General features: G+C 46.5%; 4 protein-coding genes and 1 long non-coding RNA gene across 13 annotated transcripts in view; 3 read left to right on the forward strand and 2 right to left on the reverse strand.

Annotated features, from left to right (window-relative positions):
* Positions 1–17348, reverse strand: part of LOC119955856 (adenylate kinase isoenzyme 1-like) — a 211274-nt gene extending 193926 nt beyond the window's left edge. For 2 of the 3 annotated variants that reach the window (XM_038782497.1, XM_038782495.1), the window contains exon 1: positions 16767–17347. In XM_038782497.1, coding sequence (XP_038638425.1) covers positions 16767–16931 — 165 coding nt within the window. In that variant the 5' untranslated portion in view covers positions 16932–17347. Of the gene's footprint in view, positions 1–16766 lie in introns of all 3 variants that reach the window. The other variant, XM_038782496.1, reaches the window with a different exon arrangement.
* LOC119955857 overlaps positions 1–22264 on the forward strand; it is a 75820-nt gene extending 53556 nt beyond the window's left edge. Inside the window, exons 3-6 of one of the 3 annotated variants that reach the window (XR_005458544.1) lie at positions 11319–11432; positions 12144–12327; positions 15416–15574; positions 22203–22264. This is a non-coding gene — a long non-coding RNA (uncharacterized LOC119955857). Of the gene's footprint in view, positions 1–11318; positions 11433–12143; positions 12908–15415; positions 15839–22202 lie in introns of those variants that run through there. The other 2 variants (XR_005458543.1, XR_005458541.1) reach the window with 2 other exon arrangements.
* Positions 22265–53061: 30797 nt separating this feature from the next.
* On the forward strand, positions 53062–72531 carry LOC119955452 (spermatogenesis- and oogenesis-specific basic helix-loop-helix-containing protein 2-like). 3 transcript variants are annotated; one of them, XM_038781639.1, is made up of 8 exons: positions 53062–53250; positions 56624–56776; positions 60743–60890; positions 62530–62648; positions 63437–63543; positions 67382–67517; positions 67600–67664; positions 71776–72531. In XM_038781639.1, exons 1-8 carry the CDS (start codon positions 53090–53092, stop codon positions 72033–72035), a joined length of 1149 nt encoding a protein of 382 aa, XP_038637567.1. In that variant the 5' UTR covers positions 53062–53089; the 3' UTR covers positions 72036–72531. The 3 variants fall into 3 exon arrangements, with proteins under 3 accessions (XP_038637567.1, XP_038637568.1, XP_038637569.1); XM_038781640.1 differs by having other exon boundaries at positions 56627–56776; XM_038781641.1 differs by lacking the exon at positions 56624–56776.
* A 284-nt stretch (positions 72532–72815) lies between these two features.
* Positions 72816–111112, reverse strand: LOC119955451 (kelch-like protein 20). 3 transcript variants are annotated; one of them, XM_038781636.1, is made up of 11 exons: positions 111000–111112; positions 107617–108188; positions 102641–102799; positions 100469–100563; positions 88657–88772; positions 87268–87451; positions 83497–83640; positions 81565–81698; positions 76653–76861; positions 75522–75628; positions 72816–74572 (listed from the first exon to the last, which is right to left on the reverse strand). In XM_038781636.1, the coding sequence occupies exons 2-11, from the start codon at positions 108178–108180 to the stop codon at positions 74488–74490; spliced, it is 1797 nt and encodes a 598-aa protein (XP_038637564.1). In that variant the 5' UTR covers positions 108181–108188; positions 111000–111112; the 3' UTR covers positions 72816–74487. The 3 variants fall into 3 exon arrangements, with proteins under 3 accessions (XP_038637564.1, XP_038637565.1, XP_038637566.1); XM_038781637.1 differs by having other exon boundaries at positions 110784–111106; XM_038781638.1 differs by lacking the exon at positions 111000–111112 and adding an exon at positions 110617–110756.
* Positions 111113–120092: 8980 nt separating this feature from the next.
* Positions 120093–123898, forward strand: LOC119955528 (putative UDP-GlcNAc:betaGal beta-1,3-N-acetylglucosaminyltransferase LOC100288842). The gene is made up of 2 exons (XM_038781801.1): positions 120093–120098; positions 122742–123898. Exons 1-2 carry the CDS (start codon positions 120093–120095, stop codon positions 123846–123848), a joined length of 1113 nt encoding a protein of 370 aa, XP_038637729.1. The 3' UTR covers positions 123849–123898.
* Positions 123899–144179: the final 20281 nt, after the last annotated feature.

Below are 144179 nucleotides of genomic sequence, written 5' to 3' on the forward strand. Positions count from 1 at the left end.
GCGGGCCTGATGCCCGCGCACTATTTCTCCTTCCGCCGCCCCGCAGTATCCATTCGCGGAGCGGCTGAGGGGCATCCCGGCCCGCGCATGCGCGGGTTTCGCGCAAAAACGCGATGACGTCATCCGCGCATGCGCGGGTTGGAGTCTTCCAATCCGCGCATGCGCGGCTGACGTCATATGACGCGTCAGCCGGCGCTAACTCCGGCAAGCGGGCTTAACAAAATTCGTTAAGCCCGTGATGCCGGAGCTTACGGCGTCGGGCTGCTAGCCCCGACCGGGGACCAGAATCGGTTCCCGGTCGGGAAGGGGCGCGCTGGCGTCAAACCCGCCCGGGTTTGACGCCAGCCTTACGATTTCTCCCGTTTTGGCAGAATCGCGCCCATTGATTCTGAGGTGAAGTTGGGGAGGTGCAGAGGATTAGGGAGAGATTTACAAAGATTAGGGCCAAGTTGGCTGAAGGCACAATAGTGGGGGGAGGGGGTTGCCAATTCGAATTAGAGATGGGCAAGAGGCTAGAATCGATGGGAGCGCAGAGATCAGAGGATTGAGGGGCTAGCGTAGGTCACGCTGTCAGGGAGAGAGAGTTTAGAAAACAAGGATGAGAAGTTTAAAATCAAGACAGTGCTTGATCTGAAGCCAGTGTAGGGCAGCGAACTTAGAATTCATAGAATCCCTACAGTGCAGGAGGAGCCCATTCAGCCTGTCGAGTCTACGCCAACCCTCTGAAAGAACTCCCTATTCCCGTGGCCCGGCCTAACGTTTTGGATACTACGGGGCAATTTAGCATGGCCAATCCACCTAACCTGCACAGCTTTTGACTGTGGGAGGAAACGGGAGCACCCGGGGAGGAAACCCACGCAGACACGGGGAGAACATCCAAACTCCACACAGACAGTCACCTGAGGTCCAAATAGAACCCAGGTCACTGGCACAGTGAGACAGCAGTGCTAAGCACTGTGCCAACGTGCCACCTCAGGTGATGGATAGGTGGAATTGGTGCAAATTCCATTCAAAGTGCCATCCAGCTTTATAACTAAGCAAAGGTTTTGGAGGAGGACGGTGCGATCAACTATGTGAGAGAGATGGTTTGAGAAAGATGAAGAGGGATGATATACCACGATCACAGCCACATTTGTCAATTTAATAAATGTCATTTTGCCTGGGGCAAGTCTGCCTGGAAGGAGGTCAAATATGGACTTGCAGGTCAGATAGTTATTGATTTGTGGGGCAAAGTTACATTTATGGTTTGCGGAATGGTTAAGGAGGTTGCAGACGTCGGCAGTTGCAAGGACAATAGGGCTGAGGGTGGGTTAGTTGAGGTGGGAAACTTGATGATAAAAAGGGTCGTACCTGAGGAGCGTGAAGCCATTAACAATATATGGTAACCTGGGGACCAGGAGGGGGAGTTGAGTGGTGGGCAGTTTAGTGGGAATAAGGTGGCGGGTCTCGTGAACCAGGATTGAGGGGAGCTAGAGAAAACGCATGGGTTCAGGGCCAGGATGGAGGGGGGTCTGCAGGGAAAGTTTGACATTGTGGGCTAGTGAAAGGGAGGTAAGTAGCAGAGAGACAGCCAATTGGATGGTCTCAATCCTCGTGACAAAGAAATCCATGAATTCCTGGCACTTGCTGAATGTCAGGATGGAGGAGACGGGAGAGAAGTGTGTCAGAAGAGGGCCTGTATTGGAGAAGATAAGCTGGGCAGGGGGGGGTGGCCATCTTTGCATTCCTGGAATTTCCTGGCATAGCGACAGACAAGAACAGGGCCCGATAAAGCTTCACATAGTTTAGTGAGATCTGGCAATGAATGATTAAATTGGTTGTCTGCCATGAACATTCAAGTCGGTGTCTTTTGGATTTGAGGGATTGGGAATAAGGACTGAACCAGGGGGACTGAGCAGAATGTGAGAGGAATGGTTTGAATGGGAAAGAGAAAAAAAACAAAAGGTGGAAAAGGAGTAGAAATGATGGGCTCAGACAGCTAGAACACACAGGCGAATAAACACAGGGAAACTCAAATTACATAGGGCTGGTTACACAGCAGGATTTAGTGTAGACATGTCCTGGTAAAAAACAGTGAATAGAGAGGAGGCCCTGGGAAAGTATCCAAAGTTGAAGATACTATGGGATGGTTTAGCACAGGGCTAAATCGCTGGCTTTTAAAGCAGAACAAGGCAGGCCAGCAGCACGGTTCAATTCCCGTACCAGCCTCCCCGAACAGACGCTGGAATGTGGTGACTCGGGGTTTTTCACAGTAACTTCATTTCAAGCCTACTCGTGACAATAAGCGATTTTCATTTCATGTCAGTTAAACGTGCTAAATTTATAGGGGCTGGTTTAGCCCACTGGGCTAAATCGCTGGCTTTTAAAGCAGACCAAGCAGGCCAACAGCACGGTTCGATTCCTGTACCAGCCTCCCCGGACAGGTGCCGGAATGTGGCGACTGGGGGGGGGGCTGTCTAGTGTGGAGGATGTACGTTCTCCTCGTGTCTGCGCTGGTTTCCTCCGGGTGCTCCGGTTTCCTCCCACAATCCAAAGATGTGTAGGTTAGGTGGACTGGGCCCTTAGTGTCCAAAGATGTCCAGGTTCGGTGCGGTTATGGGGATAGGACAGGGTGGGGGGAGGAGTGGACCTGGGTAAAGTGCTCTTTCGAAGGATTGGTGCAGGCTCGATGGGCCGAATGGCCGATTCTGCACTGTAGGGATTCTATGATTCTAGATGTGCAGGTGCAGAGAGCGATGTGCAGGGTGTCTGCTGCTTTAGCCAATATCCATCTGTGCAATACATGGAATGGTTGAATCAGGTCCTATTGAAGGGCAGTAGGGAGACTGATCTACAGCTGTCTTGTATCAGACTCGGAGCATTGGCTCCTCTAAATTAGAAGATTATTTTAGGTCCACTCCAGAAATTTGAGCACAAAATCAAGGCGCACATTTGGCACACTTTAAGATTTTGAGATGAGACATTAAACCAAGACCCCATCAGCTCTCTCACGGCGGATGCAAAGGCCCCTACTGCGCTATTCAAAAATCAGCAGGCAGCTCCTCGCTCGAATCCCGGCCAATATTTATTCCTCGGGCAATATCACTAACGCAGATTATCTTGCCATTTTTCACATTCCGAAATTACCAGGCGTCAAAAAATGTCCTTAATTAGCTTTTATAGCTTTAGGACGTCCTGGGGCCCTGACAGGTGCCTTGTAAATACAACTTTGCACGTTGTTACCTTTAGAGTAAAGGCACTTAGCACATCAGGGCCAATCCGTCCACACAACATGCTGGTGATGATCAAAAATACTCCCTGATCGAACCATGCAGAGATTTCTACCTGTCAGCTCTGCATATGCCAGATTTCAGCACCCCCCCCCCCCCCCCCCCCCCCCCAATCCAACACCTCTACACCCTGCTCATTATCCCACCCCAAAACCTGGCTGACACCTATAAATCCATATATCAGTGAGATGAGATTAGTGTGGGGGTGGTGGCAGTGGTCGGGAGGGGGGGGGGGGGGGGGGGGGGAGTGGGCGCAGGAACATCTCAGTCCCAGAATCATAGAATGGTTACACCACACAAGGTCATCTGCCCCACTCTGTTAGGGCCGCTGGGCCCACCTCTCCCTGTCTCCTCTGTCCAGACCCCTCGTGATTTGGAACATCTCTAATCAAATCTTCTCTCAGCCTTCGCTCCCAGAGGAAAAGCATTCCTAGCTTTTCCAATCTATCCATCTAGCAATTGGAGCATCTGCCCTGCACATTTCTCAAAAACGCAAAGACGCTGAGGTCCAATAAGGCGATCGCATTACCGCAGCTAAGATGAAGCAAATGCAGAGCAAACCAGGGATTGAACCAGAAACCCCACTTTGGCAGTGCCGCACCGTACAACACACCAACTCACTCCATCACCATCTGATCAAGGTACGGTTTAAAACATTTGTATTGTTCTCTTTGTAGCATTTGCAAAGGGTTTATACCATTAATCATCATTTGCCAAAGCCCCAAATAACTCTTCAGTTCAGTCTAAGAACTTAAACCTGAGCCCATTTTGTGTGGAACAGCCTGAACTGCACCATGGATGGAAAAAGGCTTATGTCCAAACATCCTTTTTCACTTTGACAACTGCTGTGCTAATCACAACAGACGATCAGAAGATTACTTCCCTTTCTTTCTCTCTGTAGATAGTGCACAACATCCATTGGAATGGGAGCAGCAACAATCCCATAATCTCAAAGTGTGAGGCCTCACACAGCTCACCAGCAAATGGCTACTAACCGTGATCACTATCTCCTATCGACCCCGATGACGATGCCATTGATTGAGTTCAATGGTGTTAGCCATGGGTCAGTGGGGCAGCTCTCTCCCCTGGAGGTCAGAGGTCTGCAGGTTTGCAGTCTCACTCCAGACCAAATAATCTAGACTGACGCCCTAACGCAGAGTCGAGGGAATGCTGCACTTTCCATAAGATGTCCCACGGTTTCTTCAAAGGAGAATCGGAGAGTTCTGCCACATGACCTGTCGTATACCTATCCCTCAAACAACAAGCATTTAAAATAGGTAATCCAGTAAGTGGGAGTTTGCTATTCAATAAACTTGCGGTTCCTAAATTGCTTCAAAAATACTCTATTGGCTGTTACACTTTGGGACATCCCGAAGTCAATGAAGGCGCTATGAAAATGAAACTCTCTCATTATTTTTAAACTCGGTTTCCATCATCCACTGATCCCTGTGAACATTACTCAGGCTCGAGGGGTCGAATGGCCTGCTTCTGCTTCTATTTCATAAGTTTGTATGGCGAGAATGGTAACAATTTTTCAAATCAAGTGTAAAGGACAATTTAAGAGGCTTCTTAAAAGGCGCCGTCTTGTCCAAGCAATATAAACGATTACAATACAGTCTTCTAAAAAGGTCAGAGTGCAAATAGTGAGAATGTTAGAATCGAGGTCCCTGCATTAGTGTGACTGAAGGAATCAAATTTTGAAATCCTTGTTTATGTTTTGAAGAAGCACATTCCGGGGTTCCATACGTTTTTAATTACACCCAGAGGCTTGAACACAAATGTCTAGGCTGGCGCGCCAGTGCAGGGCTGAGGGAGGGCTGCATTGGCACAGCTGTCAGCTTTCTGATGAGACATTAACCCAAATTCCCATCTGCTCTCCAAGGGACGGATGTAGAAGATCCCATGGCCATATTTTGAAGACGATCAGGGGAGCTCTTCCCCAGTGCCGTGGTTGATATTTATCCCTCGATTACCATCACATTAAAGAGATTTTCAGTCATTATCACATTGTGAGGGCAGCAAGGTGGCGCACTGGTTAGCACTGGGACTACGGCGCTGAGGACCCGGGTTCGAATCCCGGCCCTGGGTCACAGTCCGTGTGGAGGTTGCACATTCTCCCCGTGTCTGCGTGGGTCTTAGCCCTATGAAATGAATGAAAATCACTTATTGTCACAGGTAGGCTTCCAATGAGGTTACTGTGAAAAGCCCCTAGTCGCCACATTCCGGCGCCTGTTCGGGGAGGCTGGTACGGGAATTGAACCCGCGCCGCTGGCCTGCCTTGGTCTGCTTTCAAAGCCAGCTCTTCGGCCCTGTGCTAAACCAGCCCCAGAACACAAAAGAGGTGCAGGGAGGTGGATCGGCCGTGCTAAATTGCCCCTTCACAGGAAAAAAAAGAATTGACGCTCTGAATCTTTTTGCAACAGCTCAGAATACATCACATTTTACCTTCACTGGGTTTCTGAAGAGGTGTTAAATGAGGATCAAGGAATGCTGTCTATTCATTTCAGTGAAAGTAAATTCAAATCCAAATGAAACTCAATCCTGTTTAACAGGACGGCAGATGGTGAGATTTGAATTTCTTTAAAATCTGGATTTAAGAATCCAATGATGACCATGGAGCCATTGTCGATTGTGGTAGAATCCAAATTTGGTTCACTCTAGGGAAGGAAATCTGCCGTCCTTTCCTGGTCTGGCCTACATATGACTCTAGATCCACAGCAATGTGGTTGACTTTTAAATGGCCTTGCCGGCCACTCATTTCAAGGGCAATTAGGGATGGGCAATAAATGTTGGCCCGCTCAGTGACACCCACAACCCTTGAATTAATTTTTTTTTAAATTCACTGTTTTATTCTGTTTGTGGGACTTCATGGTTGGATCTCATTATAACAACCTGTGGTAGTATGACTAGGGAGATCATATGACCTCAGAACCAAGCTGCCATTGGTACAGCAGTCCCGCTGCCCATTGGCCCAGGCAAGTCATGTGCCTCTCTTCCAATTGGCTGTGGCTAGTCATGTGACTCCCCGCCGATTGGCCGAGAGGATGGTAGCTCCTCCTACAAGGCGGGGTATAAAAGCTCGTACCATGCAGCAGTCAGCCTTTCCTTGTATGACCACTGCCGGGCTCACATCTAGCTTATTAAAGCCTAATATTTGGATCCTCTCTACGACTCGTGTCAGATTGATGGTACATCACAACCGCTCCAGGAGCCTATGAAGAACCTCGAGCTGTTTCGAAGATGCTTCTTGCTGTATTCACAATCCAATCGGACCCAGTAAGACAGTGGAACGTGGTGACTTATTAGGTGAACAATCCAGAGATATGAGTTCAAATGGCAGACGGGTAAATTAAGTTCAGTTATTCAAAACGAACCTGCTATTAAAATGAAAATGAAAATCGCTTATTGTCACGAGTAGGCTTCAATGAAGTTACTGTGAAAAGCCCCTAGTCGCCACATTCCGGCACCTGTTTGGGGAGGCTGGTGTGGGAATTGAACCTACACTGCTGGCCTGCCTTGAAAGCCAGTGATTTAGCCTAGTGTGCTAAACCAGCCCCTGCTAAAAGCCTGAAGATGTCCAGGTTAGGTAGATTGGCCAAGCTAAATTGCCCCTTAATGTCCAACAGGTTAGATGGGGTTATGGCGATAGGGTGGATGCCTGACCCTAGGTAGGGTGCCCTTTCAATGGGCCGGTGCCGACTCGATGGGCTGAATAGCCTCCTTCTGCACTGTAGTAATTCTATGATAAAAGGCTGTCATCTGCAATTGTGATGATGACACATTCAGATTGTCATAAAAATCCACTGGGTTGACTCAGTCCTTCAGAGAAGGCAATCTGCCATTGTTACCTGGTCTGGATGGCCTGTGACTTCACACTTATCCCAGAAACTCCTAACTGCCCTCTGAGATTCTAATGAAGGGTCTCAGGGCTGAATTTCTATCTCCACAGATATGGGGCAAAATTCTCCGACCCCCAGCAGGGTTGGAGAATCGCCTGGGGCCGCCTAAAATCCCACCCCCGCCGTGGCAGAGAGTCTCCGCCACCCGGGAAGTGGCGGCGGCGGACTCTCGCCACTCCGATCGGAGAGGCCCCTGCGGTGATTCTCCGGCCCGGATGGGCTGAAGTCCCGCCGCTGGGAGGCCTCTCCCGCCGCCGAGGTTTGAACCACCTCTGGAACGGCGGGATCAGTGGCGCGAGCAGGCCCCGGGGTCCTGGGGGGGGGGGGGCGATCGAACCCCGGGGGGTGCCCCCACGGTGGCCTGGCCCGCGATCGGGGCCCCCCGCTCAGACTCCGGGCCAGTGCCCTGGGTGCACTACTTCTCCTTCCGCGGCCGCCATGGCGGAAGCGGAAGAGAAACCCACATCGCGCATGCGCCGGCAGTGACGTCAGCGGCCAGCTGCCACTGACGTCACTGCCGGCGCATGCGTGGACCGGCGAAAGCCTTTCGGCCAGCCCCGCTGCCGGGGGCGCCGGTTTTTTACACCAGTCTTCTGGTGCCAACCACTCCGGCGCGGGGCTGGCCCCCAAAGGTGGGGAGAATTCCCCACCTTTGGGGAGGCTCGACCCCTGAGTGGTTGGCGCCACTCCCCTTCTCCGGGACCCTCCGTCGCGCCGGGTAGGGGAGAATGCCGCCCGCTGTCAGAGTTGGCTGGGTGTTTCTGGAATTTGCAACAAGCCACTCACGTTGCATAGGGATGGACTATAAATACTGACCTTGACAGCATCGCCCACATCCTAAAAGATAAACTCAGGCCTGGGTGGTGTTAAACAAGATTTAGCTTAATTTGGATTTGAACTTACTTTCACTTCAATGAACAGACAGCCTTCCTTGATTCCTCATTAAATAGCTCTTCAGAAACCAGGGAATGTAAAATGTGATGTATTATATGACCTGTTCCAGCCATAAACATTAGCTTTTAACATGTCGATGAACATTCTGCCATCTTACCTTAATGCCACTCCAGCACCTTCTTTGATCTTTAACACTGTCATTAGCACTCCGCTGCCCAATCTCTCCCTCGCTCCTACCTATCCCTGACCTCCTGCATTGCTCCAGCCCCCCTTAAACTGAATAAAACCCATCACATTTCTCCCTCATTCGCTCTGAACACTCAAAACGTTAACTTTCCTTCCCTCTCCGCAGAGTCTGAGTTCTTCCAGTGTTTTCTACTCTCATTTCAAATTTCCAGCTCTGCAGTATTTGAAATGAAATGAAAATCGCTTATTGTCACAAGTAGGCTTCAAATGAAGTTACTGTGAAAAGTCCCTTGTCGCCACATTCCGGCGCCTGTTCAGGGAGGCTGGTACGGGAATCTCTTCCAAAAGATGGCATCTCTGACGGTGCAGCATTCCCTCAGTGCCGCACTGGAGTGTCAGCCGTAAAGCATGGAGTGGGACTTGAGCCTGAAACCCATGTGATTCTGAGACAAGAGTGCTGGAAACCTAGGCAAAGCCGACACACGTCGGTAACAATTTGAACCGCATCCCAGCAACGCTTCAACCAGAGTCCATTTGCCACCAATCAGCACCCTCCCCTTCTGTAGCACCAATTGTTGTGATTGGTTGAAACTTGCTATTCTTCTATGTGCCCTGGCGAATGTGGGATGAAAGATTTTGTATCTCTTTTCAACAATAGTCGATATGAAAATTATTTAAAATATAACACCATAAAGAACAATACAACACAGGAACAGGCCCTTCAGCCCTCCAAGCCTGTACCGGTCATGATACCAACCTTGGCCAAAACCCTCAGCACTTCCTAATGCCACATCCCTCTATACCCATCCTATTCATGTATTTGCCGAGACGCCTTTTGAACACCATTCATGTATCTGCTTCCACAACCTCCCCAGGCTGCGCGTTCCAGGCACTCACCACCCTCTGTGTCAAAAAACCTGCCTCGCACATCTCCTCTAAACTTTGCCTCACGGACCTTCAACCTATGCCCCCTGCCGACTGACCCCTCCACCCTGGGAAAGAGTGCCTGCCCATCCACTCTACCCATGACCCTCATCATCTTGTAGACCTCTATCTATAGACATTTTCTCCATGTTTGCTAATCTGTTTCCTTCTCAATTCTTTCCTTCCCCTATTCTAAGTTCCACCATATGTATGAAATACATTCTCCTAACTTCCCCATAGCCTGACACGAACGGAGGTACGATTCCATAGGCACCTCCAGCCCCTCTGCTCTGCCTTAATGGCTGCCCTTCATCAGTGAGACCAGACACTGGGTGAAACTATTTCACATGGTGGGGAACAGCACAACTGAACTCTCACTTGACATCCCGGCCCAGATGTGCTTCCCAGTGCATGTCACTATTGGGGGAGGGTCACCGAAGGTTCATTAAATTAGTAACTGGGTTGAGGGGGTTCTCCAATCGTGAGAGGCCGAGTAAATTGGGCTCATAATCCCTGGAGTTTCGAAAATGTGAGACGGTCTGATTGATTCTGAAGGGGCTTGTTTGGGCGGATGCTGAGAGATTGTTACCATTGGTCAGAGGAGTCTGAAATACTTGAGGGCCTCAGGATGAGGGGGGGGGGGGGAACTGAGACGAGGAGAGATTTCTTCACTCAAAGGATGGTGAATCTTTGGAATTCTCCAGCCCAGAGGTTTGTGAATGCTCCATCATTGAATATATGTGAGGCTGCGACAGGCAGAGTTTGGTCTCTCGGGGATGAAGAGATATCGAAAACAGTTGGGAAAATGGGGTTGAAGCCCAAAATCAGCCGATCGTTGTGGTGAATGTATAAGCACTAGTAATGTGTGTTGCATTATGCCATGCCATTAACCCTGTGGGCTCCATCTATGCGCCACTGTGTGGCTTCACCCACAGGGGGCGATGTGGAGCATGTACGGGCTCCGCCCCTTATAGGAAGTATAAGAGCAGCTGACCAGTGGGACCGCCTTCAGTAATGTACCAGTCGCAGGCAGGCAAAGTTGTAAGCTGATTAAAACCACTGTTTACTTCGACTCGTGTCTCCGAGTGAATTGATGGTCGCATCAATCGTATTGAATGGTGGAGCAGGCTCGATGGGCTGAATGGCCCACTCCTGCTATTTCCTGTGTTCTTACTATAAAGAATTTGGGCTGACTCCTCCTCACCCACAGCTCCCCCTCCACCCCCTTATCCCAGCAGGAGAGTGTAAATAAGCACCTTGGCACGGTTGACCACGTTAAAATACCACGGTAGCACAGGTGGCTAGCACTGTGGCTTCACAGCGCCAGGGTCGCAGGTTCGATTGCCCGCTGGGGCACTGTCTGTGCGGAGTCTGCACGTTCTCCCCGTGTCTGCGTGGGTTTCCTCCGGGTGCTCCGGTTTCCTCCCACAGTCCAAAGATGTACAGGTCAGGTGGATTGGCCATGCTAAATTGCCCCTTAGTGTCCAAAAAGGTTAGGGGGGGGTTATTGGGTTACGGGGATAGGGTGGAAGTGGGGGCTTAAGTGGGTCGGTGCATACTCTTTGGGCCGAATGGCCTCCTTCTGCACTGTATGTTCTATGTTCCTCTATGACAAGCAGCACAGTGGCACAGTGGTTAGCACTGCGGCCTCAGGGTGCCGAGGTCCCAGGTTCGATCCCCGGTCTGCGTCATTGTCCATGTGGAGTTTGCACATTCTCCCCGTGTCTGCGTGGGTTTCACCCCCACAACCCAAAGATGTGCAGGATAGGTGGATTGGCCACGCTAAATTCCCCCTTAATTGGGGGAAAAAAAATAATTGGATCCTCAAAATTTATTTTTTTTAAAACACCATGACAATGCAAGGTTTTGTTGTTGCTGTGCACCATCACAGCTTTATATTTATTTAAAAATCACTTTCCATCAGAGGCAAGGACCGAACTGAGGTATGTTTTGCAATCAATCGCTGCAAGTAAAAAATAGACTATACAAAAATTTGATAGACTAAACTAAATTAAATACCGCACTGATCATCAGATTAGGGTTTTATGTTATCGAAGTTCAAAGCTTAACAGTCATTAGAGTTTATTCACTGTGCAGATGGCACATGGAATATTTTTAAATCTTGTCATTTTGCCTCTTAATCCAGTTCGTTGTTTTGAGATCCATCGCTGGTGGCAACCTTTAGATTCGTCTGTGGATAACAAGTCGTGACGTTTGAAGTTCGGCAGCGATCTTGTGAAAGACTGGCGACATTGATCACGTTTGTTCTCGTGTTGTCATCGAAGTTGAGATAAGACGTTGCGGCATGCATAGAAGGAATTAACCTGGGACATTTCTTTTTTTTAAATTTAGAGTACCCAATTGATTTAAGGGGCAATTTAGCAGCCAATCCACCTAGCCTGCACAACTTTGGGTTGTGGGGGCGAAACCCACGCAAACACGGGGAGAATGTGCAAACTCCACACGGACAGTGACCCAGAGCCAGGATTGAACCTGGGACCTCGGCGCCGTGAGGCTGCAGGGCTAACCCACTGCGCCACCATGCTGCACCTGGGACATTTCTGACCAGTAGAGAGGAGGCTTTTGTGACATCGGGTTGGAATGATTTGCTACTAAGTTCCCCCCCTGTCATGTATTTGGGGGAAGCTGAGAAATGGGAGTTGTGGAAATTGTTTACTACTGAACGTAAGATACAAGAGCAGGAGACAATCATTCGATGCCTCGAGCCTGTTCCACCATTCAATAAGATCAAGACTGATCTTCCACCTCACATCCATCTCCCTGTCCGGTTCCCATACTCAACTTCCTTAAAATGCTGCAATTTAGGCCTTGAATATGCTCAATGTGATTGTCGCCAATTATTTGCGAGCAGCATTCCAAAGATTCACAACCCCCCGTGTGAAAAGATGGATCTTCATCTCAGCTCTGAATAGCCTACTCCTTATCCTAAGACTGTGCTCTCTCATTCCAGACGCCGGGGCCAGAGGAAACAGCCTCTCAGCATCTAATCTGTCAAAACCTCTGGAAACTGTATACCTTTCAATAAGATCACCTCTCATTGTGCTAAGCTCCAGAACAAATAGGTTAATACTGCACAACCTCTCCTCAGTGGGCAGGAATCAATCTCGTGAACTTTCACTGCATCCCCTCGGAAGGTAGTTTGTCATTTTGTCTGTGACTTTTATATTCGGTTGAGTAATGAAGTTTCTATAACAATCTCAATCGGCCTCTGTGCTTGCAGCCAGTGTCTTGAAACCATCCTTTGTATACTCTGATTTCTTATTACCACAAAAGTCTTCCTTTTAATTTCCCAAATAAAATTGAAGGATTATCCTCAGAAATGAAGGTCACCAGGTTAGAATTTGCGCTTTATGACTGCCTTGGAACATACATCCTCTTTATGTAGAGGTCAGCCGACACAATCAACAGCAAATACTATCAGCCACATAACAGGTAATGAGTTCTCCAGAGCTCCGTGCTCTCCCAGCAGGGACCGGTCACTTGTCCTATTCTTATGTCGCCATGTCTCTTTGACAAAAGAAGGACCAGATATTGTTTACAACAACCAGGATATGCAATTGACGATTCCACTACAAAGACAAGAGTCTGACGTTATGTTACACCTCAAGGACAGCACGGTGGCACAGTGGTTAGCACTGCTGCCTCACAGCGCCAGGCACCTGCGTTCGATTCCGACCTCGGTTGGCTGTGTGGAGTTTGCACTTTCTCCCTGTGTTTGCGGGTGTTTCCTACGGGTGCTCCGGTTTCCTCCCACAGTCCAAAGATATGCAGGTTGTGTGGGAGGGAAATTAATGAGTTGCCAACTTAGAAGCATGCTGGGAAATGCTTGACTATAGTTCAACACTGCTTTTGAATGAAAATAAGTAGGTCAGGTAACATACTGCTTAATATTCTGGTCTCGGCTTTATTATGAAAACACATTGTCCTCCGAAAGATAACAAAATGTGTACTCGAGTTGTTTTTAACCAAGGGCAAGAACATACGTACTACGTATTTCATCTTACGTACTTTCCAGGGTTTATTTAATATAAACATGCCTGTTTACTTCAAGCTGTTATTTCAGACTATAAAACATGCTGTCCTCAATCGAATCTCAGAGTGCAGTGCAATGGCTTGGCAGCTGGAACACTCTCTCTCCGCAAATATATTTATGTAAATAAATTTCCTTCAATCGAACCTCGAGGAATTTGTCTTTATTATAATTTCCACGACATGTTGGGTGGATTGGCCATGCTAAATTGCCCCTTTACTGCCCAGAGACGTGCAGGTTAGGTGGATTGGCTACGCTAAATTGCTCCTTAGTATCCAAAGGTTAGGTGGGGGTTACAGGGCCAGGGTGGGGTGTTCTTTGAGAGGGTGGGTGCAGACCCAATGGGCCGAATGGCCTCCTTCTGCACTGTAGGGATTCTATGATTCTATTCTATGATAATGACGGCCCTGCTAATGGATTTTTATTAGTATCTGGCACCTCCATTTCACCCCTCTTCTTAAAAAAGTCGCTTTCAGAAGTTCCAGTGCCACATTCTCCACCTGCTTCAGATTTTTGCCACTGCACCAATTTTTAAACAGGAAAAAAAATGAGATATCTATACTTGCTTGTGTAAGACAACCCACGTACAAGATGATTCTCCCCACCCCCCGATAAAATTTTACAGACGTTTGGAATAACAGCCCTGGCATTACATGTGACAAGTTGCACGTCTTCATGCCAGGGGTGCCCAGGACGAGACCATCTCACCCATCTTTTGTGTATCAATGTGTTCCTATCTGCTGTTCCTTCTCCAGCTCTGTGATGTTTAAATAGTAACATTCCTGACTTTAGTCTTGGCTCTAAATCATGCAATCATAGAACATGACAGCACAGTACGATTCTCATGTGCGCAGGATCATTGAATCATAGCAATTTACAGCATTGAAGGAGGCCATTCGGTCCATTGTTTCCATGCTGGTCGACAAGACACCATCCAGCCTGTTCCTGCTCCTGATCTGTAGCCTTGCAGATAGAAGTGCTTCAAGTGCCTATCCAAGTACTTTTTAAATGTGACGAGGGTTTCTGCCTTGACCACCCTTCAGCGAATTCCAGACCCCCAAAAGATTTCCCCCTCAGTTCCTCCCAAATCTCCTACCTCTTCCTCTAAATCTCTGTCCCTGGTTCTGGGTGCCTCACCCGAGTGGTATAAGGCCTCCCCATCCACTCTATCTAGACCACTCAATATGTTATGCACTTCAATCAGGTCTCTACCCAGTCTGTTCTGCTCCAGAGAAAACAATCCCAACCTGGCCACTCTTTCCTCATCATTGGAATTCTCCAGTTCAGGCAACTTCTTGGCAAATCTGCTCTCTACCCCTCTGATTTAATGGCATCTTTCCTATAGAGCCGTGACCAGAACTGCACGTGGTACTTCAGTTGTCGTCTAACTAGTGTTTTATACAGTTCCATCGCCCAGCTTCGATAGTCTATGCCTTGGCTAATTAAGGCCAGTTTCCCATAAACCTTCTTGAGCACCATACCTACCTGCCAGGGATCACCAGCGGTCTGCCATGCAGTTCAAGGTGTCCTTGTTCCTCTGTGCTTCTCTGTCTCCCACTAGTTATTGCGTACACCCTCGTTAGCCTTCCCCAAATGCGTCACTTCACACCACTCCGAATTAAACTCCATTTGCCACAGCTCTGCCCCCTTGACATCTTCCTGCAAAGAATCCCTTTGAAAGGCGATCCGACTGTCCCAGACAGCTGCCCTTTCACTACATGGCCCTGAAATAATCCTTCCCCTTCAAATATATATCTGCTTCCCTTTTGAAAGTCACTACTGGATCTTCCTCCATCACCATTTCACAGCTGCTTAAACAACATCTCTTTATCTCGTCCCTGGTTCTTTTGCCATTCACTCCTCTCGCTGTATCTGTGCTGAGGATTGGCCTGCATTCCCAGCAGCAGAGGTTTAGGCTGACGAGTGGAATTAACAGGGAAGCTTTGATTTGAATACCACATTGCTGGTGGACGACAGCAGAGCTGATAGGGTGTGATGAGATGTGGTCTGGCCCACCATTCAAACGGAAACCTGGGGGAAGGTCAGGACCTATGTATAATGATACTCCCAAAATACCTTTAGGAATATAACTCTCTAGTCTTTTAGGACATTAAGAATAATGATAGGCAGCAGTGCACTATATATTGGGAGCTGCTGTGTATCTACAGTTTTTAAAATGTTGTAACTTTCAGAGAGGAACTGGATAAAGATTTGAAAGGAAAAACATTGCAGAGCCCCGGGAAAAGTGCGTGGAGCCGTGGGATTTCTCTTTCGCTCGTTTCCAGGATGTGGAAGTCGCTGGTTATGCCAGCATTGATTGCCCAACCCTAACGGCCCCGGAGAAGGTGGTGGTGAGCTGACTTCTGAAACCTCTGCAATGCATGAGGTGTAGGTACACTCACGGCGCTGTTAGAGAGAGAGTTCCAGGGTTCTGACCCAGCCACAGTGAAAGAACGGCCGATCTGCGGGATCCTCCTCTTCGCCGGCAACGCACCCACGCTCGCGGATCTCCCGCCGGCATGGGGTAGCCCACAATGGGAAAACCCATTAGCCGGCTGCCGGGAATGGAGAATCCCGCTGATTCCCGCTGGAAAATGGGGCTGGCGGGACAGAGAATCACGCCCAGTATGTTTCCATATCAGGATGGTGAGTGGCTTTCCATTTGTATTTGTATCTTTTGTTGTTATAAAACCATTAATGCCTCAATAAAATGTTACAAAAAAGGATGGTGAGTGGCTGGGACCAGGGTGGTGTTCCCATGTGTCTGCTGTCCTCGGCTTTCCAGGCGGATACCTCTTTCCAAGTCCCTCAACCCCACAAACACACACACAGTGGAAGGGCCGAATGGACTCACCCTGTGCCATGGGGGCAACAATGTCAACACCTGGTGTGAACTCCACCGGCTCGAACAGACGCCGTGCAAAGCAGCGTTTTCAAAATTGAGCAAACATGCCTGGTCACGTTTCGACAGGCCAGATCGAACACCCCCAAGGATTCTTACGCCTTCTGAAACGGTTCAGAAAGTTACTGAGATGCAGAACACCGCCCATTCCAAAGCAGCAACTTTCATACGAGGGCTGGGGGGGGGGGGGGGGTGGAAAGGGGAAGAAAACCTCCGCCAAAATATACCTCGCATCTCAAAACCGCACCAGCAAGAAAAGGTGCTTGTGTAGCCTGGAGCATTGAAGCACACAACACACAGACACACAACAGCCACTTCCCCCCGTGTACCAGGAGACTCCTCGCCCTCCTCACAGCCCCATACCCCCAGGGAATCACTGCCTCGATACACAGGTTTCGCTACATTCAGGAATGGTTCTAACACACTCAATGGACAGGGGAGCGGGGGGGGGGGGGGGGGGTTTGTCACATCACCCCCCCCCCCATAAAAAAGTCTTGAACAATTAGATACATTTGTTGTTGTTTTTTAAAACAATTGTCCGCTGCCTGATAGAAACCAGAGGGACCGCCACATATGAAGCAAACCCCCTCACCCCCCTCCCCCTCCTCCTCTCCCTTTCCTGCTCATTTCATTCTCCTTACCTCGAAGAGTTGAGGGATTTCCCGCCTGGAAAGGTAATCCTTGGCATCGCTGGAGTTCATGCCGGGCGATGAAGCCAAGTAGGTGAGACCCGAAACTGACCAGTGAAACTGACAGCAGTCAGGGTTCCTGCCGCCGCCTCCGCCGCCGCTGTCCCTGTCTTGCATCCAGCCCCCCTTCTCTTCACGCAATGCAACATTAAAGTCTCAAAAATGTTCTTGGACAAGGTTGGGGAGGGGGGAAGGGGGGGGGGGGGGGTGAAATCGACTCGAACCTTTCTCACGCCACAGCACAGAGAGGAAAACACTGGGATTAGCTGGTGAACCAGGACATCTTTTGTCACTCCCTGGGAATCTCCCTCAATCCACCCTGCCCGCAAGTTTTCAAGCCTCAATCTCCAGCCTTCAACCTCACTGATCGGGTTTACCTGTTTACCCCCCACCCACCTCCAATCTCTCTCCCTCTGTATCTCCCGCCGGGGAGGGGTAATTACAGGCACCTCCCGGGCGTCCGCATGTTTATTGTCTTGCTTGACGGTCGGTGGACTTTGAGTGAATGAGATTCCTTGCGCTCTTGTGTGCCCTGCCTCCCTCCCTCGCTCCTTTTTCCCCTAACATCAGCCCAGGGTCCAAGCGCCCGCGCGTTCCAGCCCAACCAGGAACAGAAAATGCTGGACAATCTCAGCAGTTTAGGCAGCGTCTGCGGGAGAGAGAAGGGATCTAACGTTTCGAGTCTGGGGGTGTGCCTTTGTCAAAGGTAGAGAGAACTGAAAATAGAGTGAGATTGATACTGTTGTATGTGTGTGTGTGGGGGGGGGGGGGGGGGGAGCAGGATAGAGGGCCAGTGATAGGTGGAGACTGATAAAGATCAACGTTTTCACCTTCCACAACAAGTTCTTCATCCAGACACATGGAACAGCCATGGGGACCAAATTCGTATCTCAATATGCCAACGTCTTCATGCACAAGTTTGAACAAGACCTCCTCACCGCACAGGACCTTCAACCGACGTTATACACCAGATACATCAATGACATTTTTCTCCTTTGGACCCACGGCAAAGAATCACTGAAGTGACTACACGATGACATCGATGAGTTCCATCCCACCATCAGGCTCACCATGGACTACTCTCCAAAATCGGTTGCATTCTTGGACACACTCATCTCCATCAATGACGGTCACCTCAGCACTTCGCTTTACCGCAAGCCCACGGATAACCTCATGATGCTCCACTTCTCCAGCTTCCACCCTAAACACATTAAAGAAGCCATCCCCTATTGGCAAGTCCTCCGTATACACAGGATCTGCTCAGACGAGGAGGAGCTTAACAGACATCTACAGACGCTGAAAGATGCCCCTGTACGAACGGGACATGGCACTCAACTCATTGATCGACAGTTCCAACGCGCCACAGTAAAAAACCGCAATGACCTCCTCAGAAGACAAACACGGGACAACACCGACAGAATACTCTTTGTCGTCCCCGGAGCGGGAAACTACGACATCTTCTTCGCAGCCTTCAACACGTCATCGATGAAGACGAACATTGACGGCCAAGGTCATCCCCACACCCCCACTACTTACCTTCAAACAACCGTGCAACCTCAAACAAACAATTGTTTGCAGAAAACTACCCAGCCTTCAGAACAGTGACCACGACACCACAATACCCTGCCATGGCAATCTCTGCAAGACATGCCAGATCATCGACATGGGTACCACTATTACACGTGAGAACACCACCCACCAGGTACGCAGCACATACTTGTGCAACTCTGCCAACATTGTCTACCTCATACGCTGCAGGAAAGGATGTCCCGAAGCGTAGTACAGTAGCGAGGCCATGCAGACACTGTGACAACGGATGAACGGACATCACGCAACGATCGTCAGGCAGGAATGTTCCCTTCCAGTCGGGGAACATTTCAGCAGCCAAGGGCATTCAGCCTCTGATCTCCGGGTAAACGTTCTCCAAGGCAGCCTTCAGGACGCGCGACAACGCAAAATCACCGAGCAGAAACTTATAGCAAAGTTCCACACACATGAGTACGGCCTCAACCGGGATCTTGGATTCATGTCGCATTACATTCATCCCCCACCACCTGGCCTGGACTTGTGAAATCCTACCAACTGTCCTGGCTTGAGACAATTCACACCCCTTTAACCTGGGGTTACCCCATCTCTGGTTCTGTAAAGACTTAATTACCTGCAATTGCTTGCTTTCAAAGTATCGTCTTACATCTTTGACTTTGTCTACATAAATGTTTCTGGAATTTACCTCTCCGTTCACCTGAGGAAGGAGCTGTGCTCCGAAAGCTAGTGATTTGAAACAAACCTATTGGACTTTAACCTGGTGTTGTAAGACATCTTCCTGTGCTCACCCCAGTCCAACGCCGGCATCTTCACATCATCGATAAAGATATCGTGGATGAAAAGACAAAGTGAATGGAAATCACAGAATCATAGAAGGAGGCCATTCGGCCCATCGAGTCTGCACCGGCCCTTGGAAAGAGCACCCCACTTAAGCTCACACCTCCACCCTATCCCCGCAACCCAGCAACCTCACCTAACTGTTTTGGACACTAAAGGCAATTTATCATGGCCAATCCACCAAACCTGCACATCTTTGGACTGTGGGAGGAAACCAGAGCACCCGGAGGAAACCCACGCAGACACAGGGAGAATGTGCAGACTCCGTACAGACAGTGATCCAAGTCGGGAATCGAACCTAGGACCCTGGAGCTGTGAAGCAACAGTGCCAACCATCGTGCTACCGTGTCGCCCTAAATGGGTGTCATAAGTTCAGCAGATATAGGAGCAGAATTAGGCCATTCAGCCCATCGGCTCTGCTCTGCCATTCTATCATGGCTGATATGTTCCTCATCTGTTACTTACAATGCTACAGACCAAGAGCTGGATTGCAAAATCAGCCAGAGCATCTCCTCCCTAGAACACACACCCTAGGAGCAGGGGTCGGCAATTTAGCCTCCCAAGCCTAACACCCTCAATGTGGTCATGGCTGATCCCATCCTGACCTCAACTCCACCACCTAGTCCGTTCTCCATGACCCTTCACCTCATTAGCAGTTAAAGTCTGTCTAACTCCTCCTTAAATTTACTCACTTTCCCTCCATCCACCGCACTCTGGTGGTGATAAGTTCACCAATGACTGAAAGGTGCTGATCGCAAATAAGAGATCAGAATGTGTTAACGGCAGAACAGGGGTAAGGAGTATGTCAAAGGACAACTTGGAGCAGGGGCCCTAGTGTGGTGATGGGGGGGGGGGGGGGGGGGGGGGGGGGGGGAGGACAATGGTGAGGAGGAAACAGATCAATGGAAGAAATTAAAATAAATTGATAGAAATAAAAATGGGCTGAAGGTGGAGGAAGTTGTTGAGCTCAACGTTAAGTCGGGAAGGCTGTAACGTGCCTAATGGGAAGATGGGGTGCTGTTCCTCATCATTGCGCTGGGCTTCACTGGAACATTGCAGTGGGACGGGCATGTGGACGTGAGAGCAGGACCTGTGAGTTGAAATAGCAGCGACAGGAAGGTCGGGATCCTGCTTGTCAAAGGCCATTCCACTGTTCCGGGAAAATGTAAAAATTCTTGTTCTTTTTTTCTCTCTGTCTGAACTAGGAATATTTCGAATGTGACCTTCTACTTGGACCCATTTTCAACCCATCCCTCTCCACGACAGGGCCATAACATTCCGGGTATTCGCTCTGTCAGTTCACAGAATTGTTACTGTACAGGAGGACACTATTCAGCTCATCGCATCGGTACCGTCTTTCCAAACCAGCAACATGACTTAGTGCCATTCCCCTGTGCCCCTCAATATTGTTTTCTACAGCTCAAGCAAATGCATGTCAGTTTGCTAGAATTATTACTGCACAGAAAAAAAATGAAATTAAAATGAAAATGGCTTATTGTCACGAGTAGGCTTCAAATGAAGTTACTGTGAAAAGCCCCTAGTTGCCACATTCCGGCGCCTGTTCGGGGAGGCTGTTACGGGAATCGAACCGTGCTACTGGCCTGCTTGGTCTGCTTTCAAAGCCAGCGATTTAGTCCTGAGGCCATTCAGCCCATCGTGTCTGTGCCATCTCTTTGCAAGAGGCCACACTGCTGGTCCCACCCCCCTGCCTTTTCCTGGCGAGCCCAGCAAATCTTTCATTTCCAGATAATGATCCAATTCCTCTTTAGAAAGCCATGGGTGAATCGAACTCCCCCAGAATCTCAGCCATTCCACATCCTAGCCACCCGCTTTGTAAAAATGTTTTTCCTTCACGTTGCCTTTGGCTCTTTCACCGCGCAGAGGAGTAACCGCAAAGCCCCCACGGCAGCAGGAATGGAACCAACACACCACCACCAACAAACACTTCCTCATCTTAGACCCCGTGGCCCGCACTTCCAGCTTCAATCTGCCACGCCAACACTGGGCACTCCTCACCCGTCTCCATACCGGGCCAAGGCCTTTGTGCAGCAAGTTGGCACAGGTGGAGCCTGTGCAGGGAGCGCGGACTGGGGCAACTGTGGTCCACCCCAATCACTGACTCACATCATTGAAGACACAATTCAGCAGAGGGCTCAGAGAGCTCCATCAAGCCATAGCGGAAGCTATTGTCTGGTTTGTTGATTACGGCACAGGCTAATATATATTTTACCAGTTACCCAGGGTCACTGGATTACTCATCTAGTGATGGTACCAATGCACCACCTCCACCAAGAGTTTCAACTTTACTGATAATCATGGTCAGGTGGCACGTTATTAAAACACCTTATGGAAATCCATGTACACCACATCAACCACTTTAACCTCATCGATCCTCTTTATTACCTCATCAAAAACTTCAAGCAAATTAGTTAAACATGCTGCTCTTCCCTCTATGTTCTATTTGACTGATTGACTGTGCATTTTGCTCCAGGAAATTGTTTTAAAAAACTTTCCCACCACTCAGGTTAAACTGACTGATCTGCCGTCGCTCAGTTTGTCCTTGTGCCCTTTGCCTGAGCAAGGTGCGGGCAAAAGTTGCAATTATCTGTCCTTTAGCCCAGGCATTGTCAAACTCGGGGGCGCGACCCGCGGGTGGGTGTCGGGAGGGTCGCGGAGCTGTCCGTTGCGGCGCTCCCGATCGTGCAAATCAGCGCGCAACGGCCGCAGCAGCCGGCTTTCAATAACGCCGGCTGCAAGTGGCCTTCAAAATGGCCGCGAACATGTAAAGAAAATGCGGCTGCACTGCGCATGCGTGCCCAATCATCGGCGCGTGCGCATGCACAGTGCAGCTGCTTTTTTTTTTAAACGGTTGCAGCTTTTTGTTTTACAAGTTTGGGGGGGTTTTATTCATTTTATTCATTGAAATTCTTTTTCATTTACTTTTTTCATTTTATTTAAATTTTTTTTTACAAGTTTGAAGGGGTTTTATTTGATAAAATTTTACAGGAAAAAATGCAGAACTTTGGACAGATTGGAGACGCCATACTTTCCGACACCGGAAGGCTTCATCTTCATCCAACAGGTTCCATTGGAGAAGCGTGTACGAGGGCCAAAGGGACCCGAAACCATTTCCTCCATTTTTCTCAGCAGCAAACAAGGTAAGAAAAAATGGTGGGTGGCGCAGGTTCAGCCGGCGTTGGTCGCGAAGGTCGGGCGTGGGTCGCGCAGGTTCGGCCGGGTTGGGTCACGAAGGTCGGCCGGTTGGTAAAAATGGGTCCCCGGAAAAAAAGTTTGAAGAACACTGCCTTAGCCCTACGCCTGTATCTAAGGCGGGTAGGAATATTGTGGCCAGCACTCCTCCAATGTCCAGTCACAATTCTGTCATTATCCTCACACCCCAGTGACTTATCGACTTCAAGTACACCCAGACTATCTAACATGGGCAGCATGGTGGCACAGTGGTTAGCACTGTTGCCTTCCAGCACCAATTCCGGCCTTGGGTGACTGTGTGGAGTTTGCACGTTCCCCCCGTGTCTGGGTGGGTTTCCTCCGGGTGCTCCGGTTTCCTCCCACAGTCCAAAGATGTGCAGGTTAGGTGGATTGGCCATGCTAAATTGCCCTTAGTGTCCAATGATGTGGTGTTACGGGATTAGGACAGGGGTTGGGTCTAGGTAGGGTGCTCTTTCAGAGTGTCGGTACAGAGCTGATGGGCCAAATGGCCTCCTTCTGCACTATAGGGATTCTGTTCTACTTCTTCTGAGTCAATCTTTTTTTTAGCCCATCCACTGTCTCAACTATTTCCTTTTGTTCACTATAACTTTGGTAGCATCTTCAGCCTTGGTAAAATAACCCAATGCTTCAGTCCCCTTTCTGGTCTCTATTTGGCCCTAGTTCTCTTTTTACAAGCCTTTTACTATTTAACTGCCTCCAGAAACTGTTGGCAGTGTATTCTGGCATGAGTATAATCTCACCCAAGTCCTGCCCTCACTAGATAGCAAACCGTGAAATGCTACTCACTGACTGCATCCCCTAAGCAAACAGCTTTAGATTATTTTACAAAGGAAGAACAAAGATACAAAAATAAAAGTGATCGTACATCCTGCTATAACTTTAACAATGAATCCCCCTCCCTTCAAGGCTAGATAGCCCCAGTTTCTCGAGTCTTTCTTCATAACTCAGCCCCAATCTTGGATGTCTTCGTTGTGTCTTGGCGATGTAGTCGCCCCGATGCTGGAAGTGTGATTTGGTGAGAGTGCTGTATAGTTCCAGTGCGACTCCCCACATGGCTTGTGCTCCACTATTGCACAGACCAGCATTCTGTTGGTTGAGTTGATTGCTGCAGAAGTGAATGAACATGTTGAGCAATGGTCCAATCAAATCCCCAGATCTCTCTCCACTTGAGTTACAGTCATTTGGAAACCAGGCGGAGGAGACAATGTAACAAAATTCTCTTCCTGTGGTAAATAGCGTTCAAGCATTTGTATGTTAATAGGCTAAACTGAAGTAAATGCGCTTATTCAATAAGCGCATTTACTTCAGCGGCTTTTCCCCGGCGCTTTTAAAAATGCCGTTATGATTCCGGGCACCTCATTGGCGGGCCGCATCCAAACGCGCGTGTGGGTGGATGAGTGGGGCTGTCTCATTGGTCGGTTGAGTTGGGTGTGCGACCAATAGGAGTCCAGGTTACAAACAATAAGCCTTATTATTGTTTGTAACCTGGACTCCTATTGGTCTCACCCCAACTAAACCGACCCCAATAAGGCAGCCCCACTCATCCACCCAACTACGCGCGTTTTTATCGTTGACGCCGGCAGGCTGTGCTTCTGTCAGTTGTTAACGGATCCATGCACAAGCAACTTGACACCTGATTTCAACAAACTGAGTTAAATGACTGCAGTCAGATGCATCATTCCTCATTGACATTGTTTCTGTTATTACTGAGTTACTTTGTTTTCCAACATAAATGTGCTTTTTTCTTTAAAGACCTTTTATTTTGGCTATTTAAGCTAACCATGAGTACACCTCAATGGCTGTAGCCCATTTCATACCAGCTGATAGGTTGGTTAGTCTCCTATTGAGGGGAGGCTGATGGGCTCTCACCCCTATTGGTTGCTATCTGCGGTGAGCTTTGAACTCTGCACTTTCTAACTCAGAGATGTGGATGATGCTGTGGCATTCGTCGAGGTTCGCCCCGAGCAGCTGCGAGACGGAGGACTCTGTGCTTTACGGGCTGTTTCTAGGGATGCAGGCCGAGAAAAACGTCAACTGTTGCTGGGGGATCATCAACACGGTGAAAGACACTGTTTGGTCTGCCCGAAACTAGTTGATCTTCCAGTGCAGAGAATTGTCCTCGGTGCACATTCCAAGGTCCAGGACTACATGCTGAGGGACGGACTCCAGCTTGGGGCAGCCGTCGGCAAAGCACAATGGGGAAAGGCCAGTGTGTGAGGCCTTCCAACCAATGTACACGATGGGCTGGATGGGCTGGGTAAAATCCCTTGGACTGTAAACTTAATCCTAACTGTAGGTAACCTATGCAGAGTGCAACATGATCGATGTATATAGTTTGAACAGAATTGTGCTCTCTGTAACAAAGATATTGAAAAGTTTGTGATGTTCTCATTACTGAATTGAAGCAGTTCAGAGCACATCTTGACGTCTAGAGAAAATGTGAATATCATTGCACTTTCCTGTTATGACAATTTGAAATGTTTTTGTCATGTTTCTTTCGGAGATTTTTTGAATCGAGGATATTTTTGCAAAAAAAAGATTGTGTATCATAGAATTTACAGTGCAGAATGAGGCCATTCGGCCCATCGAGTTTGCACCAGCCTTTGGACCTGCCACCCAATCCCCGTAACCCAGTAACCCCACCTACGTTTTTTTGGAGACTGCGGGGCAATTTAGCATGGCCAATCCACCTAACCCGCGCATCCTTTGGACTTGTGGGAGGAAACTGGAGCACCCGGAGGAAACCCACGCAGACGCGGGGAGAGCGTGCAGACTCCGCACAGACTGTGACCCAAGCCGGGAATCAAACCTGGGACCCTGGCACTATGAAGCAACTGTGCTAACCACTGTGCTACCGTGCCGCCCAACATTATGCCTCTACATTTTCTAGGCTTTTATGGGATGTGGGTGTCACTGACACAGAATCACTTGTTGCCCATCCTCAACTAGCCCTGAACTGAATGACTTGCTCGGCCATTTCAGAGGGGCGGTTAGGAGTCGTCCACATCGCTGTGGGTCTGGAGTCACATGTGAGCCAGGCCAGGTAAAGTTGGCAGATTTCCTTGCCTGACATTAGTGGAGCAAATGGGCTTTTACAACAATTGACAACGGCAACTTGACTATAACTTTCCAAATCCAGATTTATTCACTGAATTGAAATTCCACCGGCTGCCGGGGTGGCGTTTGAACCCATGTCCCCAGAACATTAGACTGGTGCCTCTGAATTACGAGTTCAGTGATATTACTACTGTTGCTTTATTTAACTGGTTATAAATATGGCGGTCAATATGGTCTCTTCCTTAATCCTAATTATGTTTACTTTCAGAGTCGCCAGGTATCTCTCGATACCGCCGCAAGGTTCAAACCCGAATGCTGATCAAAGAGCCAATACACCAGTTAGTTAGTTCAAAGTCAATACTATTTATTTACACTCACAGTAAGATCTCATCATGCACAACAGTACTACAAACTAAACTATCTCTAACGCTAACGCCTATACTTAACTTCGGGTGCGCACTCAGTCAGAGGAACAATGGCCGTTGTTTGGATCTGAGGCTGGTGGGTTCGAAGAGGTAACAGGAGAACAGCTAAGGTCGTCCGTCTGATGGCGAGTGTTGACCTTGGACTTACTGCTTCTGGTGCAGCTGGTGGACGGGTCTCTCCGCTTCGAGAGCCGAATCCAAGAGGCTGAATCTTTGGTGGGCGTTCCTTCTTATACTTGGAGGGGCTTTGCGCACTTTTAGGCGGGCCTTAAACTTGGCCCCAATTAATTGGGCAGCCTCTCGATCTTTGTCATCGATCTAAACCAATAAAGGGGTGGGTGCCCTGATGGCTGGGCATGTCTTAGGTGGCCGTTGGCCTGGCTTTGTTTGTGTCTTTCTGGTGCTGGGATGTCTGCAGCAGTATCAACTACCTGAGTGTTAGTCCTTTATTCCTCGGATATGGGCCATCAATATGCTAATCGACTCAGAGTTTCGATTCCGTCTGGTAACTGCTTCCCAAATATACATTGAGGCTCTGTGCCTGCTTGTTGTTTAGTATTGTCCACATTTCCCTACATTCTCTGTGAGCGTCCATTTTGTATTCTGGAAGTGGCCATCCCAGATAGCTACACTACCAAACCACCATTTGCCCAGGATGTGGTCAACGCTCATATCTATAGTACAGCAAATCGTACAGAAAAAAAAACATTCCTTTATATTAACCTGTGAGGGTGGAACAAGAGGAAATGTCAGACGGAGGGAGGAAGTTCTTCATTACACAGAATGATCAACACATGGAAGTGAAGACCCGATAAGAAGGTGGAGGTAAAACTCCAGTTCATTTAAGAAGCAGTTGGATGTGCCGGGCCGGAGGGACAAACGGTGATGGACCAAATGGTCACCATCATCGATAGCGGTCTTGGTTTTTTTTAGCTTATTCATGGGGGTGTAGCTTTGCTTGGATGGGAACTTCCAGTTGGTGATGTTCCCCTGCGTCTGCTGCCTTTGTCCTTCGGGTAGCAGCTATATGTTTGGAAGGTGTTGCCGAAGAAGGCTTGGTGAGATGGTAGTTGGTGAGTGGACGGACTGGTAAATCATTGAATCCACACAGTGAAGCAGGAGGCTATTTGGACCATCAACCCTGCAGCCACTCTCCGAAAGAGCACCGTACCTAGACCAGCATCCCGGCCCTATCCCCGTAACCCCCAACTAACCTTGGATACTAAGGGGCAATTTAGAACGGCCAATCCACCCAACCTGCACATCTTTGGATCCAACAGTGTTATGTGTTATATTTTGTACATTGTCGCTCGGCCAAGTTGGAACCATCGCAGAGCAGCTCCTTCAGCCCCTCCTGTGTCCTCACAGCACACTCATCCTCTCCTCAGATTGGTACCGAGCTGAGAAGGTTCGGGTTTTGCCCCCCCCCATTAAGTTCACTAATCTGAATGGCAGCGACGCCCCATTTGACCTCAGTGCCTTTTTGATCTGCCAAAGAAAGCTGGGCTGCGCTCCTGCTACTCCCTGCACCGCCAGAAATTCTGTTGTCTAAAAATGTTGCCTGTCAATATTTTAAAAGGAAGAAGAAACTTAATCCAAAAGTTGAGGGAAAGGGCAGAGACATGTGACAGAGCAAATAGCTCCCTCAGAACTTTACAATGAGCATTCTGTGCTGTAAAGACCTATGGTGCCAGGAATTACAACTTCCTATTCCAGTGAACTATTAAACATGATGAGTATTTGTGTTAGACAAACAACGTTAGTGGCAGCCTCGCCTCAAGTTATTTGGCCAAGCAAAGAAATGTTTAAAAGTGTGTGGGTGTATGTGGGGCTGTACATTAGTTTGTGTGGGTGTGTGCATAGAACATAGAACAGTACAGCACAGAACAGGCCCTTCGGCCCTCGATGTTGTGCCGAGCAATGATCACCCTAGTCAAACCCACGTATCCACCCTATACCCGTAACCCAACAACCCCCCCCCCCCCCCCCCACCTTACTTTTTAGGACACTACGGGCAATTTAGCCTGGCCAATCCACCTAACCCGCACATCTTTGGACTGTGGGAGGAAACCGGAGCACCCGGAGGAAACCCACGCAGACACGGGGAGGACGTGCAGACTCCGCACAGACAATGACCCAGCCGGGAATCGAACCTGGGACCCTGGAGCTGTGAAGCATTTATGCTAACCGCCATGCTACCGTGCTGCCCTATGTAGGGCATCATTTAGCCTCATTAAACTGGCAACAAATACTTTTTCATGGAGATGCTGTCATTTTGATTTGTCTGCCTTTCAAAAAAAATTCTTAAGTTCCTGATGGGGAGGGCAGCAAGGTGGCGCAGTGGGTTAGTCCTGCGGCCTCACGGCGCCGAGGTCCCAGGTTCGATCCCGGCTCTGGGTCACTGTCCGTGTGGAGTTTGCACATTCTCCCCGTGTTTGCGTGGGTTTCACCCCCACAACCCAAAGATGTGCAGGTTAGGAATGAAATGAAATGAAAATCGCTTATTATCCAAAGTAGGCTTTAATGAAGTTACTGTGAAAAGCCCCTAGTCGTCACATTCCGGCCCCTGCTCGGGGAGGCTGGTACGGGAATCGAACCGTGCTGCTGGCCTGCCTTGGTCTGCTTTAAAATCCAGCAATTTAGCCCAGTGTGCTAAACCAGATTGGCCACGCTAAATTGCCCCCTAATTGGAAAAAATGAATTGGGTACTCTAAATTTATTTTTTAAAAGTTCCTGATGGGAGTGACAGTTAATCCTAGTGGCAGGGTTTACCGCCATTCTGATTGAAGTGATTGTTAATCATTGTGACAGTGTGTACTGTGTCCTGAATGCTGAACTCTATGAGACGATTACGTTTTAAAACATTGCCTTTGCTTTCGTGAGATGCTGAAAAGAGGGGAGAAGGGCAAATTCCTGATAAACACCTTGTTTGGAGAAAAGCCCATGTGATCTGGTTGGTATGGGGAGAGAAACCCAAATAGAAACTCAGGGGCCACTTTTGGCACCTTTCAGAAACTTTCACAGAAAAAAGGATGCTGCTGATTGAGACTTGGTAACAAACGAGGTACTGCAGGGTGATCTGGGTTGTGCTAACAGCCCAGCAGGATGCTTTTGAGAGCTCAAGCCTCTGTTCAATAGAAAGGAATCAGAACTTATGGGGCTCTTGAAGATATAAGGGACAGGGTGTCACCGAGGTGTGCCTTGCTGCTGATAATCGTATCTGGTAAAATCGGGAGGAGTGGGATGATTGTCGAAGGACACTGGAAGTTTTGGTCTGGCACGGCAGGGAGACGTGAACCTCCCCCAGAGGGCTGGGAGTGACTATGGCACTTTTCTTAAAATGTTACAGATCTGCCGGAAGCACAACGCATAATGAAAGGGATTCGTAAGATTAATTTTGATGTATTAGTTCGTTAGTGAGGAAGTAACTGCCTTTTAGCTTCATGTATTAGTTACCTGTTAATGAATGTTTGATCCGTGTAGATTTTAGTTTGTTTATTATAGTAAAAGTCTTAAAAAGTGAAATCTTGTCATTTGGTTCTTTCCATTGGTCATTGGGAAACTTAAAAAGTTATTGCACCCTCTGGGGTATTCGCAAGTTAGGTGGATTCCCTAAAATTGCTCTAAGTGTCCAAAAAGGTTAGGTGGGGTAACTGGGTTACGGGGATAAGGTGGAAGCGGGGGCTTAAGTAGGGTGCTCGTTCCAAGGGCAGGTGCAGACTCGACGGGCCGAATGGCCTCCTTCTGCACTGTAAATTCTGTGATATTCTGTGAAACCGTTATCGGGGTAGGCAAGACTGTGGGGTCGAGGTGGCAATCTGATCTTACTGAATGATGGGGCAGGCTCGAATTGGTATTCGTTAAGAGTTTTGGCTGATGAGAGTGAGATTGTGTACCGATATCCTGATGGAAGTGATTGTTAGTCACATTGACAGTGTGTATCGCTATCCTGATTGGAGTGATGGCTAATCTGAGTGACAATGTGCACTGCAAAGAAGATTGCAACAATACAATCTCAGCAGGGAGTTTGCAAACCTGACAACCAGTCAAAATATTGATTTTCAATCTCATCGTGATCCACATTGAGTGTGGCCATGTGTACATTTCCATTGGAGACTATTTCATCAGAAGCCGAAGTTATCACTCGCATTAATGATCAGCCAGGTTAAAACCGTGACTATTTGCACAGTGCATCTCACAAAGAGCCACCAGCAAATCACAATCCATTTTTAAACTGAGGCTTCAAACATTTCCAGGTTGGATATGTAGACATTGGTTGACAGTGACAATTCTGGTGCAAATTTCTCCTCACGTGGGGAATCCCAGAACACTTGGTGTGATGGATATCTAACTACATATAAACATACGGATTAGGAATAGGCCACACGGCCCCTCGAGCCTGCCCAGCCATTCAATAAAATCAGATTGCAACCTTGACCCCACAGTCTTGCCTACCCCGATAACGGTTTTACAGAATATCACAGAATTTACAGGAGGCCATTCGGCCCATCGAGTCTGCACCGGCCTTTGAAAGAACACCCTATTTAAGCCCCGCTTCCACTCTATCCCCGTGACCCAGTTACCCCACCTAACCTTTTTGGACACTTAGGGCAAATATTAGGGAATCCACCTAACCTGCACATCTTTGGACTGTGGGACGAAACCGGAGCACCCGGAGGAAACCCACGCAGACACGGGGAGAACATGCAGACTCCGCACAGACAGCGATCCAAGCCGGGAATCGAACCTGGGACCCTGGCGCTGCGAAGCAGCAATGCTAACCACAGTGCTACCGTGCTGGCCCCTTGTTAATTAAGGATCTATTTAGCATTGACTTAAAAATATTTAACGACTGTGCTTCCACTGCCTTTTGAGGAAGAGAGTTCCAGAGACTTACAACCCTCAGATAAAAATATTCTTCTCCTCTCTGTCTTAAATGGGCAATCCGTATTTTAAAAAAGTGAACCCTGGTTCTAGATTCTCCGACAAGAGGACACATCCTCTCCACATCCACCCTGTCAATAACCCTCAGGATTTTAAAGGTTTTGATCAAGTCGCCTCTTACCCCACTAAACTCTGGTAGATGGATACAGGACAAACCTCTCGAACCTATCTTCATAAGACATTCCACCTATTTGGGCAATACTCCAGATGTGATCTCACGAATACACTGTAAAATTGAAGCATAATCTTCCTAGTTTTGTAATTAATTCCCCTCACAATAAACGATAGCATTCTATTAACTTTCCTAATTTCTTTCTTTACCTGCATAACAGTCTTTTGTGATTCATAGACTAGGTCGCCCAGATCCCCTCTACACCTCAGAGCTCGGCAATCCCTCACCGTTTAGATAATAAGCTTCTTCTTTACTCTTGCTGTCAAAATGGACAATTTCACGTTTCCCCACATTGTACCCCATTTGTCAGATTTTTGCCACTCACTTAATCTATTTATGTCCCTTTGCAGCCTCCTTGCGTCCTCTTCATAATTTAGTTTCCCACCCATCTTTGTGTTGTCAGCAAATCTTTCAACCATAACTTCAGTCCCTTCATTCACATGAATTGTAAGAAGTTTAGACCCCAACACTGATCCCTGTGTCACACCACTCGTCAAATCCTGCCAACCAGAAAAAGATCCATTTATGCCGACTCTGTCTTCTGTTAGCTAGCCAATCTTCAATCCATGCCAATATGCTGACCCCCTACACCATGAGCTTTTATTTTCCGCAATCACCTTTGATGTGGCACGTTATCAAATGCCTTCTGGGGATCTAAGTACAGTACATCCACCGATTCCCCTTTATCCACAGCACAAAGAACTCTAATAAATTGGTTAAGCGTGATTTCTCTTTCACAAAACCATGTTGACTCTGCTTGAATGCCTTGAATTTTTCCAAGTGTCCTGCTGTAACATCTTTTTAAAAGAATATTTTTATTCAAAGAAGATTTTCATGGTAACCCATAACCCAGTAACCCCACCCAACACTAAGGGCAATTTTGGACACTAAGGGCAATTTAGCATGGCCAATCCACCTAATCTGCACATCTTTGGACTGTGGGAGGAAACCGGAACACCCGGAGGAAACCCACGCGCGCAGGGGGAGGATGTGTAGACTCCGCACAGACAGTGACCCAAGCCGGAATCGAACCTGGGACCCTGGAGCTGTGAAGCAGTTGTGCTATCCACAATGCTACTGTGCTGCCAAAGTTAATTTCCACCATCATGGTTTACTTGATCAACTCAAGGTGCAAAATTACCATCAGGTCCTTCAACCAAGCCGAGGCCTTAGATGGCACCGGAGACTCCCCCCCCCCCCCCCCCCCCCCCCAAGCAGATCACGTCTCCAGGCTATCAGCAAGGCAAAGGCTAGACATCTGAGTGCACTGAGTGTTGAATGTGGGCGCATTTGAGTGCTATAGTGGCAGTTTGGTGATTGAGGGAGTGCTGAATTTGGGTGCATTTGAGTGCTATAGTGGGAGTTTGGTGACTGAGGGACTGCTGAATTTGGGTGCATTTGAGTGCTATAGTGAGAGTTTGGTGATTGAGGGAGTGCTGAATTTGGGTGCATTTGAGTGCTATAGTGAGAGTTTGGTGACTGAGGGAGTGCTGAATTTGGGTGCATTTGAGTGCTATAATGAGAGTTTGGTGACTGAGGGTGCTGAATTTGGGTGCATTTGAGTGCTATAATGAGAGTTTGGTGACTGAGGGAGTGCTGAATTTGGGTGCATTTCAGTGCTATAGTGAGAGTTTTGTGAGTGAGGGAGTTAGGTGAGGAGGGAGTAAGGAGCTCCTTTCATTTCATTTCCTACATTGCCTCAAAGAGCGTGAAAGGAGTTCGGAGTTTACAGAGAGTGCAGCTGACTGGGAGCAGAGTCGAAGGGCGGAGTTCCAGTTGGTCCACAGTGCAGCTGCATTCTGTAATAAGAGTTGTTTGTTTTGGGTTAAAAAAAAATTTAATTTAAAATTTTTTTATTTTTTGTTTGTTTTGTTTTTTGGGGGCAACAAGCTATCATTCTTCCTTTTCGCAGAATCCTCAATTTTTGAGGGTTCACTTGGGAGAGTAGCAGCATAATATATATTTTTTAAAGGGCCTAACGGGTGTTTAATCTTTCTTTATTTTTCCCCCTTTAAATCACTTTGTGAATTCAGCTCAAAGGGGATGGAGGCTCGGGCAGTTGCATGCTCCTCCTGTAGGATGTGGGTGGTGAGGGATACCACCGGTGCCCCCACTGACTATACCGGCGGGAAGTGCACCCAACTCCAGCTCTTCAGAGACCGTGTTAGGGAACTGGAGCTGGATGAACTTTGGATCATCCGGGAGGCATAGGGGGTGATAGAGAAGAGTTACAGGGAGGTAGCCACACCCAAGGTACAGGACAAGAGTAGCTGGGTTACAGTCAGCAGAAAGAAAATGAATGGGCAGAGAGTGCAGGGATCCCTCGTGGCCGTTCCCCTTCAAAACAAGTATACCGTTTTGGATGCTGTTGGGGGAGATGACCTACCGGGGAAAGGTCCTAGCGGCCAGTCTGGCACTGAGTCTGGCTCTAGGGGCTCAGAAGGGGAGGGGGGGGGGAATAGAAAAGCAATAGTAATAGGAGATTGAATGGTTAGGGGAATGGATAGGAGATTCTGTGGTCGCGAGCGAGACTCCCGGAAGGTATGTTGCCTCCCAGGTGCCAGGGCCAGGGATTTTTCGGATTGAGTCTACAGGATTCTTAAGGGGGAGGGTGAGCAACCAGAAGTCGTGGTGCACATAGGCATCAACGACATAGCTAAGAAAAGGGATGAGGATCTAAAAAGGTATTTAAGGAGTTAGGTTGGAAGCTAAAGAGCAGGACAAGCAGATTAGTGATCGCAGGATTGCTACCGGTGCCACGTGCAAGTGAGGCAAGGAACAGAGAGCAAGTGCAGCTGAACACGTGGCTACAGGGCTGGTGCAGGAGGGAAGGCTTCAGATATGTGGATCATTGAGATATCGTATGGGGAAGGTGGGACCTCTGCATGAAGGACGGATTGCACCTAAACTGGAGGGGCACCAATATCCTGGGTGGGAGGTTTGCTAGAGATCTTCGGGAGGGTTTAAACTAGTTTGGCAGGGGGATGGGAACCAGAACTATGGATCAGAGGGTAGGGTAGTTGAACAGGCAGAAATAGTATGCAGCGAGTCTGTGAGGAAGGATAGACAGTTGATAAGGCAAAGTTGCATTCAGCGGAATGGGTTAAATTGTGTCTGTTTCAATGCAAGGAGTGTCAGGAATAAGGGAGATGAACTTAGAGCATGGATCAGTACTTGGAACTATGATGTTGTGGCCATGACGGAGATATGGATTTCCCAGGGGCAGGAATGGTTGTGAGATATTCCGGGGTTTAGATGTTTTCAGAAGAATATGGAGGGATGTAAAAGAGGAGGGGGAGTGGCACTGTTAATTAGGGAGTGCCCCACAGCTGCAGAAAAGGAGGTAGTTGAGGAGGGTTTGTCTACTGAGTCAGTATGGGTGGAAGTGAGAAACAAGAAAGGAGCAGTCACTTTATTGGGAGTTTTCTATAGACCCCCCAATAGCAGCAGAGAGATAAAGGAACAGATTGGGCGGCAGATCTTGGAAAAGTGCAGAAGTAACAGAGTTGTTGTCATGGTGACTTCAACTTCCCTAATATTGACTGGAACCTCCTTAGTGCAAATTGTTTGGATGGAGCAGATTTTGTCAGGTGTGTACAGGAAGGATTCCTGACTCAATATGTAGATAGGCCGACTAGGGGAGGGATACCATATTGGACTTGGTCCTCGACAACGAACCAGGCCAGGTTTCAGATGTCTCGGTGGGAGAGCATTTCAGTGACAGTGACCATAACTCCTTGACCTTTACCATAGTCATGGAGAGGGATAGGAACACACAGTATGGGATGGTATTTAATTGGGGGAGGGGAAATTATACTGCTATTAGACAGGAGCTGAGGAGCATAAAGTGGGAACAATTGTTCTCAGGGAAATGCACAACAGTAATGTGGGGGTTGTTTAAGGAGCACTTGCTGCGAGTGCTGAATAGTTTTTGTCCCACTGAGACGAGGAAGGATGGTAAGGTGAAGGAGCCTTGGGGTACAAGAGAAGTGGAGCTTCTAGTCTCAAGGAAGAAGGAAGCTTACGTAAGGTTGAGGAAGCGAGGATCTGACTCGGCTCTAGAGGGTTACAAGGTAGCCAGGAAGGAACTCAAAATGGACTGAGAAGAGCTAGAAGGGGGCATGAAAAAGCCCTGGCAGGAAGGATTAGAGAAAACCCCAGGTGTTCTACACTTATGTGAGAAATAAGAGGATGATCAGAGTGAGAGTAGGGCCGATCAGGGATAGTGGAGGGAACTAGAGTGCGGAGATGGGGAGGCCCTAAATGAATACTTTGCTTCAGTATTCACCAGAGAGAGGGACCTTGTTGCTCATGAGAACAGTGTGAACCAGGTTAATAGACTTGAACAGGTTGATATTAAGAAGGAGGATGTGCTGGAAATTTTAAAAAGCATGAGGATAGATAAGTCCCCTGGGCCTGACGGGATATACCCAAGGTTACTACGGGAAGCGAGGGAGGAGATTGGTGCACCGTTGGCGATGATCTTTGCGTCCTCACTCTCCACTGGAGTAGTACTGGATGATTGGAGGGAGGCGAATGTTGTTCCCCTGTTGAAGAAAGGGAATAGGGAGATCCCTGGGAATTACAGACCCATCAGTCTTACGTCTGTGGTGAGCAAAATATTGGAAAGGATTCTGAGAGATGGATTTATGATTATTTAGACAAACATAGTTTGATTAAAGATTAAAGATTAAAGATAGTCGATAGGGGGTTGTTGGGTTACGGGAATAGGGTGGATACGTGGGTTTGAGTAGGGTGATCATTGTTCGGCACAACATCGGGGCACAACATCGAGGGCCGAAGGGCCTGTTCTCTGCTGTACTGTTCTAAAAAAAAAAATAGTCAGCATGGCTTTGTGAGGGGCAGGCCATGCCTCACAAGCCTCATTGAATTCTTTGAGGATGTGACGAGACACATTAATGAAGGTCGGGCAGTGGATGTGGTATACATGGATTTCAGTAAGGCATTTGATAAGGTTCTCCATGGTAGGCTCATTCAGACAGTTCGGGGGCATGGGATTCAGGGAAATATGGCTGTCTGGGTACAGAATTGGCTAGCTGAAAGAAGACAGCGAGTGGTAGTGGATGGAAAGTATTCCGCCTGGAGGTCGGTGACCAGTGGTGTCCCGCAAGGATCTGTTCTGGGACCTCTGCTCTTTGTGGTTTTGCCTCCCTGATCACTCGCTGTAGAATCCTGTTTAGCTGGCGGTCAGCAGCACCGCCCAGAGCTGCAGACTGGCTGTCCGACGTCTCGGAATCTCTCCAAATGGAGAAAATCAAATTCGGCATCCGAGGGTCGGACGACGACTTCCACAGAACGTGGGAGCCATTCACGCGACTGTTCCGGAACCTGTTTGTGGCCAACGAACAAGAGGAAGAATAGCCAGGTGGCCAAGAATCAGGGGGAAGTAGTCAAGGCATGAAAGGGAGAGATAGACCAGGAGGGAGTGGGGGGGGGGGGGGGAGACAGCTAACCTGAGGAAAGAAAGGTGAACCACGGGGGGGGGGGTGGGGGGGTGGGGGTGGGGGGGTAGGGGGGGGGGGGGGGGGGGGGGACAAAGGAGGAGAACCAGCGAGGTGGGGGTGGGGGGGCAGGGAAACGGGAGCCGGAAGGAAGGCACGGGATACCAAAACGAGCATGACATCTCCAGGAGCGGGGAACGAGGAAAATAAAGACGGAGGACGGGAGGAGCAGCAGAAGCGGAGGCGAGCATGGGACGGCAGCGAAATCCGTCCGGGAGAAGCAGGCGACAACAACACGAAACACAGCCAAGTATCGCACACTGTAATTATCTCCCCGGCACCCAAATATATTTGCCTCCCCAATCCCCCCCCCCCTTCCCCCGCAAACAGTCGCCTACTCACGTGTTGTAAATAATTTTGCCAGGTGTACAGAGCTGCTGCTGGTGAGCTAGTGCACAATACCCTACCAGTTATTCTATTTTATTTTTTATTGTATTTTTTTTTTACTATGTACTATTTTCTTCTCTTTGGTATGTTTGGGTGTGCCCTCTTCTATATATGAGTATATATATATATGTTTCTTATCTTGTATACATAACGGTAATTATACCTTGTTCAAAAACCCAATTAAAAAACATTTATAAAAAAGGTTAGGTTGATCTTAGATTAGGATAAATGGTCGGCACAACATCGTGGGCTGAAGGGCCTGTACTGTGCTGTACTGTTCTATGTTCTATCTGTTCTCACCCCCCATCTACAGCACTGGCGACTCCGATATTCCAAAATTGACCACCAACTGAACGGCAAAAATGCCTGACGTATCAAAAAAGGAGACCCAGAAATGATCGAGCTTTGGGCAAGATCAAAACATGCGGGTGTGATGCCAGCCCCCTGGAGCACCTCTCAAACCTGTTCTCCACTCCCGACAAGAGCCCACTCATACGCACTCTGGTCAGGTGCTCCCTGTGCACCACCTTGAACTGGATCAGGCTTAACCTCGCACATGAGGATGTGAGGTTGACCCTGTGAAGAGACTCACTCCACATCCTCTCCCCCAAAGACCAAACCCTCTTCCTCTTTACCTCCTCCAATGATGCCTGCTCCACTGCCAACATCTGTCCATGGACATCCGAAATGTTATCCTCCCCTAACTCGGCCAAGGACAGGACCCTATCCATAAGCAAAGGCGACGGTACCAGGGGAAATGAAGGAAGCTCCTTGTGCAAATAATCGTGCACCAGGCTGTGAACCTAACCTCCAGAAACATGTCCCTAATCCTTGCCAAACCCTCCCTCTCCCACGCCCTGAATGATGAATCTAAGCCAGGCGGCATACACCTATGGTTCCTGCATATCGGAGCCAGCAGTGACATGGAATCTGGTTTAAAATTCTGCCTAAACTGATTTCAATTCCTCAAAGCGGCTATCACCACTGGGCTCGAAGCGAATCCAGCAGGGGAAACAGGAAAGGTGCAGTAACCAGGGCCCTCAGACCCCCACCCTAAGCACGAAACCTCCACTTTCCACCTCCCAGATAGACTCTGGATCATTGAACCAGCCCTGCACCTTATCAATATTTGCCGTCCAATAGTAACATAACCGATTAGGTAGTGCCAACTTCCCCCGCCCGCCGGCTGCCAATCCCGTTGCAAAAATGTCCCACATACCTGTCGAGTCTTACCAGCCCAAACAAAAGCAGATATCAATTTATTAACCCTGTAAAAGATAACTTTGGGAAGAAAGATTGGGAGATGCTGGAACAAAAACAAAAACCTTGGGAGAATATTCATCTTCAAGGTCGGTTGTAGGGGGGGGGGGGGGGGGGGGGGGGGGGGGGGGGGGTGCACCCCACCTTTTCAAATCGGCCTTCACTCCATCCAACAGACTAGAAAAGTGGAGGCGGAGAGGTGTTGAGATAGGGAGGGCAAGGTCAAGGAGGATTGGAAAACAAGGACTCGAGTTTTAAACTGAAGACCAAGAGAAGTGGACACAAAAGATCCCACGGCGCTATTTTGAAGAAGGGCAGGGGAATTGTCTCTCCTCAGTGTCACGGCCAATATGTATCCCTCAAAAGTTAGGTATATGGAGCGTGACCTAATCATGGGTCACCGCCATTCCCAGATACAGTCGGACAAAACGGCAGCCTCCCCGGATCAGCGCCTCTCCCAGAGCTGGAAAATATTCACTCTTGCCCATCTCTAGCTTGTGCCCTGAAAAGGAGCCAAACTTCCTGAGCAACTCCATTATGCCCCCCCCCCCCCCCCACATTGGAGAGTGGGTCCGTGATATATAGTAACAAATCATTCCTATACCAGGACACTCTGTGCTCCCTCCCCCCACGCTCTATCCCCCTCTATCTGATAGATGACCTCAAAGCATCGGCCAGTGGTTTGATTCCAAAGGAAAACAAAAGCGAAGACAATGGACCTCCCTGCCTTTTCCCTGTCCAGCTGGGAATAACCCAAGCTCAAGGCGTTCGTACGCACACTCAGGGTGGGGGCCCTGTATAAAATCCATGAAATAAATGTTGCCCCGAAGCCAAACCGCCGAAGAATCTCAAAGAGGAACCCACTCAACCCTATCGAACGCCTTCCCCGTCTCCATCAAAATAATCTCCTCTGGCTCTGTCCCGAAGGAGGGGGACAACACAACATTTAACAATCTCCTAATATGTGGGCAGCACGGTGGCGCAGTGGTTAGCATTGCTGCCTCACGGCGCTGAGGACCCGGGTTTGAATCCCGGCCCTGGATCACTGTCCGTGTGGAGTTTGCATGTTCTCCCCGTGTCTGCATGGGTTTCACCCCCACAAAACAAAAGATGTGGCCATGCTAAATTGCCCCTTAATTGGAAAAAAAAATTAGGTACTCTAAATTTATAAAAAAGGACAAAAAAAACAATCTCCTAATATTGGCCAACAACCCTTAACAAATCCAGTCTGCTCCTCTGAGAACACCCCAGGTAGGCAGGGCTCCAAACGTATTGGCGTCACCTTAGCTAATATTCGGCACAGCGTTTAACAACAAAGTAGACCGATACGACCGACATTCCATGGGATCCATGTGGTTTTCAGAATCAAGGAAACCAACACCTGTGTCAGCATGGCCGGCAACATCCGCCCGGATATGGAATTATTCAACACATCCAGTGGAAGTGGTATCAGCTGACCAGCAAACTGCAAATTCAATGGGAAACCCATCTAGACCCGGAGCTTTGCCCGTCTGTATTAACCAAATATGTCTCATGATCTCCTCCAGCCCAATCGGCGTCTCCAACACCTGTCTCTGCTCCTGCTTTATCTCCGGGAAGGTCAACTCATCCAGAAATTGCTTCATTGATGAACCCTTCACCAGGGGCTCTGACTCATACAACCCACAGTAAAAGGCCTCAAACACCTCAGTAACCTTCTCAGGGACAGAAACCAACCCTCCAGGGGAGTCCTTGACCTGCACGGGCTCCCAGAAGGCAGCCTGCCATCTCAGCAGATGATCCAGCAAACGACAGGCCTCCATACTCACAAGAAGTCCCCCTTCGAGCGATGCAGCTGGGTTCACCTCTTACCCGTTGACAACAATTCAAAATCCGTTTGCAATTTTGTTCTGTCCGCTAATAACTCCAGTGTCGGGGAGACGGAGTACTGGCGAACCACCTCGAGAATGGAGTGCACCACACCAGCCTCTGCCTCTCTACCTTCCCAGATTTAACCTATGCGCCTTATAAGAGATTATCCTCCCACAATAACCCCCTCCAGGGCTTCCCAGAACGTGGAAGGCGAGACCTCAATCCTGTTCGACACAACATACTCCCCAGTGGCTGAGGATACACGCTTACATAGAACACAGTTTGATATTGGTTTTACTTTAATACCATGCAACTTACACAGTCAACAGCTCTCAAAACACAGAAGCAAAAGAAAAGGCGAGACTAGAACATAGAACAGTATAGCACAGAACAGGCCCTTCGGCCCTCGATGTTGTGCTGAGCCATGATCACCCTACTCAAACCCACGTATCCACCCTATACCCGTAACCCAACCCCCCCCCCCTTAACCTTACTTTTTTAGTACACTACGGGCAATTTAGCATGGCCAATCCACCTAACCCGCACATCTTTGGACTTTACAAAACCTCTTATCCGCGAGCAGAGCTGTGTCTAATCTCCACGGGAGGGGGGGTCGCTGAGAGCGGCCCGGCTCCAACATCAAGTCCACAAAATGGGGAGCATGATGAGGGACAACTATCGCCAGGTACCCCGTCCCCCTCATCCACCACAAAGAAGTCAATCCGGGAGTAAACCTGATGGATGTGGGAAAAAGATTAAACTCCTTAACCCTCGGAAACCTAAATCTCCACAAGCCTGCATCTCCCCCCATCTATTCCATGACACCAATAACTTCTTTGCCACCCCTGATGGACTCAGAGACCTGAGACGTAACCTGTCCAGTCGAGGATCCAAAACACAACTGAAGTCCCCCCCCCCCCGCGCCCCCCGCCAATAATTAGCTGATGCGAATCAAGATCTGGGAATATACACAGGCACCTTATTAATGAATGCCGTGTCATCCCAGTTCAGTGCCTACAAATGGATCAAACTTAAGAAGGTTCTTTGGTATCAAATGATGTGTGTGTTACTGGAGAGGGGGTTGGTTGCAGTTTGGATCTTGTTTGATTGGCAGTTCACAGAGAAGCTCGTGGAGTTGTTAGCAGGCAACAGGCAGTAAGGGCTCCGATAAATCCTACAGAGTTTAGAAGGTGTCAGAAGGTCATGGTTCTGTGCCAGGGATCAGAGAAGCCCTGGGAGTATGTTTGACCTTGGTGCAGCTGGGAGACTGGAGTGAAGACAGTGCTGCTAAAGAGTTGGAAGTGTGCTGGTAGTTACAGGTGGGGGTGCAGCTTCATGAATCCCATAGTCTGTGGTCTCAGGAGAGGAGATTGAACCATCAAGAGGTGAGCGGTCATTGAGGTAGTCTGAGATGGAACAACCTTTGAGGGGATTCTGAGGCTACGTCTTCAGAAGTGAAGAGTTAAAATCCCATGCGAGAGAAATAGAGTTTTAACAAAATATTGTGATTCACAATGGTCTGGCATCTATGGGGGTTGGTGAGAAATCCATGGGATCCATCTTGGTCACATCTGCCATTTATTATACAGTCTAGTGTGTTCGACCACAGTTTGCCTGTGAATTTATGCTTGGCTCAGTCTAATTCTGTATGTTAGAATCTCAGATAGACAATTTAAATTCATTCAGTTTTCTGAATTTGTGTAGGAAAGATTGTTTGGTTTGTTTTAAAAGTGTAGAATTTTGTGGCTTTATTCCCCCAATGGGGGTAACTGGGATTTCAAGCTTGCTTTACTTTAAACAAGTTATGGGTCCCTAACTCTATTGCAACATTGGTTAACCAGAGAGGAGGTGATGTAAACAACAATGTATATTTATATAGCTCCTTAAATATAATGCAAATGTCCCAAGATGCTTCACAGGAGCACCATAAAACAAAGCATTACCCCAAGCCGTATAAGCAGATATATTAGGTCAGGTGACCAAAATTTTGGTCAAAGAGGTAGGCTTTTAAAAATAAATTTAGAGTACCCAATTATTTTTTTCCAATTAAGGGGCAATTTAGCATGGCCAATCCAACTACCCTGCACATTTTGGCTTGTGGGGGCGAAACCCACGCAAACACGGGGAGAATGTGTAAACTCCACACGGACAGTGACCCAGAGCTGGGATCGAAGGGCAGGGGAATTGTCTATCCTCAGTGTCACGGCCAATATGTATCCCTCAATAAGCATCATAAAAGACAGTGATTATCAGATCATTATCATGTTGCATGTTTGTGGGAATTGGCAATGTGTGACTTGGTAACATTACGACAGTGACAAAGTTTCAAAAGTACTTCATTGGCTGTAAAGTGTTTTGGGATGTGCTGAGTTTGTGAAAGGCGCTATTGTTAAGAACCCCGCTGATGTTATCTGAGAAAATGTCTCAAAAGACTGAAGGATAACTTGAAACACTGGTTTTGTTGTTGGCACATTTTTTAAATGTTTGAATGACTCTTCGGAGTCCTCCATCCAACTAAAAGGCTTGTTCCTCTTCCAAAGCTCTGTGAGCAGTCCTACCACGCTGCTAAAGCTTGGCACCAACTTGCGATAGAATCAGTTCATTCCCAGAAAGCTTAAGAGCTCTTTTCTTGTGGTTGAGTTCTGGAACATCCCAGTATAGTTGCACCTCTTGGGGCCATTTGACCATATCCCACGATGTGTCCCACATATGAAATTTTGGGCTTCGGCAAATTGTCTTTTTGCTAGATTCAGGACGAGACTGGCTTCTTTCATGCAGTCATAATATGCACTCATGCACATATTGAGGTAAAGACAGGCAACGACAGGCACCCAGGTTAGCCAATCAACACACAGGACAGAACACAACCAATCACCAGACAGAACACTAGAGGGGGGGCTTCCTACTGTAAAACACACGAGGCATCAGCACGCCGCCTCTTTTCCACTGGTGACAGCTGTAGTGACAGTCAGGGTGTATCTATCATTTAGCACCTTCTACACGTTAGTCTGGTCTAGTTAGTTAGAGTTAGCACACTTAGAGCAGTAGAGTGTCAACGCGCAGCAAGCTGTGTGCATAGTTACAGAAGTTCAATAAATCGTATTGAACCACCGTCTAAGTTTGGTGTCTGTTTTCCAGTACAACTGCATCCAGTTGCAGTCTGTATTACCCCAGGGGGAATAACACAACACTATCTTTGTGATGAATTTAGATGTCCAACTCTTCCGATGCAATTTCCAAAAGGTGGAATAAGAAACAAATCCCTCTTGATTTTTTTTTAAAAGTATTTTTATCCCAAATTTTTACCATTTTTACAATTTACAACATTAACAAAAACCCACCCAACATAGTAAACCCACTCCCAACCAACCCGCACCTCCCCTCCCTCCCCCTCCCGCTCCTCCTTCAATCGTCAATGGTAACCAACTCTCCAAAATGCATAATGAACAAACCCCAACTTTTGTAGAACCCATCACTAGCCGCCCTTGGAGAAACGTTCACCTTCTCCAGGGCTAAAAACTCCAGCAGGTTCCCCCCTCCGTCACGCCCAGGCACAGGGTGGAGAAGCTGACCTCCACCTGAACAAGACCCACCTATGAGCAATCAGCGAAGCGAAGGCCAAAACATCTGTCCCCACCCCCATCTGCAATTCTGGCTTGTCCGACACCCCGAATATGGCCTCCAGGAGACCAGGCTGCACAACAAAATACAGAACCACCAATGCAGCACGGTAGCAAAAGTGGTTAGCACAGTTGCTTCACAGCTCCAGGGACGCAGGTTCGATTCCCGACTTGGGTCACAGTGCGGAGTCTGCCCGTTCTCCCCGTGACTGCGTGGGTTTCCTCCGGGTGCTCCGGTTTCCACCCACAGTCCAAAGATGTGCAGGTTAGGTGGATTGGCCGTGATAAATTGCCCTTAGTGTCCAAAAAGGTTGGGTGGGATTATTTGGTTGCGGGGGTTATGGGAATAAGGTGGAGGCGTGGGCTTATGTGGGGTTCTCTTTCCAAGGCCAGTGCAGACTCGATGGGCCGAATGGCCACCTTCTGCACTGTAAATTCTATGATTCTATTTAATGATGCTGAAACCGCACAAAAAAACATTTTCAGTTTCCGGCCGGACCAAAACGTGCACATGATTCGCAGGGCCCCTCCCACACTGCTCACAGACATCCTCCACCCCCTCAAACAGCCGGCTCATCCTTGACTTCCTCAGGTGGGCCCTGTGCACCACCTTCGGCTGTTTCAGCCGCAGTCTCGCTCGAGGTCGAAGCATTCACCTTCTGCAGCACCTCACACCACACTCCCTCCCCCCACCTAGCCTTAACCCCCTCCATGGACATCATATCCTCCTCCAAAGTCCTCCCATAAATCGCCGAGACAGCCCCCCTCCCCCCCGCCCCCCCCCCTGACCTTCCAGCAACGAGAAGGCACCCATTATCAGGAAGGTCGGTAAGATCAGAAGATCTTCCTGGCAAAGTACAAATCCCTCTCGGTGACGGTATTCATTCTCCTGTAGTCCACACACAATGTCTTTGTGCTACATTTGGTTTCGACACAAGGATGATAAGGGAGCTCCAAACACTAGAACTCAAACCAATAATATCATTTTGGAACATATATTCAATTTCCTTCTGCAATTGTGATAACCTTTCTGAATTTAACCAATATGGATGTTGTATTATCGAAGCTGTGTCCTCTACATCTACGTCATAGATTGCTAACTCCATTCTGCCTCATTTGTCCTCACAAATGGACAGCACGGTAGCACAAGTGCATAGCACTGTGGCTTCACAGCTCCAGGGTCCCAGGTTCAATTCCCCACTGGGTCACTGTCTGTGCGGATGCTGCACGTTCTCCCCGTGTCTACGTGGGGTTCCTCCCACAGTCCAGAGACGTGCAGGTTAGATGGATTGGCCATGATAAATTGTGACCAAAAAGGTTAGGAGAAGTTATTGGGTTACGGGGATAGGGTGGAAGTGAGGGCTTAAGTGGGTCGGTGCAGACTCGATGGGCCAAATGGCCTCCTTCTGCACTGTATGTTCTATGTTAAATACATTTATAACTCTTTCAGTTCTCCCTGGCTGGTATCTGGAAGATAACCTCACCAGTTGTTTAGGGAAATCACTGTCTGAATTTAACCCTTTCGTCCTCGTCCAGCTCTGTTCCGACTGCAATTCGCTGCATTTTAATTTGATGTTCTTTCTCCTTTCTACCATTATCTATCCCTGTCGATAATCCTCAACCCAATTTATCTGCCAATTTCATCAATTTAGTTTTAGATACACTTCTCAAATTTGCTGAGGTTCCATTCCCTACTTCCAAATAAGCCTGGGTTAGAGCACGAGCATTCTTGCAGTCACCTCATTGCAAATAACCGTTCTCACTTGGTTCCACATTTCCTCACTCTCGTTACATTTAAAGAGTCACTAATCTCCGACACCCGTATGGAATTATGCTTCATAAAATCCTGGGCGAGCCCCCGATTTTGTTAAGAACCCTGCTGATGTTATTGGCGAGAGAATCTCAAAACCCCGAAGGATAACTTGAAACACTGGCCCTGAGTGGTGTATTTTGTTTGGAATGATGTGAGGAACAGTCCAGTCATTATGTAAACAGTTAATACAGAATGTTTATTGAAGTAAAAGAAGAGAGAAAAAAAATCACACTCTTCATATGAAATGAAAATCGCTTATTGTCACAAGTTGGCTTCAAATGAAGTTACTGTGTGTGATGAATGGTATCGGTAACTGCTGTAACTGTACCTTGCCTTTAATATATTGGCCCTTTAAGACCGGGCTTGGAACCCTGGGGGACTCCGCCTCTGGCTCCGCCCCCAGGAAACGGTATATAAGGTGATGCTCATTGGGCAGTGTGCTGTGAGCACACTTCTCGGCAGCTGTCCGGTTCTCTGGTAATTAAAGCCTTTGAATTACCAATCTTCTCTCCTGTGTCGTAATTGAGGGTATCTCACTGTGAAAAGCCCCTAGTCGCCACATTCCGGCGCCTGTTCGGGGAGGCTGGTACGGGAATTGAACCGTGCTGCTGGCTGGCCTTGGTCTGCTTTCAAAGCCAGCGATTTAGCCCTGTGCTAAACCAGCCCCGAACCCGATTGTGGCCACTGGGGTCCGCAGCCCTCCAGACACCTGCCCGTGTCTGGGTTTGAAAACGACTGTCCGAGAGGAGGGAGGGAAGTATCTATTCAGGAGACACGACGAAGCAGCATTATCAGTGTTTATAGAGTAATCAGAGAATCGGGGGCGTCAACAATGACCATCCCCCCACCCCCCCCCCCCCCCCCAACCTGCAGTAGCCTGACCTCAGCGTTTGACACAGAACAGTTAACTCAACATTGTGGCTTAGGGAAGGTGGGGGTGAGGCTGAGGGTGGGGGTGGGCAGACACTCGGCAGACCCTACGGTCTTCCCTTGTGCAGAGATTTTGAGACAAACCTCTCTCCGCCTGTGGCCTGCCCTCCTGCTTTATTCCACTCAGCTGCCTCGGCTGGATGCAGGAACCTGCTACCATCCAGTAGGTGGCAGAAGGAACTCTGCGCTGGTGGGTCTTTACACAGGTTGGACTGTGAACACTGACAGGCCATTCAACTCTGGGAGGCATCACATCCGACGCTCGTACTGTCCTCCAATTCCGCTGCCAGTTGGCGGTACGTTACGGCCGATTAGCCGGTAATCATGGAGAACAAATCCCCCCCCGCGTCCGTCCATCCGTCCGTCCGTTCATCTCCGCTACCTGGGATAAGCAGCGTCCAGACTAGGAGCCAAACCCTGTGGCTTTCAGATGCATCTGTGGCCGTAGTGGCACACAGCGCAGTACATTTAACCCGCTGAACTTTGCTGTGGAGATCAGGAGGGTTCCCCTGGTTCCAGTGCCCGTGCGCGCTGGACCACCCGGGCACAGTGAGCAGCAGAACAGGTGCCCTGAAATGAACCCTTTCCACCTTTCTCCGGAATCTCATGGAATGAAAATCAGGTGGGTCCCTTCCCGGGCGCAGCTCGATAACGTCCCAAAGTGTAGCGGGACCCAGAATCAGGAAAATCTCCCACGAGGTATGCAGATAGAGCACGCCAGCACAATGGCAATGGGCACCGTGCCAAAGAAAGAGGCATCAGGCAATGACTCAACACCTGGTCAAGAGGCGGGTTTCCCGGAGCAGGGGAGGAAAGTGGGGAGTTTTAAGGAGCTAATTCCGGAGGGTTGGAGCCTGGACGGCTGAAGCCCCCGGCCACCGGTGGAGAAATGAAGCAAGTGGGCGGCGCACAAAGAGTCTGGAGCTGGAGGAATGCAGAATTCCCGAGAGGGTTATACGGCTGGAGCACGTCAGGCGCCCAATAGAAACCAGAAAGCACAAGAGTGACGTAACAAACACAATGAGAACCAATTAGCTGCAAGGGTCAAGAGTCAGGGGTCAAGAGCGTTTGGCATTTGGGCTTTTTGCAGACCCCTGATTTCCTGCGGGATCTGGTGTCCCGTACGGGACACGGGAGAATTGAGATCATGAGAAACTACGCAATCCAGTCCCTTTATTGGATTCTTGTCAAATGAAAACAACATTTTGTTTACTTCTTCCATATTGCCCATGAATCTGCTCTGTAATCATAGAACATAGAACATAGAACATAGAACATAGAACAGTACAGCACAGAACAGGCCCTTCGGCCCTCGATGTTGTGCCGAGCAATGATCACCCTACTCAAGCCAACGTATCCACCCTATACCAGTAAGTAACCCAACAACCCCCCCCAATTAACCTTATTTTTTTAGGATTCTGAACCCTTGGTTATTTTGTAAACAGACTACCCAAACCTTAGCAATAACATTGTGATCTGTAACTCACTCCCATGTATCCATTATTCTACATATACAAACCATTCAAACATTTCAATTAGATTTGGAATGCATTCCCAGCTATCGGTTACCCGGCGTTCAAATCACCCTTTGAGTGGATAGGGCAATCAGCTCCCACAGTCCCCAAGATGTTAGGTGGATTGGCCAAGCTAATTTTCCCCTTAGTGTCCAAAACATTACTGGGGATAGGATGGGGGCCTGGGTGGGGCACTCCTTCAGAGAGTCGGTGCAGACTCGATGGGCCGATTGACCTCCTTCTGCACTGTAGGGATTCTATGATGAATTCAGGCTGGGAGGGAGGCCATTGGCCTGCGGACGGAGAAGCCGATTGGCCTGTGGACGGAGAAGCCGATTGGCCTGTGGACGGAGAAGCCCATTGGCCTGTGGACGGAGAAGCCCATTGGCCTGTGGACTGAGCAGCCCATTGGCCTGTGGACGGAGAAGCCGATTGGCCTGCGGACGGAGAAGCCCATTGGCCTGTGGACGGAGAAGCCCATTGGCCTGCGGATGGAGAAGCCCATTGGCCTGCGGACGGAGAAGCCCATTGGCCTGTGGACGGAGAAGCCGATTGGCCTGCGGACGGAGAAGCCCATTGGCCTGCGGACTGAGCAGCCCATTGGCCTGCGGATGGAGAAGCCCATTGGCCTGCGGACGGAGAAGCCCATTGGCCTGTGGACGGAGAAGCCGATTGGCCTGTGGACGGAGAAGCCCATTGGCCTGCGGACTGAGCAGCCCATTGGCCTGTGGACGGAGAAGCCCATTGGCCTGTGGACGGAGAAGCCCATTGGCCTGTGGACGGAGAAGCCCATTGGCCTGATTATAGCTTGTTTTCCCTTTGAGGCGGATGCCAAAACTTGAACATTTTACTCCACAGCGCAGATTGCTTTCATAACCCCGACATTCTGACGCACTCTGCCACGCATTCACCCTGAGACACACACTGACACAAGCATGCACTTTGACACACTCTGATACAAGCACACTCTGACACACACACACACACGCGGGTGGATACTGACACGGACAGATACACACTCTTACAGACACACATGCAGTCGGACACAAACACAGCCGGACGGACGGACACATCAATAACCAGGGTGGTAGAACGTGATAGACAGGCCTTGAGACAATAAGCAAAACACCGCAGGCCTGGAAATCTGAAACAGAAACAGAAAATGCTGGAAATACTCAGCAGGTCTGGCAGCATCTGTGGAGAAACAAACAGTTAACCATTTCATGTCAATGACCTTTCATTGCAACACTGGGTCATCGACAAGAAACGACAATCCTAAATAGGCTTTGGTCTTTCTTCATCTCTTCCCTTCTATATTCCTCGGTATCCGGGTTCTATATTCCTCGGTATCCGGGTTCTATATTCCTCGGTATCCGGGTTCTATATTCCTCGGTATCCGGGTTGATAACTGAGAATGGTTTGTAAATAACTACAAAATATACCGAATTTCACAGCATTCAATATAAGTCATCCTGCTGGACATCGGGAAACAAGGCAATCCCCAGTTTCTGCAGTTTCAGAGAGATGCTCAAGAAAATGTAAAGAAAAGCAAAGTTCAAAGAAATCCGAATTTACAAACAGCGCAGAAAGGTCGGGGCAAATTCTGACTCTCAACTGAACCGATTAGGTTCTGTGGCAGGGGCCTGTTGCCACCTAGTGGCATTGTGTAGAATTTCCACTTATCTTCTGAACATCTCGATCATGGATAAATTGACAATTGCAGCAGTCCCTGGAATCGATACAGTGCAGAAGAAGGCCATTCGGCCCATCGAGTCTGAAAGAGCACCTTAACTAGATCCATGCCCCTGCCCTCTCACCACCTAACCTACACATTCTCAGACACTAAGGTGTAACTTTTTTTTTAAGCATGGCCAATCCAATGCGCATCTTTGGACTATGGACTGTGGGAGATGCTGCCAGGTGACGGGGGAAATGGCGCCCTCACCTGGTGCCCTCCACCATGGTGGTCAGTGACTTGGCAACGGGTGCCATGCCAACACCAATAACAACAGCCCACAACGCTACCCAATAGCCCACCTCATGTGCAGTAGATGTGGCAGAAACTGCCTCTCCTGGGTTGGTATCGTCAGAAAAAGTTCATGATTAGGAAACTACTCCATCCACAAGAATTGGATTTGCTGCATGACCACCATGTAACTGAGATGGTAGGATGCCAGGATCAACCAGAAGATTGTGGCGCATGAGAAGAACTTGCATCTTTCTTGCACCTTATAATGTCCCTCATATATTTCAAAGCATTTCACTTACGTGTGTAGGGCCTGTTGTATAAGTACATATGGATGTCAGTTGCTGGAGCACAAGACCACTCGAGTAGCAATGGCCAGATTTGTTCTTGGAGCCATTGATTGAGGTAGAGTCAGACTATCAACAAGCACATTAGTGGAGCAACTTTGGAGAAAACCGCTGATCTCCACTGGAACAATCACACAAGGTGTGAAGCCTCATCGCAAAATATGGCAGTGTTGAAAAAGCCCCCCCCCCCCAGTGACTCAAGGTGGACGTGCCACCAAATGAGCCACACTGACCTCGTCATTGGGAATAGGCTCTATTGGTCCTGCTTTCAATAACAGTAGAAGCTTATAATCGGGAGATTCTGCTTCCCTTGTTTGCATAGGTGCGTCCACATCCGGAGTATTGTGTACAGTATTTGGTCTATCGGCTGGAGTTTAGAAGAGTAAGAGGCAACTTGATTGAAATATACAAGATCCTGAGGGGTATTGACGGGGTGGATGTAGAAAGGATGTTTCCTCTTGTGGGAGAATTTCGAACTAGGGGGTCACTATTTAAAATTAAGGGGTTGTTCATTTAAGACAGAGATGAGGAGGATTTTTTCTCCCAGAGGGTCTGAGTCTTTGAAACTTTCTTCCTCAAACGGCAGCAAGAAGGCTTACAACGCCAAGTTATCTTGGTATTGTGAGACTTCTTACTGTGCTCAACGCCAGAATCTCCTCATCAAAAGGCAGAGGAAGCAGAATATTTAACTATTTTTTAAGGCAGAGTTGAATTGATCCTTGATTATCAAGGGGGTTAAAGGTTATCGGGGGTGGGCAGGAATGTGAGGTTGAAGGTACAATCAGATTATTGAATGGGGGAGCAGGCTCAAGGGCCGAGTGGCCTATTCCTGATCTTAGTTTGCACGGTGGCAGTTAACCATTGGTAGAGTCACCTCTTGGCAACAGAGTGTAAATCCGCCAGGGTTTCCCAATCACAGCTCGGGACTGAGGAACGTGGGATCAGAAGTACACCTGTTCCATCATCCAGTTGGATCACGGTTGGTCCATCCCTCAACTCCATTTACTGGTCTTTCCTCCATAATCCCTCCAACATCCCCTCATTCAGGTCCCATACCCTAAGAGGGCATTGGCGATAATGGACCTCCATTAAATGTGTCTACGATCATGCTGGGCAAAGTACTGCAGTGGCTTGCTGTTGCCTTTGGCAGAATGGTTGACCAGGAAACCTATTGGCGTAACAAAAGGATTTTGGGCTGATAATCAAGCTGTTCGGCCAGGTTATGAACACCCTTTCTGTGGCGATCAGGTCCTGAAGTGGGATCTGAACCCCGAGCTTCTGGCTCAGAGGCAGTGATGCTCCCCACTGCACCACAAGACCTCCCCTAAATCCCTTCAACACCCTTACCTAACGGAAATCTTTCACTCGCAGTCATGGCAATTTCCCATATGAGCAGCCCTTTGAGGTGAAGAGTTCCAGGTTTAACACCCCTTTGCACAGACAAAATGCTTTTAATTTTCATTCCTAACCCTTCATGGCTCTAATGGTTGAAATTAGGCAATCTTGTTCTGGATCTCTCCCCTCCACAGGTAATAATGTCTCATCCATACAGGATTCCTGTAGGATCCAAATTTGGAGCCAAATTTGGGCAAGAATGTGAGATTGAAGGTACAATCAGATTATTGAATGGGGGAAGCAGGCTCGAGGGGCTTATTCCTGATCTTAGTTGGCACGTCAGCAGTTAACCATTGGTAGGATCATCTCTTGGCAACTGAGTGTAAATCCGCCAGGGTTTCCCAAATCACAGCTCGGGACTGAGGAACGTGGGATCAGAAGTACACCTGTTCCATCATCCAGTTGGATCACGGTTGGTCCATCCCACGTTCCTCAGTCTCGAGCTGTGATTGGGAAACCCTGGCGGATTTTCACTCAGTTTAGTTAAGGACAGGACAGTGCGTGGTTAAGTCTTACAACAACAACAACTTGCATTTACATAGCACCTTTAACATGGTGAAACATTCCTAAGGCACTTCACAGGGATGATTATCAAACATACCGAGCCATATAAGGAGGCTATGCTGGGACACAAGGTCCATCTTTAAGGAAGAGGCAGAAGTATAAAGGCGAAGAGGTTTAAGGATGAGGATTCTAGACCTTAGTAGCTGAAGGCAAATTTCTTGGCAACCGAAGTCTGCATTGCCTTGAGGCCACATCACCTGTACATTGTTCTCCACTCAATCCCCAGGAAGCCTCGCTCCGAGGGCAGATTTACTCTTAACCGCAAATGAGCACACCACCGGAGAGGAACAAACTTTACACGAGAGGTCAAATCAGTTTCCCTCCCGATCTATTTGGTTTAAACTCTGCACAAAATAATCAGGTGACCAGCTGAGACAGCCTTAGCTCCAGAAATCTCCAAAGTTTTTATGATTTGCCAAAGTGCGACAAATATCAGCATTGTTGCAAGGCAGAACATTCCTGATCTATATTGTGCCTGTATCTAGGTTTCCCCCACAGCTCTACTTAAAAATATATCTGTGCAACTGTTGGTCCTTCAGACGTGAGCAAAACATTTAAATAGCAAAGGTTCTGGATGGTTTCAATTTGAACTACAATCAGCTGCGGGGACTCTGTCTGAAATGATTAATTTGCAAAGCTGATTGTAACTGATGAGGGTAATTAATAGAACACTGCTCTTGTTTAAGAAATGGGCAACTACTATAAGGGAGAGCTGATTAGGTTAACACTTTGGCCGAATGGGCCATTTGAATTAATTTCAAGAAGTCAATTGGAAATAATGAAGGCGGCTCTCCAGGTGAAGAGAATCAGAGATTGAAGGTGATAAAACTCAAGGATAGGCTGATTGAGTCTCACTTTTTGCTAAAGGGAATTACTGATGTGAGATTGGCTGATTATGGTGCGACCAAGGACCAGAAGCTGCAGAGCAACTTCTAACCAGGCTGTGTTTGAGACCATCACCCCGAGGACCATTAAGGGCGTCTTCTCACCCCATGTCCTGGGTGCAGAGGATTCTGAGGAGTCTACAGACAATGCTGAGGATTCGGCCTATAGTTGGTATGTGGTTTGAGTTCCAGTTGAGCTGTTGCTCCAGCTTGTTGGATTGTAACCTCTTTAAATTATAATGTAATTTTTAGTTTTTGAGGGAGGAGCTTGTTTTAATTACTATGGAAACATAAACATTAGTTTCATGTTCTGAAATGGGTGCTATGCTTTGAATTTTTCTTTATTGTCTTGATGTACAACAGGCCATAAATGTATGATGATGGCTAACAGCAACATTCCTCTCCACGCAGGGTAGCATGGTGGTTAGCATAAATGCTTCACAGCTCCAGGGTCCCAGGTTCGATTCCGGCTTGGGTCACTGTCTGTGCGGAGTCTGCACGTCCTCCCCGTGTGTGCGTGGGTTTCCTCCGGGTGCTCCGGTTTCCTCCACAGTCCAAAGATGTGCGGGTTAGGTGGATTGGCCATGCTAAATTGCCCGTAGTGTCCTAATAAAAGTAAGGTTAAGGGGGGGGTTGTTGGGTTACGGGTATAGGGTGGATACGTGGGTTTGAGTAGGGTGATCATGGCTCGGCACAACATTGAGGGCCGAAGGGCCTGTTCTGTGCTGTACTGTTCTATGTTCTAGTCTCGCCTTTTCTTTTGCTTCTCTGTGTGTTTTGAGAGCTGTTGACTGTGTAAGTTGCATGGTATTAAAGTAAAACCAATATCAAACTGTGTTTGTGCTGGAAGATCACCTAAGGAGTTTCCAAATGGATGTTTGTATGAACTAGGAAGGTGAAGCTGTTTGAGCGCTGCGGTTTTGAGGAATCCCAAATGAGTGCTTTAATCTTTCTGTTGTAAATATGGGCCCTGGGAACAGCATTGCTGCTCTGTGACTTTCCCATGTCTGTCTGAACTGTCTAATACCCAACCACGTGGGCCAAAACCAGGAAATAATACCTTGTGATTGGAATAGGGTGTTTGTGTCTGAGTGTTGCTAAGGTAGAGTAAGCACTGTAAATGGCATCATAGAATTTACAGTACAGAAGGAGGCCATTCGGCCCATTGAGTCTGCACCGGCTCTTGCAAAGAGCACCCTACTTAAGCCCACTGCTCCACCCTATCCCTGTAACCCAGTTACCTCACCTCTCCTTTTTTGGACACTTGAGGGCAATTTATCATGGCCAATCCACCTCACCTGCACATCTTTGGACTGTGGGAGGAAATCGGAGGACCCGGAGGAAACCCACTGGGAGACCGTGCAGACCCTGCACAGACAGTGACCCGGGTAGTTTTGGTGTAATTGGAATTAAAAACCGATTGACTTGCAGCGTCTGTGGCAAGGGGCATAGAATTAAGATGCTTGAAGTTGATGACTCTATGTTGACCTACACTCTAGATTCTGTGAAAGCTGTCACTTTATATTGTTTAGAGTCATTGCTGGGGGCAACCATGAGCATTTTATCTGCCTATAATCTGGAGATGCATCCTTTGAATTTTATGCTGGTTTGATATTCCCAAAAAACTGATATATTTGCTCATGGATTTTCCCCATGATGGTATGTGTTCTCATTCTCTGGTTTTCTCCTTGATTTTGGAGAGGTGGGGGCTTTTTGAGGGTTGGGGATAGTGGGATAGCAGATTGAAGGATAAATCATTTAAATTGCAAATAGTGTGTAATAAAGTAGTGACGCTTGTCCATTCTACCTTGACCTCATTGTGCACAGTTTCTCCCGCATCACAAACTCTTGGTGCTTTCAAAGCCTCTATCGGAGAGAACACTTTGTGATATTCTTCCTCTAATCCATCTGCCGCAATGTAAGTGAGTGGTTGATGACCTGTAATCTGATAAAAGGGACAGACTTTCCTGGGGAAATTCTAGGCAATCAAAAATAATCCAGGGGATCCCATCAAGGTGGCACCTTTGGGAAGATAATCTCTTTCAATCCGGTTCTCAAGACATGGGCCGGGATTCTCCAATCCTGTGGTCAAGTTCTGACGCCGGCGTGAAAAGTGGCGTGAGCCACTCTGGCATCAATGGGCCTCACCTGACAGCTATCCACCCCTTCCCAGGGGGCTAGTACGGTGCCAGAGTGGTCTCCGCAGCTCCGGCGCCTGAAAGCCGGCGCAGCGGCCAGTGCAGGTTCGTGCATGCGCGTGGGCTCCCGTCTCCGCGCTGGCCACTGGGCAGCCCTACAGGGGCCCGGCACGGAGGAACATAGGCCCCCACGGAACCAGCCCTTCTGCCGATTGCGGGCTAGGCCACCGTGGAGGCCCCCCCCCCCCCTCCCCGGGGTCGGATCTCTCCTCACCCCCCTTCCCCAGACAGAACTGAGATCCTGTCATGTGGGACCATATGTGACCCACGTTGGCGGGCACTCAGTCCGGAGAATTGCTGGGGGAGGGCACTCCGCTTTCAACGGCCCCCGACCGGCACGCCGGCGATCCCACAGCTGCCTGAAAATCGGGAAAAGCCGGTGGCATTGTGATTCTCACCCCCCCCCCCCCCCCCCCCCCCCCCGTTCCCTTGCCCAATGTGGAATCGGAGAATCCCGGCCATGGATTTCTGCTCACCATGCAAGCTGCTAACTACTTCCTTAGCTTACCACCTTCTGGGAATTTAACCCCCCTTCCCCCCCCCCCCCCCCAGAATCTTTTTCATATACCAGTCTCTTGAAGGGAGCACAATCCACTTTAGTGTTGCCAACTGTCTTAAATGCTTTCCGATGGTTTCACCACCATGACCTGGCCCATACTCGACAACATGTCCATTCTTGTGACGCCTTTATACACCAATTGCAAAGCAATAAGGCTCATTATCCCACTGACTGTTAGCCAACAACCCCTTTTCAACAAATGTAAAAAATATTCAAAAGGAAACCCATTTCAGCCCTTCCCCAGGACGGCACTGAGCTTTATTTGATCTTCAATTCCTGGAGACTCCAGGCCAATCCTGGAGGGTTGGCAACCCTGTACGCTTTAGTGTGATGTTGACATTGGACCTGAAGAAGCAGCGTTTTGGTGCCCAAATTGAGGGAATTCGGGCTTTTTAAACTTCCTTAGAGTATTTCGTAAAGTAAAAATGTTTACTACAGATCCTTCCTTCCTTCCTTCCTTCCTTACTCCCTGGCCACCATTGCTGACTTTTCAGGATTCCTTCTAACTTCCCCCTTGACTCTGAATGCTCTGTCCGTAAGGCCCTGCTTCATCTCCTTGTGTTCCCATGCGAATTTCAAACTCTGCACAGTTCTTTTCCCCCCATCTCACTACTTTGACTAGGAGTCTTTCCTTCATCCTGCGATTCCAGAATTCTTCTAAAAGCTCTCTGTTTTAAAGTTTTCGGTGTTTGTTCCATGGTGGTTTGAATCATTCCATTGCCAGAAATCCAGCAGCTCCCTCAGTGCTGTTTCGTGGCTGCTAACTTTGTTCCCAATTCTCTCCCAAGCAGTGAATCTGGGGAGGAGGAGGAGGAGAGGGGGAAATGCGAGGACAAACTTGATCACTTTCAGAAGCGGATGTTGAGGGAACATCGAGAAGCATTAGCCAAAGCTGAAGCCCAAGTCGACAAGATAAATGTGATCAAAGAACGGGACAGGAGGTAAAGTCTAAACGTCCATCTGCTATTCCTGTCCACGTCTCTTCCCCCCCCCCCCCGCTCCCCATTAATGAAACTATCATCTGTGTAATCCTATCCCTCCTGCTAATGATGGTGCTGCAAGGTCATTACTGGATGTCGGATAAGGACATACCAAATTCGTATGTGAAGATAACCGATACATTTACAGATACATGTGAAGATGCATTTGGCCTCAGTGCATGGACTACTGTGGGAGATCATCTCCGTTTGTGTATGCTCAGTACTTTTCATTCGGATATTACCCCTCTTAATAATTAATCATCTTTATTATTGTCACACGTAGGCTTACATTAATACTGCAATGAAGTTACTGTGAAAATCCCCTAGTCGCCACATTCCGGCGCCTGTTCGGGTACATGAGTAAGAATTCAGAACGTCCAATTCACCTAACAAGCACGTCTTTTAGACCATAAGACACAGGAGCAGAATTAGGCCACTCGGTCCATCGAGTCTTCACTGCCATTCAATCATGGCTGATATTTTTCTTCTCCCCATTCTCCTACCTTCTCCCCATAACCCCTGATCCCCTTATGAATCAAGGACCTATCTGTGGTGAATGTAATATGATAATTCACACCCTTTGTAAGCGCAGTAGTGTTATCCAACCACTAGGGGAGTAGCTCTGGGAATGCTCAGGAGCTTGTACAGGACTCCACCCTTGGCTCTGCCCACGACTCCTCCCCCTAGTGCTGTTGTATAAATACCCTTGTCCAGAATCAGCCTGCAGTTCACAAGAGCTCATCAACGGGTAACAGGCTGGCTCTGTAGTAAGTCGATTAAAGCCTAGATTCGTATCGGAAACACTTGTCTGGTGAATTGATGGTTCCATCACTATCTACCTCTGTCATAAAGTCTTTTGGGACTTGTCATGCCTCTAGGTAATGTTTTGATAGGATTTTGTCTCCCACTTCCACTAGATTATCACTAAAGGAACATTACATACGACTCCTTGGGGAAAACTTCTGATTAATTTTGTTTTCCAAAAAAGGAACAATAATGCACCCCAAGAAACATTATACCCCGCAAGAAAAATTAGACATTTCAATTGCCCAATGGTATTCAAGTTGTCTACATAGTTGCACTCTTGTGCTTCTATACCATTGAGTAATATTTGCTGTATACATTAAGTCAGGAAAATGCTCAGCCTGAGGGACAAGATCACTTCAGTGGCTGTGTTTTGTGCACCAGAATTCCCTTGACTCATAAGTGAACGAGCCAAGTATGATCATCTCATCAGCAATGCTTTGTACTGAATTTACAGGACCTCACTTTTGCCCTTTTTTACTTTCATCCTTTTTTATATTTCCATGTTTGGTATTTTCTGTTGTACATTTACATTCTGCACCTGATAGTGGTAGATAGTTGATATAGAAATTCTAGGTTATGGGGAGGAGTGAGGATTATCTTTTCTAAATTTAGTACCCAATTATTATATTTTCTCCAATTAAGGGGCAATTTGTGTGGCCAATCAACCTAACTTGCACATCTCTTGTCATAATATACACATCAGTATATAATGGTGCAGAGACACACACTGACTGACGCACACAACACCGCAGCCAATCACCAGTTAGGGCACGCTCACTAGAAAGCCAGAGGGCACTAGTTTTCCCGCTCATTCAGGATGCAGCCTCTGAGACGGACAGAGCTCGCAGCTAGTAGCACAAACCTTCACCATGTGCTAACAGTTTAGGCTGGTTAGAATAGACATAGGTCTTCAGTTTAATCTAACATAGTGTCGACCCAAAAGTATGTTCAACAGCTCTTGGCTTAATAAAACAGAGTTGTACTATTACAGGTGTTGGTAGCCTGTCTATGTTACTGCTAAGGTAAACGCAGTCTCCACAGATCCAGAGTACCCAACACATCATCTTTGTGTTGTGGGGCTGAAACCCAATTGCGTGTTGGCCTTGATCACCAGGGAGTGGGGAGGGGATGGATTATGAGCACAGTGCCTGTCTGCAATTGTACAAGAGCAGTGGTAACACCCCCACCTATGGTTTTGGTATCCTTGGGGGCAGCATGGTGGTGCAGTGGTTAGCACTGCTGCCTCACTGACCAAGGTTCCAGGTTCAATCCCAGCCCTGAGTCGCTGTCCATGTGGAGTTTGCACAAACACATTCTTCCTCTATCTGTGTGGGTCTCCCCTGCCCCCGCCCCAAACCCAAAGATGTGCAGGATTGGCCACATTAAATTGCCCCTTAATTTGGAAAAAAGAATTGGGCACTATGAGAAGTCTTGGTGTCCTTGTCTAAGGAAGGTGATGTATTAGTTTAAAGGACATGCAACAGGGGTCACCAGACTAATCCTTAGGATTGTCTTACGAGGAGAGACTTTAAGGGGCCAGATTTGATCTAATTGAATCTTTAAATTTGCACAGGATAGATGCTGATGGGATGGTGAGTCCAGAACCAAGGACAATCTCGGGATAAGGGATAGGCCATTTTAAAACTTGAGACAATAAGGAATTTTCGTGAGTTCTCTACTCAATGGACTGTGGAAGCTCTATGATTTGAGAATATTTGTTTCATGAAATAGAGCGTTCTGGAGACATGACAGCCAGAGATATGGAAATTGGGCATTGAGGTAGATGGATCATCCAGATATTTCAGGAGCTGGGTTGATGGGCTGAATTTCCCACTCCTGTTCTGTGTTCCTACTGACTGCTTCCAAGACCCAATCTTCTATTTTCTACCCCTCGCCCCTGGAGATGAGGAATGGGGAACAAGGGTTTAATCCATTGAATGGTATATCAAGTCATGAACCTCAGACTCTAACGCATGGCTTTTTCACTGTGGGTCGTGGGTGGGTGCCAGGAGGGTCACTGAACGATCAGCGGTGTTCCTAACCGTGGGAACTGCCCAATGGCCAGCTTTTAAATAGAATGATGCAGTCTTCCCACCAGAGGTGGTGGCTGGGAGCAGGTCACGCGTCCAGCAGGTGGACTGGCATCACACTCGCTGTATGTCCATACTTTTTATGCAAAATCATACAGGAGATATTCCGCTTTTCTTTTTTTTTTTTGCTGCGAACAAACAAGGCAACAGGGCTGAAGAACTGAAGATGGATCATTTTCTTATCGGGAAGAGAGGGCCAGCAACACCAAATCCGGATCTCTCAGCTGAATCTGCTGGAGAGAGCTGCCCAGGAGAGTGCACAAGACAAAGCAGTGCTGGTGTGAGCTATATACCGAGCTCCAAGGCCTCTGGTGAGCAGCCTACTAATGTCAGTGCTGGTCTCCACAAACTGGGACCAGATGGAATTGTGCTCCTGGTTGGGGGGGGGGGGGGGGGTTTCCCAAGGGGCCCCCAGGTGCTTGACCTCTCGGCAGGGTGACAGTTTTCACATGCTGTGGATTGGGCCCAAGAGTACGGGGGCCCCCTTTACAGAGTTGGGGCTGGAGAAGGGATTTGTGGGTTGTTGGGGGAGGAGGTTGGATTTTCCATTTTTGGCACAAAGGAACTGGCTAAAGTCTGCACCTGATTTGTGAATTGCCCTCTCCTTGGCTCCCCTTTTGTGTTGAGCAAACATGGCGAAGGCTGGCTGGTTGGCAAAAGATTGGTCCTGTGGGGGAGGGGGAGAAAATTTGGAAAACGTTCTAATGGATGCTGACCGATAGGCTAAACTGGTTACTGAAATGCTCTGTTATGGCCATGGTAAAAATCTACACAGAACATCTAGTTCTTTGACTAATAAGATCAGTTTATTAATAAGATGAACACGTGGAAAGGTAACTAACGAACTGTAACTAATAATTGAATTCTCCTGGAGCTACTTCTGGTGTGACTGTCCTCTAGTACGGCTTGCTACCATCTGCAGAATCTCTCGAGTCACCTGGTGGATCTCTATCGCCACCTTCTGGTTGGAGGATAACTATATACATTGCTAGATAACGTTTTAAATAGTCATTTCATTTTAATCTGTCAGGAAACGGATTAAGAGCAGCTGTGATCAGCTTCGAGATCTGCTACCGAAATTTGAAGGGCGAAGGAATGATATGGCATCCGTCTTGGAGATGACTGTAAAGTATCTGGAGCTTGTTCAAACCCTTATCCCGCCTCAGGAACGAGCGCGGGTGAGTGCAATTTTTTTTCTTTTCTCAAATCGATAATTTTACTCCCAAAAACCTTGGTCCACAATCTTTATTTCCATAAGTGGAAATTGGCTAACCAGCACAGATTGGGAGGATTTTCTAATTCCGATTTCCAAACAAACGGGTCATTAGAATTAATAGTGATTTTAAGATGTGGATGATGCTGGCCAGGCCAGCCTTTGCCCTTGGAATCTGGTAGTAAACTGCAACTGCTGTAGTCCCTTTGGTGTAAGTACACCCACCAGTGCTGTTGGGGAATGGAGTTCCAGGCGTTTGACCCGACATTGATTAGGTTCCCAAGTCACCATGGTGTGTGGCTTGGAGCACCTTGCGGTTGATGGAATTCCCATGCACCCGTTACCACCTAGAAGGACAAAGGCATTTGCTGTGATGCCACATTTGCTGTCCTACTGCAGTCAATGCAGTGTCCCAGATGGTTGAGCTTCAAATTCCTAGGGGTGCACATTGGCAATGTTGACACCACCACCAAGAAGACCCAACAGTGCCTATACTTCCTCAGGAAACTAAGGAAATTTGGCACGTCCACACTGACTCTTACCAACTTTTACAGATGCACCAGCTTTCTATCTCGCATCACGGCCTGGTATAGCAACTGCTCAGCCCAAGACCTCAAGAACCTTCAGCGAGTCGTGAACACAGCCCAGTCCATCACATGAACCTGCCTCCCATCCATTGACTCTGTCCACACCACCTGCTGCCTGCGGAAAGCGGGCAGCATAATTGAAGACCCCTCCCACCCGGTTTACTCACTCTTCCAACTTCTTCCATCAGGCAAGAGATGCAAAAGTCTGAACATGCATGAACAGACTCAAACGGCTTCTTCCCTGCTGTTACCAGACTCCTAAACAACCCTTTTATGGACTGACCTGAATGCTTCACCCGATGCTGGTTTCTATGTATTTGTTGCCCTATTATGAAAATGAAATGAAAATCGCTTATTGTCACGAGTAGGCTTCAAATGAAGTTACTGTGAAAAGCCCCCTAGTTGCCACATTCTGCCACCTGTTCGGGAAGGCTGTTACGGGAATCGAACCGTGCTGTTGGTCTGCTTAAAAGGCCCCTATTAGGTATTTTCTTTTTAATTTTCTTTTTTCTTTTCATATACTTTTTTTTAAAAAATAAATTTAGATTAGCCAATTTTTTTTTCTAATTAAGGGGCAATTTAGCATGGCCAATCCACCTACTCTGCACATTTTTTTGGGTTGTGGGGGCGAAACCCACGCAGACACGGGGAGAATGTGCAAACTCCACACGGACAGTGACCCTGAGCTGGGATCGAACCTGGGACCTCAGCGCCGTGAGGCGGTTGTGCTAACCACTAGGCCACCGTGCTGCCCTTTCTTTTCATATACTTAATGATCTGTTTTGAAATACTTTTATTGTATCTCGGTACACGTGACAATAAACAAATCCATCCATCCAGTCCAGCAGCAGCTTGGTGAGCTGTAAGAAATTGCACTCGATGAAGCCCCAGCATTTCTTGAGTCTGAAGTGTTTACTGTGGGAACCAGAGGATATGACAGAATGAGCCTCCAAACTTGTTGAAGGATATCTCGTACACTTTCTGCCTTTTCACGTTCTGAAATTTGTTTTTATTCAGACGCTATCGGTACCTGAGGGACTATACAAAAAATGGCAGAAGCCCACCTCCAAGACACGAGCAGAAAATGCATGTTCCAGACAGGAGAGCAAGAAGAGAACAAAGGGGAGAAGAAAAATGTACAAGAGTTTGTTGAACTGTATCAGTTTTCACTGGGATGTGCAGTTCTTGGGCAGGGTTTATTCTGCATCCTGAAACGTTGGGTAGTCTAGTTTGAGGTTGGAACTGTGGGTGTGTAAATTAGTTACAATCACAACCCTGAGTGACTGGCCAACCCTGAGTGACAACAATTCTTTTCAGAAGAGTATGTTGGTCTGAGGCAAAGCCTGGAAGATGCCCTAAGTGATTTGATTGTTGTTATTACTGTATTGGGAAATCCTAAAAGGCAAAAGTCCAGCTGGTAAGAACTTGGATGCTTCTGTTATCCAGTGTGCATATCATTATTTATTTTGCAATCTTTCCACCTTTTTTTGACAAGTTTCAGCACTCTGCCATGAATCTTGCTCTACATAGGGTGAAATTTGGACACCATATTCCTTCTGCCACTTAAAATTACTTTGCTGGCTTGGGACCATAGCTTTGCATCATTACTCCATTGGCTAAGCATTATCAATCTCTTAACTGACAATACATCTAGAAGGATTGCTGTGCCAATATTGTAAGGAGCCATGTGATGTCCTATTAACTGTTCTACTTTCTTGGCCACCGCAAAGTAGAAGGAAGTGAAGGATCAAACCAACCTAATGCTGCAATCTAGGAAGACCGTAAATGGTGGTGGACATAAAGATCTGAATACTGGTCTTGGTTGATCCATGTCTCAATGTTTTTCCTCCAGAGTTATCATCTGATGTTATGCAAGCAATATTCTTTTTCTTCATAAATATCTCCTTCCTTTCCATTTCGACAGCAAAAATGAACACTCACGTCGAACTACAAAGAGGAAAAAGCAAACCACGGCTGGAAGCGCTGGGGTCGGCCAGCATGCTGAGCAACTGAGCAGCCCTTCGTTCTCTGGTTAGCTTTTGTTATTTAATCCTTTCTTCTCCTCTTATTCCCCCGTCTCCTTTCTGGAACCCTGGATGACCAGCGACATTGCAAGTCTAGTTTTAAAAAAAAAAACCAAGGATGCATACGTGAGGTCTAGACAACTAAAAACAGATGAAGCACTCGAAGAATACAAGGAAAGTAGAAAGAGCTCTTGGAGGACAAAAAAGGTCACAATGTCCTTGGCAGACAGGATTAAGGAGATTCGCAAGGCATTTTATACGTATATTAAGAGAGAGTTGGTCCACTCTAGGACAAAGGAAGGAAATTGTGGAAGTAGGGGAGATCTTAAGTGAGCAGTTTGCATTGGTATTCACAAAGGAGAGGGACACATTGATTGGTGGCATCTCCGATGGATGTGTAAACACTTGATAACAGCTTGTTATTACGAGGGAGGAAGTGTTAGGAGAGTTAAAAAGCATCAAGGTACACAAATCCCCAGGGCCAGATGGCATCTATCCCAGATTACTCGGAGAAATGGATGAAATCACTGGGCCTCGGGCAGAAATCTTTGTTTCCTCACCAGTCCCAGGTGAGATCCCAGAGGACAGCCAATATTTAAGAAGGGTAGCAAGAATAACCCGGGTAATTATCAGCCAGTGAGCTTGACGTCTGATAGTGAAATTGTTGGAAAAGATACAGAGGATCTATGCACATTTGGAAGTGAATGGTCTTATTAGCGGTAGGCAGCATTGTTTTGTATGAGGGGAGGTCATGTCTCTCTAATTTAATTGAGGTTTTTTGAGGAAGTGACACAAATGATTGACAAGGAAAGGGTTGTCTACATGGACTTTAGTAAAGCATTTGACAGGTCCCTCATGGCAGGCTGGTGCAAAAGATTAAATCACATGGGGTTAAGGGTGAAGTAGCTAGATGGATTCAGAACTGGCTTGGCCATGGAAGACAGAGGGTAGCACTGGAAGGGTGTTTTTCAGACTAGAGGTCTAACTAGTGTTCTGCAGGGATCTGTACTGGGACCTCTGCTGTATAAAAAATGACTTGGAAGTAAATGTAGCTGGTCTGATTAGCAAGTTTGCAGATGATGCTAAGATTGCTGGAGTTGTGGATTGCGATGAAGATTGTCAGAATATAGATGGGCTGCAACAGTGGGTGGAGAAATGGCAGACGGAATTTAACCTGGACAAATGAGAGGTGATGTATTTTGGTAAATCCAATTCAGGTGGGAGCTATGAAATAAATGGTAGAACCATCAGGAGCATAGAGATCTGGGTGTGCTGGTCCACAGATCTTGAACTGACAGCGCAGGTGAGATGGGAAAGAAAGCATATGGCATGCTTACTAAACGCATTCAAATGGTCATTGGGTAGGCAAATGGACGATAAGGGAATAGTTTAGAGGGGTTTCACAGGACGGTGCAACATCGAGGGCTGAAAGGCCTGTACTGCGCTGTTATGTTCTATGCCTTCATAGGACGGGGTATGGAGTATGAAAGCTCGGTTAGTTATATAGAACATTGGTTAGGTCACAATTGGAATTCTGGTCACCACACTACCATAATGATGTGGAGGCTTTGGAGAGAATACAGAGAAGGTCTACCAGCATGTTGCCTGGTATGGAGGGTATTGGCTATGAGGAGAGATTGAATAAACTGGGATTGTTCTCCCTAGAGAGACAGGCGGCTGATGGGTGACCTGATACCTGATAGAAGTTTATAAAATTGAGGGGTATAGGAGGCTTTTTCCCCAGGGCAAAAATGACCATTTACAAGGGGGAGCAGATGTTCAAGGTGAGGGGATAGGTTCAGTGGAGATGTGCATGGGAATTTTTTTTTTACAGGAGGGTGGTGGTGGCCTGGAATGCACTGCCAAGTGAGGGGGTGGAGGCAGATAGTTAAAATCCTTTTTAAGACTTAATCTGGATGGACACGTGGACAGACAGGGTATAGAAAATACAGGTGATTTAGATAGGACACATAGGCACAGGCTTGGAGGATTGAAGGGCCTGTTCTGCATGTTTGTAATTAACTAGTAGCAGCTCGTCGTAAATCAATTTAGTTCAATAATGTCGGTCGGGCAAGGGAATCTCCCATCTCTTGATGTGACTTTGTCCCACAATGTAGTTGACTCTTAACTCCCCTCTTGAGATAGCCTAGCTTGCTACTGCCACCTTGAGGGCAGTTAGGTGTGGACAATAAATGTTGGCCGGGTCAATAATGCTCATCTCGATGCTTTTTTCTTTGAAAAGTGCATATGCATTTAAAAACAAATCTTTTTCTAACTTTTAAATTCTACTTTTCACCCTGAGAGCAGAGTAAAAATGTTAGGTATAATCTATGGTAATTATTGTGAAATGGTGAAACCAATTGGTTTAATTGCTGTAAGAACATGGTGATTGTCCCTCCTAAAAGGCTTCACAACAGAAGAGGGATCAACTGGGCCGAGAGCATGGGGGTGGCATCCTTTCTCCGGCAGAAGACTTGTTGGGGGTGGGGCAGCTGGTGGGCTCTGTACAGTCTTGTTGGTAAATACCTTGGTGTCTAATGAAGTCTGAACGTGCATCATTGCATTTGGCGACGAGTATAATTGATGACACCGCCTCTGGTGTGTGTATTGTGTTTTTAATTAAAGTTTGATGGGGGGGGGTGGGTGGGGGAATACTCGCCTGACTGCTTCTGTTTGTGTGAATAGACCCATTTGACATTGCCAGCTCCTGAACAAGCCTGGATTGGTCAGTACAGTCAAGTTTTGAAAAGAGAAAATAACCCTCAAGTAGTGATGGGCAGCACGGTAGCATTTGTGGATAGCACAATTGCTTCACAGCTCCAGGGTCCCAGGTTCGATTCTGGCTAGGGTCACTGTCTGTGTGGAGTCTGCACATCCTCCCAGTGTCTGCGTGGGTTTCCTCTGGATGCTCCGGTTTCCTTCCACAGTCCAAAGATGTGCAGGTTAGGTGGATTGGCCATGCTAAATTGCCCTTGGTGTCCAAAATTGTCCTTAACCCAGTAACCCCACCCAACACTTATGGGGATAGGGTGGAGGTGTTGACCTTGGGGTAGGGTGCTCTTGCCAAGAGCCGGTGCAGACTCGATGGGCCGAAAGGCCGCCTCCTGCACTGTAAATTCTATGGAGCAAGAGCCATGACTTGGGAAGTGAGTTGTTGCAATTGAGGGAGAGCGCACAGCAGTTTTAATTGATTGTAGAAAAATACCCCACTGAGCTGTAACGTGGTTTCCAGAGATATGGGGGGGGGGGGGGGAGAAAGAGAGAGAAAGAGGCTGAGATTGCAGGGATTCTGGGAAGCCATCCCTGTGCTGAGTGACAATTTTAAGCTTCCACACCCATCCTGTTCAGATAATGGCCACTTGGGACCTCGAGTGCTGGATCCTGCAGTGAAAACAACAAATGAAACGGACACATCAAAAGTAGGGGAGAATCGGACTCTTCAAACTGGTCAAGAGAAAGAAAAGAGGTTCAAACTCCCGGGTGCTCTGGTTTCCTCCCACAGTCCAAAGATGTGCAGGTTGGATGCATTGGCCATGGTAAATCGCCCTTGGTGTCCAAAAATTTATTATACAGCAGATTATTCCGGTACCCGGGATCAATTGAAGGCTTAGGTCACTGTGCATAGTCTGCATGTTATCCCCATGTCTGCAAGGGTTTCCTCCGGGCGCTCCGGTTTCCTCCCACAAATCCTGACTGCTGTTGGTGAATTGGATATTCTAAATTCTCCCTCCCTGTGTACTTTTATCTCCGGTGACCCTCTTCTGCTGGGCAATCTCCAAGATAACCTTTTATCTTTTTATATTGTACGGTGATAGTGAAAGTAAGCCAAGTAATTTCTGTTGTAGAGGAGCAAACCATGATGCCCATTGCTGGCTCTCCTGAACATGTGCCACATCTGACCAGATGGCCACCTACCAAGTGGTTTACAACCAGCGGAGATCAACATCAACGAGAAACTTGTCCTCCAGTTCAACAAAATGGGTTTGACTCGGTCTTCACTTTTTGGGGTGGAGGAAATCGTAAGTATTGGAAATACCGGGTTTAACTCCTGCTATGTACTTAGCTCTCCAGGGAGAAGAGCAACTCAACCAGGTAATCTGAGCTTCAATATCCCAGAACAATGGCAAGGTAAGGTTGCATTTATACAGGATAGCATGTTTCATGTACGTTTACCAGGAGGGTCTGCCTCTGCCCACCCTCGTGATTGGGATTAACCTGCTGATCTTTTAACGTGTTGCCCTACTGAAGTGTGGACAAGGAAATATCAATCTTGTTGATCTCAGCCAGAGTGGCAATAAGGATGCTTTATTTGTGAGGGAAGATTGAGGATTAACATAGTTCCACCTTGGTATTGGATTTTGCACTTTGTGGCCTGCTTGAGCAGGTAATTTGGCATATTATATTTTTAGATACATCCTCCTGCTTTTTTTAAAATGAAAAATTATGGGAAAAACTTGTTCTCTGCCCTGTTCTAACCAGATGGCTTTGTGTGGTGTTTATCAGAGAACAAGAGTCATGTAAACTAACAACAATTTATTTAACACTTATCCCCAAGAACTAACAGTTGATTGAACATTCATTAAACTATACACGTCTAACCTCTAACTCATTATAACTACTCTCTTGCTCTCACTGTCTTCAGTACGGCTAGCCAGCTCCTGCTACCACCTAACCCTCTGTCCCACAAGCCTCAGTCTCATCCCTTGTATACTTCTGGCTGTCTGTACACATTCACTAATCCTTACATTGTGATAATACCACACTAGTGTGCCTGAATTCTGCACCCTTGCTGTATAGGAAGTGGTTCCTTTAATTGAGTTCTGATTATAGGGCACACTGGCGTTCTGCAAACGGTCTATCCCTGTTGAGATGGATGGGTGATGGGGAGATGTGAATGTATTCACAACCATCTTGAGGAGGCAAACACCAGAGATATTTCCCATTTATATATTTTTTAAAAATTCCATCCTGGCATATCCCTAGCTGTATATGCCACAATTGTATGCTAATGTCTTGCTGTAATAATCTAATAGAAGGGTAATCATCAGGATTATCATTTAGCATATGGTGATGACATTGCCATTAACTGCTATTGCACAATCAGTGGTCTGCAGTTCATGTAATCAAACAATGTTATTGGCTTGCATCATGCAGAAGTTTCCTACTTTTTGGAGCGGGGAATGTGACAGAGCTGGAAAGCCTGTTTTGTTCCATAATTTATGGTCCAGTCAATTTACAGTATGGGGAAACCATTTAATCCAATTCCTGTGTATTGCCTCCCCATCTCCCTAAATGAGTTAATTGCTTAAAGCTATCCATCGTGGAATCATGGGAGCAGCTGGAGGTCATTCAAGGCTGCTCTGCCATTCAATACGATCATGGCCAATCTTCTGTCTTAATGCCACACTCCTATGCTATCCCTTGATGCCTCTTAGAAATAATTCCTCCAAACAACATATTCGTGACTTGGCCTCCATAACCTTCTGTGGTAGAGAATTCCACTAGTTCACTGAAGCTTTCCTCAGCTCAGTCCTAAATGGATCCTTGTATCCTGTGACCCTTTGTTCTAGAACCCCCCCCCCCACAGTCACAACCTTTATACATTTCAATTTCATCCTAAATTCCAGTGAAACCAGTCAGTTGACCCAACATCTATTATGACAATCCTGCCATCCCAGGAATTGAACCTGCACTCCCTCCATAACAAGTGTATTTCTTTGGCAAGGAGCCCAGAACTGTGTACACTTCTAGGTATGGTTTCTCCCCAAGTCTCTGTTCAGCTGCAGTAAGGTGACGTAGCTCCTGCATTTCGGTCCTCTTGCAATGAAGGCCAGCATACCGTGCTGTACATGCTTGCTTTCAGTGTCTGATGTACTAGGACACCCACGTCCCTTTTGTACGTCTCCTAATCTATCGCCATTTGTATTGTTTCTCCGTCCGCAGTGGACAACTTCAAATTTATCCACGTTATACTGCATAGGCCTCTTATCATCTTAACATCTTTCTCGACACTCTCATTCCCACAAAGTTGTCAAAATTATATTTGGTTCCCTCAAATCATGTATATTGCAAACCGCTGGAGTCCAAGAACTAATCCCACTAGCCACCGCTTGCCATTTCAAAAGACCCAGTTTATTCCTGTCTTAACCGATTCTCAATCCATGCCAATATATTACCCCCAATCCCATGCACTTTTGCACAACCAACCTCACATGGGACTTTTGTCAAAAGCTTTCTGAAATCCAAATCCACTGGTTCACCTTTCTCTATTATGTCCTTGGATTTTCCTTTGATCCATGTTGACTTTAAGTTTTCTGTTAGCACATCCTTTATAATAGACTCTAACATTTCTCCCCCTCCCTTGATAAACTAATTCCCTGTTTTCTCCCTCTTTATATACTGGGGTTACATTTGTCACTTTCCAGTCTGTCGGGGCTGATGATAACTAACACCATTCACTATGGCCACCCTGGGTGGGGTTCTCCAATCTTGTCCGTGGCTGACCTGCTACAAGTGAGAACTGAGACTTTGATGTTCCAGCCAAAACTCCATTCACTTTCGGCAGTGGCCTTGTCCCAGCCACGAATGAGGACTGAGATTTTTGGCATTTGTTCTCCGACAGAAATTCTTCTCCTCCTGTTCCAGACTGAGACCTACATTGTCTTCACTAATCTTTTTCCTTATACTTTTAGTCTTCCTTTTGTTGCTTACAAGTTGAGATGAACATTGATGCACAAGACTGACATGTTGTTCATCTAAGACTTAACTTCCTGCACTGCCCCCACTAATGACCTTAATTGTTTGCCTGCCAATTGTTGGAATTGCCTGAAACCAGTTATTTGCAGCTGAAGTTGTCTCGTTCTTGCAAAGCAGGCTGAATTTTCTAAATTTGCCTTTTTTCAATGCTGTTAAACTTGTATAATTAATGATGATCACCACCTAGTTGCTGCCTTTCAAGGCTGAATAACCAACATTTCTCCAGTCTTGCCATTCTGATCTTTGTTCAGCCCTTCATGCAGGACCCATGAGGTGGTGCCACAGCGGTATACCGGCAGGAGGGAGTTACCCTGAGTATCCTCAACATTTTAACTACGGAGTCCATCTTGCATTGACCAGAAACTGGACAAGCCATATGAATACTGGGGCTACAGGGCAGGCGGCTAGGAACCCTGCTGCAAGAAATTCTTGTCTTGAATCCCTGCTGAACAGCTGAGGCACAAGGCAGGAGTGTGACTCCAACAACAATTAAGCACAGGACCAAGCAGCCTGCTTGATTGGCATCCTTTTCACACACATTCCACCAATGTACCATCTACAAGGTGCACTGCAGGAACTCACCAAGGCTTCTTAGGTAGCACCATATAAACCCATGACCACTGCCATCTAGAACACCACCACCTGAAGGTTCCCCTCCCAAGTCGCACACCATCCTGAGTAGGAACCTTGATTCTGTTTACTTTACTGTCACTGGGTCAAAATCATGGAACTCCCTCCCTAACAGCAGTGCGGGTGTACCTACACCACAGGGGCTGCAGTGGTTCAAGAAGGTGGCTCACCATCTTGGAACAAGTATGTATGGCATGATGCCTACATGCTGCAAATCTTTATTTAAAAAAAAAAGACTAATGGGAGAGGAACTTTATCCAACACTTCCAACAATACCTCGTCATGTCCTTGGGAACAGGGCATCATTCTCCAGATGTGGTTTCAATTCAGCACAGCCCCTCTACCTCTTAAGCACTTCCATTGCATTGCTGCATGTTGCAGCCAGCGCTCATCATTTATCCTCTTGCAAATTTTTGACTGAGCTATTTTGTAATTTGGGCTGCCATCTTCATTCACCCAGACATGTATGCAAGTTGTCATTACCTTCAATTTGCATCAAACTTCTAAATTCAGAACCCTGCTAGTTCCTACCCTTGGTTAATTTCTTCTCCATTCAAAAGGCAAGACTTGTTCCACAGCTTTTTGACCTTCACTAGCATGAAATATTATTATTAAAAGCTAAAAATTCCATTTGGGCAGCAAGGGAATATTTTGGTCAATTTTTCATCAGATTGGCAACCTTCGTTTTTAATCTGACAAATATAAGATTTTAAAATGCCTATTCATTATATCAAATAGGCCCAATAATGTGATTTCTTCTAGCTTAGGCCTGTCCCACCATCGGACTGCTTTTTAATTGTGGTTCTCGAAGTCCGAATTATGCTCCAAACATAACCAATTTGTTTCATTACAGACTGTGACAATTCCATCTACACAGCTGACAAAAGCTTGGGAGTTTCAGCAGCAGCTATGGATCCAGAAAGCTCCACTAACACAAATCTGGTTTCTGCTTCAGAAGTGAAACTGGAATTGAAAAAGTCATTCCAAGCCTTGGATTTGGATGTGCCAACGACAACTGAGCACTCATTGGAAAACTGGCCAGAAGTGGCATCGCATGAACCATCTTCTGAAGAAGAAATGGCTATGGTAGACTTGATCTTCCTGAGTTTATAATTAAACCGTGGGCCATTTTCAGTTGCCTATTTTTGTAATTTTGAAGGCAAGTGCAGTATTGTTGAAAATGTCATCTGCACCTTCAACTTGGGCATTACTCAAAGTAATTTTTGGAAATTTTCCCAGTGGTCCAACCAACATTTAACACAGCTTAAAGCAATTGTATGTGGTTTCCTTTGAATGCTATACAACCCCAAGTTTGCCCATCCTTGTGCTATTTTTTTGCATATGGCTGCATGGTGGTCGACCTGAAATATGGGATAGGGAAGTAAAATCCTCATGCATTGAGCAAGAATGGAGATAGTGAAGCACCATCTAATGATGGTTCTGATATCACCATCTCAAACAGATGCTAACGCTTTCTTCAAGCCAATTTTGATTTGTATCAGGGGTGGCCATTTTTGTGATTTGTACAAAATGTTGCTGTTAATATAGCACTTAACTATCTGTTATTTGTGGCAGAGAAAAAAAATAAACATGTTTTAAAGCAGTGCGATTCAGCGACATTGTTAAAATCTGTTGGTGAGCTTGGAGTGGTTAGTACTGTTGCTTCACACACACCCAGGGTCCCAGGTTCAATTGTTTGGGTCACTGGAATCTGCACGCTCTCCTGTGTCTGCGTGGGTTTCCCATCATGAGTCCTGAAAGACTTGCTTGATAGGTGAATTAGACATTCTGAATTCTCTCTCCCTGTGTACCTGAACAGGTACTGGTGGCAACTAGAGGCTTTTCACTGACTTCATTACAGTGTTATTAAAAGCAGTATCTTCAGAAACAAAGCATTTTTGAACTGAACTTTATTTAAATATACTGTACAAATTGAACATCAAGCTGTTTTTAACCGTGAACAGCTGGAACACATTTTTACATTGACATTTTAATCCGGCAAGTTTTGAGGGTCAATACAGTAAGAACCCACTAATGCAACAACAGCATGAGCATTGAGAAGTGAACTTTTATATGGAATCCATGGGAATAAATCTTGGTTCTTCATCTTCTGATGGAAGTTTGACTTTGGACAATGTAAGATACCTGGACAAGTCATGAGAGATTATACAAATTAGGCATGATGCCTCCCAATAGGAGTAATCCGATCATCAAGGCAAATCTGTTTCCTCAGTTTTTTAGTTCCAAACTGGAAGGATGTGAGGAAGCACTTCCACATAAAAGGAACTCTTGCTGGATCATTTTAAATTGAGATGGCTAAAAAGGATATGGGTCAAAGGTGGGTATATGGAGTTGGCCACCGAATCAGCCATGAGCTCACAATGGCAAAGCAGGCTCTGCTCCGAAGGTGGAATGTCCTACTCTGTTCCTATGTACATATTTACCTTCTAGCTGGAAATAAGTACACAAAACAGGGACTGTTCACTCGACAGCCAGGTTTTTAAAACAAAGCGGCAAATCATATTTTGAGTGAAGACATTTGATTGTCATAGTGCTTTGATTTAGTACCTACAGCTGTAGTTTTGACTTGTCTTATGACCCCCTAGATGCTGTCAATATGCTTTTTAAGTATCTGCAGTGTAACCAGTAGGCTAAAAATACACCCCCCTCCCCTCACCCAACAAGACTAGCTTATTGTATGCTGTAATGGAGGTTCAACTTGGTTTATTAAAACATGTACATTAATAAAACATGTGCCTATCACAACTGACATCTCTTTAGTGTCTGTACAATCCTTCAAACAAATAATTTGACCGCACTTTTACAAACCCAAGTTTTGGTCAACCTTGTACAAAGAACAAATTTGACCTTTAAGTAATCCCAATTCTAATGGTTTCCAAATAAAATGCTTGCATAAAAATGGCATTTTTGATTGGCTGTAGGAGAAATTCCTTTTTTTAAAAAAAAGTTGGAACTCTATAGAGCATTTTAAAACTTCTCATATCTCCACCACCAAACATTTTAATTTTTCTCTCGTGACAATTTAAGCACCCTGGGCATATGAGGCAGGATCTACACCACGCTCTCTGCTGACCTCAAGTCCAATTTCCCCCCATTATATTTTGAGCTGAGTATGTTGGAAATTAAACCAATTGGCTTCAGTTATCTGCATTTTGGGAGGCTTCACCTTTAGAAGTGACAGAAATGGTATTGGCACAAAGATTTAACATAGCTGTACCAGTGATAGAATAAATTGGATATACATACAACCATCTGGATTTATTTAATCGGCACTGGCTATTTATATAAGGCAGCAAGGTTCTATTTCAGTAAGATGGCTCTAATAGTTCCTATTATCCCATTTTTTTTGCAAGAAATGCAACCGCTAAATTTCTGTAAATGTTTGCAATTTAATGCATAAAAGGTAAGATATATATAATGCACTTATTATGGAAGGTGCTCTTCTGCACTCTGCATTGAATTTGGTTATGGTTACAAAAAGCAATTCAATTGCCATTGTAAATTGGTTAAATGTACAAGACAACTCCCCACGCCATTGAAGAATTCACCAAATGTGTGACTCGCATTGTGTCATCTTCACCACACCAACCCCACCTCCAAGACGTCTGTAATTCATACTTCCAAAGAGCCTGAGAGAATAAATTAGTTTAAAATTAAAACCACTTTGTTTGTTCATATAATAAACCCACTTGTTTTATTTGCCCTGCTCTTGAATCACTAAAATAACTTGGTAGTTGTTTCACATCTAATTCAGTAAAGGAAATTCAACTGTGATTGCCGGATTGTAGATTGGAAGCTCCAAGCATTTGAGTATGTACGTGATGAAGCTATGCAATGTTTGTTCCTGTTTTTAGTCTTGATTTACACATGGGTATAGAGCCCAATGATGCATTACAAATTCTTACTCTATCTCAATCTTTCACCGTTAGCCGTGGAAAAATTCACCCTTATCGTGTAATACTCTAGTAGGAGTAATTTTGAAGACTGGTTTAGTTTCTGCATTTGTTGTTTTGCACACACAATCCCACCAGAATTATTCATCACAATGCAGCTGGCAGCCCTTTTTTTCAGTGTTTAAAACTTAAAGCAATGCATTGGTGTGGAATAACTTCAATATGGGATTCTACCCTCGAGAACTCTTTCCAGGGGCCAGTACATACTTGATGGGCTGAATGGCCTGCTCCAGCACTGCAAATTCTACAAAAATAAAATTGGTCGTACTTGTGAAACTGAAGAGCTCTGGCAGATAAGTTAAAGAACACCAATCAAAATCTTGACTGAAAAGAGAGAGATTGTGTCAATGATTAGCAGATGTTTTCAGCTTTACTCCCAATTTTAAACTTTTGGGAGTTTCAACGTGTAGGAGCCATGGAGTGCAGAGAGAATTCTGGAAAAGTATTCTTACACTCAGTACATTGTTTTAACAGAACAGATTATATTCGGTATTATGAAGGTCAAGACATCAGTTATCTCATCGTGACTGTAGCACACTGAATGGAATCAATTACTTTGTTATAACTTTGAAGTCAAGTAAGTTTAACTTGTGAGCTGGAAGCATTTTTAGAGTTATGTTTGTACCTCCAAGTATTTGCATCAGGATCAAACACCTCAACAGTTTTTAAGTAGGTTGTACCATCAAAACCTCCAACTGCCATCAAAAGTCCATTTACAACAGCTAGGCCAACCTGGGTAGCGGTGGAATAAATAAAAAGAAAACGAAATGCATTTACTTGTAAGGAACAATGGTTAAACATAAATAACATTTGGTTAAACAGCATGCCAATACAAGTAACAAGCTAGTGTAACATGAGCTACGGATCAGATCACGCTACGAAGACAGAGGGTTGTTGCCAACTTGCTTGCGGGGCTGCAAGTGAATTTATCACTTACCCCAAAGAGAACTTTAGTTGCCAATGGACATCTCACCCTGCTTTGCTGCAGTAAGGCATACATTGTAAGGGGAAACATGCAGTATTTAAAGTGTGGTCACTGTATTGGCATTGCTGCACAGACTGTGACAGCAATGCTGAAATAGTAATATCAGATTATTCCACAGAAGAGGAGGGGGAGAGGGGGGAGGAAGGAAGAATGACACTCAAAAAGGCAGCGCAGTGGTTAGCCTCACGGCACCAAGGACCCGGGTTCGATCCCAGCCCCGGGTCACTGTCCGTGTGGAGTTTGCACATTCTTCCCATGGGTCTCACCCCACAACCCAAAGATGTGCAGGATAGGTGGGTTGGACATGCTAAATTGCCCCTTAATTGGAAAAAAAATAATTGGGTAATCTAAATTTAAAAAAACAAAATGGGACTCCCAAGTGCATCTATTTTCTACAGGGATTGAAGATTTAATTTTGATGCCAAGGGGAAATGCCTTTTTCAATTTGAAGATGCTGTAAAACATCAGGAATCCAAATAATGCAGGCTGCATTGATAAAGATAAACCACAATATGCCACAAATTCAAATCATTCAATCAGAATCTGGAAGAGTAAACTGAAGTGTAACCTTCACTAAAACTGCCAGTTCTGCTGGCGTCTACCCAAAAAATGCGTAATTCTCTTGTCAGCATTTCATGTCATACTGGATTCCATCTTATTCAGATTAAAACTGCAGTCCAGGGATGGTACTTTATAGTTTGAGTCCATAATAAATTATTAAAAACATGCACGCATACACACACAACACAGCTGAGCTTAGTATATACTTACGCCACTCCGTCTCGAAGTCATAGCAACTACTGGCGACCACTGATTGGCTCTTAGGTTGTATCGCTCGGCACTGCTGAGCTCAGTTGTGTCATCTCGTCCTCCAACTGCATAGATCATGTCCTGGAATACTGCACAGCCAAGATGCTTTCGCCTCGTCCCCATGGGTGAACAAGGGGACCAGCGATTCTCCTGAGGAATGAAGCGTTCAACTGAAAGGTACAAAACAATGCCATGAACCCAACCAGCTAAATCTGGTGCAGTGTTGGAGCAAAGCAGGTTATGGGCATATTATAATTCTGATTTCTTTTAAGTAAGGAATTGAGAAAATGAAAAGTACGGTTCTCTCCAGGATAGATGCCAGGCTTTTACCGTAGAAAATTTTGCACATAGCAATACCTGGTGTACTTGCAAGATAATGGGCTGGATTCTCCGTTGGCCGGATCCTCCATTTCGCCGGCAGCGCACCCACGCCCACGGATTTCCCGACGGCATGGGGGTGGCCACAATGGGAAACCCAATTGGAGGATCCCACCCCATACATTTAAGATTAAGAAGGCTATTCAAGGGGCAGCACAGTGGCGTAATGATCAGCACTGCTGCCTCACAGTGCCGAGGACCTGGGTTCAATCCCAGCCCCAGGTCTCTGTCCGTGTGGAGTTTGCATTCTCCCTGTGTCCTCGTGGGTTTCGCCCCCACAACCTAAAGATATGCAGGGTAGACAGATTGGCCACGCAAAATTGCCCCTTAATTGGAAAAAATAATTGGGTACTCTAATTTTATTTTTAAAAAGCTATTCGGCCAATTTAGTTCCTCCTTTGACCATAACCTGACCCTCCGATGCTAGAATGTTTTATTTAATAATCCAAGAGCTTTCACTACTTTTTGAAAATTTATTCACGAGATGTGAGTTTCTCTGGCTAGGCCAGCATTTGTAGCCCACCCCTTATTGCCCTTGAAGGTGGTGAGGAGCTGCCTTCTTGAACCACTGCAGTGCAGGTGGTGTAGGTACAACCACAGTACTGTTCAGAAGAGAGTTCCTGGGTTTTGGCCCAGCAACAATGAAGTGTCAGAGTGCTTCCTGTTGATTCCCATTTCACCTGTATTTTTGCCGTTATCATTTTTGATCCATAGATGCTTAATGGAAATGTATCTTTAAGTCAATCAGCAAAGAGAATGAGAAATTCAGGAAGTTGCAACATAGTTATTGGTGCAAGTGTTTGAACAGGAGAACTCGGGGCTGGATTCTCCACCGGCAGGATGCTCCATTTTGCCGGGAGCCCGGGGGTTTCCAGACGGCGTGGGGCTGCCCCACAATGGGAAACCCCATTGACCGGCTGGTGTAATGGAGCATCCCGGTAGCAAGGGCAGCACGGTAGCATTGTGGATAGCACAATTGCTTCACAGCTCCAGGGTCCCAGGTTCGATTCCAGCTTGGTTCACTATGCGGAGTCTGCACATCCTCCCCGTGTGTGCGTGGGTTTCCTCCGGGTGCTCCGGTTTCCTCCCACAGTCCAAAGATGTGCAGATTAGGTGGATTGGCCATGATAAATTGCCCTTGGTGTCCAAAATTGCCCTTAGTGTTGGGTGGGGTTATTGGGTTATGGGGATAGGGTGGAGGTGTTGACCTTGGGTAGGGTGCTCTTTCCAAGAGCCGATGCACTCGCGATGGGCCGAATGGCCTCCTTCTGCACTGTAAATTCTATGATAATCTAAATTCTATGATAATCCTGCCGGCAGGATGAAATAGAAATGTGCCGCAGCGGAGAATCCAGCCCTCAGACATTTTTCAAATAAATTTAGAGTACCCAATTAATTTTTCCAATTAAGGGGCAATTTAGCGTGGCCAATCATCTTCCTGCACTTCTTTTGGGTTGTGGGGGCGAAACCCACGCAAACACGGGGAGAACGTGCAAACTCCACACGGACAGTGACCCAGAGCCGGGATCAAATCCGGGACCTCGGCGCCGTGAGGTTACAGTGCTAACCCACTGCACCACCGTGCTGCACTCCAGCCCTCAGACTTTGTGGCATACAAAGTCAATGGATGGGAGGTGGGTTCACGTGATGAACTGGGGTGTGTTCACGACTCTCTGTAGGTTCGTACGGTCTTGGGAAAAGCAGTTGCCTTGGGGGATTAGGAATTAGATACTAGTTAACTAGTTGTATTTGCTACATATTTCACTATTAATAAACAGTAAGAGTGTATAAATTTACAAACCTGGTGACTGTAATTATTGGGCAGTCAAGGGCCAAACACTTTGGATATTTTTCTAAAAATTAGTTGTTAATTCAATTGCGTTGCGACTCCAGGTCGGGGGACTGTAACCTAGCACAGGGTGTTGTAATAGAAGGAATGACTATATTTTCGAGTAACATGCACGCCACACATGTGGCAGGTAATGACCATCTCCAACAAGAGGGAATCTATCCATCACCCCTTCTCTTGAGGACCAATCTCTCAGAAATTTTACTTTAAGAAACCTTATCACCTGTTGAGAATCCTTCACTTTTAAGACCATTGCTTCTAAGTATCCAAGAAATTACAAGTCTGCCGGTGGGCACCAGAAATTGTAAACCAGCGACTGTACTTTAAGCTGTAACAGTGCATTATCTTCACCTGTATCTAATCTTTGTATGTGTGAGACATCACATCAAATTTTGTGTATGTGTGAGAATAAATAACTTTTACTCTAAAGCTCACAAAAACTTGCTGCTGAAATTACTTATTTGGGGTGCACGTTCAGAGGCTAAGAAAACACAAGCCTCTCACATACAAAGTCGACTGATTGCAGCCAGTAACAGAACACAAAGTCTGTGCGTGACATGGTACTGATTTCTGGGAACTCCACTCCATTAGAATAAGTCCCTACTATTTTCTTTCCTTCAGTGAAGCGAGAGTGACTGCCCTTGACATCAAGGCAGCATTTAACAGAGTATAGCATCAAGGAGCCATGTTGGAGTCAATGGGAATCGGGGGGAAACTCGCCACTGGTTAGAGTCATACCTGGAACAAAGGAAGATGGTTGCGGTGGTTGGAGGTCAGGAATCACTGCAGGAGTTCCTCAGGGTAGTGTCCTCGGCCCAACCATCTTCAGCAGCTTCATCAATTACCCCCCTCCCCCCTTCCATCATAAAGATCAGAAGTGGGGATGTTCATAGATGGGATGACTACATACTGTTCAGCAACTTTTGTGATTCCTCAGATAATGAAGCAGTCCATGTGTAAATGTAGCAAGACCTGGACAATATCCAGGCTTGGGCTGACAAGTTACCTTTGTGCCACACAGGTGCCAGGCAATGACCATCTCCTACAAGAGAGGTTTTAACCACTGCCCATGACATTCAATGGCACTACCATCGCTGAATCCCCCACAATCAACATTCTGGGGACTACCATTGATCAGAATCTGAACTGGACTAGCCATATTAATACAGTGGCTACTAGAACAGGTCAAAGGCTAGGAATAGTATGGTGAGTAACTCACCTCCTGATCACTTGGGAACCCCACCACCCTTGGTTACCCTCCAAGTCACTCACCACCGTGGCAATATATCACCATTCCTTCACTGTCACTGGGGCAAAATCCTGGAATTCCATTCCTAACAGCACTGTGGGTGTACCCTCACCTCAGGGACTGCAGTGGTTCTCAAGGGCAACTAGGGATGGGCAATAAATGCTGGCCTAATGAATTAAAAGTCTATTTTTGACCCTAAATCCAAATAGCTTTGACCCCACCAGGTAACCCACAATGTGGAATCTTGTTTAAGCTTTTTGGAAGTCTAGGTGCACTCTATTCATAAAGATTTTCAGCCCACCACAAGTCTGATAGCACAGAAATATTCTCTAAAACCCAAAATTGTATTGCCATGCAAACAAACAAAATAATCTAGCAATAATAAAGCAAACTGTGCCGGGAATGCTCAGCAGGTCAGGCAACATCTCTGAAGAGAGAAATGGAAATAACCATTCAGGTCAATAATCTTTCATCAGAACTGTTCTCATGAAAGATCAGGCTTCAAACATTAGCTCAGTTTCCCTCTTCACAGAGGCTGCCTAACCTGCTGAGTATTTTGCAGCATGGTTCATTTATATTTCAGATTCCCAGCATCCGCTGTATTTTCCTTTAAAAATAAATCTTGCAGTTCCCCTTCATTCTGGTAAACGTTATAGCTGCCATCCACTATGTTCTATGAACATAGAACTGGGAAGCAAATGGCCAGTTTCTTTGTAGTGATAGCTTCAAATTAATGCACATTAAAAATAAATGACAATATCCAAGGCCGGAACTCTCCAGCCATTGGGGTTCTCTGTTCCCACCACTTCCCGAGGGTTTCCCGGCGGCCTGGGGTGGCTCCAATGGGAAATCCCACGGACAAGTGGCGGGAACAGAGAATCCCGCCGCCAGCGAACCCACAGAGAAAATCGCAGCTGGGAGACAGGAGATTCCAGCCCAGAGAGTCTTGGTGTCAATTTGTCTCCAGGACCGGTGTTCCAAACTAACCCAATCTCCCCACCGTGAGGAGGGCCCAACAGAGAATGAATTTGGAAAACAAGAGCCCAATTACTGATGGGTCCAAAACCTTGGCACAAAACTGGCCATAATTCATCATTAATTACTATTAAATTGGCCGTCTCATTTTCAAGATGGATGGTATGGGTGATTAGAAAGCCACACAACTGCAGCTGGTGATGTTGCGAGATTACACGCACATTGGAATAGTGCACCGGGAGATTTACACTCCGTTTGATCTGAAAAGACAACAATCATAATAAAAAAAATAAGAGAACATTTCAATTGTCCGGGACACACCGTCCCCCATACCGATGAGGGAAAGATTAAAATTAGGATCAGTCTGAAGCACAGCTACTGTTGTAACTAATCGTGGAATTATTCTGGTTCCAATACATTACCTGTATTTAGTGGAGATGTTCCATCAGAGCCCCCAATAGCATAGAGATGTCCACCAAGGACTGCCACAGCTACGCCGAGGCGCCGAGTGCTCATGGGGGCTACTCTCATCCACTTATTTTCCTTAGGGTCAAACCTGGTAAAATAATAAATGTGCTGCAAATTTGATTCTCTCTAATCCTATTAAAAAATACCTCCAAACAACCCTTTAAACAGTAAGTGCCATATTAAGTACCTTATATACTCAAGTTACATTTTTGGGAACAATTCTTTTCGGCCAAAAATATCATGAGTCGACTTTTATTGGGATAATGTTGAGGGATTAATGTGCGCTTGATTTGGGCGCAAATTAAGAAAAAAGTCGCTGCAGTGGAATAAAATAAACACCAACGATGCTAAAGAATTAAAATTAAACAATTAATTTTCCAGCATGACGAACCAAATGCATTGACAATTAAATTGAATCCTCCCCGAGTCTGAGTGGGTTTCGCCCCCACAACCCAAAGACGAGGAGGTTAGGTGGATTGGTCGCACTAAATTGCCCTTTAACTGGGAAAAATAATAATTGGGTACGCTAAATTTAAAAAAAAACCAATTAAATTAAATCATTATTATCTCCAGAATTTTGGTTCTGAAATTGTTGGGCTTTAATTCCTGTAAAACCAGTGCTGATTTTCAACTACATGAAATATATGGAAATTATGGGGGGGGGATTTAAAGGCCAAAAAACATGGTGTCGACTTTTCCGCGAGTTCGTCTTTTAAACAAGGATATATGGTCCCTCCCTTTCTTTGCATTTTCAGATATTATCTCCCAAGTTAAAGAATTTATTTCTCAAGTTTCTGATAGCTTCCTGGTAACTTTTCCAGGTTTTTAAACTTTCATATACAAACCTCAACACCAAGTATTGGTTAATGTTGATGAAAGGACCATCACAGCCATGCACAGATTTGGTGCACACCCATCAGTCACACGCAAGTAATCTGCTACGGGTCGCTGGATAATAAATGATCAGGAGTAAGACCCTATCGCATTTCCTTTTTCCTAGCTTGGGACTCGGTGGTCAATCGTACCAATAATGCCAGCCTTCTGAGATAAGCCAACCAAACACAGACCTAATTATTGAACTTCATTGTACAGCGCAGCTATTGGTAAGCCAGAACTTCTGGTGTTGTTTTTAAAATAAATTAAAATATGTTCACTAATCTCATGTTTATTTGGTTTAGACAGTACAGGTTTAATTTTAGCTGAGAGTAATGCACATTTTGCCTTCTTATTACCAAAGTGCAGAGGGGTTAGATGCAGGCTGGCTAGAGTCTCTTGGGGATCTCCAAGTTGCTTTGGGGATACTGCTGGCACTGAACCAGATAGAACCACTGCTTGTTCAGTTAGGTTCACTGGATTAAATTCAGTGGTAAGAATCCAAGGACCTGATACTTCTACCCCTCCAGAGCCCTGTAAGGAAACAGGCTGCTGCTCTGTAATATTACAAATTTATATGGCTCAGGTATTGGATTACCAAAGTGTCACAAGGAGGTTGACATGCTCCCAATGATCCATCACCAATGCCTCACTTTAGACTGAAGAAGTCCCGAACAAAAAATAATTTACCTTCTCTTTTCCATCCTCCACCCAATAGGGAGAATAGGTTATTGACCAATTATTGACCAACGGGCAAAGTGCAGGTTTCAACCCTAACATGGTGAATTCACATGCCAGGAAGCCATGTGGCGAGAAGCATAGCTCAGCCTGTGACTATTTCCCACAGAATGTTCCTTCATCTGTGCATGGAAGACATGATGTTCTTCCACTGCATGGTTGTAAATGCTAACCTGAGAAAGACAACTGAACAGACATCGGTCTCACGTGCCTCAAGAGTAAATTTCAACCAAGTAATTTCTGTCACGGAGACTAAAGCATCCCTCATCACTTACCTTTCGACAATGTTAAGGCAGGACACTCCATCCTGTCCTCCAACAGCATACAGGTACCCTCCCAGCACTGCTACTCCCACACTGGTTCTGCACGTGCTGGTTGGAGCTACGTCACTACTCCATTGGTTTGTCTTTGGATCATACCTTAGCAACAGAGATAAGTTAAACGTCAAGAGCGCTAAGAGAAATTTTGTTCCAAAGGCATTTATAACCATGACAAAAAGACAAATTTCTCCTGATCTAGCCTTGGGCTGTTGCATCGAGATGTTGGCCACTAGGGAATGGAGCTTGTGGCAGGGAACAAAGACAATGGGCGCAATTCTCTGCCGGCAGGATTCTTCGTTCCACCGGTAGCACACCCACGAGTTTCCCAGCAGTGTGGGGTGGTCATGATGGAAAATCCCATTGGCAGGTGGCAGGAACAGAGAATCCCGCTGCCGCCGGCGAGGGCGCGCCACCGAGGAACACGCGGCTGGCAGACCGGAGAATCCCAATGGTTTTGGCTTTCCCAATACTTAGATGGAGGAAATTTGTGTTCATCCAGTACTGGTCGTCAGGCGAGCAGTGTGACCAATCAGAGACAGTAGAGGAGTTGAGCTGTTGAAGTAAAGTTGGGCAATCTCCACAACGTACACAAGATTGGAAACTCAGTGAAAAGGGAAGGGGTAGAAAAAAATTAAGTTTGTAAAACATAAAACCCAAAACAACATTCAGTTTATTTTCTCGATTTTCAGCATTTAGGCAAAACAATCCAAGGGACTACGCAACCAGTTCAGAACCGATCAGGCCTTGGTGCACCAAGAATACATATGCTTTTCTCCAAATGTCATGAATCCTTACATTTTCTTTCCTGGTCACACTCGCACGGCCATATAGAATGATGATTTAGGGTAGAAGTAAGTGTTAAGTCTGACAAATCTTGCAGGCTATCATGTTTTAACAGAAGAGGGTTCAGTAGGAAGCCTGGTAAAATGGAGTGAGATCTTCAGTGGTCTCTCTCCCCCCCCCCCACCACCGTGGATTTCCCAGATGCATGGGGTGGATTCAATGGGAAATCCCATTGACAGCAGAGGGACCAGAAAATCCCACCAGTAGTCAATGGGGGTCTGCCTCACATCACTGAGAGACACGCTACAGGGTGGTTAAGAGAATCTCACCCATGGTGTTTTCATTCTTTCCCATCTGCCTGAAAGACATCTAGCAGCATCTATGTTTATTACCTGTCAGAAATAAATTCACAAATACACCAATCTGCTTCCATGTTCTTCATCAGTTGCTATTCGCCATTAATTTTTATCTGCCTGCAGACACAGATCAGTCAAATGGGAACTCGTCGTTTTGACTAATTAGGGAGTCACTCTACTGACCCAAGTATACAGCAGTAAAGAGTAGGTAGTAGTTATTTTTAAACCATATTCTTCGAAACAAACTTTATATTCAGAATCAAGTTTCCTTTTAAATAAAAAACGAATCGGAAACTAAAGCTGACTTTGAAATACAGTGGTCTACTTCTCAAATGACAAACTAAGCCCATCTGTCAAAGTAGGTGGCAGCTTAAAACATACAGCTGAAGAGTTGCAAGTACTCTGCTACATATTTCAAATGGACAACTATTTTTATGAATAGATGTAATCCGCCCCCGCCCCCCCACAACCCTGCCAAACGACTCTCAGTACAAGTTATATTTCCCTCAACCGAGTGCTGACATTATATTTATACAGCAGGTGTAATATCAGTCTAGGTGAGGCTCTGTGCTTTATCAAATCCAGAGGCAGTTGAATGAAACCAAAGACAAATTGTGGTAGCACACCATTTTGCACAATGCCAGCAATTCCAGAGCATGTGACTGCCCGAACAGGTGCCGGAATGTGGCGACTGGGGGATTTTCACAGTGGCTTCATTGCAGTGTTAATGTAAGCCTACTTGCGACGATAATAAAGATTATTATATTTTTTTAAAATAAATTTAGAGTACCCAATTCATTTTTTACAATTAAGGGGCATTTAGTGTGGCCAATCCACCCAGCCTGCACATCTTTGGGGCGAAACCCACGCAAACCTGGGGAGAAGGTGCAAACTCCACACGGACAGTGACCCAGAGCCTGGATCGAACCTGGGATCTCGGCGCCGTGAGGCAGCAGTGAATAAAGATTATATATTATACAGTTTGCACCATTTTGAAAGTTTCTCTCCAACAGAATGGCAGCACAAATGCAGCTAAATAAATGTCACCGGCGTTAATGCTCGGACAGCCCGCTGGTGAAGGATATTACTACAACCAATCTGTATTTGGTCTTACATTTATTCAGAGTTGAACATTATAAGCATGTAGTTCCTAATCCAAACACATAATAGTACGTCTCTTTACAAGTGCTCAACTGTAATCCCAGTTAACACTCACCGCCTGCATACAAGATTAACACAATTAATATACAATTAACAACCGGCATTTGATGCAAGTCTACTTCTTGTCCTGCTTCAAGCTTTGTACTGTCCGCAGCATGATTGCAAGGTCAACCTTTTCTGCTCGAAAACCCTTTAAAGTTTCTAAAAGGTTGGGAAGAGGACTAGACCATTCAGCCCCGAGACTGGACACTACTCAATTGGATCATGGCTGGTTGTATAAATAAAATGAACTGACATCCAGTCAGTTATTTTTCAACATCAGATACGTTACCAGTTGCAGGTACTCCAGGAGCAGAAGTCAACACATTCTCACAGCTCTGCTTTCTACAAAGCAGAGAGTGGGGGGGTGGGAATAGGCACGGCTGAATGTACAACTCATCATTTTAACAACTAGATAAGCTCATTTCAAATATCCTAAGAATCCCAAATGAATTTCAGTTTTACATAAATGGCCAAGTACTTTGCAAGTTCAGATGTTGACACATAAGAGTTATGAGGCAGCGCAGTGTTTAGCACTGCTGCCTCACAGCGCCTGGGACCCAGCTTCAATTCCAGCCTTGGATGTCTGTGTGTGTGGAGTTTGCACTTTCTCCCCGTGTCTGCGTGGGTTTTCTCCAGGTGCTCCGGTTTCCTCCCACATCCAAAAATGTCTGGTTAGGTGGATTGGCCATGCTAAATTGCCCCTTAAGTGTCCAAAAGTTAGCTAGGGTTAGGGGATACGGCGAGGGAATGGGCCGAGGTAGAGTGCTCTTTCGGAGGGTCAGTACAGACTCTGTGGGCCGAATAGCCTCCTTCTGCACTGTAGGGACTCTAAACAGCTTCACCGTTTAAAAGTATTTGGTGAACGGAATCCCACCTGACTTGAGGACAGGTTCTGAAATCAATGCACTGGGTGGAAAGATGAATAAGGGGCATAAATCAGCTCTCAGCCCAAAACCTCCTGGCCATTTCGGTCTAGTAACGTCGTCCTTGGCACAAAAGCTTGAATTCCCACTCTCCCCTTCCCCAAAAGGCATAACAGTTTCTGGAGTGCAATTCTTCACTGCTGACTGCCATTTAATGTTAAATGACCAATTTCCATTGTCAAGTCTAGACGGTAGTCTGCAGGTTACTCAATGAAACCTTCTGGCATGAATCAATAGGTGGTGATCAGAAACAGAAACCCTAGTTGATATTTCTTCTCTATAGTCCAAGCTACAGTGCCCTATCTGGCTGTTGCCAAATTGAATCAACTAACGAATTGTACCAGAGTCCTGGCTCATAGAGCTCAGTCCCATAAAGGCGATTACTGCACTGAGACAATTATCAATCGGCCATTTCTTCAACAAGCAAAAACAGTACATTTAGTAAAAACCTTTGAATTTACCTTTCAACGCTGTTCAGGTAGGAAGATCCATCATGACCGCCGACTGCATACAAAAGGTCGTCGAGAACTGCTACACCGACACCACATCTTCGTTTGGACATTGAAGCCATCATCCGCCATTCATGCGCCTGAGGGTCATAGCGTTCCACGCTAGAGATTGCATCACCACTGCACCAACCACCAACTATGACAGAGGCAAAAGTAAAAGTTAACGAGTACGATTAAAAATAAATAAATCTCTATTCAACAAGGTCTCAACAGTCGTGATCTAGCTGAATAGTGGTACAGGCTTGAGAGTCTAAATAGCCTAATTATATTCCAATGCCTCTATCCACATAAAACGACGTTGTTGTTTATACTGAAGGTGGCCTTGTTGGAAATGTACAGGAGACTCAAGCCATTTCTCTGCGACTATGCAGTTCTTTTCAGCTCAAGTGTTAGAATCTTAGTAGTTGATAAACTGACCAGATCCTGCTACATCAATACAGGAAACATTTGTGCCCAGAATAACTCATAAATAAAATGATTTAAAGCATCAAGTTGCCATTTTAATTTATGTTATTTGTGGCATGGAAACATTTACATGTATTACGTCAACATTGTTAAAGAACTACAGCATGCAAAAGAGCAATTATGAAATCCAGATCATGGTTCACAAAGATACTTTAGATTGAAAATTCAGAGCCATTATTACTGAGAAACCTGCCAATGTTCACCTGCATTTCTGTGTAAAACTGACAACAGCCTCTGGTGTTGGCACACAGGCAATTAAATATAGACATCCAGAGGTTGTGGTCAATGTTCCCTTCGCCTTCAGAGATGCATGCAATCAGCACAGGATCTGTGATTTGACATGAACTTGAACTTACACATTTTCTCGATGTAAAAAGTTTAAAAGTCTTGCTGAATGAGATGCATACAACTGAGTTTTTAAAGAAATGTCTTATCGGACCCTGAATAACCCATTTTAGACGTCCAGAGTGTTGGTCCCTCCCATTGCATGCTAATTTAGAGGAAGAAAATCTGCAAAGTTTGATATTTCATGCTTCAACCTTAATCCCATAAGCATTTCCCAAATTTTATTCTGCTCCCTGCTAAATGCTTTCAAAACGTGTATGGTAAATCAGTGTTTTTACTTCCTAGTTTGCAGCCTATGAGAATTCTACCATCTAATTGGCTGCTAAGCCTGCTTGATGAATTCACTCCCCCGAATGCCAAAGACTCCTTGTGGTTGGTGTCAGAATTAAACTGATGTCATGGAGCTCAGTAACACACTTTCTTCGAGGCCAGCGGCGAGTGTGGTCCTTACACCGCTGACTGCAAACCTCAGGTTATGGAACCTTTAGCAACAGGTTAGGGATTCAGAAGAAATCACTTGGGCTCACTCACCTGCGAAAAGCACCTCCCCACATCGGATGGGCTTGCGGGGTCGTGTTCGGGGGCCCTGCATTAGAGGTCTCTCCTGTGGTAAAAGGAGATAATTCTTCGCCTCATCCAGGAGATCTCTGAAAAACATTGCGGAGAGAGAGAAAAAAAATCACCAAAGTTTATAAGTGAAGACCCTTAAACACAGGATTAACGATTGTGGAGTAGGGCAAACAAGAAAACGTGCTATTCCTGGAAAGCAGGCACTAAAATACATAACTTTTTAAAAATAAATTTAGAGTAACCAATTAATTTTTTTCCAATTAAAGGGCAATTTAGCACGTTCAATCCACCAACCCTGTACATCTTTGGGTTGTGGGGGCGAAACCCACGCAAACACAGGTAGAATGTGAAAACTCCACACGAACAGTGACCCAGAGCCAGGATCGAACCTGGGACCTCGGCGCCATGAGACTGCAGTGCTAACCACTGAATCATCGTGCTGCCCTCTAAACGACATGACTAATGGCGATTGGTGAAGTAGAGTGAAGTTCTACAGTTTGTGCAAATTAGGTCTGAATTTTCAATCATTTTTGAAAGTGAAACAGGTAATTTATCTGATACACAGTAATCCCGAAGAGATAGGAAAGACCCGACAAGTCTCTGTGGAGAGAGAAACTGAGTTACGCTTCAGGCCAAGGACCTTCAGAACTGAAGGAAAATAGAAATAGCTTTTGTGATGGGGTAGCAGGCAGAAGGAGCAATAATAGTTGTAAAGAAATAAAAGATAATATCCAGAGTAGGCGTGAATGGCAGAACAACAAACAGATGTGTCCAAAAGCAAAAACATATGGAAGAAATACCACAATCAAGGCCAGCAGATGCAAAACAAAATAAACAAAACTGGGGAACAGAGCTTACGGCCTGAGCCAAGTACTAACTAAAGAACATGATTTTCAAAATACTGCCAAAACCTGAAGTGGACAGTTTTCAACAATATTGGTTATGACATCGTTGCATTTATAATTGAGAACTGGATAGAAATTATATTTATTCACGGAACTGAACAAAACTACATCAAAACTGACAGTTCACACTTCTTTAAGGATAATACTTCCCCAATGGTGAATTACAATCAAATGATGGTCCTTCAAAAAGAAAACTGAGCAGCATCAGGATTGTTAAAAAATCAATAACATAAATAAATGTATGTTACACACAGACATACTACTGCTGAAATATGGGGCTGGATTCTCTGATTTTGAAGAGTAAGTGCTGACGCCAGAGTGGGAACAGTGGCGTTTTACGCCAGAAAAAAACGGGGCAAAAGCTGCACTGTTCATCCATCTGGTGTGGAGCTAGCAGGCACACAGGGTAAAGCGTCCAGCCTTACCTTGCGGATATGGCCGGAGAATTGTCGGGTCAGTGGCCGTGCATGCGCACGGTGGCGGCCTGCAGCGGCCGCGACGTGCAACATTGCGCCGGCCGCGCACGGACCCTGCCTGCCACATACTGTCCCCTAGTAACCCCCTTTCTCCATCCTCGGACCACTCCCACCAGTGTCCCCAGCCCCCGCCAAAGCCCCCACTCTGTAGGACAGCTCCCCACACCCCGGACTATGGTGGCGCTGGATTCAGTTCACAGCCGCCACGCCAAGTGTACAAAACAAAATAGCATGAGTAACCCACGCCGTCAGGAACTCGGCCCAACGAGGGTGGAGCAACAGGGAGGGCCTCAGGTGACGTCCTGAGGCGTCCATACAGATTGCGGCGTAGTTTGAGGGGGCGGAGCATCGCAAAAGTGGCACCGCCCCAGACTTCGGCGCAAATAGGGATTCTCCGGCTGATCGCTGAATGAGATTCCAGCGTCGCCAACCAGAGAATCCCGCCCACTCTTTATTTAAGCAGCTGATACTAGCCAATACCTATTCTGAGCTAACATTTTTTTATTTAAACTCGGTGCGGTAATTAAACATTTCAAGCATTTAATACAGCTGAGGAAAAGCATTTGCGTCCATTTCACAGCACCATGATTGCAATTAATTTCAAATGGTAAAAGCTTCCCACAACACAATTGACTATCCAAAATTACGGAAGTATGAATTTCCCAATTTGTTCTTTAAGCCGTCTTTCAGTGATGTTCTTGCTCACCTGCCTGCCCAATGCGGAGTAGGAGGATTGGGCAGTCACACTGCTGGATACATTCATTCAAAACAAGACTGTTAAAATAATGTCAAACTCCAATGCCTGTTATTATCAAGCAGAATTTATAAGAATAATCAACATCTATTTGCACAGAAGCATGCATGTAAGTAAGTGCATCTAGAGTAAGCAATGCCTTCAGGACAGAAATCTTTGGTTAAAGGAGCAATTCAAGAGAAAAATTGCAAATAAACTGGAGTTTTACAATACTCACATCTTACAGATTTGCATAATTAGTTTCGCAAGTTGACATCATGCCTTTCATTTTAAAAGAACCATTGCACATTTTACGTACTTTTTAAAAATCGGAACCGTGAATTGTACGTTAACTCTAATGTAGCAGTTTGTCGATGATGAAATGCTGGTGTTCCACTCAACCTTTTTATATAGTTGACTGAACGGATCAAATGGAATATTTATGCCTTGCCCATAAAAATTACGACATGGATAGAGTGACCACGAAAACTGCACCAAAGGTCACATGCCTAAAAAAACGATCCATGCAATTAATACCATACGGTTTTGAAACTATATTTGAAGCCAAGAATAAGACATTTCCAAATAAAAGTTTTAAAAAGCACAGCAATATAAGAGTGGTCTCTAACTGCTGGGCCAAACCCACATTAATTACATTAAATTTTGCCCATGATCTCAATTCAAAAGATTACTTACATGCACAATTGTAAAAACGCACGATGCCCTCCAGAAATAAACAAAACTTTTTATTAGGGATGTCCCACAGCATAATTTGTTTGAAGTAGCAAGGTCTCAGTGCCAGTGACAACGAGTATGGCAATTCAATGCGGAAGTTAACAATATTGCTCATGTTCAATAACATGGAATATAGGAGCAGGAGGTAGACGTGAAACATCTAAAATTGCTAGAGTCTCTGTTCCGTTGTCCATGGGGGAAAATAAATACCAGATTTAGAAGTATTTGGTTTATTTAAAAAAACTCAGTTCAGGGATTATAGAAAAAGGAGACACAGAAGTGTCCCACAGAAGACAAGTTCCAAATGTACATCGATCTTAATCCATAGATTGTTTTAAAACCATTAACATTGGAAAACTCCACAGTAAATACACTACCTCCAAATGAAAAAATTACCTGGAGAGGTACTATCCATTTAAAAAAATGTCCAGCTACATACGAACAAAATTAAAACAAAACTAATTAAAAAGGTAACAAGTTGCATCTGCAAGTGCAGTTCAGAAGGGCTGGAATAGTGAACTTTATGCACATGAGTAGATGGATCTTATTATTAATGGCGAATACAGGTATAGAATATGCGTGCATTAAGTAGAGGTAGTGGCAATAAATATTCGTGGCATGGAGTGCAAGCCGACAACACTTCCTGGGGTTACAGTAGGAAAATCAAAAAAATAATTTGACCCTAATTTTTATTTCAGGAAAATCTGTGCATTTCCTGTCTCAGAGCACTAAACACGTGAATAAAAGAAATATGAAATGAAAGATTTGCAACACCAGGCTGTGAGCCTATTCATTGGCATTTATGATCGAAATTCTAGCTTTGACCACAGGCATCTACCAATCAGCAGAGGACTGCATGGATCAAGTATCTTGAGCAGGTCTATAAAAGCAAATAGCAACCAATGTCAAAACAGTCATAAAAATCTTTAAACTGCAGTAGTGAACAGATTTTACACACATGTATATACTTAGACTGAACCATTATTGCAGTAATCTTTTCAAAAAAAATGCATCAATTCTGCAATGCTGTCAGGGATCCTGAATTAGACATCACATTTGACTCAAAAATCACTGCGTAAACCATAAATATTTAGAGACATAATGTGCTAGGGCGCACATAACTTTCTGGATAAAGGGGAGGAAGGACAATAGAAATTTGAGCAAGTTACTTCTCTCTTACTGACTAGAATGCCAGTCAGTAATTTAAAGCAAGATCCTCAATTGGATCCTACCCTGCATATCTTTGGGTTGTGGGGGTGAAACCCACGCAGACACGGGGAGAATGTGCAAACTCCACACGGACAGTGACCCAGGGCCGGGATTCGAACCCCGGTCCTCAGCGCTGTAGGCAGCAATGCTAACCACTGTGCCACCGTGCTGCCCGTAGAAGTGCTTTTTAACCTTCCAACGCTTTCTGAGTATTCAGAGTAATTAGGAGGGTAAAACTCACAGAACCATCCAAAGTTAGCGATTTAAAATAACTTTGGTCAGATGGTTCCCAGCTCAACGCCACTGCCATGGGGGAGTTAGCACTTTTGGACAATTTCCGGGTAAACCCTTAACGTGGGATCCTTGAGAGGGATACCCCAAGCGCATCTTTGGGGTACCCTCTAAATGTAATGCGGAGGAGCCAGGAAGTTATGGCCCCAATAAATCACTTCAGGAACACTTACTAAATCTACACATCTCTAGGAATTGGTTGATGATCATTGCAAAGACAAGACATTGGAACAGACCATATATAATGCAGACTACAGAACTATCCGAAATAAAAAGTTAACATAATGGGTTAAAAAGGTAGAACTTTTAAAAATGTTGAGCCTCAACACTGGCTCTTTTGCAACATAGTATTTCGAAGTAGTAAGAAAAGTTACTGGCTAAGCCGATTTAAATGTGCATATTAAGTAATGCCCAAGTAAACACAATTATGGACAGTCAAAAATAGAGTCATGGCAAATCTTTAAATTGTTACCTAGACATAGGAAACAATTATAGGTTGTTAGAGGTCACTGATTAATTCATCTGGAATTACAAGACTATCAGTTCCTGTGAATGGGATTTTCACACCTTCGTCAGTTTCTGCTGCAATTCATGTTGCGAGAAGCCAAAAGAGATCGATCTTGCTCTCGAGCACTTGTCACATTTCAGCAACTCATCAAATCACAGCGACAGGGCTATAATTTTATTTTCTTATAACTGACTGGAGGGCAAGAATTTGTCTGCTGATAATTTTTGAATTAGTCGTTAATTTAGTCATTAGGTAATGAAATGGAGCAGCCAAATGTGCTCCCGTTCCTCGGTACGCTAGTTGAGAAATTTGCCAATGGGTTTCTACTACCGTCTATTGCAAGCCGACCTTGACTGGTTAATATACGCATTTTGATTCCTACAGTTCCATGCAATAGAAGATCGGCCTTATTGACAACCTTCAAAATAGGGCCCAGAGCCATTTGCTCACCGTACGAGCTTGATACTAAAGAAAAGGCTGTTTAAAGCTATCCTGCGGGATAACGCCCACCCTGATCAGATCATTGCTCGTTGTACATCACGCAAACTCATGAACCCTTCGGTCTTGAAAAATGCCAACTCTATCTCAGATTAACCTGGAAGGGCAAGGCGTCTCAAAGGTTTGAGCAATTGTCCAAAGATGTGCAGGTTAGCTGACGTTACAGGTATAAGGTGGAGAGTGGACCTAGGTAGAGTATTCTTTCAGAGGGTCGGTGCAGATCCGGGCAGAATACGGCCTTTTGGACAAATCATCGGCCACCAACCAACCAATCGAGCCGAGTCCCACCGATCTCTCGGGTGCCAAAAGGTCTGAGTTTTGCTGTCCAAAGCTAGCACAGTGTATTATGTTGTAACTTTCAAATTTCTCATTTCTCCTGTTCGACTTAAAGGTAGACGTCCATTTCGCATCCATGGATTCAAATTATAAAAAGTAAAAATAAAAAAGGGGAAAAGAAGGGAATCAACAACAAGGGTCCTTACATACCTTCCTCCCTAAAAGGAATGAAACATCAGAGCATGGATGTTCCATTATGAGGTATACAAGACATAAATCACAAATGCATATCCATTCATCCATCCCCTTTTTTTTAAAGAAACATTTATTGAGGTTTTTATTGGTATTATAACAACAACACAATAAACAATGTACATGAAACTATAAACAGAGTGCAAAAGCCATCTCCCTCCCTTACAGGTCCCACCTTTATTAACCCCCCTACTCTACGCTAAACTAACTACCCCTTCTGCTGATGATTAATTTTCCACGATGAAGTCGACGAATGGTTGCCACCTCCGGGCGAACACTAACAGTGACCCTCTCAAGGCGAACTTGATTTTCTCCAAACAGAGAAAGGTAGCCATGTCCGACAGCCAAGTCTCCGACTTTGGGGGAGTCCCTCCAAGCTAATGGTATCTGTCTCCGGGCTACCAGGGAAGCAAAGGCCAGAATGTCTGCCCCTTTCTCCTCCTGGATTCCCGGGTCTTCCGACACCCCGAAAATCGCCACCTCTGGATTCAGCGCCACCCTTGTTTTTAACACAGTGGACATGACATCTGCAAACCCCTGCCAAAATCCCCTAAGCTTCGGACATGTCCAAAACATGTGGACATGGTTCGCTTGTCCTCCCGCATATTTTGCACACCTGTCTTCCACCCCAAAGAATCTGCTCATCCGGGTCACTGTCATGTGAGCCCGATGAACGACCTTAAATTGTATCAGGCTGAGCCTGGCACATGTTGCAGACACTTTGACTCTACTCAACGCGTCCGCCCACAGACCGTCCTCTATCTCTCTCCCCAGCTCCTCCTCCCACTTGCGCTTCAGCTCCTGGGTCTGCATCTCCTCTGACCCCATAAGTTCCTTGTAAATGTCAGAGACCCTCCCTTCTCCCACCCACCCTCTGGAAACTACCCTGTCCTGAATCCCCCTTAGCGTTAGGAGCGGGAAGGTTAACGCCTGTTTATGTAGGAAGTCCCGCACCTGCAGGTACCTGAATTTGTTTCCCCTCGCCAACCCAAACTTCTCCTCCTTCGCCCTCATACTCGGAAAGCTCCCCTCTATAAACATATCCCCCATCCTCTCAATCCCTGCTCTCCGCCATATCCAGAACCCCCCATCCATACTTCCCAGGGCAAACCGGCGGTTATTACAGATTGGGGACCAGACCGATGCTCCCTCTGCTCCCACATGTCTCCTCCATTGCCCCCAGACTCTCGGGACCACCCCCACCACGGGGCTGGTGGAGTACCGTGCCGTTGGGAACGGCAGAGGCACAGTTACCAACGCCCCAAAGTGGTGCCCTTGCATGAAGCTGCCTCCATACGCTCCCATGCCAACCCCTCCCCCCCACCCACTTCCTGATCATGGCTATATTCGCCGCCCAGTAATAGTTACTAAAATTTGGTGGCGCAGCCTGCCCTCTCCCCGACTCCGCTCAAGCATTACCTTCCTTACTCGCGGGGTCTTGCCCGCCCAAACGAAGCCAGAGATCACTTTGTTGAATAAAGATGGGGAGACATTGAAACACAAACAGGAATCTCGGGAGGACCATCGTCTTCACCGTCTGCACCTCCCAGCTAATGACATCCGATCTCCGAAAATCGTCCTTCATTTGGTCTACTAGCCGGGCCAGATTTAATTTATGCAGCCGGTCCTATTCCCGCGCAACTTGAATGCCTCGGTACCTAAAGCTTCCCCCTACTAATCTAAACGGCAATTCCCCCAATCACCTCTCCTGTCCCCTCGCCTGGACCGCAAACATCTCACTTTTCCCCATATTTAGCTTTTACCCCGAAAACCGGCCAAATTCCCCTAGAATCCTCATGATTTCTTCCATCCCCTCTAATGGATCCGATACATACAGAAGCAAGTCGTCTGCATAGAGCGAGATACATATAATTCTCCCACAGATAATCCCATTCTACCCGATCAAAAGCCTTTTCTTCATCCATTGCGTTCACTACCTCCACCTCCCTACCTTCCAGGGGCATCATGATCATATTTAACAACCTTCTTACATTGGCCACCAACTACTTACCCTTATCAAACCCAGTCTGGTCCTCTCCAATAACGACCGGAATACAATCCTCAATCCTGGAGGACAAAAGTTTGCCGTCCACATTCAACAGGGATATCGGACTGTAGGACTCACACAGCTCCGGGTTCTTGTCCCGCTTCAGAATCAGCGAAATCGTGGCCTGTGACATTATCGGGGCAGCACCCCTCTTTCCCTTGCTTCATTGAACATCCTCATCAACACCGGTCCCAATATCCCAGAGAACTTTTTACAAAACTCAACTGGGTACCCATCCGGCCTCGGGGCTTTACCCGACTGCATGGCCTTCAGACCCTCCACTATCTCTTCCAACCCAATCAGGGCCCCCAGCCCTTCTACCAGCCGTCCACCTTTGGGAAATTCAGCCCCCCCAAGAAGTGCCTCATCCCCTCCAGCCGCCTAGGGGGTCATCCATCCCCATTATACACGTTCCCTCCCCTAGTCTCTACATTGGTAACTAGTCAGCTCATTATCCTTTCCAGGGATGTGCACAATTTTAACCTTGAACTGCTGTAGTAATCTGGGCGGCAGGGTAGCACAGTGGTTAGCACTACTGCCTCACAGGGACCCGGATTCAATTCCGGCCTCGGGTGACTGTCTGTGTGGAGCTTGCAGTTTCTCCCCGTGTCTGTGTTGGTTGCCTCTGGGTGTTCCGGTTTCCTCCCACAGACCAAAGCTGGGCAGGTTAGGTGGATTAGCCATGATAAATTGCCCCTTCATGTCCAAAAAGTTAGGTGGGGTTACTGGATTACGGGGATAAGGTAGAGGCGTGGTTTAAGTAGGGTGCTCTTTCAGTGAAAAAAATAACCTTTTGGCCAATTCATCGGCAACCAGCCAATCGAACCGAATCCCACCTATCTCTTGGGTGCCAAAATGTCTGAGTGTTCTATATTGTAACATTTCCCCTGCTCCACTTAAAGATATATCTCCATTAAACATCCGTGGATCAAAATGATAACAGCAAATATAAAGAACGGGGAAGATAAAGGAATCAACAGGAAGGACCCTTACAATGTAAACACATTGCACCTTTTTCAACAGATAAAGCTCGAGGGACATTCCCTCGTCATTCCTCATGGCGATGCCTTGACCAGACTAAAGTGGTCTGGTTTGAGTCTAAACAAAAATTTATTGTTCCCTGGTGCATTCTCTTTGACAACACCTCAACCAATCAGAATACACTTGGCAACCAATCAGGACCCACTTCTCATGCAGTATCAATTGTTCCCTTTGAGATTTGATATTCTTGGGAATCTGTCCTTATGAGCGGAAGATAAAACGTTTTGAGAGTCATTTGTGGATTGCTTACTGTGGAGTTGTAATGTCACCAGCTTTGGAAGCAGATTGTTACTCCATATATTTTATTTCCCTTTCGGATCTCTTCATTCAAATATTAACCTCGCCCAGCTCTATCTGCAGAAGAAAGCCATTCCCCCCGCAGTAACACTATGGCTGAAGCTACCAGAAGGTTGCGGAACAATGTCAGACCAGCCGGTGCCAGCCAAAAAAAAAAACCCAAGAGTTCTATTTGCCAAGCCAAGTCACCCTATAGAGACTGAAAGAAAATAAGTGCTGAAAGATCATCTAATTGACACAAATATGGCAAGACGTTTATCGCATAAGTGTTCAAGAATACGTTATTGAGACTGTCAGGTGATGCTGGTGCTAACATGAGTTAAGAGGAGCTTGGCATAAAAACTATGATCATGTCATGCCAGACGTATCCCTACTCGTGATCAGCCACATTATGCAGCAAATGCCGTGGTAGATTAACCCCTAAAGCTCTGGAAATTATTCAACAGTACTGTAGTATACCATCAACATAATAAAGGGCAAAAAAATCCCATTATCCTGACAACAACAGCATTGCTGTTTTATAGGCAACGTATTTTATTTTCACACTAAAAATGTAAATGTATTTTAGTGTTTTCAGGAAAAACAATAGCAGATTTACTGGCTCGAGTACTGAAGGGACACGTGTTTGGTGGAGAACTGTCACACCATTTGCAATTCAGCTGTGGTTTACTTCAAAAAGCACTGAACAACATAGTGCATGTTTCCTCAGCAACCAAAAGGCTAACACTTTGTCTGCCACGGTTTACAACTTTCAAATTTCACACATCTTTATTCGTGTGCAACATTTGCAGAGGTACTTTGTAAAGTTGGTGTGACCACTGCAAACTCTTCATGCCATGCATCTTTGGCGATATAGATCAAGATGATCATGGGTGGCCTCCTTCTGCACTGGAGGGATGCTATGGATTCCATGTGTCATCCTCAGTATATTTGGAATCAGCTATCCATAATGCTTATGATGTGGAGATGCCGGCGTTGGACTGGGGTGGGCACAACACCAGGTTAAATTCCAACATGTTTGTTTCGAATTACCAGCTTTCGGAGCACAGCTCCTTCATCAGGTGAATGGAAGAGCTGCTGAAGAAGCTGCGCTCCAAAAGCTAGTGATTCGAAGCAAACCTGTTGGACTTTAACCTGGTGTTGTAAGACTTCATATTGTTTATGATAGCGGTGTATGAGTTAGCTTATGTTCCCTGGGGTTAAGTAGAGGCAGCTTCACTGCGATGCTCCATATGGCCAAACAGCCATTTGAAACACACAATCAACTGGCACATGCTGTATTTGAGCAAGGTTTTATGGGGACCTGGAATTTCAGGAGCTTATGAATCTCCATCTAGTGGCAGAAAAATGCAGGGACAGGCAGCTTAAAAGAGGCAGATTTTACCGAAACACCATTAGATGCATGACAGATAGACGATGCCCAAAATCGGCACGTGAAAAACACTTAAAATTTATTATCAATCTTATTTTCTATTGCTGAAAAGAACAATGGCACAACTAAATAAGGTTAAAATAAACAGATCTTCAACATACAAGTATTATAAATTCTTGTAACAAATCTGATAATACAGGCCTTCTGATCATTATAAAATTCCAGCTGTATGAAGTTAGCAACCGTTTTCCAGCTGCCTCTCTCCACCCCGCGCCCCCCGAACTCCCAAATTATTGCTAAGTTTCATTCACAGAATATCTATCATGACTTCATTCACAGAATACCAGCACAATGTTTATAAAAAGAATCGGAAGAAAAATATGGCCGACCACAGTTTGAGCAGTTTTAAATTCCAAATAGAAACTTATGCTTGCCGGTGAAAAAGGTCAAGGCATTAATCTTGTCACTTGGCCCTATTGAATCAGCAGAGCGAGGACTAAATGAATATTTAGGTTAAGAGCAGACTTCAGCTGTGGTTCAATCCATAGTACCTACCAGGTGCAGCGTAAATGGCAAATTCGAACCAAGGAGATCGAGAATTCCTGTATCAACCACTTGTTCTACCCTCAAAAAACAAGGTAGGAATTGAAACAAAAGTCTATTATTTAAAAATGTTATTTTAAACATTAAATCAGGGTGCATAATATGCAAATAATCAAATTCAAAGCCAGATCAATATTAAGATCAGCCCTTATACAATTATGCTTCGTCCCTGATCTTTGCATTATCAGCAATTCTCAAGTGGATTGATTGAAGGGGTGGCTTTACTTTCCGGGTATGTGAAAGGATAAAGGGAATAATTGGCTGGGGGCATCTATCCTGATGCTCAGTAATTGCTTCTGCTGCAAATGACAAGGTCAGGCTCTGCTGCCTATGGTTGAAGAGGCGACTGGTATTCACTTTGGAAGATTCCTTAGAACTCTACCTCAAAACAAATGCCCAACTCTCCAGCAGAAAAAGGAAGGGGAGGGAGAAAATTGCAGAGAAGGACTGCAAAACAAAATAGCCTTTTGCGATCCTCTTGCTTACAGCACTGCCTACACGATGGACATATACATACATAAGCACGCTACCTGCACATTTCATCACTCTTGATCAAAGAATCAGTTCCAACTGTGCCAACCAGGAATTTGGGGCTCAACAATGGCAATCGAACATGTTGTAAGACCTGGGTGAAAATAATCAAAGAAAGGTACACACAGGAATGAGAAAGAGCTTTTAAATGGCTTGTATATGCATTGAAGATACAGACTAAAAGGCAGAAATCTTTTGCTCTCTTCAAATTTAAAGATTTCCTGTGTTGGGGAATGGAGGATTGCTCTATTTTCCACTTTAGGCATCAAAATAGTTGCAGGTTAAATCAGACAGTGTAAAAATGTGCCCCATGAACAAGTTTCACCGCCAACCTCAAAACAGCATTATCACAACCTTTCCATGTCCCACAATAGTCTTACTTTTATAACCTTATTCAAGGGGTCCATGAGATACACAATTCAGAGCAGTGAGAAGCTGTGTGGTGTGGACTTTTGCCCCATCAGGTTATCAAACACTTGATTTCCATACTTCAGGTAAATGGATGGCTGCAAATATCCATCAAAAAAGTCTCAGGACATGGGGCACAAACAATGCTGCCATAGAAACTGTTACAGTCACTTACTGACCTGTATTAATTACAGTTTGAAAATCTGAACTGTCAGCAGCAGAGCATAGTGCTCAAAGAGTTTTGCCCACCTAATGAAAAATAACACAAATTTCTTTGGGGGATAAATAATAAACTTTTATGGAATAAACTGAGCTTGCAGGTTGCAGTATCTTGTACTCAGTCCCATTTGAGGGCGGCACAGTAGTTAGCACTGTTGCTGCACAGCGCCAGGGTCCCAGGTTCGATTTCTGGCTTGGGTCACTGTCTGTGCGGAGTCTGCACATTCTCCCCGTGTCTGCGTGGGTTTCCTCCGGGTGCTCCGGTTTCCTCTCCCACAAGTCCTGATAGACGTGCTGTTGGGTGAATTGGACATTCTGAATTCTCCCTCAGTGTACCCGAAGACGCCGGAGTGTGGCGACTAGGGGATTTTCACAGTAACGTCATTGCGGTGTTAATATAAGCCTACTAGTGACGATCTTTATTATTAATATCTTGCCAACTCATATACCCCCTCTCCTTTTGACACATCCTAAATCTTAATCACTTTGGACAGGAGTAATTAAGTAGCCAGGGGGCTCAGAAAACCAGTCGTCGCAAATCACATATTATTGGCTAGCCTTTAACCCTAAATGTGGTCACTTTATGAAGTGACCATAAGAACAATTTAAGTTGTGGTAAAGATCAATTTAAATTTGATTTGATTAAAAATATTGGTTTGATATGCAGTTTACACTAGTTATGATCGATAACACATGACTGATAAATTTATCCAGTTGTATATTTCACTACCTTTTTCCTAGTATCCCAAAGTTCCAGGTGCTAGTCAGAGGGTGATTTCAGTTCCCAACATTTTTTTCTCGCCTTTTTTAGATACGTTTTATGCTAACCAAGGTAAGGGGCACAAGTTTTAAAAAAAGAACAGGTTCCCATGTTGGACACCCCGTGTCAACGATACTCATTTCCAGGTCAGATTCAACGGTTAGATGTAGAATAAAGCAGATTTTATCGTACGTCGTGGCATTCACTTCCCACACCATCTATACTGTGCTCAGATCAAGACCATCATTTAATGCCAAATTTGACGGTGTTGTGGAAATTTTTAAAATTCACTCATGGGACGTGGGCGTCACTAGCTGGGTCAATATTTATTGCCCATCCCTAACTGCCCTTTTAACGGAGTGGTTTGCCAGGCCATTTCAGAGGGCATTGCTGCGGATCTGTAGTCACATGTACGGCACACCAGGTGAGGATGCCCTGCCCTAAAGAAAACCCAGATGAGTTTTACGACAATCGGCAATGGTTTCATGCTCCTTTTGATTCAAATTTCACCACCTGCAGTGGTGGGATTCAAACCTCAGACTCCAGGGTCCATTACCTTGGGTCTCTGAATTACTAGTCCAGTGGCAATACCACTATGCCACCATCTCAAGAATATGGAGAGTTAGACTAAGACATCAAACTTATTTCAATTGGTCCTTTGCGGAAAAACTAAGTGAGCATTCATCCCATTAAACAGAGCTCAATTTAAACCCAGGAGGTGAAAGAACAGCAAGCTAATCCACATTTCCCGTCCAGTCCCTGGCTTTCGCCATTCTCTGGTCACCTGTGCTAGTTGTCCTCTCCTCTCGGGAATGTTGTACTTGACCCACAACACAACAGCACTGTACACCTGCTCCTCGCTTCGCACATTCAACTCGTCACTGGAAATGATATCAATCATCTGGTTCGCTGGCAGCAGCATGAACTCCTCACTCTCCATTACCTGGGCAGAAAGATTTGAAAAGTCCAGTTATTTGGAATTCAATTTCACTCAAAAGCGGAACCATCAAAAGTAGCAGCCTTCAAAGCAGTCAAACTTCAACAAAAGTAATTGCGTTGGATCCATTATGCCAGTGCAAAAAGATATCCTCTGTGAACGGAGTATCGCAGCAGCCCTTGTGCACTCACATATAACTACTTATAAAAAAAGCGATGAAGCGTGATGAACTGCACACGCATATTATAATTACAAGGATAACAACTGGCAGCAATGACAGAGGGAACTGTTCATGGCTTCAAAACCCTTCCTTATAGGCAGGTTTGCTTCACAGCAAGAGCTGCGTTTCACTAGTGTACTGTGGGGAAGGTCTCCAAATGGGCACACCCTGAAATTAATCACAGGCTAATTCTTTTATTGAAAGTCATTTGCCAGCTTACTGGTAAATTCTTAGCCCGTTATTCTGATGAGATGCCAGGTCCAGCCCAGCAATTAATCACATATAAAGTAATTATCTTTCTTTAAATCTCCCGAACAAGGTGTTCATAGAAACACAGAAAACAGGAGTAGGTCATTCGGCCCTTTGAGCCTGCACCACCATTCAACATGAACACGGCTGATCTCTATCTCAACGGGGAATGCCGTTGTGCTTTCCCGACATCTCTTGATGCCTTTAGAATCTTGAAATCAATCTATTTCCTTCTTCAATACTTTCAGTGACATGGTCTCCACAGCTTTCTGTGGCAGACAATGCCACTGGTTCACCACACTCAGCAAAGAGGTTTCTCCTAATCTCAGTCCCAAATAGTCGACCCCCTACCCTGAGGCTGTGCCCCTTTGTTCTAGACCACCTCAGCCATAGGAAACATCCAGTCCGTTCAGCCCTGTCAAAATTTTAAATGTTGAAAGGAGATACCCTCGTATTCTTCGAAACGGCAATGAATACAGACCCAGTTGACCCAATCACTCCTCAGACGACAATCCTGCCAACCCCGCATCCCCGGAATCATTCTGGTGAATCCTCAGTTGTGTTTTGCTCGTCTCTTATGAAAACGACAGTCTGTCTGCACAGTCAATTTTGACACTTGGCAACATGATGGATGCACGTCACACAAAACACGCCCATCTCCCAAGGCAATGCTCACAGAAGTCAGAAGAGATAAAGGCAGGAGCATATATGCAATGTACAATAGATTACTCTGTTACTAAGGACAGCTATGCCTAATTTTTCCTACCCCTACAAGGTCCAATTGCTGCAGCTTCTTTACTAGGCATTTTAAAAGTGAAATGTCAACAATGGCAGCAAAAAAACTAACGTTAAGAAACCATTAGAAAAAGTGTGTATAAACCTGCCCTCTGCATTCACAGGACCATGCTCAAAGTGAAGGGAATTGAAGGAGAAATAATTATTTCAAGTTTTTTTTTTAAAAAGTATAAAGTGAAGGGTAACTAAAGAGGCAGAGATGTGGGTGGGATTCTCCGTCCCGCCGCACCGGATTTGTGGTGCGGCGCGCCCCCGAGATTCTCCGCCTCGCCTGCCGGCCAATGGGGTTTCCCATTGTGGGCAGCCCCACCCCATCAGGAAACTCACAGGCTGCCTGCGCAGCGGAGAATCCCGACAGCGGAGAATCCAGCCCGGTGATTTTTGCTATGGGGTTTGGTTTACAAACTGCAACAGCCACAGGAGACAAAGATACCTTTATATTTCTGTGGTTTTTAAAACGGTATCAGTTCAGTAGCAAACCTGGGCTGTGATTCGCCCAAATTAAAATGAAGTGCTACTGCCAGAGGGAAAACTGGAGTGTTTCTCACTGGCAGCACTGCTCCAGGATTTTTGGGGGGGGGGGGGGTTGTGTGGCAGTTCTTCCCTCTGTAACTTTGAAAACAATTCAACTGTCTTGCAGCATGTCAGGTTGTAGTTAAAAGTCTTCCCTCTGCAACTCTGAAAGCCTTTGATGCTCTATCGGTGTACTGCCCCCCCCCGCCAACCTGGTCTTTCTATGAAGATCTTCAGAAGAGACAGCCTCTTTAAAAAAGCTAAGGTTCGAAAGAACACCGTCTCACAAGTGGAACCATTTCAGTTAATGAACCATGAAGAGGTTATAAAAACAAAGCTAAGCCCTACTTTTAAATAGCCTGGAACTGCCAACGAAGAGGCTTCTAAAAGGTAATGTACTGTGAAATTGAATGTAAACAATGGAGTTCAAAGCTTTTAGGCTTCTCAGCAAGCTCCGAGGCTTGATAAGGTTAAAGAGGAATGAAATTGACTGTAAAAAAAAGGACTTCAAAGGGTTCCAACACGCTAAAAAGAACACTTTCAACTTCATCTAACAGATCATGGTATTGACATACCAGGAAAGACATCAAAGGGTTTTGAGGCTACAGAAGGAAGACCTTTACCTTACAACGTGACATGCTGAAATACAATTGAATGATTTTCAAAGCTACATAGGGAAGACCTGCTACATGTCCCTTATCCCGGGGAAAAGAGGCCCAAGGTCAATTCTTTTACCCCAGTCCGAGCTCCCACAACCCCAGGTCCCTTGAGGGACCCTCCCTCTGCAGCATGGCAGCAGCAGAACACATGGGCACAGTATTTACCTAGCTGCCCCCCACCTTGGCTTCCTAGGTAACATGTCCCCACTTGTCCGGACCTGCACTGATTGGTGCCTACTGTCATGGGAATGTCCCTTTAAGAAATGTTTTTGTCAGTGGGCAGCAGGGTGGCACAATGGTTAGCACTGCTGTCTCACGGTGCCGAGGTCCCAGGTTCAATCCCTGCTCTGGGACACTGCCCGTTTGGAGTTTGCACAATATCCCCGTGTTTCTGTGGGTTTCGCCCCCACAACCCAAAGATGGCAGGTGGATTGGCCATGCTAAATTGCCCCTTAATTGGAAAGAAATAAATTGGGTACTTTAAATGTATTAAAAAAAAGAAATATTTTTATCTTATCACATGGCTTCAGTGATGTCATTGTGTGGAGCTGGGCTGTGGCTCTGTGAGTTTTTACTTTTGCTTTGAGTTTGGACTGGTTTGAACTGGACAGGTTGAATGGAGTGTCTCTCTATCTTCATTTTAAAAGCTGTTTCCAGACGGCTTGATAACTTAAAAGAGATAATTGCTTTCTGGAAGGAATTCAAAACTGCTGTTTGGAAAGGGGAACAAGAGTATTAATACCAAGTCTTATATCAGTGAGAATGCGGTGTGTTGGGCCACACCTTTGAAAAGGGGTTTCTGGTTTTACTTGGAATTTGTTATTGAATTGGAACAGTTAAGGGGGAATTCATTAAGGGTTAGACATAGATTACTGAAGCCGTGTGGAGTCTTTATGTCTGTAGTTGATAAAAATTTGTAGTATAATGTTTGTATTTGATTTAAAACGCTTAAGGACTCTGTTGAATAGCACCTGAAAGGCAGGCGTTTGTGCTCATCCTAGCCAAATTAAATAAACAGTTGGAGGTCAGGTGAACTCCATGAAACACTTTGGAGTTTTCTAAACCCTGGCCCATAACACAACTGGACCTCCCGCCTCAGGGGGGGGGGCAGAGGCATAGTGGAAAACTGGAGCAACTGGCCTCAAACCCAGTAATAAGATTAAAATGTATTTAAATGAATAGTTAGCATGTTCTCGCCCATTGGGTCATCACGATTCCCGACTGGGGCTAGCAGCCTGGAAAATCATACCCCCCCCCCCCCCCCTCCCACCCCGCTCTATCCGATCCCTTAAAGGAAAAAGAAAACAGCTAATTAGACTCTGCAATTTAAGCACAATACTGATATTAACTCTTAAATTGTGCTGCATTATTTCAGTATATGTACATGAGATGACTTCAACGGCATCTTTATATTTCCACAACAAACACAACATCCATTGTCATGATGAGTAATGTACAGTGATAAAACAAGAATGTAGTAGGCTCATAGTACAGTGAATGGTAGAACCCTCAAGAGTATTGACAGTCAGAGAAATCTAGGTGTACAGGTCCACAGGTCACCGAGAGGGGAAACACGGGTGGAGAAGGCAGTCAAGACGGCGTACGGCATGCTTGCCTTCATTGGCTGGTGCACATTGAGTATAAAAATTGGCAAGTCATGTTGCAGCTGTACAGAACCTTAGTTAGGCCACAGTTGGAGTATGGTGTTCAATTCTGGTCGCCACACGACCAGAAGGATGTGGAGGTTTTAGCGAGGATGCAGAAGAGATTTACCAGGATGTTGCCTGATATGGAGTGTATTAGCTATGAGGAGCGGTTGAATAAACTCAGTTTGTTCTCACTGGAACAAAGAAGGTTGAGGTCCTGATAGAGGTCTACAAAATTCTGAGGGGCATAGACAGAGTGGATAGTCAGAGACTTTTTCCCAGGGTAGAGGGGTCAATTACTGGGGGGGCAATAGGTTTAAGGTGCGAGGGGCAAGGTTTAGAGGAGATGTACGAGGTATGTTTTGTTTACACAGAGGGTAGTGGGTGCCTGGAACTCGCTGCTGGAGGAGGTAGAAGCAGGGACGATAGTGACATTTAAGATGCATCTTGACAAGGATGGAAATAGAGGGCTACGGACCCCGGACGTGTAGAAGATTTTAAGTTTAGATGGGCAGCATGGTCGGCGCAGGCTTGGGAGGGCCGAAGGGCCTGTTCCTGTGCTATACTTTTCTTTGTTCTTTGTTCTAATACCATCATCATGAAACCTCAGGAAAGAGATGAGATGGAGCATTCGTCTCAAATATTCCCATTTCAAATTCCACTAATGCTGTGGCTAATTACAAATTTGAGTCTTCAAAAAGTCTGTGACCCTGCATCATAGCAGTGAAGCATAATTCTCACCTCTTGGAAGTTGTGCTGCGTAAATTTATCTGCCACCCGTAGCAATTCCCGACAAGCATGAGTGTCAGCAAATGCCCGAATCCCCAAACAATTGGAAGGATCAAGCTGTCGTTTTAAAAATTCACAGCAGGTTTCTTGGATCTCAATCAGCTGCAACAAGCAAGCAGCCGGCAGCAGAGTCTGGACATTGTTCTCCTCCACAATAATCTGGGACGTGTACGCAAATTCAATGAGCAATTCCATGGCGTGTTCATCAATGTCCCTAATCAGAACTTCCGTCTGCCTACTTTCTGCAAGTTCACTAGTGAACATTGCATGGAAATATGGACTGCAGGCTGCGAGCACCACTCGATGGGCATAGATTTTCTTCAGCCCAACGACAAGCACAACGTCGCACAGACCCTGGTTTCTCCTCAGTTGGTTGATGGCGTCCAGAGTAAGTCGGGGATGCTTGTCTGAAACATAGTGCATGCGCGCAGGTTGAGGCAGGCCTTCAGGAAGCCGGTTTGGATCGCCAGCTGTACATCGGCTGGTCACATCCATTCCTGTCACCACTGGAGACATGAAAATACCTGTAGAGGATGAAAATAAATATGAGCATTATGCGATTCACCACTCATTAGCTTTGTCCATTGTCAGCTCTGTTGATGATGCAGCTAGACCCTCTATTTATAATCGTACAGTATGGTCACGACAACACGGCATACATTAGGAGAGTGAGAGTTTAATCTGAAGACCTAAGACAGTGATCAGTTCTGGTTCTCAACCAGAAAACCAAAATCACAGAAGCAGAACTTAATTTCTAGTAGCGATGAAATGTGAAGGCTAAATACATGCATGAGCTCTAAACACAAAGCAGATTAAATAATTTTCTTCACTCAAAAACTTTAAAAAGTTTCATGAACTTTTGTTTCTGCAGCAAGCCACACACTCATTACAAAAAATCCATAGAATTCCTACAGTGGAGGAGGCCATTCAGCCCATCAATTTTCTCACCGACCCACCAAAAGCACACTCTACCTAGGCCCACTCCCCACCGTATCCCCGTAACCCCATGCATTGTTCATGCCCACTCCACATAATCTGAATATTTTGGAAGGAAACCACAACACCCAGGGGAAACGGGAAAAAGTGCAAACTCCACACAGACAGTCACCCAAGGCCAGAATTGAAACGGGTCCCTGGTGCTGTGAGGCAGCAGTGCTAACCACTGTGCCACCATGAATCCACAAACTTAGTCAGTACTCAAGAAGTTTGCAGAACAAGAATGTAATTGGCAAATGATTTTCAATATAGACAAGCATAAGGTGCTGTATTTTAATGGGGAGATTAGGGAGGCTACATACTGCTTCAAACTGGAGTAGGAAGAAGAGGGAAGCTGGTAACCAACCGATGCGGATCCAGTTCTCTGGCCAAATAAAAGCAGGGTGCTTGGCTACCACGGAACGTACTCTCAATAGCTTTCGATTTCACTCAAAATGTAACATTTTATGGAACAGAAAGCAGAATATTTGAATCATAGACAAGCACATTAATAAACAGGTACTGAAACGGTGACTGGACCGCTTCAGTTTGAACTCCAAATATTACTGTTGAGAAAGTGGTAAAGGAGGGCAGCACGGTGGCCTAGTGGTTAGCACAACCGCCTCACGGCGCCGTGGTCCCAGGTTCGATCCCGGCTCTGGGTCACTGTCCGTGTGGAGTTTGCACATTCTCCCCGTGTCTGCGTGGGTTTCACCCCCACAACCCAAAAATGTGCAGAGTAGGTGGATTGGCCACGCTAAATTGCCCCTTAATTGGAAAAAATAATTGGGTAATCTAAATTTATTTAAAAAAAGAGAAAGCGGTAAAGGGATGGCAGAAAACACTGCTCAAAATATGTGAATCTGTGCAGAGAAGGCAGACTACAGAAATATGTTGGAGAACTGAAATACCCCATTTTTCTGAAGGGCGGGTTGGTCAAGGCAGCAGTTAAACATAGACCAAAGGCGGCTCGATGCCCATACTGAGTTGGCTCATCGATCTCTGCCAAGGCTCTCGTAACAATGCCTTAATTTATTGCAACAGTGAATACATTACAATGTTGGCTGGAAAACATTTTGGTCCTGTTGTTTTCTTTAAAATGTATTCTTTCGTGAGCTGTGGACGACGCTAGCAAGGCCAGCATTCATTGCCCATCCCCAATTGCTGCTGCACAGAATGACGGAGAGATTTCAGAGGGCAGGTTTGATGTGGGTCTGGAGCCACATGCATGCCAGAGGCAGGGTGGCAGATTTTCTTCCTCAAAAGGGCATTGGCAAACCAGGTGGATTTTAACAATAATCAAATATAGTTCTATGGTAACCATTACTGAGCCCAGCTTTATAATTCCAGATTTGTAAATTGGAGTTAAATTCCACCATGGTGGGATTCGAAAACCCTGTCACCAGAGTATTAATAATAATAATAATCTTTATTGTCACAAGTAGGCTTCCATTAACACTGCATGACGTTACGATGAAAATCCTAGTCATCACACTCCAGTGCCTGTTGAGGTACACAGAGGGAGAATTCAGAATGTCCAATTCACCTATCAAGCACATCTTTCGCACAATGCTACCGTACCCACTATGCCCTTATAGCAATGACATAGGAACAATAATCTTTATTAGCATTTCAAATAGGCTTACATTAACACTGCAATGAAGTTACTGTGAAAATCCCCCAGTTGCCACACTCCGGCACCTGTTTGGGTGCACAGAGGGAGAATTCAGAATGTCCAATTCACCTAACAGCACGTCTTTCGGAACTTGGAAAGCCCGGAGCGCCCGAAGGAAACCCACGCAGACACGGGGAGAACATGCAGACTCCGCACAGACAGTGACCCAAGCCGGGAATCGAACCCAGGACCCTGGCACTTGAAGCAACCACTGTGCTAAACCACGGGAGAGAAATTATGATTTGTCAACCCACATCCGGACTGACAAAAAAAAACTGTTCAGAAGTGATTTATTACCCCACCCTGTCCAAATAAATGAGACCGCTGAGTCCATTCGGCCCATCGTGCCTGTTCTAGCCCCTTCGTGGAGCTGATGAGTGACACTTCCCTGCTCTACCCCAATCAATTCCAGCGAAGACACAAACCGGGCCGTTCAAGCATCCGTTTTTCTCAGACAAATGGGGCTCACCAGAGGGTGTCCCGAGGCCAGAGTCCCGAGGCCAGAGTCCCGAGGCCGGAGCGGGTCCCGAACTCCTCTCACTGGGTCAGCATCAGCAGCCGGCCTTCAGGCAGCGGCCCGGCGCCGACCCGCTCCTCCAGCATCGCCTCAAAGACAAGCCCGCACTCACACCTGACAGGCTGTACAACCCCTTCACACAGACACCCGTCGGGAAGTTGCCCTCACCAGTGCGGCTAATGCTTTATTTTGCTGAGGAGCCAGTCCCATCGCGGCCGCTCTCTCCCACACCGGGCACGGGGAGAACCATTCCAGCCCGACGCGCCCACCGCCGGACCCCGATCCCGCACCATCGTCATTGGCCCCAGTCCATCCCCACGCCGCGTGGTGATACGGTGCTCCAACTGCCAATCACTCTAACAGGTCCCGCCTCCCCACCTCATTGGGTCGAATCAGCCCCATGGCGCATTCCGATACGACAACCTAACTATCAATCACTCTAACTAGGTCCCGCCTTCCCACCTCATTCTCATTGGCTCCCATCAATCCCCACGGCGTGTTCCGATACGACAGGCCAACTGCCAATCACTTTAACTAGGTCCCGCCTCCCTACGTCATCCTCATTGGCTCTCATCAATCCCAACGGCGGGTTCCGGAACGACATCCAAACTGTCAATCACCCTAACTAGGTCCCGCCTCTCCACCTCATTTTCATTGGTGCTAATGGACCCGCACACCACGTTTTAATACGAGGTTCTGGCTGCCAATCACTCAAACGATGTCCCGCCTCCTTACCGCAGGCTCATTGGTTCTAATCTCTCCCAGGACTCCGAATGATGCGTCCTGATAGGATACCCTAGCTGCCAATCAGGCACACCGCTCCACCCTCGCCCCTAATCCCATCAATCCATGGTCCGCAGCTCTCGTCTCCCATACTGGAGCTGTCAATCATTCTAAACCTATTTTTGCCCTCATCTCCTCATCATCCCAAACTAAAGCGCGATGGGTTCACTAATTATCTTTTAAAATGTTGTACGTTTTTGCCAATTTCACTCTTAATAGGTATTTCCAATCAGCCATAGAAGTCATGCAGTGCATTCGGCCCATCACAAGTGCACTAGCCCTCTGAAAGAGCATCCTACCTAGGTCCCCTCCTTCACCCACCCTGCCCTATCCCCATAACCTAATCTGCACATCCCTGGACACTAAGGGGCAATTTAGCATGGCCAATCCACCTAACCTGCACATCTTTGAACTTTCGAATTTATAAATCCGGCTACTCCCATTGTCCCCATTTTAAACAGCTTTGAGATTAGTTTGACAACAACCTATATTTATGTTGCACATTTAAAATAGAGACCTAAATCATCACAATGTTTCACATTGAAGATAGCAATTATGGTCCACTTAATTCGCCTTCTCCCATCCTGGTAATTACATGACACAACGCAAAAGCAGGGCAAAAGTGTAAACTATCATAAAACTACTGAAAACAACATCAAAAGTAAGTGCAGATGTACTTCAACAAGCACTATCTTTGTGAAAAAGTGACAAATCTGTTTCTAAATTAGGGACAACAGTTGTCTATTATTTTTAGCACAACCGTGACACATGCTAGCCAAGTGATGCAATACACATTCACTGGATTTACTGCTTCCTTTTGCAAAATGCTTGCAAGTGGACAAGAAAAGAATCACAGAATTGTTACAGGGCAGAAGGAGGCCATTTGGTCCATAGTGCCTGCACCAGCTCTCCAAACGAGCATCATGATTTAGTGCCATTGCCCTGCATTTTCACTGTACCGCTGCACATTGTGTCTGTTCAAATAATCATCTAATCCTCTCTTGAACTGCCGCAATTGAACCTGCCTCCACCACACTTCCAGGCAGTGCATTCCAGGCCAAAACCAACTGTTGTGTGAAAATGTTTTTTCTCACATTACTTTTGCTACTTTTGTAAATCACTTTAAATATGCGCCCTCACGTTCTCAATCCCTTTATGAGTAACAACAGCTTCTCCCCCTCTACCCTGAACAGCCCCCTCGTGATTTTGAATATCTTGTCAAATCTCCTCTGAGCCTTCTTCTCTCCAAGGAGAGCAATATCAACCTCTCCAATCTATCCTCATAACCAAAGTCTCTCGTCCCTGACGCCATTCTTGTAAACCTCTACTGCACTCTCTCCAATGTGTTCAAATACTTCCTCTAGCATGGCACTTATTTTATATTTATAATCTTTATTGTCACAAGTAGGCTTACATTAACACTGCAATGAAGTTACTGGGAAAAGCCCCTAGTCGCCACATTCCGGTGCCTGATCGGATACACGGAGGGAGAATTCAGAATTCTCAGCTGGCACGGGAATTGAACCCGTGGTGCTGGCCTTCTTCTGCATCACAAACCAGCTGTCTCGCCCAATTAGGGCATTACACAATACTCCAGCTGAGGTCTAACCAGTGTTTTGCATACGTTCATCATGACCTCCCTGCTCTTACTCTCTGTCCCTTTTGATCAAGCGCAGAATATTATATGCTTTATTAACTGCACTCCCCACCTGTTCTGCCACCTTCAATGACCAATGCACATATACACCCAGGGCCCTCAGCTCCTACACCCCTTTAAGAATTTTACCCTTTGTTTTATATTATCCCCATATTCTTCCTACCAAATTGCATCATCACCTCATATTTTCACACATTGAACTTCATCTATAATAATAATCTTTATTAGTGTCAAAAGTAGGCTTACATTAACGCTGCAATGACGTGACTGTGAAAAATCCCTGAGTCGCCACACTCCGGCGCCTGTTCGGTTACACTGAGGGAGAATTCAGAATATCCAATTCGCCTAATAAGCAGGAGGAAACTAGAGTACGCGGAGGAAACCCACGCAGACACGGGGAGAAGGTGCAGACTCTGCACAGGCAGTGACCCAAGCACTGAATCGAACCTGGGACCCAGGTGCTGTGAAGCAATAATGCGAGTCATTGTGCTAAGAAAGATGCTCCCGATGGTGGAGTGTCCAGAACCAGGGGTCACAGTTTGCGGATACAGGGTAGATAATTTAGGACAGAGATGAGGAGAATGTTCTTCACCCAGAGAGTGGTGAGCCTGTGGAATTCCTTACCTTACGATGAATTGAGGCCAAAACATTGTATGTTTTCAAGAAGCAGTTAGGTATAGCACTTGGGGGGAAAGGCATCAAAGGAGATGGGGGAAGGCGGGATTAGGCTGTTGAGTTGGATTTTCAGCCACGATCATAATGAACGGAGGGCCGAATGGCTTCCTCCTGCTCCTATTTTCTATGTTTCTATACCTTAATAATAATATATAATGATCGCTTATTGTCACAAGTAGGCTTCAAAGAAGATACTGTGAAAAGCCCCTAGTCGCCATATTCCGGCGCCTGTTCAGGGAGGCCAGTACAGGAATTGAACCTGCGCTGCTGGCATTGTTCTGCATTACAAGCCAGCTGTTTAGCCCACTGTGCCAGCTCCTAATGTCTAACATTTGCCATTACAAATATAGATCATTTAAAATTAACACTGTTTTCCTGACACAGTACAGCAGTCAATTCAACACTTCCTCTTTATTAATTTTGAATGCTTCTCGGGACAGAATTTCCTCATCTGTTGCCAAAACCTGTTTTTTTTTTAAATAAATATTTTTTATTGGGTTTTTGAACAAAGTATATAACACAGAATAAGATATATATATATATATATATATATATATATAAAGGAGAAGAGCACACACAAACATACCCAAAAAAAAGTAATAATAAAAAAATTAAAGTAACTGGTAAGGTATTATGCACCAGCTCAACAGTAGCAACTCTGTACAATTGGCAAAAATTATTTATAACACATAAGTAGGCATCTGTTTGGGGGGGGGGGGGGGGGGGGGGGGTTGGAGACTGGGGATGTAGGGGCTGTTTAGCACAACACTAAATTGCTGGCTTTGAAAGCAGACCAAACAGGCCAGCAGCACAGTTCAATTCCTGTAACAGCCTCCCTGAACAGGTGCCGGAATGTGGTAACTAGGGGCTTTTCACAGCAGCTTCATTTGAAGCCTACTCGTGACAATAAATGATTTTCATTTTTCAGATACACATTTGGGTGCCGGAGAGACAATTACAGTGGGCAATACTCAAATGGGTCTGGTGTTAGTGTTGTCACTTGCTTTTCCCGGACGGATTTCGCTGCCGTTGTCGTCTCGCGCTCACCTCTGCTTCAGCCGTTCCTGCCGTCTTTCGCCCTGATTCTCCTTGCTCTCTGTTCCTGTAGATGCCAAGTTTGTTATCATATCCCATGCCCTCCTTCCGGCTATCAGTTCCCCATCAAGTGCAGTCCACATTGACCCAGCCTGCCCAACACATCACCTTGCACACATTGAGGTGGAGTTGACCCTATGCAGTGCTTCGCTCCAGAGTCCCCACTCTATTTCAATCCCCAGGTCTTCCTCCCATTTCTTTCTTGTTGTGTCCAGTACAGTGTTGGCCCTTTCTACCAGTCGGTCATACATGTCGCTACAGTTTTCTTTATCTGGTATGCTTGCGCCCAGTAACTCTTCCAGTAATGTCTGTCGTGGCGGTCGCTGGGACTCTGGAGCGAAGCACTGCATAGGGTCAACTCCATCTCCATGTGTGCAAGATGATGTGTCAGGCAGGCTGGGTCGATGTACATAGAACATAGAACAGTGAACTGCACTTGATGCAGTGTAGCGAGAGATAGTCTTCCAACACTTGATAAGATGCAGCGCAATTTTATTTAACATCTAAACTATTATACATGTTCAACTGTGGGTTGACACTATGCTGACAGCCTCGTCTCCTTTCATAGGAAGTTTTTAAGTTGCTTGTTCCCCCAGCTAGCTGGAATTTCTCTGCCAGTTCGTCCAGAGTTGTGATCCTGCTGTCAGTGTCCCTCCGTCCTGTCCCCACCTTTTGAAGCTGGCGTCAGTCAGCGGGGTTCCCCTTTGTTAGGGGTAGATCCAGGTTGGCCGCTGTCACTGCTCTCTCCATGCAGTCGGGTCCCTGCGCTCCGGGACTTCCCTTTGTCCAGGGGGCACCCGGCATGGCTGCCCATTGTGCGTCCGCCACGCGGGTTGTCCCCTGCACTCTGGGGTCTCCCTTCGCCCAGAGACCGTCCTGGGTGGATAATTGCAGCGATTCCTTGTTCCGAGCCCTTGGTTGTGGCACTTTGTAGCCTTATTGCTGTTCCCTTTCTAGCCTTGTTTGTCCCTCCTTCCCTGTATCCCCCCTCCCCGGTCTCTCCCACCCTGTGTCCCCCCCCCCCCTCCCCTTCCCCCTGGTCTCTCCATTTCCCCCTCTCTTCCGTAACCCCTCCATTGTCCCTCTTTCCACTGTTCCTATCGCCGTTTGCTCTCCCGCCTCTGCTGAGTGGTTCTCTCTCTCTCTCCCCCCCCCCCCCCCCCCCCCCCACACCGCCTGGCCTCTTCCCCCCTGTTGGGGCCGCGCTCCGGCCCTGCTTTGTTGCATGCCCCCAGCGCTAGCTTTCCTGCTAGTGTGGTGACCCCCCTCTCAGGAGTTACTGTCTCGCTTCTCCCCTGCCCGGCCTCTGTGGTTTTCTGTCCGCTCTTCCCCCATCCTACCCTGTACTCCTGTCGTTTACTCTCCCCTCTCCGCTACTCTCGTTCCCTCGTACTGAGGCCTGATCTACCACCTGAAGCGGTCCCTCAGGTAGTGGTTTGCTTTTTGTTCAGCGGCGCTCACCGTGGTCGAGGTGGGGGCAGTGAGGGGGGGGCCTTGCGTTGCCTCACCCCCCCCCCCCCCCTCCGTCGGCGTGTAGTTACCCCTTACCAAGGGCCCCTTATTTCTACCCTAGCTTTTCGTTTTCCAGCCCGTGTTCCTCGACAAACATGTTTGCTTCGGTGGGGACTGTGAAGAAGTACTCTCTTTCTTGGTATGTGACCCAGAGTTTCGCTGGGTACAGCATACCAAAACGTACTTTGTTCTTGTGAATAGCTGCTTTCGCTCTATTGGATTCGGCCCGTCTCTTGGCGAGGTCTGCCCCAATGTCCTCGTAAACTCTAATGGAGTGTCCTTCCCATTTGCAGGTTCTGTTTCGCCTGGCCCAGCGCAGGATTGTTGCCCGCTCTTGGTGCCAAGTCCTGGGTAGCATCTTCCTCTTTGGTAAAGACAGGTATTCATTTAATACCTCAGCGATGCCCCCAGACTCCAGGTGTAAATTCCCTTTTTGGTCCCTAATTGGCCCCTTTTACCGCTGTTTTACTCTGTATTTGCCTATGGAAGTCTTTGGGGTCCTCCTTCATGTTGGCCGCTAATCTGCCTGATAATCCCTCTTCACTTCTCTAATGAGTTTATTCGCCTCCCCTCTGAACCTTCTGTATTCTTCTTGGTTCTCAACTGCATTTTCTACCCAACATCTGTTATCATCACATTTTAACTTCCTTATCTTAATTTCTATCTCCTTTATCACCCAGGGAGCTCTGCATTTGTTTGCTCTACCTTTCATTTTTAAGGGAATATGCATTGACTGTGTCTAGACCAGTTGTGTTTTGAAGGTAGCCCATTGTCCATCTACAGATTTTCCTGCCAACCGTTCGATCCAGTTTAGCTGGCCCAGCTCCATCCTTGCCCCATTGAAGTTGGCTCTCCCCTAGTTAATTATTTTTACTCTGGATTGCCTATTTTCCTTTTCTTTTTTTTTTCTTTTTTTTCTGACTTTATCAGAGTTACAAAGTCAGAGGTCAGACGGTTGACAGGAGCAAACCCCTAATCCAGCTCCTCGCCTGCTCCAAAAACCAATTCAAATTGAATCCAATTCATGGTCCCCACAAGAGAGACATACCAGATCCAGGCATTACACCTGACCTCACGCTCATCTTAGCCTAAAGGCCAAGAAGCGATAAGGTTGATCTTAGCCAATAGGCCGGGAAGCGATAAGGTTGATCTTAGCCAATAGGCCGAGAAGCAATAAGGTTGATCTTAGCCAAAAGGCCTAGAAGCGATAAGGTTGATCTTAGCCAATAGGCCGAGAAGCGATAAGGTTGATTTTAGCCAATAGGCCGAGAAGCGATCAGGTTGATCTTAGCCAAAAGGCCGAGAAGCGATGCCTATTTCCCTTTTATATCATCATCCTAAACCTTACACCACAATGATCATTGTCTCCTAAATATTCCCTGTCATGGATTTGGCTAGTAACAGCAGTAAAACTAATTTACCAAGACATAATAGGAAGCGACCTTGCCAGCAATAGGTAGAAATCTGCCTAGCAACAACAGTAGGCAAAATTCAAAATGCCGGACGAGCTGCATCTTTCCCAGTAACAAGGCGAGCAGACATCTAGATAGAATCAAGCGTGAATTTCATCTTAGTAGAAATAGCTCACAATACTACAATTACACTGCTCCTCAACCCGCAGGGTCACCCGCCCCAATTGGGAGATCAATGAGGCATACACATGTAAATTTCTCGATTCAAGGAATTTGAAAAGGGCAGAAAGCCAAATAAACAGAATGCAGAATCAAAGGGAAACAATAATATAATTGCCAGCACCCTCAGAAGCAGAGAGGCCTGTTTACATTTAACAGCTGAGAGAGACAGTTTTATATCTAACAGCCTCTAAGTCTTAGAGCCAAGGCAGTGCAGAAAACCTTCATAAAGGGAGTTTAAATATCTCCGTAGAACCAGGGCCAAGTGTTTTCCAGACTTGATTATCTTCCCTGTATTGTGTGGTAACTATAAGTGGGTTTTGACTTATAGATACTTTGGATGTTGTTTGGGGAAAGTGGAAGTCTCAAGGGATCATAGATATAATTTGGAATCTGGATACCCTCTCAGATAACATCAGCGTGATTCATGACATTTTCACACTGACACGTGATCTACTTGGCCCACCTCATTTCCAAGGACCAGGTCCAACAGTGAACCCTTTCTTGCTGGACTGGACACACATTGCTGTAGAAAATTTTCCTGAACACAGTCTCGGAACGTTAACTCCTCTCTACCCTTTATACTACCACTATCCCAATCTACATCCAGGTAACCACCATTAAAACTATAGAACTGTTCGGTTTCGCTCTTTCATAGATCCTCAACTCAGATGTTGTACATTATTATGTGAGTTTCAGTTCACTCGCACAGCCAAATTCATTCACGTCAGGACTAATTTGAACAGACGAACACTATTATGTGGCTAAGAGGCCTTTGGTGATGGTGCAATCAGTCATTGGGAACGAAAGCCACAAATTATAGGCATTATATTCTAATGAACAATTAGTCACATAAAACTGGGTCTTGATCGGTACCCGATAATTCAATATGAAATGAAAAAAATAATCGCTTATTGTCACAAGTAGGCTTTAATGAAGCTACTGTGAAAAGCCCCTAGTCGCCACATTCTGGCACCTGTCTGGGGAGGCTGGTACAGGAATCGAACCATGCTGCTGGCCTGCTTGGTCTGCTTTAAAAGCCAGCAATTTAGCCAAGTGAGCTAAACCAGCCCCCAGGCATAAAATCTGAACCAATTTTTCAATCAGTTTTGTCTTAGTTTCTGCTAACAGAATATTCTTAATTTTGTAATGTAATGAAAGAGGAGCTCCATTAAAGTAACCTCTTCTATTTGAACATAAACCATTTCAAATAAAATTAGAGGTTTTCTAGTTCCCTCAGACAGCTGCAGTGAAACTACCTGTCTCAACATGCATTGAAATTATGGTTTATATTTAACAACCATTGATATATATCATCATCGTAGTTTCCATATGCTACATATGCTACAATGCAATTATTCCATTGTTTTACCTAATATTAATTTTGCTTGGGGAGCCCTGAAGCACGATTGGTTTCGATCTAATTAACTTGCCTCTGCTGCTCTGATATTTGATATTCAAGGTTATCCATTGCCTCTTTGGTACTAAATAATTCACCTGGAGCAAGTTTACTTTCAAAAACACGGCTTAGGGATGGGACAAATATTCGGCGAAGAAATGTACATTGTAATTTATTTAATGCTATGCAAATTCAGGCAAGCTAGCAAAGTAATAAAAAGAAAAGTTTGCAAAAGGACAAAATCCAACATGAGTGTAATGTCGTCCGTGTTGTACCTGCTTCTTGTTCCCTCTCCCAGGTATTTGATCTGTGAGAAGCGATTGAGTTACATTCTGTGAGTGTATCATTCTGACAGGGGAATTAAGTTAACCAAACAGTATGTTCCTCCATTTTGAAATTTCACAGTAGAGTTTGGCACAGAATATCCATTTAACAGACTGAGAGCAGGAACACCAAGTCATTTGTACGTTGTTGAGGATTTATTCATCTAGAATGTGCTTCAGTTGACCATGCAGGTAAGTGTGTGGTATTTTACCAATAAGTACTAAAGTATTAAGCAACTTTTTAAAAAAACTTGACACAGTGCTAATGGGACAGGTTAAAACAGGTCAGTAACAAGGAGCATTATCTTATCAGCTTTGCGTCATTTAAAGATAAACCTTTTGAGTGTTAATTATTTAGTAACTGTGCATTTTTGCATAATAAAGGTTCAATTTGTCTATTAGAGAAGTTAGAACCAGAGAGGTTTACAGCATCAGTAGGAACTCCATTGGTTCTGCACCAGCTCCCTGTTAGGGTCCAGAACGTCATGCTAATATTGTTCAAAGAACAAAGAAAATTACAGTACAGGAAAAGGCCCTTCGACCCTCCAAGCCTGCACTGACCATGCTGCCCGACTGAACTAAAAAGCCCCTGCCCTTCCGGAGACCATATCCCTCTATTCCCATCCTGTTCATGTATTTGCCAAGACTGCATAAGTGTATTTGTGAAATAGGCTGAAAGGCTGATGATGTGACGATGTAAAATAATGAATGCCTCTTAGTTTGCTCCTTCGATCACCAAACATTTTTGTTCGTGAGGGTGGTGTCCCCACTTTTGAAAATACATTGTAAACTTTAGTGGGAGAAGTTTTGACTCTGTATTCAGTGCAACTCTCCACTTTGTGATGTGTGCCCTCATTAACGGCTTGAATGTTCTGTTGTAGACTGGGGCCACTTTTGATAATATTAACAGAATGAACAGTTTGATCAAAGGGCTGCATTGAAAAAAGGTACATGATCATTCCTTCTCTGGAAAGAGTGGAGTGGTGAGGTGTAGTAACGATGTCTTGTACGGGTGGCGCAGTAATACATTTCGAGGCAAATGTTTGCCACCTAGTTTTCCCCAGGAGGTTTTCCCCTTTCGCGCTCCCCACTTTTTCTTAAATTGTTAATTGAGACGACTGGAAAAAAAAGGAGAACTGCTCAAGGTCTGAGAGGGCAGGGGAGGAGTGGTGGTGGCAATGGGATGGTTCTCTTGACAAAAGGGAAGCCAGAATATAAAAATACACCAAGTCTGCAATAGTCGGTGGCACTGAAGTAGAATTGAAACTTGATAAACCATAAGGTAAGTTTTCCAGCACAAAAAGAGTCCCTTCGGCCCATCATATTTTCCTTGGTGTTCCTGAGGTGGTGAAAATCGAAAGCGCAAAGGTTCAGTCTGGGTGAGAGAATTTATAGATAAGCTGGGGGATCCGCCTTTCAAAAAGAAGAGTTTTGGACATGACCTCATTGATGAATCCACAATGCTGTGGGGAAATTGACTGATTCGACTCCGATCAATTGCCATTTATACTCATGAAAATGTCGAAACTTGCAGACCAATTTTTTCAGGCCAAAATTCATGGGTCAACTTTTAAACTTTTGAGGGGTTGCCATGTTGTTTCATTTGGGCCGGAGTAAGATGCAAGCCAGACCATCGCAAACGGAAGAAAGTAAAAAGCACCAGCACAAAATAATTCATGTTGATTATCATTCATAATCTGATCACTTTGATAATTTGAATAAATAAAAACAAATCTTTAACACATAGATGTTTTAAGCATTCATTCACCGGCACTCATTTTTGTTAGTATTAATATATTTACAATGAAACCGAGTCAGTAACATATCCAGGATTACACTTTGTCTCGGAATTTATTTGGGCTTTCATCCCTGAAATAGGGGCGGCACTGTGGCACAGTGGTTAGCACTGCTGCCCCACAGCGCCAGTGACCCAGGTTCGATTCCGGCCTTGGGTGACTGTCGATGTGAAGTTTGCATGTTCTCCCCGTGTCTGCGTGGGTTTCCTCCTGGTGCTCCGGTTTCCTCCCACAGTCCAAAGATGTACAGGTTAGGTGAATTGGCCATGATAAATTTGCCCCTTAGTGGTAAAGGTGGGATTACTGGGTTACAGGGATAGGGGGTGTGGGTCTAGGTAGGACACTCCTTCCAAGGGGCAGTGCAGACTCGGTGGGCCGAGTGGCCTCCTTCTGCACTGTAGGAATTCTAAAAAAAAATACTAGGTTTGGCTTTTACATGAGGTGTATGGAAAATTACAGTTTCGGAGACCAAAGATCACAATGTTGATTTGGGCAGCACGGTAGCACAGTGGGTAGCACTGTTGCTTCACAGCGCCAGGGTCCCAGGTTCAATTCCCGGCTTGGGTCACTGTCCGTGTGGAATCTACACGTTCTCCCCGTGTCCGCGTGGGCTTCCTCCGGGTGCTCCGGTTTCCTCCCAAAAGACGTGCTGTTAAGTAATTTGGACATTCTGAATTCTCCCTCTGTGTACCCGAACAGGCGCTGGAATGTGGCGACTAGGGGATTTTCACAGTAACTTCTTTGCAGTGTTAATGTAAGCTTACTTGTGACAATAAAGATTATTAAATTAGTGTACATGAGATTGACTTTAACATGGGGTTTGGCATGGGTCAGGTTTCAAAAGACAGGAGTTGAAAGGTAACAGGGATGGGCAGCGATTGAAAGAATAAACGGGCACCAATTCCTTTGCTGGTGAGAAATTAGATTGAACGACACCATGAGAGGTAGGCAGCATTTATTCAATCCATGGAGCGGGTATGTTCCACTGAATGTTGATTCACGTTTCCTAAAATTAAATCTTTTGTTTTTATTTATCCAGCTGATATTCTGCAGGCTTCGCACACACCAGTGGTGCTTCCTCCTCTTCAATGTGATTCTCTTCCACGCCTTGCTCTTTGGGGCTGACGTTGTGGAGGAGTACCTGCTGCAGGCCTCTCCAACCACCTACGCAGACGCCCAGACGCTGAATATCCGGGAGAGAGCCAGGAAACTGGATATGGGCACGGTCAAGAGAAACGCCTCCGAGTATTTTCACATCAGCAGCGCGGAGGCCTGTGGCGACAGTGACCTCTTTCTCCTGGCTATCATTTCCAGCCAGGCAGAAAACCTAACGCAGCGGGAAGTAATCAGGAAGACTTGGGCCAACATGAGCCAAGTGCAAGGTTATGGTCTTTTGACACTATTTGCAATCGGGATCCCGCAGACTCAGGCAGCCCAAGAGGAGATCAACAGAGAGTATGAAAACCACAGGGATATCATTCAGGGCACCTTCCTGGACTCAACCAACAATGCCATCCTGAAGACTACCATGATCATGCGCTGGACTGTGACATTTTGTTCGAAAGCTTTATTCATTCTGAAATCAGATGAAGAGACCTTTATCAATTACAGAAGCTTGATGGAATACCTGCTTAGTTTGAAGAGGCACGCAGAAGATCTTTACATTGGGAGGGTCCATCACCAGGTCATGCCCATCCGAGACCCTCTGAGCAAATACTACGTGCCCGTCAGTCTATATTCAAGGAAATACTACCCCGACTTCTGCAGCGCGACTGCCTTTGTCATTTCACAGGATGTTGCCCGCAAAGTTTTTGTCGTTTCCATGGACATGGAGTCCTCAATGCCTGAAGACATTTTTGTTGGTATCTGTGCCCAGAAAGCTGGTGTCGTGCCCATCCACAGCTCCAGGTTCTCCGGGGAGAAGCATATTCGATTCAATCGCTGCTGCTACAAATTCATCTTTAGCTCTTTCGGGATGACAGGGGATGAGCTGGTCAAGGCCTGGGAGGAGATTAATGAGAGCAGGCAGTGTACCATGTTAGATATGTACTATGGGCTGATCAAGTGCAAGGCATTAACCTATCTGGACAAGCTCACATCACATCGTAGTACAGAGTCGGAGGAGTTTGCTGGTCCACCACACTAAAATGTTGATTAAAATGACAATTCCCACAAACTGTGATTCAAGGTACAGTACTCTCTTCCCTGATCAGATGGTTATGGTTCCCAGAGAGCTGGGAACGCGATCTCGGCTGGCAGCCCTGGCACAGTACAGATGGAATGCTGCACTGTCTGCAGTGCCACCTGCCAGATGAGCTGCTAAACCCAGATAATCCTGGCCATTATCTGCTCATTATTACGCTGCTCTTTGCTTTGTTCAAATTAGCTGCTATAATTCCTACTTTACAACATTGACTACACTACAAAAGCATTCTTTATTGACTTTAGACTGTCCTTTGGTCATGAAAGATGTTACATAAATGCAAGTCTTTCTCATTCTTCTCTCTCCCTTTGTAGCCTTGATCATGTGTAGCTGATTCTTTTGAAAATATCACGTTGTTTTTTTTAAAATTTAGAGTACCCAATTATTTTTTTCCAATTAAGGGGCAATTTAGCATGGCCAATCCACCTACCCTGCACATCTTTGGGTTGTGGGGGCGAAACCCACGTAAACACGGGGAGAATGTGCAAACTCCACACGGACAGTGACCCAGGTCCGGGATTCGAACCCAGGTCCTCAGCGCCGTAGGCAGCAATGCTAACCACTGTGCCACCGTGCTGCCCTCACGTTGTTTTTAATTAAGATTTCTTCATGAAAGGCTGTGAAATTTTTCTGTCCGACCCTGTCTCTTTCCTCATTCAGGTCTTGCTTCCAGTGGGTGAGGGATAGGTTGTGAGACCGAATTCCGGGTCTCAATTGTCGCTCTTCAGCCAAATGGAAAGAAGATGTCGATACGATTGGCCCAGGGGATTGCCCCTGGTGGGGCAGTACCTGGTTCTGCTCCATCACCTGGAGGATGTTTCTCGGTATCGGGAGCAGGCGCGAGGCTCACTGACAGTGGGATTCTCTGCCCCGCTGCTTGTCAATGGAAATCCCCATTGAAGCCACCCCAAGCGCCAGAGGAAAACCTACGGGTGGGGGTGCGTTCCCGGTGGGATCAGAGAATCCTGCCGCCAGCGAACAGCCAGAGAATTCCGGCCACAAGAGCAGCTCGAGTGATGAAGCCAGTAGAATGGGAGCAGACGGCAAATCAAACATCCACCTCACTCATCAATGATTACCATGTGCCGCAGCCCACTGCCCCACTATAGACCTTCTGGCAGGAAATCTTAAAATCCCTACAATACAGAAGCAGACCATTCGGCCCATCGGGACTGCACCGACCCTCTGAAAGATTCAACCTAAGTCTACTCCCCCACCTTATCCCAATATCCCCTTAACCTAACCTACACATCTTTTTTAAAAGTAAATTTAGAGTACCCAAATCATTTTTTCAATTAAGGGGCAATTTAGCGTGGCCAATCCACCTACCTTGCACATCTTTGGGTTGTGGGGGCGAAACCCACGCGAACACGGGGAGAATGTGCAAACTCCACACGGACAGTGACCCAGAGCCGGGATCGAACCTGGAACCTCAGCGCCGTGAGGCAGCAATGCTAACCCACTGCGCCACCGTGCTGCCCTAACCTACACATCTCTGGACACCTTGGGGCAATTTATCATAGCCAATCCACCCAGCCTGTACATCTTTGGACTATGGGAGGAAACGGGAGCACCCAGAGGAAACCCACGCAGATACAGGGAGAATGTGCAAACTCCGCACAAACAGTCAGAATTGAACCTGGGTCCCTGGCGTTGTGAGGCAGCAGTGCTAAGCGCTGGAGCTATAACCTCTCATTTGTCAAGTTTATTTTTCCCCAGCTTTCAGCTGAGACATGAAAGCAAAGCCTTGTCTTCTCCGTCAGATGAATGTAAAAGATCCCTGGGCACTTTTTCAAAAAGGAGCAGGGGATTAATCCCCGCTGTCCAGGGCGTCAATATTTACCATTGAACCTACATCACAAAAAGAGATTAGCTGGTCGTGTTCACATTGTTGCGTGTGGGAGCTTGCTGTGTACAAATCGATTGCTGTGTTTCCTACATTAAAAAAGTGACTACACTTCAAAAGTACCTCGCTAGCTGGAAAGCATTTGCGACATCCAGCAGTTGTGAGAGGCGCTATATAAATGCAAATTTTTCTCCCCCTCCCATTGAGTCACACTTTGCTATATCTGCAAGGAACTCCTAGCTTGCACTACTCTGTGCGCCAGTGCATGGTGTCTGCTTTACATTGTTTTTAAATTGAAAACCATCACAATTAAACATGAAGCTTTTTGATGCAGAATTCTCAATAGCCACATTTTTAGGATATGTTATTATTAATGTTCAAATAAAAACAGAATATGAGGCCCTGTCTTTGATGACTAGCAACACATGTACGCGGTTAGGTGAAAAATCTCTTTTATTTTCAATCCAGGGACCATCCATAACTGATATACATCAAACACAACCAAAACCAAAAAATGAACAGGCAATCAGACAACAAATAAGTATCGAATACACCCGCTCCCTGCTCTTATCCTCCACCCACTCACCCTCCTTTTTTTAAACCAGAAAATCCCCCCCACCTCCTGACGACCCCCCCACCCCCACCCCTCCCCCTGCTGACTTAACTATCCTGGAAGAAATCAATAAACGGTTTCCATCTCCAGGCGAACCCATCCAAAGCGCCTCTCGAGGCGAGTTTGATTTTTTTCCATCCTGAGAAACTCTGCGAGGTCACTCACCCACATCTCTGGGTTCGGCGGCCTCGAGTCCCTCCATCCCAACAAGATCTGTCTCTGGGCTACCAGAGAGGCAAAGGCTAAAATGCCTGCCTCTCTCACCCCCTGGACTCCCGGGTCTTCCGACACTCCAGAAACTGCCACTTCTGGACTTGGGACCATCTTGTGTGGAGAATAAGGTCAAACATAGAACATAGAAAAATACAGCCCACGATGTTGTGCCGAACCTTTGTCCTAGATTAATCATAGATTATCATAGAATTTACAGTGCAGAAGGAGGCAATTCGGCCCACGGAGTCTGCACCGGCTCTTGGAAAGAGCACCCTACCCAAGGTCAACACCTCCACCCTATCCCCATAACCCAGTAACCCCACCCAACACTAAGGGCAATTTTGGACACTAAGGGCAATTTATCATGGCCAATCCGCCTAACCTGCACATCTTTGGACTGTGGGAGGAAACCGGAGCACCCGGAGTAAACCCACGCAGACACGGGGAGGACGTGCAGACTCCGCACAGACAGTGACCCAAGCCGGAATCGAACCTGGGACCCTGGAGCTGTGAAGCAATTGTGCTGTCCACAATGCTACCGTGCTGCCCTTAAGAACAAATTAATCTACACTCCATTATTCAACCGTAATCCATGTACCTATCCAATAGCCGCTTGAAGGTTAAGGGACCGTTTGTAATTAACTGAAGCGTGCAAAGATACCCAGGCAAAGCCAGGATAATACCTTCTTCGGAGTTGCTCAGGATCTTAGGTGAAGGTCCAGTTCAAGTGTTAGAAACCAAGAAAGGTGAAAATAATTAAATGGGTTCCTATTTCTGATCAAAATAAGCCTGCTGGAACATTCATATGTTTGTTTGTGCGCCCGAATTTTGGATAAGGAGGTAATCAGACTAAGATTGGCATTTCCCCAACCCTAACCCTAAACCCCAAGATCAAGTAGCTCGCTGATCCCACAGCTGAAGGAAGCTCACGTCAGCATGACACCAGAGAGCTACCTTTGGCTGATAAAGAGAAAGCAAAAAAAAGAAAAAATGATCAATTTTCATACTTGTTTATTAATGAAAGGGAAGTAAAAGAATACACTTGTCAAAACAATTATACATTAATAGTATTTTGAGTGTTTTGGGATCTTAAATGATAGTGACTTTCTTGGTCAGAAGATTCGCCTCAAAACAGCCTTTCTGATGCGCGATCAATAACTACTGAGACAAAGGAGTAGTCCGAATTGAAGGCTTTAATCTACAAGATGTTTCCCCAGCAGCTCGAGTACTGAAAGAAGGATGGCTGCTGGGAACACGGGTTCTTATACCCCGCCTCATTGGGCGGAGCTACCTTACGTCTCGACCAATGAAAAGGCAAACACTTGGACCAATGAGCAGCGAGCCTTCTCCACCAATGGGAGCTCACATTCCCAGGTACCGTAGTACCTCTAGTCATACTACCACACATTACTTGTTTTTAAAAATATTTTTATCATGATTATTGTGGCTTATGGTTACAAAATTTAAAATTTTTGTTTCTTTGGCATATCTTTGCCTTGGCATCAGTATTGAGGATTCTGGATGTGTTTCAGCATTTATATGTGACAAATAACTGAGACTCAATGTATGAACATTAGAGTGTAACAACTGGAGCTAAATAGATAAAAGTGTTACTGTGAATTCTGAATTTGAAACATAATAAAACACGTTGCGTTATTTTTATCTCACCCACATTCATCAAAGCAGTTCTCCTGTGTGGATTTGACATTTTTCGGGGCAGACCTTTATTTCTGAGAATACATCATGTCTATAATACAGGATCATTAGTCTATGTATTGGGATGCTTTCCTAATTAATAGGTACATCAAGCAGTGCATTTATCAATGGAGCCAAGGGAATATTGCTCAGTGCTTTGTAATAAGCGGCATTTTGAAGGGTTGCAGATGTTAACTCCATTTTTGAATCAGCAATTTGTTGAATTACAGGCCCAACAACGATTTATTCTTTGCTATTTATTACCTACATAGCACACTTAGGAGAGTTACCATCATCTTACCTCAGGAAAGATATACTGACATATATACTCGGTTGGTCCCGGGTATGGAAGGGTTTTGATACGAGGAGAGGTTGAGTAGGTTGGGCCTGTGCTCATTGGAGTGCAGAAGAATGAGAGATCACCTTATTTCAGATATTTGGAATTCCAAATATTCCAAATATTTGGAATTCTTAGGGAGCTTGATTAAAAAGCTGAGAGGTTGTTTCTTCTTGTAGTGAGTCTGGGACCCGAGGGCATCATCTCAGAGCAAGGAGTCGCCCATTTAAGACAGAGATGAGGAGAAATTTCTTTCAGAGGTTAATGAATCTGGAATTCTCTGGGTTAGCCCTGATGCCTCACGGTGCCGAGGTCCCAGGTTTGATCCCAACTCTGGGTCACTGTCCGTGTGGAGTTTGCACATTCTCCCCGTGTTTGCGTGGGTTTCGCCCCCACAACCCAAAGATGTGCAAGCTAGGTGGATTGAACACACTAAATTGCCCCTTAATTGGCAAAAAATTAATTGGGTACTCTAAATTAATTTTTTTTTAAATCTGGAATTCTTTACCGCAGAGAGCTGTAGAGGCTGGGTCGTTAAGAACGTTCAAGGTTGATTAGTCAGATTTTTAATCAGTAAGGGAAACAAAGGGTATGGGGATAAGGAAGGAAAGTGGAGTTGAGGATTATCACATCAGGGGCGAAATTCTCCGACCCCACGCAGGGTCGGAGAATAGGCGGGAAGCGGCGTTATTTCCGCTCCCGCAGGTTTTTCAATTCTCCCGCCGGTCATAAACCGGCGTTGTGCAAATCCCGCCAGCAGCCGGCGGGATTTCATTTTTTAAAAAACTTACCTCAAATCTCCGGCCCAGATGGGCCGAAGTCCCGCCGCTGGGCGGCCTTCTCCCGCCGCCGAGGTTTAAACCACCTTGGTGGCGGCGGGCTCAGCGGCGCGAGCAGGCCCCCGGGGTCCTGGGGGGGCGGGGGGCGATCGGACCCGGGGGGGTGCCCCCACGGAGGCCTGGCCCGCGATCGGGGCCCCCCGCTCACTCTGCAGGGCAGTGCCGTGGGGGCACTCTTTCTCCTTCCGCGGAGGAGAACCCCGCATCGCGCATGCGCCGGCAGTGACGTCAGCGGCCAGCTGCCGCTGACGTCACTGCCGGCGCATGCGCCGACCGCCGAAAGCCTTTCGGCCAGCCCCGCTTCCGACGGCGCCGGGTGTTTGCGCCAGTCTTCTGGTGCAAACTGCTCCGGCGCGGGGCTGGCCCCCAAAGGTGGGGAGAATTCCCCACCTTTGGGGAGGCGCGACCCCTGAGTGGTTGGCGCCACTCCCCTACGCCGGCACCCTCCGTCACGCCGGGTAGGGGAGAATCCAGCCCCTGATAAGTCATGATTTCATTGCATGGCAGGCAGATCAGACTCGATGGGTCGAATGGTCTACTTCTGCTCCTATGTCTTATGGTCCTCTATCTGTTGCTTTGGTGACCACTAGGTTCTAGGCAATCATCTGCTCCTGAATCTCAACATCCGTTATCAAGGTTGGTGTATTTTCTACGATCGGGCTGGCTCTGGTGGTACTCCAACTTCAGGACGCGTGACAACGCAGAATCACCGAGGAGAAACTTATAGCCAAGTTCTGCACACATGAGTGCGGCCTCAACCGGGACCTGGGATTCATATTGCATTACATTCATTCCCCATCATCTGGCCTGGACGTGCAAATTCCTACCAACTCTCCTGGCTTGAGACAATTCACACCTCTTTAACCTGGGGTTACCCCTATCTCTGGATCTGTAAAGATTGAATTACCTGCAAATGCTCGCATTCTAAGCATTGTCTGGTATCTTTGAATTTGCCTATATATATGTTTCTGGAACATACCTCTTCATTCACCTGAGGAAGGAGCAGTGCTCCGAAAGCTAGTGTTTGAAACAAACATGTTGGACTTTAACCTGGTGTTGTAAGACTTCTTACTGTGCTCCAACATTTGGGAAGGGCTGTTCTTACTTGGCATTGCTGCCTCATTGGCAGCTGAATTTTGACTCGTAGCATCAAGTCCTATTAATAACTAGAGATCTATGCATATTCATGAGAATGTGGAATTTATACTTGGCCCATCAGGCATTCTGTTCTAAACTGGAGAACAGTAAGAAGTCTTACAACACCAGGTTAAAGTCCAACAGGTTTGTTTCAAATCATTGGTTTTGGAGTACTGCTCCTTCCAAAGGTGATTCACCTGAGGAAGGAGCAGTGCTCCGCAAGTTAGTAAGTTGTCAGACTTCTGACTGAGCTCATCCCAGCCCAAAGCCGGCATCTCCACATCTAAACTGGAGGGGCAGAGGTTATCATGACTGTCAGCGGTATTACATTTACATTTCTTATCAAAAATCTTCAACTAGCATGCGGCATCCAATTGTCATCCACCTTGTGACCGTACTTCATCTGGAGGCTGCAGTAGCTTTTGAGTCCTCATGCGCAATGCCACGGGAGAGCTCCAAGTAATATTTTGTCTGTCAGATTAAAATTAATAGGTAATGCTGTTGAATACTGAACTCTCAGAGGGGATGCCTTGTGATAGAGTCGTTAAACCAAGGCTCCATCTATCCACTCAGGTGGAGATAACCATAACGTGCCATTATTTGTGAAGATGAAGGGCATTCTCCTGGTTGATAGTGATTCTTTCATCAACATCACTAAAGCAGATTATCAGATCTTTTACACCAGTGTTCTTCAAACTTTTTTTCCGGGGACCCATTTTTACCAACCGGCCAACCTTCGGGACCCAACCCGGCCGACCTTCGCGACACACACCGGCCAACCTTCGCGACCCACTCCGGCCGACCTTCGCGACCCACGCCAGCCGACCTTTGCGACCCACGCCGGCCGACCTGCGTGACCCACCATTTTCTCTTATCTTGTTTGCTGCTGACAAAAATGGAGAAAATGGTTTTGGGTCACTTTGGCCCTCGTACACGCTCCTCCTGTTGGGTGAACAGGAGCTGGTTTAGGGGCTGGTTTAGCTCACTGGGCTAAATTGCTAGCTTTTAAAGCAAGCCAGCAGCGCGGTTCGATTCCCGTACCAGCCTCCCCGGACAGGCGCCGGAATGTGGCGACTAGGGGCTTTTCACAGTAACTTCATTGAAGCCTACTCGTGACAATAAGCAATTTTCATTTCATTTTTCATTCATGAAGGTGAAGCCTTCCGGTGTCGGAAAGTATGGAGTATCCATCTGTCCAAAGTTCTGCATTTTTTTCCTGTAAAATTTTATCAAATAAACCCCCCCCGAACTTGTAAATAAAAAATAAAATTAATAAAATAAATGAAAAAAATGAATAAAACAACCCCCCAAACTTTAAAAAAAATAAAATGATTCAAATAAATGAAAAAAAAAATGAATAAAAACCATTACAAAACTTGTAAAACGAAAAGCTGCAACTGTTTTAAAAAATAGCGGCCACATTGCGCATGCGTGCCCGATCATCGTGCGTGCATGCACAATGCGGCCACATTTTAAAAAATTTTTTTATTTTTATTTTTTTAAAATAAATTTAGAGTACCCAATTATTTTTTCCAATTAAGGGCCAATTTAGCGTGGCCAATCTACCTACTCTGCACATCTTTGGGTTGCGGGGGTGAGACCCACACAGACATGGGGAGAATGTGCAAACTCCACATGGACAGTGACCCAGGGCCGGGATTCAAACCTGGGACCGTGGCGCCATAGGCAGCAATGCTAACCACTGTGCCACCGTGCTGCCCCAAAATTATTATTTTTTTTTTAACATGTTCGCAGCCGCTCCCAGCCTGCGTTGTAAAAAGCCGGCTGCTGCGCGGGGATTTGCGCGTTCGGGAACGCCGCGGACAACGGCTCCGTGACCCTCCCGACACCCGCCCGCGACCCACCCGCGGGTCGCGCCCCCTGACTTTGAAGAACACTGTTTTACGCCTTGCTGTTTCTGGGAGCTTGCTGTCCACAAATTGGATGCCACCTTTCCTACATCATAACAATGGTTACACTTCAACAATAATAGAATAATAATATTCTTTATAACTGTGAAAAGTACTTCATTTACTGTAAAGCACCCTGGGACCTCCTGGCATTGGGAATGGTGCTATATAAATAGAAATTCTTTCTTTGTGAATTGTAGCTCTGTCGGTGTTGTGCTGACCTCTGAGTTCAAGTTCCACTCCAAAGTCCTGGTATCAATGCAGTGTCCTGGTCGATATGTATCCATTAACCAACGTCATGGGGTAGGCAATGGTGAAGTGGTGTTGAAATTGGGTTAATAATCCATTGACCCATTTGGAGCCAGGTTCAAATCCCACCATGACAGGTGGCAAAATTTGAATGAAAACTCTAACAAAGACATGAAATCATTGTTGATTGTGGTTTTAAAAAAAACAAACATCTTGTTCACTATTGGCCCGCTAGGCAAGGAAATTTGCCAACCTTACCTGGTCTGAGTTTTTCTTACAGTACAACATTACACTTGGGGAAAGAAGGTGCTTTGTAAAATGCTTCAGGATGACTTGAGATTGTGAAAGGTGCCATATAAACGCAACTCTTCCCTGCTTTCAATGACATGCCTGTTATTCTTTTTTTTATAAATTTAGAATACCCAATTCATTTTTTCCAATTAAGGGGCAATTTAGTGTGGCCAATCCACCTACCCTGCACATCTTTGGGTTGTGGGGGAGAGACCCACGCAAACACAGAGAGAATGTGCAAACTCCACACAGACAGTGACCCAGAGCCAGGATCGAACCTGGGACCTCAGCGTCGTGAGGCGGCAGGGCTAACCCACTGCGCCACTGTGCTGCCCACACCTGTTATTCCTACTTCTACTAGAGGCGGTGCTGCAACTTCTTTCAACCGGCTACACCACAACAAGCACAATGGCGGGAAACGGCATGGTGGCACAGTGGTTAGCATTGCTGCCTCATGGCACCAGGGACCCAGGTTTAATTCCAGCCTTGAGTGGGGTTTGCGTGTCCTCCCCGTGTGAGTTCCCTCCGGGTGCTCTAGTTTCCTCCCACAGTCCAAAGATGTGCAGGTTAGGTGGGTTGGCCAAGCTAAATGGCCCATTGGTGTCCAAAGGTTAGGTGGGGTATTGGGAGTTGGCCGAGGTTGGTGCAGACTCAATGGGCTGAATGGCCTCCTTCTGCACAGGATTCTGATTTAACTTCCAAATGTAGGGAAACCTGAGAGAAACGTGGTCAAAAATTACTTTTCTGGCACTTTTTGCGTTTTCTAAAGATGTCATTCTCATCTCTGAGCTGGACAGCTGTATAGCGGCACGGTAGCACAGTGGTTATCACTGTTGCTTCACAGCGCCAGGGTCTCAGGTTTGATTCCCGGCTTGGGTGACTGTCTGTGCGGAGTCCGCGTGGGTTTCCTCCGGGTGCTCCGGTTTCCTTCCACAAGTCCCGAAAGACGTGCTTGTTAGGTGAATTGGACATTCTGAATTCTCCCTCTGTGTAGCCGAACAGGCACCGGAGTGTGGCGACTAGGGGCTTTTCACAGTAGCTTCATTGCAGTGTTAATGTAAGCCTACTTGTGACAATGATAACGATTATTATTATTATTGTATACTCACGCCCCAGTCCTGATTTGAACAGTAATCTCGGCTGAAGCTTCAGTGCAGATTTGCAGTAAGCGTCATTATGTCGAATGAGATAATAAACCAAGATTGGGGGCTGGATTCTCTGATGTTGAGGCTATGTGTCTGGTTTTATGAAGAAAGAGTTGGTGTCGCCCCCGCACTGATCCTCCAATCGGTGAAGAGCTTGCAGCCACGCCATGTAAAACGCGCGGCCTTCCCGATAGAATGGCCGGAGAATTGCCGGGTACGTGGCCGCGCATGTGCGCGGCGACGACCTGCAGCGGTCGGGCCGTACATCATGGCTCTGGCCTCACGCAGACCCGACCTGCCAAATAGTGCCCCCCACTGCACACCCACTCGCCACCCCTGGGCCACCCCCACCCCCCCACCTCAGTCCCCCCAGCCTACGCCGAAGCCCCCTCCTGGCCAGCAGCATGGCTCCCACCCGACTGTGGTAATGAACACAGTCCGCAGCCACCACGCCGGCTTCACGAAAACTGAGAGCGCACGTCTCCCGCGCACGTCGGGAACTCGGCCCATCGGGAGCGGAGCATCGGGAGAGGGCCGTCGGGTAACGTCTTGAGGCCGTCCCAACAGCATCCACCGTACTCCTCGGCGTTTTGAAGGGGGCAGAGCATCCGAAAACAGGCGCCCCTCCCGATTCGGCCGTAAACAGCGATTACAATATCGGCGGCGGGTAACAGAAAATCCCACCCAGGGTCTTTTTCTTCCGGTGTTCCAGTTGAATATAAAAGATCCTTCAATTTTATTTGAAGAAGAGTAGAAAATTGTTCATTCTCACTGAAAATTCCCAGAATCCGTTTAAAACCGACCATTCATCACTTTGCTGTGTATAAATTGGCTGCTGCGTTGAAGTGATTGCCTTCAATCGTAATCCACAAACAACGTGGGCTGTCCTGAGGATGAAATAAAGTACAGGAAGTCCTTTCTTAAGGTCCAGGACCTCACATCTGACTTGATAAATCTTCGGCATCACATTTGTTTTGAATTAAACATCTCAGGAACCGTCCATTCTATTCAGAATTCAACCTTCTCACTTTGAACTTCCCCTAAGAGTGCCCAATGTCATTTTTAATCAAATATTCATCCACCTTTCTTCAAAAAGAATGTAAGAAATAGGAGCAGGAGTAGAACATACGGGCCGGGTTTCTCCCCTACCCGGCAGGGCGGGGGGTCCCGGCTTGACGGAGTGGCATGAACCACTTCCTCCAGGAATTCTCCGCACCTTTAGGGGCTAGGCCCGTGCCGGAGTGGCTCCCGCTCCGCCGGCTGGCGCGAACAGCCTTTGGCGCCCCACCAGCCGGGTCCGAAAGGCCTTCGCCGGCCGGCGGAGGTCTGCGCATGCGCCGGTGCGTCAGCGGCTGATGACGTCATACCGGCGCATGCGCAGGGGAGGGGGTCTCTTCTGCCCCCGCCATGGTGAAGGCCATAGCGGGGCGGAAGAAAAAGAGTGCCCCCCCACGGCACAGGCCCACTGGCCGATCGGTGGGCCCCGATCGTGGGCCAGGCCACCATGGGGGCACCCCCCGGGGTCAGATCGCCCCGCGCGCCCCCCCCCCCCAAGACCCCGGAGCCCGCCCGCGCCGCCAATCCCGCCAGTACCAGAGGTGGTTTAAACCACGCCGGCGGGAAAGACCTGTCAGCAGCGGGACTTCGGCCCATCGCGGGCCGGAGAATCGCCGCAGGGGGGCCCGCCGACCGGCGCAGCGCAATTCCCGCCCCCGCCGAATCTCGGGGGGTGGGGGGCAGAGAATTCGGGGCATGGCGGGGGTGGGATTGACGCTGGCCCCGGGCGATTTTCCAACCCCCCGGGGGGTCGGAGAATTCCGCCCATGATCTCCCCCCACATTTTGAATGGTCTGCTCTGCCATTCAAAATAGTTAGGCTGATCTTTGACCTTAATGACTTTCCCGTCCTGATTCACATCCCCGATTCCTTAAATGTTCAAAAGTCCAACAATCTCAGTCTTGAATATTCTCATCGACAGAACATCCACGGCCCTCAGGTGTGGATAATGAAAAGGATTCACAAACCTTTGAGTGAATAAATCTGTAATAACCTGGCTGGGGCACACGGGGTGGAATCGATTGGTTTCCTCGTGTGGCCCGAGGAGTCTGAGCTCCCCCGTTAACTACGGGGTCGATAACCATGTTGTATAAAAGGTCGGCCAGATAGCAACCGACCGACACAGGGAGAGGACCTGCTGAGGTATAACTAATTGTTCTAATAAATAAACGTCCTCTTTTGTTTACTCGACTGACTCCCCTCGACTTTATATATCTTTCCTCATCCTTATCCTGGGACAGTGACCCTGGTGGCACGGTGGCACAGTGGTTAGCACTGCTGCCTCACAGCTCCAGGGACCCGGGTTCAATTCCAGCCACGGGTCACTGTCTGTGCGGAGTCTGCACGTTCTCCGCGTGTCTGCGTGGGTTTCCTCCGGGTGCTGCGGTTGCCTCCCACAAGTCCTGAAAGATGTGCAAATTAGGTGGATTGGCCATGCTAAATTGTCCCTCAGTGTCCAAAAAAGTTAGGTGGGGTTACTGGGTTACGGAGGGTAGGGTGGAGGTGTGGGCTTGGGTAGGGTGCTCTTTCCAAGGGCTGGTGCAGACTCGATGGGCCGCATGGTGTCCTTCTGCACTGTAAATTCTATGAAATAACCCTGAGATCTAGGCTGTCTAGTCAGGAGGAATAAATTTGTCAGTGTCTGCTCCATCAAGCCCTCTGAGAACCTTGCATGTAATGTGTTAATTGACAAAGTATAACTGTGATTCTGTACTATCCACAGCCTCTGGTGGCAAATGTCCTTCAAAACGCATAGCTTTGGGGCATTTTTAGATGGGTATTTTGAGGTTTGGGTTGGTGAGTGGCATAACCAATGGCAACTTGCCGATTCTCCTTCTGCGAGCTGTACCTAGTGAACCGATTTGAGGGGGAACTGATGGCATCGTAAACCCACAAATAATATATACAAGGCTGGTTCTAGCAATCACCTGTCAGGTCTACTGCTCTTATTGTGCGACCTAAATGCCAGGGTACTGAGGATTCTGAGCATTCCCATTCAAAAATAGCTGGTCAGGGCAGCACGGTGGCGCAATGGGTTGGCCCTGCTGCCTCACGGCGCCGAGGTCCCAGGTTCAATCCCGGCTCTGGATCACTCTCCGTATGGAGTTTGCAAAATTTCTCTGTGTCTGCGTGGGTTTCGTCCCCGCAACCCAAAGATGTGCAGGCTAGGTGGATTGGCCACGCTAAATTGCCCCTTAATTGGAAAAAATGAATTGGGTACTCTAAACTTATTAAAATAATAATAGCTGGCCTCCATATTAGACAATAGGATCACACTGGCCTGTGGAGATGGATATCCAACAGAAGCTCAATGCCAGGGTGACCTACGTACATGGAAGGAATTCCTAATATTGAATCCACAAAATGTAAGCTGCTGTAAAACATTAACCAGGGCCAGAATGGTCTCCTGGATTAGTTTGGATCATTTAGAGGGGTCAGAAAGGAATCTTCTTGCTTTTCCTTCTAAATGACTTGTGTTTTAGCTGGGTGTTTCTCTCTCCCAAAAGGTCAAGTGGCTCTCGAGAGGGGTGGGGCGTCGCGATGCTGCGATAGGGAAGGGTTGGCAGTTTGTGGGGCAGGTTGGATGGGCTGATGGTTCCTTCCCTGCCCTTACGTTCGTCTCAAAGGGTCTTGGTGCAATCTGGGGGTCCAGGTTATAGCTCTGAAATGACTCCCTAGTCTACTTTATATGTTGTACAGTTTTGATTCGTTGTCGGGTGTGATTTTCACTGTTGAGTCCCTCAAGATGGTTAAAAGTCATAGGGCGCGATTCTCCGATGCCGCGTGGCATCGGGAAAGCCGTCGTGAACTCGGCCGAGTTTCACGACGGCGTTGGAGGCCGCTCCTCGCACCCTATTCTCTCCCCCAGGGGGCTAGGAGCGGCGTTGCGAGAAGCTCGGCTGCCGGGCCTTGACGCTTGCGTCAAAACGGCACGCCGAGAATGACGCGACGGCGGTGCCTAAGTGATGTCAGCGCCTAAGTGACGTCAGCCGCGCATGCACACGTTGGCCGGCTCCAACCCGCGCATGCGCAGTTGCCGTCTTCCCCTCCGCTGCCCCGCAAGACATGGCGGCTTGATCTTGCGGGGCGGTGGAGGGGAAAGAGTGCGTCTCTTAGAGACGCCGGCCCGACGATCGGTGGGCACCGATCGCGGGCCAGTCCCCTCCCGAGCTCGCCCGTGGTGCTCGATCCTCCCTCCGCCCCCCACAGGCCCCACACTTACCTGTCGCGCAATGTTCACGCCGACAGCAACCAGATGTGGTTGGCGCCGGCGGGAACCGGTCGGGTTCGTCAGGCCGCTCGGCCCATCTGGGCCGGAGAATCGCCGGTCACGGTGAAAAACGGCAAGTGGCAATTCCGCGACACGCCATTTTGGGGGGGGTGGGAGAATCGCAGGGGGGTGCCAGGACGGCGTGTCGTGATTCGCTCGGCCCTCCCACGATTCTCCCACCCGGCGTGGGGAGCGGAGAATCGCGCCCATAGTGCTGACAAAGAACATCAAGCTATACATTTCAAACAGAGCTAGTTTATTGACACTACTTTAAATGATTCGCACAGCTTACTAAGTAATAGCTAAGAAAATAACAGTATTAAATATGTGCTACAGAATCTATAATATCTCTTTAATACAATTAACACCCTACCTCAACCTTTCACTCACACCTTCTCCCCAGAATCCCAGGAGTGACAGTATATTTATATGACTACTCTGTGGTGCCATCTAGTGGTGAGATATATGAACATCATCTTGTTAACCCTTTACACTCCCTACAGTATACATATCATTACATAGGGTGCTGCTGATTGTTTTTGGTCCTTGTTCCAGCGGACACAGGCTAGCAGCCATCGCTGTCCCACCAGCTCCTATCACTCGACTTTACTCATTGGAGAGTAACCACAGCTCCATTACAGCCCATGGTCCTCTGGCTAGCCTTTTTCTGAAATCGAAGTAACAGCCTCAGACTCAAATGCTTTGTATCACTTAACAAGCTTTGTGGTAGTGCCAAGAAGGGAGGAGTCTCGCTTGCTGTGTCTCAGCAACAGGAACAGACCCTGCTGGACTCCTGCATCCGTCTGTTGGCATTGAGCTGAACGAAATGGCACAGAGAATGAGCATCAAATATTGCAGGTATGTCACTTAGAAAAACTCATTACTGAAGCAACCAATACGGTTGGGCCACGATATTACTTAAATACATAGATATTGAATTCGAATTCAGATACCCACGGTTTAAACAAGATGATTCTAATGCTGGTTCTAATTCAGTTAGTTTTCACAATGGATACACCAAATGTTAAATTCCATCCTATCGCTTCCCAATGTATTCATGCTCCGGTGATTCAGGAATATTTCTGTGCACAAACTTAATATGAGTTTGTGTAAGAATATACGCAGCCTCTTGAAATTTATTTCACTGGATGGATTTGTTCAATGAGGGTTGACTATGCCTTATTTAGATTTGTTAGATATATTAGTTTGTTGCCGTGTAAATGTTCTATTTAGATTGTATTTAAAGTTACCTGTCAGCATTCTGCAATGGCATCTTGCCACCTTTCGACTATTGCCTAGAATGAGTCCCGATCCTTGCAACAGTTTTCAATAATAATAATCTTTATTATTGTCACAAGTAGGCTGCGATGAAGTTACTGTGAAAATCCCCCAGTCGCCACATTCCGGCGCCTGTTCGGGTCCACAGAGGGGGAATTCAGAATGTCCAATTCACCTAACAGCACGTCTTTCTAATGGGAGGAAACCGGAGCACCCGGAGGAAACCCACGCAGACACGGGGAGAAAGTGCAGACTCCACACAGACAGTGACCCAAGCAGGGCCGGCTCAAGGCACCGGCAACTCGGGCAGTCGCCCGGGGCGCCATGTGCTAGGGGGCGCCAGAGACTCGGGTCCCGCGCATGCGCAGTTGGGCAGGTGCCAACCAGCGCATGCACGGTGGCCGCACTCCCCCAGGGCGGCCCCCCCGCTCGGTCCGCCCCCCCCCCCTCCGCTCGGTCCGCCCCCCCCCCCATCGGTCCGCCCCCGGTCCCCGGTCCCCCCTCGGTCCACCCCCCTCGGGTCCGCCCCCCCCCCCCGCCCCCCCCCCCTCGGCACCCCCCCCCCCCCCCACCCCCCCCATGCCCCCCCCCCCCTCAAGGGCGCCGAAGTTCAGCTTGCCCGGGGCGCCAGCAACCCTAGGGCCGGCGCTGGACCCAAGTCGGGAATCGAACCCGGGACCCTGGTGCTGCGAAGCAACAGGGCTAACCACTTTTCACATCTCTCTCTCTCTCCCCCCCCCCCCCCCCCCCGCCCCCCCACCTCTCATAAACTGTAGGCAGGCAGCTTTCCCCGGGCTCTGTGTCCACGATGCCATTTATGGTTCAACTGGTGAACTTACCCTCCATTTTACCCTCATGACCGAGATTGGAGTCTCGTCACAGCAGGTACTGAGGGTACAAATCCACATCCTATAGGCTGTGGCACCATTTGATGGCACACACTGAATTTACACTAACATTCCGCTTAAGCATTTCAGTGTCTACAGACCCTTTGAGATGACGTTTTTCCTGACAATTTATTTGGTTGTGTTATCCTGAATCTGGTGTTGGTCTCCTCTACAACCATACAAACACTTTGCTCTCTCTTAACCTAAAGTCACTGCCTTCTTATTACAAACACTCAATGGGTAGCCAGCAAATGGCTTAGGTCATCCAAATGCACATCGTGGCAGGTTTCAATTCATGTTTTCTCCTTTCAATCTCCTCCATTCCTCACCTGAAGGTGCTGACCGGCTAGGGTAGAATTTCAGAGGTGTCATTGGCCAGCTAGCAGCTCACTCAGGTGACCATCGTCAAGCAGTGAGTCGAGATAATAAGTATCGATGGGTCGTTCATCTGCCGGGAATATCAGAGCCAAACACAACACAGAAAGATGGCAACACCATCACATCCACATTTCCGTCCAAATCACTTCCCGACCTGGACAAATCACAATTCCTTCATTGTCACTGGGTCAGAATCCTGGATGTCCCAAGGCGCAGTGGTTCAATAAGGCAGCCCACCGTCTATTACCATCGTCTGCTGTCCCTCGACTCAAGGATGATGTCTGCGCAAGTTTGAGTTTCTACCATGGGTCTTCATGTGACCAAACAAGGCCGATTCTTGATGGGTAGATCTTTTAACACATGGGGCAGGACATCCTATGAGGCAGTGAGATCCGTGGTGCGGGATCCTTTTCTTCTGTTCTCTGCTACCATTTCTTCCTCATCATCAAGGCGTGATGCAGCTTGATGTCGCCATTTGAAACGACTGATAGCATCTCCTCCCGGTCACTAAGGTCAGTGTCTTTGCACTTCATGGGGAGCTTCAGAGTGTCTTTGAAGCCATTTCTTTGACCTCCCCTTGAACATTGGCCATTTGAGTGTTGAGGGAACAGGACCTGCTGAGGTCGCCACCACTTTCTCAAGGGGAATTCAGGACGGATAATAAATGTTGATCCATATCAAATGTGCGATGTCCATATCCCAGGAATGAATATCAAAATTAGATATAAATATATATACTCATTCTGTGGAAAGCGATCAGGAGTTCCCATACGTGGATGATGAGTTAAAAACAGGAAATGCTGGAAAAACTCAGCAGATCTGGTAGCAGCTGTGGAGAGAGAAACAGAGTTAATGTTTCAAGCTGCACAGTGGTTAGCACTGTTGATTCACAGCGCCAGGGACCTGGGTTCGACTCCCGGCTTGCGCCACTGTCTGTGCTGAATCTGCATGTTTTCCCTGTGTGTGCGTGAGTTTCCTCCGGGTGCTCCGGTTTCCTCCCACAGTCCAAAGATGTGTGGGTTAGGTGGATTGGTCACGTTAAATTGCCCCGCAGTGTCCGAATGTTAGAACATAGAACATAAAACATTACAGCACAGTACAGGCCCTTCGGCCCACGATGTTGAGGTTGCTGGGTTACGGGGATAGGGTGGAGGTGTGGGCTTAGGTAGGGTCCTCTTTCAGGGGACCGGTGTAGACTCGATGGGCCGAATGGCCTCCTACTGCACTGTAAATTCTATGATGATTCTACGATGAAGTGCGTCTGATCTTCTTCAGAGCTGGGTGATAGTGACCCCAGTTGCAATATTCCCTTTGCTCCCAAGACTAAGGAGCACAGGTTGGGAGTCCATCCTTCTGTGCTCATTTTAATTGGGGTTTTGCCGGGGTTGAGAAAAGATTCTTTAAAAAACCATCACTAGTTACGATGAGTGGTCTAGCCGTTCGGCATAACAGGGCTGGATTGCATTTAATAACACATATTGTTAGGATGATGTCTTTGGGGAGAACTCGCTTTGTTTGGTGGAACATGTTTGCATTTATTATTCAAAGGGATAAATTAGTCTGTCCAAAAATACAATGGCAGCTTCCTGGATTCCTGCCATTTTGACAGAGTTTGGAGTTTCAGATTTCCCTGACTTGTGAAGCAGCCAGGAGACTAACACCTTCAGCTGTCAGTTAGAGTATCAGGTTGCACAATTTCAAATTCCCATGAAACATGCATAGATGCACGCTACTGTACCGGCATTTCAATAGCTTATTCAATTATTTATTGTTGGTGCTTTCTTGTAGTTTATTTTTGGTCAGAGGAGTGCCCCAACATCATGGCACAGTCTCCAAACCAAACGACTGTGAAATCCATTTTAAACGGGAGTTTGTCTTTGCCTACGCACCCCAGCGACGGGAAATCTTGATTGCACGCGAATGGGTATGCACTCAGACTAAATCCCCTGAAGATCAAGCAAAACACACTTTGCATCCAGCTTCCTTAGTCTGAATTCTTCATGGGTCTTCGGTCTTCTTCTGTCCTGTCTGTTCAGTCGTCTATCTATCCATTTGGTCCATTCCCTATGAATCTTCTTCACAGCTGAAGAAACTCTGAAAGAGTCATGCGGCCTCGAAACATTACCTCTAATCTCTCTCTGTGAAGAAGCTGCCAGGCCTGTTGCACTTTCACAACATTTTCTGTTTTTATTTTTGCCCATTACTTTTGCCCATTCATTGATCTGCCCAACTGGTGCCCAATGTGTGTATCTGCGTTTGTGTCTACCGGTCTACGAATGTTTGCAAGGATCCATCTGACTGTCCATGTGTATATTTATGGCTGCATGTATCGATATATGGATTTATTTCTAGCTGCATGGGTGTGTGGTTATGTAACAGTGGAATGTGCTGCCTGATAGGCTGGTGGATAACAATTTGATAGGAGCCTTCAAAGCAAATTGGATAAGCATTTGAAAAATAATTAATTCCAGGGGTATTGGGAAAGAGAAGTGGGACGAACTGGATTGCCCCCAGTTTTGATGGGTCAAATGGCCTCCTATTCTATAAATCTGTTTATCTATGTCAATATTTATCTATCTTATACCTGTATATATTTTAAAATACATCTAGAGTACCCAATTCATTGTTTACAATTAAGGGGCAATTTAGCATGGCCAATCCACCTACCCTGCACATTTTTGGGTTGTGGGGGGTGAAACCCACGCAAACACGGGGAGAATGTGCAAACTCCACAATGGACAGTGACCCAGAGCCGGGATCGAACCTGGGACCTCGGTGCCGTGAGGCAGCAGTGCTAACCTACAGTGCCACCGTGCTGCCCCATCTATCTTATACATAATATATATATAAATATATATATTATGTATAGCTACTTGTCTGATTGTCTATGTATATACGTGTCTATCTTTTCATATACATGTCTATCTATCTATGTGTTTATCAATGTATGTATATGACTGTCTATACATGTGCCTGGGGAGGATTATACTCTGGGCTTCAGAATGGTTCCAAACTTGCACTTTCTGGCAGTGAGTGTAGTTGTACAATATTCCTGGCGGAGACCTCCTAATTGGTCTCCTCTGCACTCAACTGGTACTGCAAGGGGAGGTGGTGGTCTAGTGGCATTGT

The sequence above is a fragment of the Scyliorhinus canicula genome, chromosome 21 (genome assembly GCF_902713615.1).
Source record: "Scyliorhinus canicula chromosome 21, sScyCan1.1, whole genome shotgun sequence".
Lineage (NCBI taxonomy): Eukaryota > Metazoa > Chordata > Chondrichthyes > Carcharhiniformes > Scyliorhinidae > Scyliorhinus > Scyliorhinus canicula.

What these genes read in the sequence shown, in the direction of transcription:
- LOC119955452 (XM_038781639.1), top strand. Translation starts at nt 53,090, where the DNA reads ATGGTGCGACCAAGGACCAGAAGCTGCAGAGCAACTTCTAACCAGGCT. An exon ending in CGCCTCAGGAACGAGCGCGG is followed by an intron (nt 60,891 to 62,529) that starts GTGAGTGCAATT and finishes GTTTTTATTCAG; the next exon opens with ACGCTATCGGTACCTGAGGG. An exon ending in TATCCCAGAACAATGGCAAG is followed by an intron (nt 67,665 to 71,775) that starts GTAAGGTTGCAT and finishes GTTTCATTACAG; the next exon opens with ACTGTGACAATTCCATCTAC.
- LOC119955451 (XM_038781636.1), bottom strand. Translation starts at nt 108,180, where the DNA reads ATGTCTCCAGTGGTGACAGGAATGGATGTGACCAGCCGATGTACAGCT. An exon ending in GGAGAGGACAACTAGCACAG is followed by an intron (nt 100,564 to 102,640) that starts GTGACCAGAGAA and finishes ATTTTCACCCAG; the next exon opens with GTCTTACAACATGTTCGATT. An exon ending in AAGAGTGATGAAATGTGCAG is followed by an intron (nt 88,773 to 100,468) that starts GTAGCGTGCTTA and finishes AATGTTTTTCAG; the next exon opens with AGATCTCCTGGATGAGGCGA.